We start from the raw sequence: 144,179 nt of genomic DNA on the forward strand, positions 1-144,179 counted from the left end.
TTATAACAGGATTGTTTCAACGTATCTTTGATACTTTCAGATACAAGCTTGAAGAAATATTCATCCACAGTTGCCACAATCTTTACCGGGATAGCCTCAGCAGCACTCTTTGGACATGTTACAACCATGAACTTTCTTCTTGGAATCTCTATAGTTTTCATTTCAATATGCGCCAGGTAAAACCTCATATGAACCATATCCTTGATGAATCAATCTAACTAAACAATCTCTTTCTGGAGGAGTTTATTTATCTACGCATTTATGTTTCGTTCTTTTCACCCCTTGCCAAAGTGAAAGACGAGCAACAGAATGGGAGCCTAGAACTAAGCAATTCAAAGGATACTCAAAGGTTAGTATCAATATACATAACAGATACATTATCGTCATATTTACACCATTTAACTTCTTTTCCTATCCTGTTATTTCCATCAGGGCTAATGACTCATTCATCAACATGGCCGCAGGAGCAAATGAAGAGGTGAAGAATAATGAACTTGCAAAGCCAGTTCTTGTACTTTTTCCCAACTTAAGTCTGAGATTGATAATTTTCTTTTGTCACTGTGTGTCTGTTCAGGCTACTCACGGCGGTGAGACAGACGACAAGAAGCCGCTTCTGCCCAGATGAAAAAGGTTTGTAAAAAGATCGCTAACAAATTCTATCCCAACTTATCATCTATTCCCTTTAAAGATCTCAAAAACCATCCATCATCTAAGAAAGATTCTTACCAAAGAAACCTCTAGAACCAATAAGGAGACTCATCATCTACTTTTGTGCCTTGTCGCTGCAGGTTTTTAAACTCACAAGTAGTATGTTCCAGGTCGGCATACTGGCAGGATGCAGTGAGCAAAGAAAATTTTGATGAGACCCAACTCTTGATTCTCTCAAGTCGGTTCAAGTTCATGGAAAAACCTCTCATGTCTACAGATGTATTGTCTTGAGATAGATTGAGCAAACTTGGTTAAGTTATACATAACACTTGTATTCTTTGTTTTTTTGGGTGAAATATCATGTCACTTTCTGCTTTAAGACTGTTAGTACTTGGAGTAAAAAACACAATATATAGAATACTTATATAAGACTCGAAACAACTCCACCAAACATAGTCGAATAGACAACAAAAGACTTGGAGAACATATTTGTATATGATATGGTAACACATGAAAACAGAAACCATTTTCTCATTATTACATAGAAGAATCATTTCCCTGTGATGGCTCAGCTACTGATGTTGATGAGCTCAGCGAGCTTTAACCACAATGTTCATGTTCTGTCTAAACTCTGATTCATATTGCACACACAACGCTGCAACGGCTGCAAGCTGCCGCAAGCTGAGACTCAAGAAAACATTTCATGATTAGTTTCAAAAGTGTGTTACACAAGTTAGAGATGAAGTTCTTTTATACACCTTTGCAACTGATTTTGAACATGAAAGGGTTAATAACGGTTAATGGTCAACACTGGTAATTCTTATATCAACCCAATCAAGCTGTGTGACTTCCGATGTTTTGTTCATCACTATATATACCATGCGAAAACAAAAATTAAAAAAAAAAAACCGAGAAAATCTCATACACAAAACAACACAACACATCAATAATGTATCCGGCCCCGCGCTTGCGCGGAGGCTGTGCCCCTAGTATCTAAAAAAACAGTCGCAGATGGTCTGTCTCTCTCCTGCTTCCCCATTCACACTGAAAAAACAAGTAACCTTCAGTAGTTAGGTCCTTTGGGATATGACTCGAGTCGTTTTAGCATCCAAAGTCATGGAGCGTGCACTGATCACTAAGTGGGGATGCTCCCTGCCTCCCTTCAGGGTTCCAAAGTCCAAACTCAACGGTCGCAACAATTTCTATTATTCTAGTCAAACACGAGTTTGGGCCTATAGACTGAAATTTATGACTTACGGGCTATAACACATGCAGTATTATGGGCTATTCACTTGTGCGTATAATTCATGTGTTTGGATTGGCATGTAATTGAAAGGACCTAGGTCGAAGTCTAAACAAATTATGCGGCATATCCATACAGTGTCGATCACCTTCTTAGCTAATCTACATCTCTTCATTTTAATTGGGCTTTATTTATAACCTTGGGTCTCGTATTGCGACCTTAAGTATAATCAACACAATAATAAGGCTAGGTTCTCTCCAACAGTTGACACCTAAGCTTTTAAAATCACTGAAAAACTGCCATGTCAATAAATGAAAAAAGTTGAGAAGCCAATGAAAACATTTTATTTGTACACATCACATCTAATATCAACAGATAAGCATGTAAGCTCGAGAATCTTCTTCATCCTCTCCAAATCCAGCGACCATCGTTCTCATGAGGTTCTAATCTTTATCTGAAGTGAGATTTAATCGAAAGGACAAAGCATAGGGGTCCTACGACAAAGGATTAATCAGAAAGGGGAAGAAATAAGCCGATTAGAACCAAGAACGTAGCCGAAAATGCGTTGATTTGATGGGGCGAAGAAAGGGATACAGGTAGTATTATTATTAAGTATCTCTCTCACACTCTTGATGATGCAACGAATCTGAAATTAGAAATCTTTGAATCTTGCATCAGAATGCATAAACGCCAAGATCTAAGATTTGTTGATTTTGAAAGAATTTGGGAAGATAATGAAGCAGATGATACAAAGGAGAGAGAGATGATGACGCCTCTGTAAGAGATGATTCCGGAGGAGATGAGTCCTAATAATAATAATCACCCAGTCTCCTCAGGAGCTTTACTATTCATTTCAACATTTGCTTGTTCTGTGATTGAGCTTCTCGGCAGAAAATCGTAGGTGAAAAAAAATGGAAAAAGAGCGAAGATGATCAAGTGTCCAAAAAGACGAGTCATGTCTTTTAAGGTTATCAAGAGTGTTAGCTGAGGTTGAACATAAATTTGGATGTTCTGCTCCCTTTTTTCTTGGGATATCTCAGAACGACCTTGCATCTTTCTATGTTTTTCTTTGTGTAAATGTTTGCAGAGAGGAAGCGAAGATAGCAGCTTGGAAACATATGCACAAGGTTTGGGACAGTTGTGAGGATGAAAGCAGAACCTGCCATTAGAAAACTCTCCGATCCTTCACTTATATGAAAACTCAGAAAAATCAATCAGACCATGATGATTCTATTGAAATTTCTTTTTGCTTGAATCACATGTGAAGCTGGAGAAAAAGAAATGAGCATCACTGGTACAAGCTTCAAACAACCAAGTTGAAAGCACGAGAGATCATGAGTTCAGTATTCAGTGATCATGAACAAGAAAAAAAAGTTTTTGACTATAGATCCCTGCAATAAAAACCGTAATCTTCTTTCCATGCTTTGTACATATAATTTTAAAATGCTTATCTATACCGATATTTTTTTGTTTATTTGAAGTGGACATTACAATATATCGTTGTTATGATCTGTTTCAGGCTGTTGAAAAAACTTTCGACGAAACAGCTGTTCTTGCCGCAAAGTATCAAAACCACCAAAGGTCTTTAGGTAAGTCTGTGCGAGAGTTTGTGAGCTTCAGAGGTGAAAGCATCAATGGAGAGAAACCTTTTTATATTTAACGTGTATCCCTTTATCACAATGCTTACGCATTCTGTTTTCTTTTATCTCAATAGCAACAACCCAAAAAGTTGAGAAATGAGATTCATGACATAGTGATTGGTGTCATAGAAGTTATTGAGAAACCAGAATTAAAATATCATATATAGTTCCAGTTGGTTCTAAAGGTCTCCACCAAAACCTGTAAAGTTGACACACGTAAGAAAAGTCATGGCTTGTGGTTAATTTGATCAAAGATGCGTGTGTATTGTATTATAGGAAAATTATAAAATGAGATATGATGATGGTTAAATATTATGCTCGTGTCATCTAAAAAAATAGACTGCACATTCAAAGTGATGAAACGAGCAGAGAAACAAGATCAATGATTAAGAATATAAAGATATCTTGAACAATCTGCAATAGAAAAAGACAGAATTTTTCTTTCACTTTGTTAATAAAAATATACACATTTGAATTCTATAAAACTAACAAAAAATGGAATAGTGGATTAAATCAGACATGTCAAAAACTGTTGAGCCTCTCTTCTTTTTGTTACTTAAGGGTATGACTCTTTTCTCCGCTACCATCCGCAAACGCAGCTTTGGTGGTTGGTAGCGGTTGTTGGCGTTTGCAACAATCATTCAAACCGTTTTAAACCACTGCAAACCGCTCTAAACCTCATAAATTTAAAAGTTGGTTTCAGCTAGCGTTTTCGGTTGCGGACGGTTGCGGGATGATAATTTTTTTTCTTTTTTTAACAAACAATATAAATTCAAAAAAAAATATTCAAAAAAATATTTTCTATATTTAAAAAAAATTATAACTATAACTTTCTAAATATAATTTTTATATTTATTATAATATTATGATTTTGATATTTTTATAATTATATAAAATGTTAATATTGTTCATTTATTATTTAACCACTGCTGCATTTGGTAATTAATCAGTCATAAGTATCCCACAAACGCACCAATTTCTAACCGCAGAACCAATCATACAAATCACTTAAAACCGCTAGAAACCGCAACCATCCTTATCCGCAAATCTAACAAAAAAGTATTGTAAAAATAATAATTACATACAATAATATTTATCATGCTATTAAATCACATCAAATTTCACCTATTTATTCTCTAACATTTTAGTATTTAATAACAAGTGATAACACAAATATAGAATTTTCCTATATATGTTTAGATTGTAAATATCAGAATTAAAAACTTATAATTTATACTGATATACCTATTTATTTTTAAAATATTTTTTAACTATAATAAATATAACAAAAAGTTTTTAAAAAAAATCCCGCAGCATCGCGCGGGTAATTACCTAGTTATATCAAAGATGAAAGATGGATCACCCGAGTTAGTTGAATATTACATTTTTATATACAGTGAGATACGAATCTGGTCCATGACTTGAGTGTATCATATAAAGGAAAATGAGAAACAGTTAAAAAAAAAGAAGGTTTTTTTCAAATGATAATGATTTAGCTGAGGCTGCTTTCAAAAAATGCATTCTTTTCTTTCTCAATTTATATTTTTGTTCTAGTATTTAGAATCATAATAGTAATAAGATGATAGTGACTGTTATTGTAGAAAAAATGTGTACCAATTATTAAAAGATAATTGATGAGAAACCATATCACGAGTCAGGACCCAGATATCTTCCATTCCATATCTTTGGTTGCGAAAAGAAGAAGAAAAAGAATTGCACTATACAATGGTCCCTGCTCAAACTGAGGTAATTTTGTCATTTTCATCTTTTCTGTACGTGCGATCCTTCACACAATTTCTTAATATTTATTATTTTACCTGATGGATTTTACTACACACGCAAAATAATTATAGTTACGTATCAAACAAAAAAGTTTCAAAACAACTTCACTATGAGTATATATTTGACAAATCTTATGAAAAATATTATTATACGAAATACTATATTTATCAAACTACCAAAATCATATTTATTTGTCGAGCTGACTAAAACATTTGGATATATTTCTTACAATAATATTTTTCATTATGTACTTATATGAAAGTATTCTAACACCAGTTAGAAGAGCAAGTAAGGAAAAAAAAGTTCGTTTAATCATATACATAAGGGGCTCTATATATAAGACTTGACAAAGAAAAAAGATAAACGTAATAAAATTGAAAGACCTCACACAATGATGGTAATAGACTATTTAGAAGGACGATGACACGAAGAGACACACCGACTTTGTTAGGCCGAATCAAAAGCGAGGAGAAAGTTCATCGTCTCTCTTTCCTCTCTTTTTACTTGCTTTTCACAATAACACACACATATTCACTCATACACATACGTATAAAACTATACATGTATATGTGGTTTAAGGCTTGCATCATGGCTTGCGTTTACAAGTGTTTCGAGACACGATAGTCCATAGTCACTAATCCACTACAGTGACTACTGTTTTCCCGAAATTATACGCGTAATTGAATTGTTGATATTCAACTGACTTTTAGTGGTGTAGAATAGTCTTTTTTTTCTTTCTTTAGGTATATTTATACGCTTGTTAAAAAAAAAAGGTATATTTATACGCAAATTCTTATGGTATAATTCTCTAACATAGTCCATCTATTTTGCCAATGATACGAAAAGACCCCATAATTCGTAAATTATCCGTTTTAAAAACTCGTATATTATTATTTTACTTAACCTGATTATTTCATAATAGTTATTGACTAGGATAAGACCCGCGCCTTGCGCGGGATTAAGTTATTATTTTTATTATATTTTAGAGAATGAAACAATAGTTTGGCTTCATTTGAATTACGGGTGTTCAATCCGGATATCGGGTTGGTTTTGGTTCGGTTCGGTTTTTTTCGGTATTTGGTTAGTAAAATATAACTATTATTCTAAATCCATATTTACTTTGACTTTAGTCTTTCACATACTTTTGAAAGATTTCAACTGGACGACTAAATTGATCAGCCAATCTTGTTGCTTTAAATCATTAGTGTTTATATATATATATATATATTATTTAGTTTGAATATTTATTAAATAAAAATTCATATGCGTTATATTTTATGATCATTTGTAACTTATTATAACAAAAAATAATCTATTGATCACAAAATTTTCAGAGTGGGAATATTCAAATTTCTAAATAATATATAGACGTTTTGAAAAATTCAAATATAACATATAAGAAAAAATATAAATGTTTTTATTATATATTTAATGTGATTTTTTAATATCTTTCAATAATATAAAATTAAAAAAAAAGAACTAAGATACCAAAATTGTTATCAAATATTTATTATTCATAATAATTAATTTTCATATATACGTTAATCATATTAGGTAATTTCGTAGCTTCTAATTAAGGAAAGTGCAAAAAACATTTTGGTAGATTATTTATCAATTCGATAGTTAGTTTAATAAAAAATATAATGTAAGTTAAGATGGACAAACCTATTTTTCTAAGAATAGTATATTTTATATAGTCATTTATTAAATGAGAATTTATAATCATACAGCTCTATGATCATTCATATCATTTTATAACTGAATATTTAAATCATCGATAACAAAATTTTCAATGTGAAATCTTTAATAAGTTTATAATTTATAAATGTTTTTGAAAATTCATTGAAAGTTTTAATATTAAAATATTTATGTAATCTTATGGTATATAGTATAATCTATATATATATATATAAATATATATGTTTTATTATTAAATGATATTTTTTACTCATATGGTTTTAAAATAATGTGTATCTTCTTATAATATTAAATAAAAGTTCATATTAATACAATTTTATGATCATTTGTAACTTATTATGACAAAAAAATAATCTATTGATCACAAAATTTTCAGAGTGAGGATCTTCAAATTTCTAATAATTTATAGACGTTTTGAAAAATTCAAAATATAACATATAAGAAAAATTATAAATGTTTTTATTATATATTTAATGTGATTTTTAATTATATTTTAATAATATAAATTTAAAAAAAGAACTAAGATACAAAAATTGTTATCAAATATTTATTATTCATTATAATTAATTTTCACATATATGTTAATCATATTAGGTAATTTCGTAGCTTTTATTTAAGGAAAGTGCAAAACATTTTTTGGTACGTTATTTATCAATTCGATAGTTAGTTTAATAAAAAGTGTAATATAAGTTAAGATGGACCAACCTATTTTTCTAGGAATAATATATTTTATATAGTTATTTATTAAATAATAATTTATAATCATACGGTTCTATGATCGTTCATATCGTTTTATAACAAAATATTTAAATAATCGATAACAAAATTTTCAATCTGAAATCTTTAATAAGTGTATAATTTATAAATGTTCTTGAAAATTCATTGAAAGTTTTAATATTAAAATATTTATGTAATCTTATGGTATATAATGTTTAATATATATATATATATATATATATATATTTATTTTATTATTAAATGATATTTTTTACTCATATGGTTTTAAAATCATGTGTATCTTCTTATAATAAAAATGTTAAACCATTGATCATTAATTTTTAACATAATAATTTTAATAGTTTTAGTCATTTATTGTCGTTTTTAAAAATTCAAAATATAACATATACGAAAAAATCTAAATTTTATTTTTATAGCTAATTTGATTGTTTAATTTATTTTAATAATATAAAATTAAACAAAAATGATGGAGGAGATATACATTGTTATCAAATCTTTATTATTAAACTCATTAATTGTCATATATATATTAGTCATTTATGGTAATTCCGTAGGTTTTATTTAAGGAAAGAAAATATCATATCATATCATTATATCATATAGTTTGACTAATTTATGTATCTAACAACATATAAAAATCGAATGTGGACCTACTTATTTTTCAATTGAATGTAATTGACTACCTAATTGAGTGCCACCTATGCATTAGGACCTCTTTTAATTAATACAAAATTGAGGTTACATCTTTTCAAATGTTCCTCAATTAATATATAAGGGATGATAGATATTCTTAAGAGTGGACTTTTGTTGTCAAAGGCTCAATGATTCGTCTCTTTACAGAGTCAAGATCTCGACGTGATTGACAGAATATTTACTTATATTCCTTTTAATCATGCATTTTTATCCTCCGAAATATTTTGATTTTTCATATAAATAACAAATCATTCCCAATTCCGTTTTCCCCAATATGGTTCAGTTATTCGCACCCGTTTACATTTGAGGGTAATATTCGCGACGAGCTTTTAGATTTAGAACATAGGAATAGTTGTCAACTTTTAAGAAAGGACAAAAATATCTGTTTTAAAAAAATCAAAAATCAAAAATCTCTGTTCTGAGATGCTTCTTTTTTTATCAATAAGAAGTATACAAATAAAACCGAATTTTCTATGGATTATTCAAAAAAAAAGGATTATAAAGTTTATCAAGCGTGCAAACTATATGAAAGTATCACGAGTATTATATGAATATGATAGATAGCCTTTAATAAGCACACACTTAATAGATGATATACGGGTAGAATAAACTTCGTTGGGCAATAATCCTACTTCTACATATGTATGATAACATCCTAAAATTCCTTTTGACATTCTGCAAAAAATTAAAGAAAACAAAATTAAAAACCGGTACCCATCCTGAGTTCCGATATTTTCGCATGTAATTTCAAGTATATATTCTGATTAACATTGATAAAACTAGTCCGTCAATTTTGGTGGTTTTGTTAAAATATAAAGAAGGTGTGATTGACGGGTCTTTTTGTGTGTCAATATTTATTACACGAAACTGATATTTGAAATGGGGCTATAACAAATAAAGAAGCATCATCCACAATTTGACTGTGCACAGTTATATTAAAAGAAAAGGACAATAGATAGAAAAAAGAGATAATAACACTGCAGGGCAGTTTTAAGTTTTAATTATCACCAAAAGGAGGTTTAGTTATGAAACCTCCACTAACTAACTAAACAACACACTAACTAAATGATTTTATGAGCGGGAACGCACCATAGCCGTTCATCTCGCCTTTATTTTAGACGTCTCAGATCAATTCCCCTTTTCTTATGATTTGACTTATATCTACCTTTAATCTCAGCCCTTGGATAATACTTTTGTCTTTCTAACTCGACGGTCCAGATTAAACCCTCACCAAAGAGCCAATCTCATCTCCATACCTTCTGTTACCTCTACGGTTTCTCAAACAAAGCTCCCCTCCGGCTTCATCCTGGTGTTACGGCAAAAGTATTTTGCAATGACCTAATAATTACCCTGCTGTCTTAAGTTTCATAACTTATGCGTCTGGGTTCGCAGGTGTAAGCATGGCTGACCATTGCATGGTTATCCTCGGCGAATGGAACTCAATGAGGCTCGTTTTGGGAGTTTGTAATCGACAAGAAGAAGATATCTAGGATCGTCCCCGTCCGCGCCGGAATGTCCCTCAGTGAATTACAGACCAACGTCGTTCAAGAATTCGTTATAACCCACACTCATCGTTATGTACACATAAATCTGTACTGATACATATGTGCAAGCCTACGAGTATACATACGGCGGTGTACATACGGGCTTCTACATCTAAGGGTGTACATATGGCGGGGTACACCCATATAGATCAACTTGAGAGAGTGGTTGAAATTGGCGGTGTACATATGGACGTGTAAATCTAAGGGTGTACATACAGACGTTTTCATTTAAGGGTGTACATATAGCGGTGTACATATAGTGGACATATAGAGTGCATGTGTGCGTTGAAGGGTGTACTGTTAGTACATAAATAGTGACCGTGGACATTAAAGAGTGTACAATAAAAGGTGTGACTATATGGATGCACATATAGTGCATATATAGAGGGCATGTGTGCATTGAAAAGTGTACATAGAGTACATATATAGTAGACATGTACATATAAGAGATGTATAGTAACGGGTGTACACGGCTGGGTGCAAAGGCACACTCAGCGACGTGTACATTGGTTGTCTACATGTACACAACATGTAACTCTACACATATAGTTCGACGTACCTGTACACATATATTCCGCCGTACCTGGTTTACCAAAGATATATATCCGAGTTAGTGTACACATGTTCACCTAGACATCATATATATATTATCGTATGCTCTGATTATAACATGCAAGGCATTACGCTAAAATGATTATAACAGGCAAGGCATTACGTTAACACGATTATAAACAAAAAAAGATGTCAATGTCACAAAAAAACAAACACCTCATAACGTTTTGTTCTAAACAACTCAAACACCTAGAATCCTTACATAAAAAACACAGTGCAATTGGTCAACACGATAGGTTTTCATAAAAAAAATGGAGAGCCACCACTGCGAGCTACAATCGGTTACACGTGTACACAACATGGGATGTACAAAACCAATTTGTACACGACATAGATGTACACAATGGCAGTAGAATATGACTTTCATATCATTATACAAAGCTTAATGAAGTTGATTCTCAAATGGCAGTAGAATATGACTTTCATATCTCTTTAACATGTACATGTGTACACTAACATTTGTGTATACATCATCGTGCTCACCCAATGTATTTGTGTACACGAAAAAATGTACATACACAAAACACAAAATAGATATTTCGTTTAGATCAAAACCGTATGCAACCTGTATGTATTGAACTTCTTTCTTTCTATCTCCTACCATTTCATTCTCTCAAACATTCCTAAGATTCCCAGATTTCAGATTATGTCTCTCGCTTGGGAATCGGTCTGTCGCAAAAAACCTCCCGACCAGAAATTCTTTAAAATCATCAAGGCCATGCGCCTCTTCGCCGCTCTGCCCCTCCCCCCCCCCTCGATATCCTCTACCGCTTCGCCACCTTCGGAAACACAAAGATATTTATTTAGAAAGGGAAACAAAATAAAAAATCAAAGCAATTATCACCCTAATCACCTACGTTCACTTTCAGCCGCAGTCTCCGTCTCCTCCACATCGTCGCCATAATTTTCAACGTACGCTGTTAAACTCTCCCACCGGCCGAAATCGCCTCCTATTCCTCTCAAACAGAGTTTTGAGATTTATTCTCGGTAACTGATGTTTGTCAAAAGGTAAAGATGACAATAATTAATAACACGACCCCACCACTCCCGTTTCGAAATTCAAAAACCAAACTAAAAAATATAATAAAATATTTAACCTAACTAAACGAAACGACCAGTTACGCTTTTTGGAGTCTTTCCATTGAAAAACTACCTCTGTAGCGAGAACTGCTCTATTGTGTAAAAGAAAACTTGAAACTGCCTCTGTGTGTAATAAACTCTAGAAAAAATGACACGAAAAGCAACATGTCTGGTTGGCTGGCCGTAGAGCCGGGGAAGTGACAAGAAAAAAAGGATCAGACAATCCTTCTATCGTGTTCAAAAAAAAAAAAAAAAAAAAAAAAACAATCCTTCTATCATTCATGATTCATCAATTTGTGTGCCTCGGTTGCTATACAAAATGTGTCTAGAAACTAGAACTATATGCCACACATCTATGTATATATATATATACTACCCTCAAATTATACGTTATTCTTTGTTCTAAGAACTATATGCATACTTAATTTCCCACTAGCTATTTTATCTGACTAACCAAGTCAGAAACTTAGGACATGTTTTCCACGCTTTTAGACGAACGATACATAATTTTTCGATATTGTTACATGTTCGTTGTTGATTTTTTTATATTTTCTTTTGTTCTTTCTATACATTACTAATACTAATACGTTGCTTTAACAAACAAACAAAAATAATTAGGTATTAAAATAATATATATAAATAGTTTAGCAACATATTCTGATTAGAATTGTTAAAATACTCAAATGGTATCTTATATTTATTTGAATATTTTTAAATTCTCAATTAATTTGAATTAGACAAATTTATTTAACTATTATTTCTAAAAATTTAAATTCCAACAAAATTAATAAAAGCAGACCTACTAATACATATCATATTAGAACTATATTTATTAAAGATTTGTTTGTCATATAACAAAGTTTATAGAAATAGAACCAAATAAGGCTTTGATTGGTAGAGATTATAACAAAGAAGTAGCAAGATGATACATAAGTAGTAATGTAGTATGATTTTATAAATGTTGTTAATAAAGTGATTAATAGAGCATTAAATGATTCATATTATAAAATTATCTTATAAAATTAATATAAGATATATAGTTTTCTTATTTCTGAATAATATAATAATGTATGTATATTAATTTTACATTTTTATTGAAATAAAAAATATATTTAATTATATTTTAAATGTGAAATAGTTTTATTTTTTTAAAAAATTATATTTATTTTTAAAGTGATTTTAAATTTTAGTTCAAAATAATCTTAATTTTATTTAAATGCTATTTTACTGGTTTTAAAAAAATTGTTAGTTGGATAAGAAGAAGCATAATAGATTAATAGTTATGCTAATGATCTGCCAATCACACTATAAATCAAATCATATTTTTCAAACTAATTTAACTAATAACAGAATTGCTCCTAAATATCACGTATGCTTCTTCACTTTTTCCCTAAACTAAATAAACAAAAAAAAATTTACGGCCGTAATGCGGGGGCTGAATCGGAAGTAGATTCTTCATTATACAACAAATCATTGAAGGGACCCACATGTCGGACTGACACGTGTCGAACCTAACAAACAATTGTACTGTTTTCGAGTTTCGTAATTGGTCTTTGTTTCTTTCTTTCACATCTGTGGATAAGTCTGTGAAGGATCGCATGATGGATGGTGCCCAAGTGCTAATGACATGAGAACCACCACTTTAATTTCTTTACTAATCTTTACCTACACTTTTATTCCAATTTTCTTATTAATACATTTTTTTTGTATTTGTTGTCAACAAAGTATATTATACATTTTTATTTGTTAATCTTGTGGTAGTCGATGAGGTTCGTGCTGTTTTATTTTGTCGTTGAGATTTGATTAGTCCAAACCTATTATCTCAATTGTATTCCAATCATCTAAACCCATCCGAAAAGGTATTACATATTGGGGTCACACCGTCGTTTAAATAACTTTTTAGTATGCATCTTTTCTAATAATATGATATTTTTTTACCCTTTTGTCTTTATTCTCTCCCTCTTTTCACATTCTTTTTATTGGTTTAGTTTCCCCCACCCTTTTGCATAAGTCAATGCCTATCTATATTCCTGCCAATATTTTAAACTTAATACAGACAAATTACTGCATTTTAAATAAAGGAAATCTACATTACTTCTAAAATTTCTTCTATGAATATGCATATCCAGCTACCATGTATTAGTATATCTGAAAATTTTAAACATAATTTGTCTTGATCAAAATAATAAAATTTTCTTCTCGAAATCTAAAATTTTGAAGAATATAATCTAGGATTTAGAAAAATGTATTTATTTAGTGACAAGTTTCTTGTACTTGCAATTTAAAATCAATTAGTGGTAAGTGGATTGACCCAATTCACTTATATATTACTTAAGTCCTTTTCGTGAGATCTTATCTCAAACATCATCTCTTTATATAGTGGCGTGTATAATTATTAATCTCGTAGAATTCATCATGCATTCTCGAGACAATACTTTATTTTTCTAATAAGTTATGTGGAAATGTGCTTTTTATAGGCTATCAGCTAGTGAAATGATCATGCTTCTTTCCGGGCTGGATTAGTGGGTCAAGATATGAACCCACTTTGATACCATGATAAGTTTCGTGAACTTCCAACTTAAAATCAATTGACGGAAAGTGAATTGACCTAAATCACTTATATATTACTTAAATCTTTTTTATATTTTTGATGTGAGATCTTATCTCCAGGATCTAGCAAGATTAGCAATCAACGCTATCTTTTGTTCCGGTTAGGAAAAAAGAGTAAAATGTTATCTTTGAATGTGACCTTATCATATTTTTACCTTTTGTCGTGTAATGTGATTGTGTTTTAGATGACTATGCGTCATGGAACAACCCCTATAAGAAAAAGCGATAACATTTTTAAATTCGGAAAAAAATAAAACAAAAACACAAATAATCAAATGACGTATGGTTATTGCGAGATCGGCCCTAGATCATTATATTAGATTATCGGGTCAATTCGATTACTAGTTCGTCTTTGCGATCGTCTTTGCTTTGAAAAATGTAGATATTGTGTGCGTCTTTGTTGATAAATTAAATATTGGATTGTGAGCTGAGTTGTCGAGTATCACTATCTCGGTTTGGGCTATCTCTAGTGGGCCGCTGACTAATGTGGTTTGGGCTTCGTGAAGCAAAGCCACACAACTGAGTCTTGATCAGTTAAAGAGAACGGCATCGTTTTGAGGATCATGGATCATCTTCATAACCTGAGAAGATAAGAAAAGTTTGTTAGACTTTTCTGTTACACGAGATCAGATACAGAGAAAGAGAGAGAGCTACGCGAGAGAGAAGAGACGAAGAAGCGACGGTGAAGGAGCTTACCTGATCTTCTCTCACGACTCTGATTGCCGGTGGTGCATTTTCAGATACAGCGCTTGTTCTCCGGTTACTTCAGTGTCAAGTTAACCTGAAACAAGAATCCGCTGTAAGCTCTTTGTAATCTGTATACTCACATATGATCTAGTGAAAGCTTGAGAGTTTGGATCTCTCCCCAGACAGTAGGCAACGAAGTCTGGGTAAACAATCTTGTGTGTTTGATCTATTTGCAACAAAAGAATCCGATCTAAGCTAATCAACAATCAACTAAAGAATCTAATCGAGTGATAACTAAGACTGAATCTGCGATATTGATTCTTGACAAGTGGTATCAGAGCGCTGGTTTAAGTGCAGGAGGTTAAGATCAGGTTGCGGTAAAGCGATCTAAGGCATTGACGATCTACTGTTGTTGTTGAGGTGCTGCTACTGCGAACATATCTCCATGGAAGCGGTTAAGAAGTTTGAGATGGAGAAGTTCGATGGCAGGGGGGATTTTGGTCTCTGGAAGTTCAAGATGAAGATGCAACTTGAACTACAAGGACTAGGCTATGTCCTTGAAGGGGATACTGGTTCTGAATCATCAGATGGAGATGATAAAGAGTTGAAACCAGTAAAGCAAGATGAGAAAGATCCTAAGGCTAAGGAGAAGGACACTAGAGCAAGAAACCTCATATGCGCTAGTCTTTCTAATATAGTCCTAAGGAAAGTCATGCGGGAGCAGACTGCTATGGGAGTATGGAAAGCTCTCGAGGCTGACTACCAGACGAAGACACTCCCAAATCGAATCTACCTCAAGCAAAGCTTTGCAAGCTTCAAGATGCAAGAAACTAAAAGCATTGAAGAAAACATGGACTCTTTCCTAAAGCTGATCGATGACCTGGCCAGTCTAAGCATTACCGTATCAGATGAAGATCAAGCCATTCAGATACTGACAAGTCTCCCATCTCAGTATGATGCATTGGTCCACACACTGAAGTATGGATCTGGTAAAGATACACTGACGGTCAAAGAAGTGACTTTGGCCGCTTATGCCAAAGAAGCAGAGTTAAGGGAAAAAGGCATGCTTGGAAAGAGCAAATCGGAAGGTGAAGGCTTATTTGCTGACAGAGGTAGACAAAGTAAGCGTCAAGGAAGCTCAACTTATCGAAATAGAAGTAAGAGCAATGGAAGCAGGTCAAAGAAGAATCAGGAAAAGCCTAAAGCACGTGAGTGTTGGTCCTGCGGTAAAGAAGGACATTATAAAAGGGACTGCCCAGAGAGAAAAGAAAACTATCAGAAGACTCAAGCAGCAAATGTGGTACAATCCAGAGAACCAATGATACTTACTGCTAGCGTTCATGACACAAGACATGAATGGGTTCTAGACTCTGGATGCACGTTCCATATCACTCCTGATAAAGGTGCGCTGTTTGATTTTGAGGAAATAGATGGAGGCAAAGTCTTAATGGGAAACAACACTCACAGTGAGGTAAAAGGTATGGGAAAATTAAAGATCCTAAATCCTGACAAGACTGAAGTCATCCTAACAAATGTGAGGTATATGCCCTCAATGGGGAGAAATCTTATATCTTACGGTCAGTTGGAAAAGAATGGCTGTAACTATGAAGGATCTGATTTTCGAGTGACGTTCTACAAAGGAGGAAAGAAAGTATTGTCTGGTAAATACAAGGAAGGGTTGTACTATCTTGAAGGGTCAGTTGAAAAAGGAGTTGTAGCTGTTGCAAGACCAGAGGTTGACAAAGCTCAGAGATGGCATTCTCGCCTAGGACACATGGGTTTAAAGTGTATGAACATCCTAGTAAAGGAAGGCTACTTAGATGGAAACGAAGTTCAAACACTAAACTTCTGTGAAGAGTGTGTTCTGGGGAAGTCTCAAAAACAGAGTTTCAAATCCGGGAAACATACATCTAAAGGAATACTTGAGTACATTCATTCTGATTTATGGGGCTCTCCTGGAGTTGAAGAAAGCTTAGCTGGCTGCAAATACTTCATCACGTTTATCGATGATTTCTCGAGAAAGGTCTGGATAAAATTTCTGAGAACCAAGGATGAAGCCTTCTCAAGTTTCAGAGAATGGAAGCAGCTAGTTGAAACTCAAACAGGAAAGAAGGTTAAGTGCTTACGAACAGATAACGGTCTTGAGTTCTGTAACAAGGCTTTTGATGGTCTATGTAAAGAAGCTGGGATTAAGAGGCACAAGACGTGTTCTTATACTCCCCAACAGAATGGTGTATCAGAAAGGATGAATTTAACAATAATGAACAAGGTAAGGTGCATGTTAGCAGAAACGGGGTTTGGGAAACAGTTTTGGGCAGAAGCAGCTTCAACTGCGGTATATTTGATCAACAGGTCACCAACTTCGTCTCTAAACTTCAAAATTCCTGAAGAGCTCTGGTCAGGGAAGAAAGTCAGTCTGGATCATCTAAGACGTTTTGGAAGCGTTGCTTATGTGCACACTAGGCAGGATAAAGTAAGCCCTAGAGCTGAGAAAGGTTATTTCATGGGTTACCCTGAAGGTACAAAAGGGTATAGAGTATGGATGCCGACTCAAGGAAAATGCACTGTGAGCAGAGACGTAGTTTTCCACGAGGAACTAGTGTTCAAAGATACTATGGAAGAAAGCTCTAACAAGAAAGGAAGCTCCAAAAGAGTCAGCTTTAATTTCGACAAGGTTCAACGGATTACTGATGTAGGTGGAGCTGATACAGAATCAGAAGAAGATTCGTCTAAATCAGAGTCTTCATCAGAATCAGAGTCTGAAGTTGAAGCAGAATCAGTTGAGGAAAAATCCGAAGGCTCAGGTTCACCTGAATCACTGAGTGACTATGTACTCGCTAGAGACAGAGGGAAAAGACAGTTAAGGAAACCAGCTATGTTTGAAAGCGGTGATTTCGTTGCTTATGCTCTCGTATGTGCTCAAGACATGGAAATACAAGAACCAAGAACAGTAGCAGAAGCTAAGAAGAGCAAATACTGGAAGGAGTGGAAGAAAGCAATGGAAGAAGAGATAAAGTCTCTGTCTAAGAATGAAACTTGGAGACTAGTTCAGAAGCCGAGCAAAAAGAGAATAGTTGGATGTAAGTGGATTTTCAAGTTCAAAGAAGGAATCCCTGGAGTTGAACCTCCAAGGTTTAAAGCGAGATTGGTAGCTCAAGGCTTCACTCAAGTTGAAGGGATAGACTACAATGAGATCTTTTCTCCCGTGGTTAAGCACGTGTCTATCAGATTGTTGCTATCTATCGTGGTAAACTTTGATCTAGAACTTGAACAACTTGATGTAAAGACAGCTTTTCTCTATGGAACTCTAGACGAAGAAATCTACATGAACCAACCAGAATGCTTTGTCAATAAGGGGGATGAATCAAAGGTGTGCTTGCTGCAGAAATCGTTGTACGGACTTAAACAGTCACCTAGGCAGTGGAACCATAGATTTGATGAGTTTATGAAAAAGCAGGGGTTTGTTCAGAGTGAAAACGATCAGTGTGTTTACTTCAAGGGAAATGAGCTAAAGGAGAGAGTGTATCTACTTCTGTATGTTGATGACATGCTAGTCGCAGCTAAAGATATGAGCAAAATTCAGAAACTGAAAGACAGTTTGAAGACAGAGTTTGAAATGAAGGATTTGGGAAAGGCAACTCGCATTTTGGGAATGGATATAATGCGAGACAGAAAACTAGGAATACTGAAGTTGTCTCAGGAGAAATACCTAAGACAGGTTATAAGAAACTTCAATATGGAAGGAGCAAAAGCGGTGGTTACCCCTACGAGTTCTCAGTTTAAATTGAAGAAACTAACAGAGAAGGAACAGAAAGCAGAAGCTGAGTACATGGATAAGATACCCTATTCTAGTGCTGTTGGAAGCCTAATGTACGCTATGATAGGTTCTCGACCAGATTTGGGATATGCTATCTGTCTGATCAGCAGATACATGGCTCAACCAGGACGAGGTCACTGGGAGGCAGTTAAATGGGTTTTCAAGTATCTGACAGGGGCACTGGATATCAGTTTAACGTTTACCAAACAAGATCAGTTTGACATAGTAGGGTACAGTGACTCAGACTATTCTGCTGACTTGGATGGTAGAAGGTCAGTCTCAGCGTATGTGTTTCAAGTAGGGGGGAATACTGTAAGTTGGAGATCAACACTTCAGTCTGTGGTAGCATTATCAACCACAGAAGCTGAGTATATGGCTCTAACGGAAGCAGCTAAGGAAGGGAAGTGGCTTTTAAAGATCTGTGATGAATTGGGGTTTAAGTTCAGCAGCTTTAAGTTGTTTTGTGACTCACAGAGTGCAGTATGCTTAGCTAAGAATGCAGTCTACCATTTTCGAACTAAGCATATGGATACTAAGTACAATTTCATCCGAGACAAGGTCCGCGAAGGTTTAGTTGATCTACAGAAAGTTCACACTACCCTAAATGCTTCAGATTTTCTGACTAAGAGTTTACCTGGAAATGCTTTCGAGCGATGTCTGGGCCAACTCAAGTTGGTGGCTTAATCCAAGCTGGTGGAGCTCCTTGAGGGTCAAGTCGATTAGATACCTCGGAAGAAGGAGCATAATAAAACGAGTCAGCTAACAGGTATATGTAAGCTTGATTCAACGTCTAAAGGATTAGACAGTCAAATCGACAAGGTTTCAGAACTGGTTAAAGTCTGAAGGTTACTCAAGCACTGTGACGAAGAGGAAAACACTTACGTGGATGTATAATGAGAATCGGTTGAGGCTCTCGGTCTTCGGATTATAGAAATTCAGAGGAAGTACTGCGTCAGGAGAAGTTTTCTGATTCGGGTTGATGAGGTCAGTCATCTATGGTTGAGTGAATCAGGGTGTATGATACGACAGATGAATGAAGAGGTGGAGTTGATGAAACAGCGATAACTACAGTAGTGATCAATTGAGCTTGAAGGTTGATTCAAGAAAGTTCTGAGGAGATATGTTCGACAGAGAAAGAGAAGTGTTACCGACAAAGGTGGAGATTGTGAGCTGAGTTGTCGAGTATCACTATCTCGGTTTGGGCTATCTCTAGTGGGCCGCTGACTAATGTGGTTTGGGCTTCGTGAAGCAAAGCCACACAACTGAGTCTTGATCAGTTAAAGAGAACGGCATCGTTTTGAGGATCATGGATCATCTTCATAACCTGAGAAGATAAGAAAAGTTTGTTAGACTTTTCTGTTACACGAGATCAGATACAGAGAAAGAGAGAGAGCTACGCGAGAGAGAAGAGACGAAGAAGCGACGGTGAAGGAGCTTACCTGATCTTCTCTCACGACTCTGATTGCCGGTGGTGCATTTTCAGATACAGCGCTTGTTCTCCGGTTACTTCAGTGTCAAGTTAACCTGAAACAAGAATCCGCTGTAAGCTCTTTGTAATCTGTATACTCACATATGATCTAGTGAAAGCTTGAGAGTTTGGATCTCTCCCCAGACAGTAGGCAACGAAGTCTGGGTAAACAATCTTGTGTGTTTGATCTATTTGCAACAAAAGAATCCGATCTAAGCTAATCAACAATCAACTAAAGAATCTAATCGAGTGATAACTAAGACTGAATCTGCGATATTGATTCTTGACAAGGGATCCTTCTAATCATGAGTCATGATTTTTTCAATGTCGACGCCTTGAGTCTTAAATACAACACTCGGACTAATTATTAAATACTAATCTCTGATACAGCTGCCGACGTGTTAGTGAGTTTACCCTACCTTTCCCCTTAGGAGACTGGTCTGGCCGTCGGGGACCTATCCCACGAGAAGCAATACTATTTTTTATAATAATTTTTATAGTACGTATTATTTTATTCATTTGTATGCAATATAAATTATTTTCGGCCCTTTATATCAACCATTTCTCAGCATATTCTAAAGCTTCAATTATTTTGTTTTTTTTTTTACTGAACGACAAAACTGACCCTGTGGATAAGCCATGATTTCGTTAGGTCAAAAGACATCATCAAAATGATATTAAACATATTAACGAATTTCAAGAAACTGCAATTCTAGTTTCTAATGGTTTACATAATTGATAATCCACAAAGGGATAAAAGGCGATGGTGGAGAGAAATTAACCAACAAAAGCGTATCTAACCGAATTGTGATTTTATCCTGTTTTCCTTCGCGGTCACACATATTAATTGTACATTATGGGTGACCTAACTTCACATTTTTAGTGCTACAAAACAAATAAAAACCAAAGCCAAATAAACGTTCCACGTCAACCTCCTTCAATCTTTGATTAATTCTGATTGTCGAATCATATTCCACCACCACCATTATTATCAATTTTCTCCCTAATTCCACCGCTTCTCTTTATTCATCTATATTAGCTTAACTGGGTGTCTTGCACTGCAAGTATTTGAACAAAATTAATCTTATAAGCTAGATGAAAAACGTCAAGTAAAAATCTTTTTTTTTGTTCAAAACGTCAAGTAAAAATCTATCTGTAGCTTTAACTATTAATTTACCGGTAGAATAACCATCTCGCTGATTGATTATAGGGTCACTTGATTATACAAAATGTCCATTTTATATTTATCAACTACAAAAAATTCTTCCTATAAGGTGTTATATTGTTTCAAAATACGAGGATATGTATATTAAACCAAGCCTCGGTTTCTCTTAGATAACTCTACTGTCTACAAAGACATGTAAAGATAGAGATGACGAAAAAGATGGAGACGATGTCTTTATGGATATAATAAAACAACGCATGATAGGTTTTATTCCACGAACTATTTGTCTGTTCAAAATAATGGTTTTGGAATGGCATAATAACAGCATATTATTTTTAAACACGATGGGCATAAAAAAAGGTAGAAATCATTGGATAATTAAGTCCCAACACAATTTGGCCAGATCAAGAGAACCAAACCTGAAACAAGATAGTGGAGATCACAATCCAAAATCCAAACTACATATTACAAAAATTAGAAGAAACTAAAAATAAATTAAAAGGCCAATGTGTAATGTGAGGACGTTGAAGATTGGTAGGCAATCTGACATGTTACCCACATCTGCCTTCTTCAAGCAAAGCATTGAGTGGGAGACAATTAATGTGGTCTCTTATTTAAATTCCCTCTTAAGTCACTCTTCTAATCACTATTAGAGCATCTCCAAAAAGACTCTCTATTATAGAGTTTTGCAAACTCTATATTTGAAGTTTCAAGATGTTCTTCTCCAAAAGGAAAACTTCAAATTTAACTTCAAAACTATTTGTAATTTACATTATGCTCTTTATATTTGTCATAATTAATATAAATCCATAAAACTTTTGTAGACAACTAGCACATATATAAAAATATTATAGTAATATTAATTAATAAAATCTTACATTAAAATATAAAATTATAAATAGAAATACATAATTAAATATTAAACTACAAGAAAAATATCACATTATTACATAAAATTATTTTATTATTGCTCCATTTTCGGGTATACAAAATTTGTTTGGACAATATTTTAGAAGTTCCAGAGAAAATTTACTAGACTATTAGTGTTGATGTAATATTTAAATTTGTATAACAATTATGTCTTCATGTATATATCTTCTTAAAAAAAATTATTAAGTTTCTTTTGTAATATTCTTTTTGTCTAAATCTAGTTTTAAAATATTATAAATCTTTATTTTGATTTTTAAAAAAAACTTTTATATGTAAAATTTTGAATTTATACAAATAAATTTGAAATATTTAAAATAGACAGAAGTTTTAAAGATTAAAACCATGAATGAAAAAATACTTAAGAATCATAAATGTGATGTATAATTAATTATAAGGACCAAGATGCAAATAAAAAGATGAAACTTCAAATTTAGAGTTTTGAGTAGTGAAACTTCATATTTGAAGTTTCACTTCTTAAAACTCTAAATTTGAAGTTTTGAAGTTCCTTTTTGAAGAGCCAAAAACTCTATATTTGAAGTTATAGAGTTTCTTTTGGAGATGCTCTTACTGTCTCCATGTATACGTGTGTTATCTTTTGTCTCCATGGCATGTATTCTTTTTGTTTAGTAGTTTCACACTTCGTTTCATTTTTTTCATAAAAACAATATATGTGATTTTAAAATGTAAAAGCAGACAATTTATATATGCATAACTTAATAAGTGATTTTTAAATATAAAGCAATACTCATTATAGGAATTAAAATATGAGATAATTAATTGTATCAATGGTTCGGTGGTATATTACGTGAATATCTGCACTCAAATAAATAATATCAAATATAATTTATCAGAGAACACTGAATCTTTGAAAAGAATGTGTATCGATTATTGAAGGTGGGGATGGGAGATAGAGGTTCCATGTGCAAGTAGTTGCATTATCGAATGTATTAGAATTTGTAGATATTCAGGGTAACAAATCAAATCTACTCTATAAACAATGTGTAATCGCAGCAGCAGTAATAATAATAATAATAATAATAATAATAATAATAATAATAATAATAATAATAATAATAATAATAATAATAATAATAATAATAATAATAAGTTATTTGGATATGCAGAAATCCATGTCTTGTATCTTTTTTCTTTCCTTTATTATTAGGTTTTTATTTTTCTGAAAATTTCATGTCAAATACTAACATATTTGTAAATGACCTCCCTATTAGAAAGGGAAGAGATGGAAATGAATAATACTTCCTCTGTTTTTGTAATGAATGTTTAAATGTATCATTTTTATATTTACTAATTTTTTATAGTTTTGAACTAGAAGTATTTTAAATTTTTTTTTTCAAAATTACAATCCGCTATTATTAACTAATCAAAATTGTAAAAAATAAAACATACATCTTAAAAAAAAACAAATTCTATTTCAATTTTTTAAATAATAATGAGATTTATGAGAATCGAAAGAATTGGACAGATAAATCAAAAGTTTTGGAGAGGCTATAATTACACATATATATATATATTTTTGTCAGCTGTCTATCTACGCTAGATCAATTGGTGGTCAGACGAACCGATTCTTCGAGGAGCACTTCCGTGTGGCCGGATCTGATCTATATGGGAAACATCTATAAATATATATATCATGTGAATAATATACTCTAAAAGTCAATATACACATTCATCTGAAATTTTCCTGTTAAAATGATAGATATCTTCAAAGCACGTTGGTATGAAAATATGATACATTTAAACATTTTTACCAAAGAAAAAAAATATGACAAAAGGATGTATGCCTTCTGTTCCTTATAGATCCATTTTTTAGAAATTTGTTTTTTCAAAAAATATATTTTTTACATTTTCAAGACATTAGTTAATGAAAAATTGTACTTTTAAAAAAATACAATTGTGTTTAATAAAATCTCATTAGTTAAAAGTTATTGGAAATAGTTAATTAAGAAAAACAATGTATTAAAAAATATAATTTTAAATATTTTTTTAGTAAGTGTAAAAAAACTATAATATAGATTTTTTAGGAACGGATGGAGTAATATTGAATACGATAAATATCAGTATATGAATTTATGAAGTGGGAAGAATAGTTGCAAGTGGGGTGCTCATTCGGTCAACCTTTGTAACTGAGAAAATAAAAAGGCGAGTGTGGCATCACAATTTGATTAATTAACCACATTTATTTTTGAAAAATACAAAATAATCCTACGCAAAAATAAACTCGTTCATTTGATTAATTCTAATTATTAGCCACCCCACCCACCCACCCATAAAAAATTAATACAAAAAACAAAAAAAAAAGTCTGTTCTCCTTCTTAAGAAGAAGCCGCTTCGTTTCATTTCGTCCCAATTATCTTCCAAACTTCACCAAAAGCATTTCTTAACAAACAAAAACTTTTCTTCTTATCGTTATTACCTCTCAAGTTTTTGTAGCTTTTATTATAAGAATAGATTCGAAGATCATCTTTGTTTTCTTCAGATGGGTCTTGATGATTCATGCAACACGGGTCTTGTTCTTGGTTTAGGCCTCTCAATAACTCCTAATATTTACAATCCTGCCATCAAGAAAACTTCCGCAACCGTGGATCACCATCTCGATCCGTCGTTGACCCTAAGCCTCTCCGGTGAGAGCTACATGACCAAGACGGTTGATATGACCGTTGCCGGAGCTGGAAGCCAAGTTTGTCGGCAGACTTCGTCTCATAGCGGAATCTCATCTTTCTCGAGCGGAAGGGTAAAGAGAGAAAGAGATATCTGCGGCGAAGAAGAGGCCGGGGAGACGACGGAGAGAGTGGTGTGTTCGAGAGTGAGTGATGATCATGAAGACGAAGAAGGTGTTAGTGCTCGTAAAAAGCTTAGACTCACTAAACAACAATCCGCTCTTCTTGAAGATAGCTTTAAACTTCACAGCACTCTTAATCCCGTATGATATAGTTAATTATTTCCTTGGTTAATTTGTTCTTATTTTACGTTGAACATATCCTAATTAATATTTTTAAAATATTCGCAGAAGCAAAAACAAGCTCTTGCGAGACAGCTGAATCTAAGGCCTCGGCAAGTTGAAGTGTGGTTCCAAAACAGGAGAGCTAGGTAATTAAATTGACTAAATTTAAAGAATTTTTTGGTCCATGTATATTACATATTATTCTTTTTTTTTTGTAAACTACATTATTCTTATATGGCTCTTTTTTTTTTAATTGGGCAGGACAAAACTAAAGCAAACAGAAGTGGATTGTGAGTTTTTGAAGAAATGTTGTGAGACTTTAACGGATGAGAATAGAAGGCTTCAAAAAGAGCTACAGGATCTTAAGGCTTTAAAGATGTCTCAACCTTTCTACATGCATATGCCGGCAGCGACTTTGACGATGTGCCCTTCTTGTGAGAGACTCGGCGGTGGTGGTGGTGGTGCTGCAGGAGGCGGCGGAGGTACGGCAGAGGTTAATGGAGGGACAGCGAAAGGAGCTTTCTCCGTCGTCACAAAGCCTCGCTTCTTCAACCCTCTCACTAGTCCTTCTACAGCTTGTTAATTACTTATTAATTAATTTGTGTTTCCACGTCAAATTAGTGATTAGCTAGAAGGTAATCCAGAAAAGTCTTTTGAGTTAAAAATTGGGGAATGGTCTTTATAGATAAGACTCTTCAACGATCCCACTTTATTTTTCGGTGGGATTGTTGGTTGATGAAGAAAAATATAGTTTCGAATTATAGTTTTCATTTTGTAGAGAAAAATAAGAAGGCAATAGTACTTACTAATCCATCTTCTTTTGTTATTTTCTTCAAATATATTAGTATTATAATATAGTTTTGCTTGTATAATTAAATATCATATAATTTGTACAACTTTCATTGATTTATTGCGTCTTACCAAATGATTGTTTTGTTCACTTGAATATAAAACTGGTTTATTATATTTCTTATTGTAAGCATTTAATCAGATAAGGGTTATAATTTTGGTTCACACTTTAAAACGACGTAAACTACAAAACATATCGCTTGCTCCTTCCTTTCAAGGTTTTCTAAGCGTTCTTAGATTGGTTCTATTAACGGGAAGATCGGGTATATATTGTAAGTATCCTCTAAGATTTTATGATTACTAAGTTTCTAAAGTTCCATTATTCTTGACTAGTCGTTCATCGAAATGAGACACTGGTGCCAATTAGTTTTGTTTTCGACCGTAGAAACCAAGAATGGAAATATATTTAATTGGTAAAAATCCCACCAAGAAATAACACCATAATTTATAACGAAATAGATGGATCGAGAAACTGAGAACTTACAGAGGGTAGCAAAAAAAAAGAAGTTGAAGATTTGTAATCCGGTTAGCCAAACTATTCCAGCAAATCAATATATTATTTATAATATAAACCGAAATCTTGTTTTTATGTCGGAAAAATCGAATCTTGTTTTTAAATTAAACAATTATAAAAATTTAGCTCCAGATAAAATGATTTTATTTTAGATTATTCAACGCAAGAAAATTGGAAAATCATTTGATGGGTGTGAATGATTTTAAGTGAGGGAGATAAAGGGTGTGGGGCTAAGAGGTTAGCTCACGTGTATTGATACATCTCCTTAAACTCAGACCTTTTTTACTTATCCATCAATAATAACAATAATAATAATTTATAACAGAAATCTTAAAAAATACTACTATGATACTGACAAATTGGAAAAGCCAATAGCTTAATACGTACACAATGCTGAAAACTTGTTCACATATGTAATCAGATATTATCCAAAAATTACAACAACAAAAAGAAAATACCAGACTCGAATCACAACGCTTAATAGCAAAGAAAAGAAGTGTACAGATTATTTCATGAAAATAATTGGGAATAAATAATTCATTATAATATGAAAGAAATGTTCTTGAAAATTTGAAGTAGCGAGATGCAGATTATTTCATGAAAATAATTGGGGATAAATAATTCATTATCTATATATATAAAGAATGGTTTTCTCTCACCTCATGCTGCCACGTCATCACGGAGAGGAGGCTTTTGCCGACACGTCAGCGCTCAATCAGTCCCCTTTGCGTTTTTCTTTTCTTCTGTTCCGTCTGAATTTTAGGGTAGCTGGGCTTTTAGTTAATTAAATTAGTTTGCCCCAATATTTGGCCCGTTAGAAACCCGTGCTTAGGGTTGGTGGTTGTCTTCTTCTTTCAGAGGCGACCACGCCGATGTAATTCACCAACACAAACCCTCGATCTGAGTTCTGTAACGCCTCCCGATCCATAAACTCCAAGTTTTCCTCAACTAATGTTAATCAAACAAAATACCTCTTCAAAATACCTCTTCATTTTCCAACGTAACTGGTTCAAGCTTCCCCTATAAATGTCTCTCATTTCTTCGATGTGGAGTACAACGCAAAAGATTTGGCAAACGATTTCGAACAGCAATTATTTTCATAGCAAGCAATTCCGATGGCGCCTACGTACACGCTACTTGCCGACCTGAGAGCCGGGCGATGCTCTAACACCGCAGAGGTCCGTCTGCTGAGGTCCGTCTACAAATCTGTTTCATCTTGTCTTCACGTGTTTGTTTTTACAGAATATTGATGTTTTTTATTTTTTTCTTTAACGGCACCGTGTACTTATGCAAATACTTTACAATCAATTTAATGAATAAGTTCCAAGGGATTTTGTCTTTCGTCCACAACACCGTGTGGAAGGTGTTGTTTGGGAAGGTCAGTGGAATGGTTATTTACATATTAAATTAGTTGTTAAGAGTTTTCTGTGGACAGGAGTGTTTCTTGATAGTGAAAAGGAGCTTCTCGTCAACAGGTTTAGATTCCTCCATCTCTTTCCGTAAACACATGCTGCTGTTGCTGCTGCCTGCTATTTCACACATGATGAACTCACTAAGGTGTGGAAAACGATGGTAATCCCATTTTAAGAATTTCGTTGACAGTATACTAGCTTGGAGCCCTTTGCATTATGGCTGCAAGACAAGGTTTACCTTAAATCCTTTGATGTTGGTATTAATTAATCATCCACTTGTGATTCTGGATATTGACGTTGTTCTCCTCTCTCCTCTTTCAGGTCTACTCTATCCGTGAAGCTGCAGCAAACAACCTAAGGCGCTTTGCAGAAGAGTTTGGTCCTGAGTGGGCAATGCAACACTTGGTTCCACAGGTTTGTTCTTATTATCATCGGTATTCTTTGGGCTGCATAGATAATGTTCCATCTATTGACCTTTTTTTTTCTTTCAATGTAAACAGGTATTGGACATGGTCACAAATCCGCACTATCTACATAGGATGATGGTTCTACGAGCAATATCTCTCATGGCTCCTGTAATGGGATCTGAAATTACATGCTCTAAGTTTCTTCCGGTGGTGGCTGAGGCATCAAAAGACAGGTGATAACAATAGACATGACTTTGGCTAACTTCTTCAAAAAAACATCTTAGTTTTGACGTGTTGTGCGTATCTCTGCAGAGTTCCAAATGTCAAGTTCAATGTTGCAAAACTTCTGCAATCGCTCATCCCCATAGTCGACCAATCAGTAAGATGAGAGATTAAACATATAACACAATTGCATACAATATATAATGCAGGTTGTTGAGCTTTGTTTGTATTAAAAAAAATTGTAGGTGGTGGAGAAAACAATACGTCAGTGTTTGGTGGACCTGAGCGAGGACCCTGATGTTGTTGATGTTCGCTATTTTGCAAACTAAGCGCTTCGTTCCATTGACGATGCTGCAGTTGCACAATCCTAAATATCTTTTTCAAATGTGTTAGTGATATATAATCTTTAATTCTTTGTGTTCTTTGCTATTACCTGGTTTGTTTGTGTAAAACGTCATTTTCGATTGCTGGCTATGAACTGCATTTATATATTTGTGATATATAATCATTTAATTCTATTATTTGTGCTGCTGCCTGCTATTTCATTGGTTTGTTAATGTAAACAACTATGAAAATAACAACTAAAGGTAATAATCACTAGATGAGGGTCCTACATTGTTCACAAATGTCAAACGTTTAGCTTCACTCAAATATAAATTTACTTTGTATTGGGTTAATGTGTATATATTCCGAGTAAGTTTTTTTCTAGAATTTCACTAATTACTTGTGTGATGGAGATCAAAAAATATATTCAAAATAATAAATATGATATTCAGGGTTTACAGAAATATCAATTTAATTTTAGCCGGATTAAACTTTGATCGTAATTGCCACGTAGCATAATAACAATAAGCATGCAAGAAAAGAAAAAGAATTAAAAAAACAATCACTTGCCCAGATCGGGTCTTTTAATAAAAAAATATATTTAATCTTTGATAGCTTATACAATTCATTCTTAGGAATCAATATATGCTGATGACAAAAAAAAAACTTATACAATTCATTCATCTATTGATTCATGAACAAAAAAAAACTCTAGAGATATTCCTGTCATTATTAATAACTTTGCTATTTAAAATACTTTAAAATACGTTGTTGTTTTACTACAAAAAAGAAATACAAAACATATAGATAACAAACTGGAGATAAATATATAAAAATTCTAATACTTTCCGAAATACTATAGTCGATTAAATGAAAATTACAAAATCCTAATTATATGCTACGCTTAACTCTAAATTTTTGCAACTCCTTCGACCTTTAAAATTACAAGTTCACTTAACGATGGTACTTTACACCATAAGAATTCTTTACCATAATTAAATAATGGTTCAGTTATTAATATAGTTCAACATTGTATTTAAAAGCCACTTAAAAACACTATTAATAAAAATAACAGTCAATTCAACAAAAAACATTTACTCGACGTAAATGGTCCTTAAAACCAACTGATACAACAAGAAAAAAAAAACCCAACCTATATATGACATAGCTACGACCCATAATCCACATAGTTTACTAGATATCAACTTTACCTTCACCGATCTTGAAGGAACTAATAGACGTCCAACTGTGGAAGAAGAAAAGTGATACATGCATTGTATGCTTCGAAAATTACAATTATGGAAACAACATATACTATCTTCCTTGTGACCATAGTTTCTATTTTTCATGCATTGATCAATGGCTTCGTAAAAATATGAGTTGTCCCATATGTAGAAATAACCTATATCCCGATCACTTCGATTTAATATGAGGTTTCCTATGTTTTAATTCCCATTGATATCCTTTTTTGACTTTTGCTATTAATTTTGGAAAATAATTTTTTTTCATAGTTCTAAAATATATTATTTCTCACAACGTCATACACACAAATTAAAATGGATCAAATGCATCCTTTTTATACTACTGCAACTAATCTCTATCAAATGGATTAAACAAACCTTTTTCAACGTCTATTAGATACGCGCCGGAATGCCCCTAGTAAATATGAAAGAAACGTTCTTGAAAATTTGAAGTAGTGAGATGCTCTGTCTTTAAGGGGTAAGGTGGGACATGCTTCACGTGATTTTCTCTTCATTTTTTCTTCTCATGACCATGTTACATATATGTGGGATTAATTATATGACTTTTCATACTTCATACCTATATCTGTGGACCAAAAAAACAGTATACATACATTTATTATTTTATTTTTTTGAAAAAAGTATACATACATTTATTACACGTATACTCATTTTTGTTTAATAAATACACGAAAGCGAGACATATTTACTAACATATACATATATGAAAATGACGCGAGAGATATTCATAATGTAATTAATTACTTGATGCATGAACTCACATATATTACTTGATGCATGAACTCACATATATTCACTGATATACGATTCATGAATCTTCCAATTTCAAACGTACGTACACAAGATGCAGTTTACTAAGCTCATAATTCATACCATAATGGGCGGACTATTTTAGCAAACAAATAGACTCAAAAAAAAATACCAATCTTTAAAATTCAAACAAAGAGGTACTTTATTACGTAAATCTTGTTGTAACTAACAGTATACATTGGTTGAATATACATTGGTTGTCTAAAAAGAGGTCCAAGTCAAAAGAGACGTGGTTGATATCGATCTGCACAAGTGATATGGATTGTATGTTTTTATGATTTCACCGGAAGTAATACTTCTGTTATTTGGAAAAGAAGGGTGTAAAATTATTTTTATTTCTTTTGTTCGTGTATCGAAATTAATAGTAGAATGCTTTCGTACAAAAATGGAATAAAGGGATTATAACATGCGTGATGAACTGATGATGGCAGATGAGATGACGAGAGAGTCCACATGAAAATCATAAGATTGGTGACCCTGAAATTAATGTGGTGGACCATTTAATGATGAGACGACTTTCCGGGGAAATCGATGACCTTCTTGGAAGCTCAAATGTCATTCTTCTTTTTTGTGCAACCTAAAATCTCATTCGTTCTCTTTAATTTACTACTTTCTCATTATCCCTTTAACAATGATTAAATTTTACCATAAAAACATTTTAATCCAAATCTGATTTTACTATATGGTACTTTTCTCGTATATATTTTTCCCCTCTCAATATTTTTTTATTAAAGTTCTGAATCTAAAAGTTGGTACATGACAAAATCCAGTCTATTTTAAATTAATTCTCTTAGAAAACGTATTTAGGTGCACGAAAATTGAATTCATAACTTTGATTTTCTATTGGGTAATCTACGAATTTTGCCGAATAAGCTAACTCTTCGCTGGTCAATATTTTTTTTAATAAGTGACATGAGCTACTTTTTTCTATAAAATGATTTAACTAATGATTATGTATATTTTTACCCATTTGAACATTTTATATTATAGTTTATTAATACACTATAACAAGAACATTTCAAATACAAGTTTATTTAAAATTTAAATCGAAGTTATTAATTTATGTGAAAAATAGGATTTGAAATATTTGTGAAATGAAGACTATAATCAAAAGAAATATGTGGTCATTGGGGATATGCCCCAAGTTAAAAAAAAGTCAAGCAAATACAAAAGATTTAATATTAGACGGGGCAGATTGGGATGAGTAGTGACCAGTATTAAATCTGCCGAAATCAATTAATTTTTTTTTTTTTTTACAACAAATCAATTAATTATATACAGGACATGTTTTTGATGTCAAAAATAAATATAGAGGACATGTGTTTTATTTTGTGATATGAGTGTATATTAAGATTAGCATTGCATGGTATCCCTTATATATTATTTGAGAAGCATTGCAACATTTTTTTGTAACTACGTGTCATCACTAGAATGATTTTTAGAATCTTTAGAGAAATAGGTTGGTCCATTTAAATATATAATAAGCTTTTTATTAAACCATAATTAATACATTATTAATGTGATTCATTATTTCCTTCAATAAGATTACGGAATTGCCTAATGTGGCTAAAGTATATATGACAATTAATGAATTTGAATAATAAAGATTTGATAAAAATAAGTGTGTAATATAATTATATTTGTTTAATTTTAAGCTATTAAAATAAATTAAACAATCATAGTAACCATATAATAAAAATTAAAAAAAAATATTTATATATTATATTTAAAATTTTTAAAAACGAGTATAAATTACTAAAACTGTTAAAAGTTTTATATTCAAATTTTGTGATCTATGATATAAAACTTTTGTTATGACATGATACAAATAATTAAAAAATAATATAAGTTGAAAGTCTCATTTAATAAGTATCAAAAATAAAAGATATATAAATATATGTATCATTTTAAATTAAACTATATGCCATATAAAAATACATAAATATCATAATTTTGAAATTTACTTTGAACATTTTTTTGATAAAAAAATTTGAAAAAATATTGACAACTTAATTTTTTAAAATATTATACATTACTTAAACCATTATTCCCACAGTGAAAATTTTGTTATGAGTAATTTTGACTTTTTGCTATAACATATACAAATGACAAAAAAATATGAGCAAAAAGTATCATCTAATAAATATTAATATTAACATATACCATATATATGTTGCTATCATTTAAATTTAATTATATATCATATCAAATAGAATTTTTTTTTTTTGATTTATTAAATTTATTTATATGTTTGCACCAATTTAATTATATAAGTAGTAGATAATGACTTTTTAGTTATTCAATATATATTTATTATTTTATAATATGTTATAAACATATAATATATAAAATAATTTATATATATAATGTTTATTCCGCGCAAGGCGTGGATCTTAACTTAGTTAATATTATACTTGTGCTACTGACTAGTTATTTGGGGTTGGTTTCCTTCTTTTAATGATTGATAGATTTGCTTTACGGTCCACGTACGAACGTAATTAGTGTATTAAGAACAACAAAAGACATGTGTCGATTGCTGGTTAATTTGCCGGTTTGTCGATATCATGTTCCCCACTTTTCATTTTTAAAACATACTGCTATTTTTTAATCACTAAAAATAAATCATATTTTTGATATCTAGAATGATAATTCGTTTGCAAAAATTGATATTGCAACAAAGATAAGTTACATTTTTTTTGAACTTTAACAAAAAAACAAACAAAAGTTCGCATAACAAACCTTCTCGTCATACATAGATAACCTTTATACGCGTTATCAATATAATAGTGTAAAGTTCAAAAAAAAAAATATAATAGTGTATACGTTTGCTTTATATGAGCTGCTAATGGTGGGCTTAGTTTTATATTTCTTTCATCTCAAATTAAATGTTGTTGAGAGTTTTCACACACGAATAAGAAGTTTGGTTGTGTAATATAGTTCTTATAAATATAACACAAATTTGTGTCATAGTTTAAATAATCTGTATTAAGATATATAAATTTATATAAAGCAAGAATAAAATGCTAACACAACAGTATATGATATACTACTATTTAAAAGGTGGCTTAATTATATGAGAAATTATTGGGTTCACCTCCTAGGTGAATCTATAGGTTCACCAACCAATGAAAATTGATTATTTTATATACAGATTATTTTAAAAAATGAAACAAAATATTTAGAATTTATTTTTTAAAATAAAAGTATAGAAAATAAATAAAAAGTATAATAACAATGAAAAATGATTTTTTTAACCGTTCATACTAAACACTAAACCCTAAACCCTAAACATGAAACTCTAAACCCTTAGGTAAATACTAAACTCTAAACCCTTGGATAAATCCTAAATCCATGGATAGACTCATAACCCTTGGAATATCTCTTTACCAAAGGGTTTAAGGTTTAATATATAGGGTTTAAAGTTTAGGTTTTAGGGTTTAGTATGAACGACTTTTACAATATTAAAAAATTCTTGTTTTACAGCTGCTACTATTTTTTATTTTTTATTTTATTTTACCCGAGGGTTTAAGGTTTATCCAAAGGTTTAGGGTTTCGTGTTTAGGATTTAGGGTATAGGGTTTATTATGAACGACTTTAAAAATGTTAAAAAATTGTTTCTTATTGCTATTACATTTTTTTATTTACTTTTTATCCTTTTATTTAAAAAAATAAATTCTAAATATTCTGTTTCTTTTAAAAAAAAAAAATCTGTATACAAAATAATCAATTCTCATTGGTTGGTGAACCTATACGCTGAACCCAAGAATTTCTCTAATTATATACGCTGAATAAGACGCTTAAAGCTTTTAACCCAATTAATGTTAAAAAAAAAAAGCTTTTAAGCTAATCAACATTGGTTCCTCAATACCTAAACGTCATGATATGATTTCTCAGACCTTGGCATATGAGTATATATTTTAAGTTTTTAACCAGTGTAATTCTATTAATTATTACTTCCCTTAAATTTTCTTGTTTCCGTGCTTTTATAAATATAGTCTTACTGGTGTGACTGCAGCGTTTGAGGTTACGGAAGTTTGCGGATGCAGGGGATTACAGTTTTAAGCGGTTCTAAAAATTTTGTACGATTGGTACTGCGGTTAAAAATTGGTGCGTTTGCGGGATACTTATGACTCGTTAACCACCAAATACAACAGCGGTTAAATAATAAATTAATAATATTTATATTTTATATAATTATAAAAATATTAAACATCATAATATTATAATAAAAATAAAAATTATATTTATAAAATTATAATTTAATTTTTATATTATACATGTAGAATTATACATGTAGTCATTATATCATGTAGTACTATTTTTCCAGAAACGTACCGGGCCTTTCACAGTAGCAAAATGTGATTGTAAAACTCTGAATGCACGTTCTACATCTTGCCTACATGCTTTTTGTTGCGCTGCAAAATATTTTTTCTTTTGACCTACTGGCTCATGAATATCTTTTTTATTTATTTTATTTGTAATTATAAAAATTTAAAATTAGTATGTAAACATAGAGGAAAAAATAGCAATATCTATTATAGAAGAAAAAATCGAGGTGAGTTGAAATAAATTTTTCTCTATTATAACATGAGTGCATTACTCTTTGAGACACTTTTTCAGTTTTTTGACACAATAAGACACATTGTGCCTGAGGGACACATTCACGGATTCCGAGAGAATTTCGTGACGAAATTGCCCTTCTGTCCACCGAAAGAAGAGAACTGAAATGAGTTACTTTTTGTTAATAGTTAGATTGACTAGTCAAGAGTTAATTTGTTTTTTGTGAGAAAAAGTTATTATGGTAGGTATATAGAAAGAATGATATTTTTAAGCCATCAGATGTGGGAAGTGAAACTAAATCGTAGGGTTGGGTTTATTTGATTTTTTTTTAAATTAATATTCTCATTTCTCCTCTATTTCTCATATCTCACGATGTAAACTTTATCTCTTCTTTTTTCATCTCAAATCTGCTTCCCCAACTCAATCTTATATTACTCAGAATAAAGTGTTAAACAATTTTGTATTTTTTTATTTTTTTTTTATTTGTCTGACTAGTTGGGTAGTTTGGTCTAGTTAAGAAAAAAGAAAGAATGAGTCAAATCATAGTTGGGGTTAGAAAGGACAATAGACACAAAGAAAGTGTCTCTCCAGCAAGAAGTGATTATATGTGTTAATGAAAAGTAAGAATGTATCTTAGGATGTAAATTTTTCTTATAACATATAGAGATAAATATAAGAGTGGGTTGGCGATGTTCTAAAACTCTTAGATAAATAATTGGGACATTATCGAGGAAGAAGATGGGACTATTGAATAGCTGGGACATTGGCTCCGAATGGTAACATCGGATTGAGCGGTGCGGGACAAGCGGTTTGACTGCGGTGCGGTTTTGACAGTTATAAAAACGTATAAATATATGGTATATGTAGAGATTTTTGTTACTGTTAACTGCGGTGCGGTGCGGGACGGATGTTACCATTCGAAGCCATTGTAGAATTACTAGATGCGGCTCATATATAGCATGTCATATCATATAATATATCTAGTCAAAAAGCAAGAGATACGGTAGTGTGTGCTCATTTTTCTTCACTCATGGTGTACCATGTTACAAGAACTTTGACACCTCTTAAGTGATTGATGCATTAAATATGGAAAACCATGTGATTTTGTTACTCCTCCTCCGGACTTTCTGTCAACTCTATTTCTGATTCTCGAGATTTTTGTTGCTTTGCGTTAAAACATTCTCCTTCGATTTCAGAATGATCCATGTTTTAAAAAAAAAATATTTCTAAAAAATTCATATTTTACCTTTTTAATATATGTAATAATAAAAAATTATAAATTTTAAAGACATAAATTATATTTACTGAACTTTGATTAGTTAAAAATTATAAGAAATATTTAAACATAGAAAACAATGCATTTATTGTCAAAATTTTACGTCTTTTCTTAATAAGTGTGAAAACTCTAGAATATAAGTTATTTTGAAACGGATGGAGTTTTAAGTTTAGTATATATACTTTCTTACATGATCCATCTACTATATCATTTTTTTTTATTTCTACAAAATATTATTCAAAATTGCCAACTGTTATCAAAGATCTAATATATCATATCTCTCTCGTAGTTAGGTTGGAAAATAACCTACCTACCTTTCAGTTTAAAAGAAAGAAAACTTGCAATATTTAGTGAAAGTTTGCATTTATTTAATCGTTTATTGGACAAAATTTTCAAAACAACATGTGGTTCTCATGAGTTCGTGATCCATTTTGCCAAATCATTTTATCTTTAGTGATCTACTTGACACATCAAACATTCTCTTTTTGAGTCAAGACCGTATGTGGATGTTCCTCTAACAATTACATTCTTATTATAGAATATTGTCTTTTCACATGAATTCGAAGTTAGGAGATACGTCTAAATTTTAACTTATGAAACTTGAAGTACAAAACATAATAATAAATAATTATATGAAAATCCCTTTCAAAACAAAAGCATCTGATGTATACCAAAAAATCCTCATGATTGATGACGAAATGTATTATACGTGTGGTTGATCAGTGAAGAAGAGTTATAAAATAATTTATGTTGTTGTTGTTAACTTGTTATCATTTTAAATATAGATGTTTGTGATGTTATTATATGTCCAAATCAAGATAACATTTTCTTAGATAAAATCCTGATATTTTTGTGTTAGCGTACAAGCTTAAACAATGACATTTTCTTTCAAAAAGTGTTTGGAATGTTAAATTTTACCAAAAACTTAGAAATTTGAGAATTTGTATATTTACCTAATTCACACTGATAGATATGCAATTTTTTTTAATATACCATGTTTAAAAAAAAGTAATATACCTTGTTTTGCAGATAGACTCGGCCAACTGACAAACAAAAAATAAATAAGAACTCTTAAACTGAGTATGAGGAGAGAATTTCAAACTATTATATTTTTCTATACGATGGTGTGCGTTGTGAAAAGATTATTTATTAGTAAATTTCTGTCTGAATATAGCTAAAGGTGATTGCAAACTAAGTACCTGATGTTACCCTAAAACAACACTTATATACCATAACTCATAACTTTAGACTTTAGTGTCCAATATATTTGTTATTTAACTCATACATATAAACTCACATTTTTGTCGACTAAGCTCACATTTGAATATAGTAGTTTTTGATTCTGATAGACAGTATATGTTGTAAAATAAAAAGTGTAAAAAAATTTTGAAAATACAAATGAGTCAGAGAGAGACATGGCAAAGCTAAAGATCTTCACAAATTTACGTAGTCGCCCCCATACATTTAATATAGTTACTAGATTTTGATCCGCGCTTAAAAAACAAAGATTTGTTTTTAAAATTAAATAATTGTTTTAAACGAATTTCTATAAGATAGTGTATAAGTTTGAGCATACTTATCCAAAACATCTAATCAAACTGTACCAAATAAAAAAGCAATCAAAAATTGGACTAAAATTCATAAATAACCGAGCATATAATACATGCATGTAACCGGAAAACTGAAACTGAACTGAGAACCAAATGGGTTTCTGAATTTTAATATGCAAATTATATACTTACAAATATTAATTATATTTAATTCATAGATGACCAAATACCCTAACAATACTTATTTATAAATCAAATTACCCGGAAAAAATAAATTATCTGAATATTTTTTATTCAAAAAGTTTAAATTATCGTTTTTTTATCCGAACAATACAAATTAGTTGATATCTAAACTGAAAACCCTCAAATTATCTGATTTTTATATTTATAAAAATCACCCAAAAAATCAGAATCAAACCGGAATTGAATCGGACCCATATCTTTTGCAAATTAGCTGTTTCCAACTTTGCTACAAAACCTAGCCAAAGACTTAAATAACCCAACTGAAACCAAACCAAACTTTGTAAATACCTGGACATTTTCTAAATTTTATAATCAGAACACCTAAAACCAAAATACCCAAACTAAAACCAAATAATGAGGACTAATCGTGCATCTACATTTAAATAGTACGAATAATATATTCTATTTTTACAAATTATTTAAATCATTTTAGTGGAGTACCTATGTGGTTTATAAACGAATTAAAATATAAGCATTATTTTATATTTGATCCAAACCCGTGATCGAACGCTAAACCCGATGACCGTATATAATCCAAACTAATGTATGTTCCTCTATCAGAGGTTTTACCAATTGGTATGTTTTTACAAAATTTGGATATAATGAAAATCTATTAACTAAAAATACGATAAAATCCAAAAATTTGTTATTAACCTGTGAACCGACACTGCTTGATCCGACAAAAAAAACAAAAAACTTATAATATTTGAATTGTCGTATCAAATAAATACATTGTATTTATGCTATGTATTTTAATTTATAGGTTTTGTGACGATCAATACTATTATAGTTTTAACGTAGATTATTTATTTCTTTGGCTTAGAAGCATACAATGAGCTTATTTTATCTATTAATTAAATTAAATTTTTAATTAAATACTATTCAGATTCATGTTCACATGAGCAATTCACTTTTTCTTAGTGTTACAATCAATATATATATATATATATATAACTGACATATCCCAGAACAACTTTTGCATATGGCAAGTATGGAAGAAAGTGAATATCGCAAGGTGGAAAAACGATATGTGATTAAAATATATTTGATTTGTTTAGTTATAACTTCCGGTTAATTATAGGAGAAAATATAGGATATGAACCATTGATTGATATTGCATAGTTATATTAACTATTATATGGTCAAACAATTAAATAATAAATAGTAATAAATATAGATATGTCCAACAACCTTTTTAAGTAAATTTATTAAAATTTCTTCTATTTTAATAGTATTGATGAGCCGTAGCAATATAGTTTTTTTTAATAAAGTATACGAATTTCATTTAAAATGAGATTGTTTGTTTGTTACAAAAGGTTAAAGCAGTTTGCAAAATTGTTTGTGTTACATCAAATTACATCATCACTTTTCATTTACTTATCGCTAACATTTGATAGAAGATGGAAACAGCCGAGAAGTTTCAAGTTGTATGTAAAGGAAAGACAAAGAAAAAGCATTAGCTTAGTCACCACTCACCACTCATATTCGTCACAAAAGTTACAAATTTGGACCATCCCTTAACGGACCCCATTAATCTTATCTTTTTAACTGATTTATCCCATCACTTTCTTTTTGATCAAATCAAACCATGTTTTGTAGACCTGTAGCCACTCTTGTTTCCCATGCTGATTGCTGACCTCATCTAATCATATTTTCGTCATCACATTCATCATCTTTTGCCATCTTCAGCATTAGATTTGCATATCCATTATCCACCCATCAATATCAACGTAAGAGAATTGTTTGAAACTTCTTCGCTAAAATTTGTTGATGGGCTCATTTGATCAGGTTATAAGAGGTGTTGCTGCTTTACATAGTACATCATATACAAAAAAAAAAAAAAAACCCTAACCTTTTTCATAACCTAAAAAGACCTATCCGACCGGACTAGTTATACTTACATGCTATATATGTAGGATTTATTATATGATAGATTTTGAACCACGAGAGAGAATTAAGAGAAAAAAACGCTTTGGAGAGGTTCCGTATTTTTTGCAACGACAATAATAAAAAAGATACCATCAATTTTTTTGGTTTGTATATATCTAGACGAGCTCTTTCTTATGTCTAAAAAAAACTATCATCTTATTGCCTCAAAGCCCACTATGATGATGTGAAAGATAAGACTGAAAGATTAGGTCCATTAAGTTAAAATTAATTCCCAGACCCAAGTGCAAAGACAACCCCCATCATGAAAAGATTGTAAACCCTACACAGTTTAGTTTTTTTTTTTAATATTAACCAAGGGTATCCAGCGGACGAAATCCAACCGACTAATCCCATGGAAGCCTATCCAACAGTGCTAGACAAGCCCATGAACTAGCAATTTCGCATTGGAAGAGAATCGATCCCTGGCCTAGACCAACATAGCAACTCTTCATCCAGTGAAAACCGTTAGACAACCACGATGTGTTTCTAGTTTATTTTCAAGCATAAAATAATAGAGCTAATATAATATGTAAAAATGTATTTTTATTAAATACTTATTTGATTTTCTTTTTGGTTAGATTGATTTGCATTTTTTTGTCCAGAGCAACTTTTGGTAAACTGAACCAAAAACCAAATAACCCTTCTTACAAACAAACGTGGTTCTCTTCGCAAGATAATATAGATCAATATATAACAGAATGAAAACAAAGTACAATTTGAAAGATATATTTGAACATTTGACCACAACCAGATTGATTATGAGTAGTTCATAGCATACAATTCAAGACTCGTCAATCACACTACAAAGTTGCTGGTGGAACCACTTGGCATTTGATCTTGTTTTTGAGACATTATACGTTTGTTGGATCATATTCCGGCAGAGCATTCCGGGGGAGGGACAGGAAAACGAGACTTATCGGTACAGTAATCATAGATCATATGGTTCACTCGGACCCATCTATAACTTCGAGCCTCAACTGGAGTCAATTGGTGGTGGTAAGCACTGCCTTCCCACCAGTTCTTTGGATTAGCTGGACAACCTGCTGGTCCCGGAACCGAACATCCTTCTATATCAAAATCTTTATAGTACGCATAAAATGGAGCTTCCGACCAATTAATTTGCTCTATTCCTCCACGTGTTGCCCAATCATCGGCTTCCCATAATGTGGAATATACACCCATTGGTTGGAATCTTGGGTATGGTACTTTCCTAGCCTCGTTGTTCTTATAAACCCTAATGGGGACATTGTCTACGTAGAACCTACACACCACACATATTAAACGTTTATAAAATGAATATTATATCTTATATAATTTATAGCAACAAACAGATCCATATATTTGAAAAATAATTGTTCTTAAATATATGGGACCTTTATGAATGTACCCAAAACAAATATGCTGTCTCTTTCATTCTCTTACTATATGGCCCGTGGCCGACACAATATAATTAAACCAATCATCTCCCTCGTGACAATATGAAAAGACAGGAATAGTTAACCGAATCCCTTATATATTAATTGAGGAACATTTGAAAAGATGTAACCTCAATTTTGTATTAATTAAAAGAGGCCCCAATGCATAGGTGGCACTCAATTAGGTAGTCAATTACATTCAATTGAAAAATAAGTAGGTCCACATTCAATTTTTATATGTTATTAGATACATAAGTTGGTCAAACTATATGATATAATGATATGATATGATATTTTCTTTCCTTAAATAAAACCTACGGAATTACCATAAATGACTAATATATATATGACAATTAATGAGTTTAATAATAAAGATTTGATAACAATGTATATCTCCTCCATCATTTTTTGTTTAATTTTATATTATTAAAATAAATTAAACAATCAAATTAGCTATAAAAATAAAATTTAGATTTTTTCGTATATGTTATATTTTGAATTTTTAAAAACGACAATAAATGACTAAAGCTATTAAAATTATTATGTTAAAAATTAATGATCAATGGTTTAACATTTTTATTATAAGAAGATACACATGATTTTAAAACCATATGAGTAAAAAATATCATTTAATAATAAAATAAATAAATATATATATATATTAAACACTATATACCATAAGATTACATAAATATTTTAATATTAAAACTTTCAATGAATTTTCAAGAACATTTATAAATTATAAACTTATTAAAGATTTCAGATTGAAAATTTTGTTATCGATGATTTAAATATTTTGTTATAAAACGATATGAACGATCATAGAACCGTATGATTATAAATTCTTATTTAATAAATAACTATACAAAATATACTATTCCTAAAAAAATAGGTTGGTCCATCTTAACTTATATTACACTTTTTATTAAACTAACTATCGAATTGATAAATAACGTACCAAAAAATGTTTTGCATTTTCCTTAAATAAAAGCTACGAAATTACCTAATATGATTAACGTATATGTGAAAATTAATTATAATGAATAATAAATATTTGATAACAATTTTTGTATCTTAGTTATTTTTTTAATTTCATATTATTAAAATATATTTAAAAATCAAATTAAATATATAATAAAAACATTTATAATTTTTCTTATATGTTATATTTTGAATTTTTCAAAACGTCTATAAATTATTAGAAATTTGAAGATCCCCACTCTGAAAATTTTGTGATCAATAGATTATTGTTTTTGTCATAATAAGTTACAAATGATCATAAAATTGTATTAATATGAACTTTTATTTAATATTATAAGAAGATACACATTATTTTAAAACCATATGAGTAAAAAATATCATTTAATAATAAAACATATATATTTATATATATATATATATATATATATATATTATACTATATACCATAAGATTACATAAATATTCTAATATTAAGACTTTCAATGAATTTCCAAAAACATTTATAAATTATAAACTTATTAAAGATTTCACATTGAAATTTTTTGTTATTGATGATTTAAATATTCAGTTATAAAATGATATGAATGATCATAGAACTGTATGATTATAAATTCTCATTTAATAAATGACTATATAAAATATACTATTCTTAGAAAAATAAGTTGGTCCATCTTGACTTACATTATATTTTTTATTAAACTAACTATCGAATTGATAAATAATCTACCAAAATTGTTTTTGCACTTTCCTTAATTAGAAGCTACGAAATTACCTAATATGATTAACGTATATATGAAAATTAATTATTATGAATAATAAATATTTGATAACAATTTTGGTATCTTAGTTCTTTTTTTTTAATTTTATATTATTGAAAGATATTAAAAAAATCACATTAAATATATAATAAAAACATTTATATTTTTTCTTATATGTTATATTTGAATTTTTCAAAACGTCTATATATTATTAGAAATTTGAATATTCCTACTCTGAAAATTTTGTGATCAATAGATTATTTTTTTGTTATAATAAGTTACAAATGATCATAAAATATAACGCATATGAATTTTTATTTAATAAATATTCAAACTAAATAATATATATATATATATATATAAACACTAATGATTTAAAGCAATAAGATTGGCTGATCAATTTAGTCGTCCAGTTGAAATCTTTTAAAAGCTTGTGAAAGACTAAAGTCAAAGTAAATATGGATTTAGAATAGTAGTTATATTTTACTAACCAAATACCGAAAAAAACCGAACCGAACCGAAACCAACCCGATATCTGGATTGAACACCCATAATCCAAATGAAGCCAAACTATTGTTTAATTCTTCAAAATATAATAAAAATAATAACTTAATCCCGCGCAAGGCGCGGGTCTTATCCTAGTCTTATAGTAGTAAGAACACCTCAATTTTCGTGGAACCTCATAGATAAAATTCTTAAAACAAAGTTCTAAGAATCTTTAAAAGCCCCACAATTATTTATATATATATAATATATACATATATATATATATATAATACATATATTAAGAATTCTAATGGAGAGAACCCTATTGGAGATGGTCTAAATTATTGGTTAATTTATTCCCGTTAAATTAACTATATGTTACATTTATTCTAATAATTAGTCAGATAAAGTGATTTTTTATAGAACTCAAGTGTTATTACTGGTTACATATGACTTACACAATACGGAGATGGTTCCATGAAATGGCGTATTCGTGGAAGTCACGAGAAGGGTCAAACCAAAGGTTCACTCTTTGCTCTCTATCGCCTTTACCATGAGCAAATACGTTAGTTTGCACAGTGTAAGGCTGTCCACTTCGGTTTCCCAGGAATTCAAAATCTAGTTCATCTCTTACAGAATCTGTATCCGAATTCATCTGCGCAATAATTACATATATCGATGTATTTATATTATAACCAAAGGTTTTTAAATGTAGTAAACTTAAAATATTTGTATACATATTACATAGAACGCAGCAACTGTTCCTGCGGAATCACCGGGGATGAGTTTAATTTTCATGCTAACGCGGCCAAACAAATACTGCTTCTTCGAAGCGAACCCACATCCTAAACCAACAATGTTAACCAAAATATTTTAAAAATGGATTTGAAGGTATATATTAATTAGGTTTGAATAGAATTGATTATGATGCATGTAAGAACCTGAGCTAGGGTCCAACTTGAGCTGAATGGCTCTTCCTCCATCGATTTGAGTGATATGAGTATCGGACCACGTGATCCTAAAGTCATCCGCAAACTTAGCCGGTTTACTTAAAACCGGCCGGTACAATGCTGCAAATAAGCATAAGCTTATAAAGAAAGCATTCCTTGCAGAGAAGAGTGACACCACCATTGTTGCTTTGTAGTTGAATATTAATGAAAATCTTGTAATGATGGGTTTGATCGAAGCCATATTTATTTATAGAGGCACGCAGGTAATGTACGTATACTTATTGTTTTATTGGGGAAGGTATCATTTACATTTAGAGCTTAGCTTTTCAGTACAGCTAGCCACTGATCGAGCGTTTCAAATTTGTTTGGACCTACCACTTTTCTATTATTGTTGTTATTATTACCTTTTAATATTCATCGAATTTGTCTTTTTTTTCTTTCCCCACCCCAATCTTACTGTTCTTTCACTCTTTTTTTTTGGTAAAATCTTTCACTCTTTTTGTTATTTGAATTTGATTTATTTCGTCCACTTTCTGGCAAAACTAATCAAATTACTTATTATATTTTTCGTAGTGTCCTCTTAACCAAGTAAACTGTTATACGAAGAATCAGAGTAACTATGAGAACAAAAATCTGATTCCGCTATATTATTATGATCAAAAAATTTATTGACTCTCAATGATTGAAGCAGATAAATTTTGCCAAGGGACTGAACTGATACACGCGGTGCGATTAATCAGACGCGTGTCGCCATTGCACTGCTCTGCTATGCTTCACGAAGATGATACAATCGTATCTTATAAATGGTGATCATAAAGTTAGTTTTCGTATTTTTGTATCACAACAAAAATATATCTCTTTAGCAAAAAAATAAATAAAATAAATCTCAATATCACACGGTTGAAACCCTAGCTTAATATAATGGTTAACCACACTTAATTTGATTCGCGACAAGCGAGATGACGATTTTCTTTATTCTCAGCCCTATAGTAGCATGCTAAGAATTGTTCGATACTTATTTAATTATTCATTCACAGATCCTGTGTTCCTTGTTTACATTGCACGATCTTTTTAGTTGCTTTGATGAGAGTAGCTGTGAAGTATTTATGCTCGTACATGAACATTCTAATTTTCCAAGAAAATGAAAATAAGAAAGTTGTTAAATGGTTGAAAAAGGTTGTTAAATGTGGAGAGGCGTCAGAGTAGGGATATGTCTATGTTTAATTTATGGATATTGGCTTTCATTTCCTTATCCACACCACCCAAGTCGTGGTCTTTGAATAGTTTTTTTTTTGGTGGTAAAATCGTTGAATAGTTCATATTCCCCATCTCTATTTATATCGTTTTCTTTTTTGTAAAATTTTTTTATATCGTTTTCTCGCTCAAACATAGTAAGAAAATTAAATTATATCTGGCACCTTTTTTGTAACTGATTTATATCTGGCACCTTACCAATCTAGTGTTGACATGAAGCAGAAACAAGCTGCCAGACTTGAGAAACAAGCTGTCAGACTTGAGAAAACAAATTGCCAGACTTGAGAAGCAAGCTGTCAGACTTGAAGAGTTAGTTAGAGACTTATAAAGTTTTATAAGGTTTTATAAAGTATCCTATTGAAGAAAAGAAGAAGAGAAAAGAAGATTGTTGAAGATATTTTAAAACAATAAATATTTTATTATATTGTGTATAAGGCAACTTGCCTTTAAATACTTGTACCCAGATCCACAATTAAATTAAGGAAAATATTTTCCTCATTCTCTCTCTCTCTCTCTCTCTCTCTCTCTCTCTCTCTCTCTCTCTCTCTCTCTCTCTCTCTCTCTCTCTCTCAAATTCAAACATTACTCTCTCTCTTGTTCATCATGTTCTTCATTTTCTTTCATGGTATCAGAGCTCTAAGCTCCTATACCTCTTACTCGCTTCCGTAAACACTCTTATTTTTCTTCTCTCTTCCAATCCAACCATCTAATTTCTCTGTTCTTGCAAGAATCTGTCTTTGTCCACTGGATAATAGATCTACTTTTGCTAGTGCTCATTTCTCTGGTTCTGGTTCCACAGTTACTTAACTCAAACCAAACTCAAAAGGAAGTAATGGAGCAATACAAGCCTGTTATGATTCCGGTTACTCTAAAAAGAGGTAACTACATTACATGGTCTAGATTGGCCAAAACTGCTCTTGGAGGACGAGGTTTATGGGAGCACATCACCACCAGTGAGGCACCAAGAAAGATCACCCAAAGAGCTGACGGCAAGGAGATTGTAGTGGTGGATGAAGGCAAATGGGGTCAGAAAGATCTCATGGTGCTGTCTTCCTTGCAAGGCTTGCTTGATACTCCAATAATGGAGGCTTACTCTCATTGTGAGACCGCAAAGAAATTGTGGGAAACTCTTCACAAGATTTATGACAACACTTCAAACTTGACCAGGATCTTTGAGGTGAAAAGAGCCATAAATAACTTGCAACAAGAGAAAATGGACTTCACCAAGCATCTTGGGAAGTATAGCCAGTTGTGGTTTGAGCTTGACATACTCCGGCCAAGCACAAACGACCCAAACATCATTGAAGAAAGGCGTGAGCAAGACAAAGTATTTGGACTGCTTCTCACACTCAACTCGAGCTTCAATGATGTCCTTAAGCACATATTGAGAGCTAAGGAGCTCCCAAGCTATGATGATGTGTGTGCTCAACTCCAAAAGGAACTCGGCTCAGATGGTTTGCTTGGTGGGAAAGTAGAGCTATCTATGGCCAACAAGGTGGAGAAGGTGGAGAATGTTGCAGCCAACAAAGCTCACTTCAAGCCAAGAGGTGGTGGAGGAGATAAACAAGTAACTTGTGAACATTGTAAGAAGATTGGTCACTCCAAAACCAACTGCTGGATTCTCCATCCTCACCTTAGGCCAGCTTCATCCAACAAATAAAATCAAGGCCGAGCTCATGAAGCTAGAGCTCAAGAAGGTTCTCAGCCAAACTATCCTACTATGCGCATGGGAGAAGATGGGAGAGCCATGACAGCAACTACTCGTGTGGTTGGATCAGGGTCTCAAGCCACTTCTCAGTCATCCAATGAGGATACTTTCATCCGCAAGTCTGACCTTGAGGCTCTTATAAAGGCTCAATGCCCACTCTGGTAACCTTAGTAGTTATGCTTTAAACTCTATTATAAATGCATCTGAAACCACTAGACCCTTGATAATTGACTCAGGAGCTTCACATCATATGATTACGGATGTAAATCTCATTAGCAATATCAAACCGGCTCTAGGGATTGTTCTAATTGCAAATGGAGATAGTATACCTATTACTGGAGTAGGAAACTTGAAATTGTTTGATAAAGACTCTGAAGCTCTTCATATGCTTAGTTTCACATCTAATCTGTTATCTGTGAAAAGAGCTACTAATGATCTTAATTGTAATGTGATTTTTAGTCCTAATGAGGTGTGCTTTCAGGATATTGAGACCAGTAAGATGTTGGGAAAAGGTGTAAGCAATGGAGAGCTCTATGTGCTTAAAGACACCAAGCTTAGATCGGATTTATCTTATGCTTTTAAATCTACTTCTGCTTTAGCAAGTGATGAGTTATGGCATGCTAGATTAGGCCACCCTCATTCTAGAGCACTTGGATTGATGTTACCTAATCTATCGTTTAAGAATGAAAGTTGTGAGGCTTGTATTCTTGGTAAACATTGCAAATCTGTTTTTCCTAAATCTATCACTATCTATGAGAATTGCTTTGATTTAATTCACTCTGATGTTTGGACTGCTCCATGTGGATCTAGAGAAAACCATAAATACTTTGTCACATTCATAGATGAAAAATCAAAGTATACATGGCTCACACTGATTTCAAGTAAAGATAGGGTCTTAGAAGTTTTTATAAACTTTCAGAACTATGTGACTAACCATTTTAACTCTAAGATTAAAATTTTTAGGTCTGACAATGGTGGACAGTACACAAGTCATGCCTTTAAAAATCATCTAGCCAAGCAAGGAATAATCCATCAAACAAGCTGTCCATACACACCACAACAAAATGGTGTAGCTGAAAGAAAGAATCGCCATCTCATGGAAGTTGCAAGGAGTATGATGTTCCACACCAATGTTCCAAAGAGATTTGGGGGAGATGCTGTGGTTTTTTCATGCTATCTTATCAACAAAATCCCAACCAAAGTCCTCAATGATATCTCACCATTTCAGGTATTGAACAAAATGACACCTCCTATAGATCATTTGCGTGTGTTTGAGTGTGTGTGCTATGTGTTGATACTAGGTCAACAAAGGAACAAGCTTGAACCTAAGAGTATCAAGGCCATGTTCATTGGATACTCACACACGCAGAAGGGATACAAGTGTTATCTACCAGATTCAAGAAGGGTGATGGTGTCAAGGGATGTAAAGTTTGTGGAATCAAGGGGTACTATGATGAGAAGGACTGTGAAAACCTTAGAGATCTCTCACATGGTCCATCAGATAGGGCTAACAACCTGAGAACCATTATGGAGAGCTTAGGAATCACTCAGCCTATGAATAGTGAGGTCCTTAGAACCTCTCCATCCCCACTAGATGATGTTCACAATGAAGCAGCAGCACCAAATTCTGAGCAAGTCCAGCTTGATCCTGAGGGGGGCAGAGAAAATGACTCAGGAACATCCCATGATCAAGATGGACCAAACAGAAAGGATACAGATCAGACTAGTGGGAAACAACATCAAGAAGATCAGACTAGTGAGGAAAAACTCCAAGAAGAACATGGGGAGCCAGTGGTACAAGACCTAGTGGCAGAAGACCAACAAATACATCCATTAAAAAGAATCACAAGAGTGAGAACACCATCTCATTGGATCGACTCGAGGGTGTACTTTAACAGCAATGCGGTCGCACATCCCATACAAGCAACCTGCTCAATGGCAACCTTTCCTCCACAACACCAAGTCTTCTTAACCAATCTTGACCAAAACTTCATCCCAAAGACCTATGAAGAAGCAATAGAAGATGATGAATGGAGAGAATCAGTGGGAGATGAGATAGGTGCTATGGAAAGGAATGATACATGGTTTGAATCTGAGCTACCTAAAGGCAAGAAAGCTGTGACTAGCATGCTACTCTTCACCATCAAATACCTTGCTAATGGAAAACCAGAAAGGAAAAACACAAGGTTGGTTGCAAGAGGGTACACTCAGGTCTATGGAGAAGACTACCTAGACACCTTTGCACCAGTGGCCAAACTGCATACTATACGAATCCTACTCTCTCTGGCCGCGAACTTGGAATGGGACTTATGGCAGATGGATGTCAAGAATGCTTTTCTACAAGGAGAGCTGGAGGATGAGGTGTACATGAAACCACCTCCTGGTATGGAAGACATGGTCAAGCCAAGAAATGTTCTAAGGTTGAAGAAGGCAATCTATGGATTAAAACAATCACCAAGAGTATGGTATCACAAGCTGAGTACAACTCTCAATGGAAGAAGGTTTGTAAAGTCAGAAGCTGATCACACTCTATTCACTCTCATAAGCAAGCAAGAAATTGTGGTGATATTGATCTATGTGGATGATATCATCATCACAGGAAGCAACAAGGAAGGTATCATCTCTACAAAAGCTTTCCTTAAATCTAGCTTTGATATTAAATATTTAGGTGAGCTAAAGTACTTTCTAGGGATAGAAATATGCCGCTCTAAAAAGGGACTTTTTTTATCTCAAAGAAAGTACACACTTGATCTTTTAAATGAGGCAGGAAAGCTTGGAGGAAGAGTAGCTAAGACACCACTTGAAGAAGGATACAAAGTCTTGCGTGAGGGGGAGTTTGAGGATACTCCATTTGGAGATTTCAAGCTCTATATAAGGATGGTTGGGAAGCTAATCTATCTCACCATTACAAGACCAGACATCTGTTTTGCTGTGAATCAAGCCAGTCAACATATGCAAGCACCAAAGGTTCATCATTGGAATATGGTGGAAAGGATCATGAGATATCTAAGATAGGCTCATGGTCAAGGTGTTTGGATGGGTTGCAATAAGAGTACAGAGATAGTGGGATATTGTGATGCATATTGGGCTGGTGATAGAGAAGACATGAGGTCAACAATAGGCTATTGTACTTTCATCGGAGGCAACCTAGTCACATGGAAGAGCAAGAAGCAAAAAGTGGTATCATGTTCAAGTGCATAGACAGAGTATAGGGCAATGAGGAAGCTAACTAGTGAACTCATTTGGATCAGGAACCTGCTAAGAGACTTGGGCATAGAAACAACGACACCAATCACAATGCATTGTGATAACCAGGCAGCTATCCACATAGCATCAAACTCAGTATTCCATGAAAGGACTAAACACATTGAAGTTGATTGTCACAAGGTGAGACAAGCTGTGAAGCAGAAGATCATTTTACCCTGCTATACTAGAAGTGAAGATCAGTTAGCTGATATCTTCACCAAGGCAGCAAGCACTAAAGTCTGTGAGTTCATTCATCCAAAATTGGGACTCATAGACCTCTCATGCCACTGATATCTCCTTCATAAAGTGTTCTACTCTTTTTTCTTGACTTGGGTTTTCTCCCAAAGAGTTTTACCTAGTTGAAGTTTTAATGAAAGAATACTTCATGGCTTCCAAGCTTGACTTGTTCTATATGGTCAAGCTTGAGGGGGAGTGTTGACATGAAGCAGAAATAAGCTGCCAGACTTGAAAAATAAACTGCTAGACTTGAGAAACAAGCTGCCAAACTTGAGAAAACAAATTGCCAGACTTGAGAAACAAACTGCCAGACTTGAAGAGTTAGTTATACTTATACCCAGATCCACAATTAAATTAAGGAAAATATTTTCCTCATTCTCTCTCTCAAATTCAAACATTACTCTCTTTCTTGTTCATCCTGTTTTTCATTTTCTTTCAGGTTTCGAAACTTCAATCAAGTTTCGTCTATAGTAAAGTAACTCTTGATTGGCTAGTTCTTTTTGAATAAACCCGTTTTAAATTATATGAATGATGTTTGTAAAATTTGCGTTCGATTGAGAACGTTATATATAGATATGCCCATTTCATAATATATATAACTTTTTCAATCGGATTTTTGTTCATATACATATTAGCTACCATGTCTAAGAATGTAATACACCATGAATTTTTTGGGATGAAAACGATAGTTATCAAAACAAATTAGGTCTAAATAATCTAGGACACACCACACTGGACAAACCCACATGGAATTAAGAGTTATGGATAAGAAATTGACGGGCTTCATAAATTTTGTAAAACAAATCTATTTAAACCAAAATAAATGTCATGTTTCTGTATTATTTCACCTTTCCATTATATTGATTTAATATGCTACCCACCATTTTCTTGTCGTACTCGTTCATTATGATAACATAACTCAGCCGACAATAAAATTATTTGAGCTATATCGGAAAAACTACTATTTTTAGGTAACGAAAACACAAGCGGTTTTATGTTCATCAGTAATACACCTTTTATATCATGTTGTTATTATTTTATATAGCAATTTCGTTCAACGGATCTCGTTTCAACGATGTAAATTGGATACATCACACGATTCAAAGTGACTAAATTTCAACACTCCGACTTTGCAATATTTCTTGTTTCGATTCATTCGATTTTATTCTAAATTTGTTGTATTTTTATCTTAGAAATTTCTCTACTCGTATTAGCTCTGTTTTGTTTTATACTTGTAGCGCTATAAACTTTTCGTATAGTCTGAGATTTTAAGTTTTAGTGAAAATAGTTATCCCAAAAAAAAATATATTCCAGATGGACCTTTGATAAGATGAGATTATAAACCGTACTAGAACATAGAAGAAGTTCTGATTTTTTAAATTTCCGACGTTAGTTCACATTAATCCAACAACAAATTTAGTCATTTACGCCGATTAATAGTATATAGTATATGTTTAGACATTGATAAAAATACTGAACAGTTTGAATCTACTGATTCCTCTTCAAACAATTAGGAGAAGATTGACGAACACAAAACTGATTAAATCAAGAGGCAAAGAAGACAAGCATTAGCATTTCAAGTGAAGAAAGAAGAAATAAATGATTGTAAAGAGGCAAAGATGTCAGGGGCTTTCGTTGTTGTGCTTCACCTCAAACAGACCGTCTGGACCTGAAAAGACATTCTTTGTCACGTGTAAACACAGTATCATCAAAGTTGCAAGAGAAAGGAATAATTGAAAAGCATAGATGATAATACCCCAAGGAATTTCCTTGTTGCGTATGTGCAGGGTCGGCCCTGGGCTAAAGCGAGTAAAACCCTTGCTTTAGGTGCGAAAAATAGATTATATATTTTAGGGACAATCAATTATCAAAAGCTAACGTTAGTGCAGTTGTTAGAACTGTTTCTCGAATCAAAGAGGTGCGTGCTTTCTTTACTTTTTTACATATAATTTATTTTTTATGGGTTTAAATCTTTTTGGGCTTGAGGCGCCCAATGAGGCTGGTCGGAGACTGAGTATATGTGCATATACGAATAGGCATGTTTAAACAGGAATAAAACAGTTAACGACAGCTGCCTAATGCAACGCTCTCAAGAAGCTAAAAGAAGAGTGTGGTAAAGAGAGAGAAAGCTTATTATTATATATGCTTAATTTATGCAAGATTGAAACTAAATTTCCCATTTACTTAAGAAAAAAATACACTAGAAGACACATTCCAAGTTTCCAATTACCCATAAAGACACATTAGACTTATAGAGCACTTTCTCTTGTTGAATTGTCCAATCTAACCCTCAACTATGTGAAAATGGGCTTCATTGAATTTTCTAACTAAAACAAACATATTACTTTGAAAATAATTAATTTAATTTCCTTTTTCCTAAAATCAAGTAACTTCTCACGAACAAAACTCAATCTCTTTTTCTCTGTTTCCACTTTCTCGATCTAAAATTGGATCGCCTAACCTTCTCTAATCAAGAATCCGATTCATCGATTGCAACATGTTTCCGCCACTTTGCTTCAGTTTCAATCTCCAGCAGGGAAGGTTAGTTTTTGATTTCACAAACAATTACATAAGTCCAATTTTTCTTATCTGCCTAAAACAAAAATGAGAAAAAATTGTAGTCTTTTTTTTAATGATTTTGCAGAGAACGGAAAAGACCACCGCCTTTCCAAGAAGCTTTTCGCAACAGATAGGAGAGTGGTAGAAGATGAGTTTCGATGTATTTGGAGACGTCTTGTGGTCTTGTGAATGGGTATTTGGTGGATGAGAGATTGGTGAAGGGGAGTTGCATGGATTGGAGACTGGTAGAAGATAAGTTTCGATGTGTATGAAGATGGATGGACACGAGTTTCATGGACAGGAGATCGGTAGATATGATAGTCGTGGACATGAGATACGTGGACAGCAGCTCTGTGGATAGCAAACAACAACATGAGTTAAGGGGAGTTGCATGGATTGGAGACTGGTAGAAGATGAGTTTCGATGTGTATGAAGATGGATGGACAAGAGTTTCGTGGATAGGAGATCGGTGGATATGATAGTCGTGGACATGAGATACGTGGACAACAACTCTGTGGATAGCAAACAACAACATGAGTTTCGATGTGTAGAAGATGGATGGACATGAGTTTCTTGGACAAGAGATTCGGTGGATAGGATAGTGGTGGACATGAGATACGTGGACAACATATTTATGGATATCATGAGTGATATTTTACTGTGACAATAAGAAATTAGCACATGAGATTATATTATGATGATAGTTCTCGGTTAGTTTGCTTATGAAAATTAAAAATCAAAACTACAATAAGAAGTATTTAAAAGTAAGAATCAAACTTTGTATATCGAAGGATGAGAGTTTCGCAGCCATTAAGGATGTAAGTTTCTCAACCATTAGATCTTTTTACTAAAAGTTAATCCAACGTCCAAAAACAATCTCCGAAACCTACCTTTCTTTTCAAAACTTTTTCATTTATTGCAACCAGAAAAAAATTTGGTTTCTTACAATTATATGCTTAAAAACAACATTCTCTTACTTACACAAGTGGAAGGTTATTTTCGTCCAGATTTATACAGCTGTCACAACAAAGTGTCTTATCTTTACAACGTATCTTCTAGTGAAAACAAAACTCATAATGTGTCTTTTAGTGTAAGCTTCTCTTTATTTAACAGAAGACTCTTGTACGAGCCTAACGGAAAAAAAGAAGACAAAACTCCAACTGTAATAAACGACAACAGATGAAAAGCCAAATTACTACATTATATGGGTTCATAGCCAACACGTTTGGAAAGTTCCTTTTGCTCGAGAGCCACGCACACACACACACAATTCACATTTATTCTTGGTATTATATTTTTTTTTGTTTCGACAAACATCATCGTAGTTCTCTCTTAAAAGATAGGACCAGCAGCGAGAATCTCCTCGGTAAGTTTACCATCCACACCAATCTTATGATTAGCAAACGTCTCAAAGTTCTTCTTGAACAAACCTCCCAGCTTCAACAGAGTTTCTTTATGTGCTTTCTTATCAGACCACTGCAAATTTTTCATCAAACCAAACAAATATGGTTTCATTATTCAATCTGTTACTAGTATTCTTTTTTTTTTTTTTTTTAAAAGAAGATTTTGCAGAAACTAACCGAGTTGACAGGATCCAGGATCTCCGAAGGTATCCCTTCAATCTCAGTTGGGATTTCAAACCCAAAGATATCTGTTTTCTTGTAGTTAGCCTCCAACAAGCTCCCTGAATGGATTGCATCGATGATCTTCCTAGTATACGCCAGCTTGATCCTGTTTCCAACACCGTAGCTGCCACCGGACCAACCAGTGTTAACGAGCCATCCAGTAGCGCCTTGCCTCTTCATCTTCTCGGCTAACATAGCCGCATACTTTGTTGGATGCAACATTATGAAAGCTGCACCAAAGCATGCTGAGAATGTTGCTGTTGGCTCCTTTATGCCGTCCTCCGTGCCCGCAACCAGAGCAGTGTAACCACTGATGAAGTGGTACATGGTTTGTGCAAGATTCAGCTTGCTCACAGGCGGGAGAACACCAAAGGCGTCACATGCCAGAAGAATCACGTTTTTCGGGTGTGGACCAACGCACGGTATTTTCGCGTTTGGGATGAACTCAATAGGGTATGCAGCACGTGTGTTCTCTACAAAGCAAGAAAAATCTAACGATGATCACTCTATTTTAAAAATATATATATCAAAAGGTTTGGGCCAAAGCCGATCATGTAATATTAGTTTCGTCCTAGCGGTCGGTTATTTTTTCAGTTGAGCTAGGGATGGACACTTTACCCGATATCCGAAGTGGTACCCGAACCCGATCCAAAAAACCCGAAATCCGAACAGAAGTAGCAAAATATCCGAACTGATATTGAATTAGGAGATATTGGATACCCGAACCCAAACAGATAATATCCGAATCCGAATGGATATCCGAAGATAACCGAACATATGTATAATTAACCTTATATTTCTAGTTTGCATCTCTCATTTTATATAAAATATTTATATTGTAACTACACATACTTTAAGTTCATATGATATACATACAATTACGGAAAAAATGATTTACTACTCACTTAAAATGCATGTCAAGTTTTTTATTTCAAAAATTAACAAAAAGTTACATCCAAAATTTGAAAACAATAACTAAATTAATGTTTTTTTAGTTTTAAAATGTTATGTCCAAATATATTAACCATTCAATATATTAAAAATAAAAAATAGTTAAGTGAAAGTTATATTAACTAAGGTCACTCAGTTAATATTAAGGAAGAAGAACATAAACAAAAGGCTTTATTTTTTTTTAATTAAGTTGTTTCAAAAAAAATAAAAAGACTTTTTTTTTTTTACCTGTAACGGATTTATCAGAGTAATCAACTTCTCTGGTATGTTCATCAAACACAACATTTTCCAAAACTGCAAAGAGATTAAATCAGAACCATATTGTTATATAACTGACTTGTGTTTTTGTTCTTGAAACAGTTCTTATGTATTATCATTACCTGTTCCAAACTTGATGGCGTTTCAAATATCAGGCTCCTTCTCCCTCGAAAGATCAACGCACTTAGCATAGCATCCACCCTCAATGTTCGAAACACCAGTCTCAGTCCAACAATGCTCATCATCTCCTATCAGGTACCTGTTGTGATCAGTAGACAGCGTCGTCTTCCCGGTACCTGAAAGTCCAAAGAAGAGAGCAACATCTCCATCTTTTCCCATGTTGCAACCAGAGTGAAGGGAGAGAATCCGACGCTTAGGCATCAGGTAATGCATCACACTGAAAAGTCCCTTCTTCATCTCACCAGCATACTGAGTGCCGAGTATCACCATTTCCCTCCTGCTAAGATTCAAGTCTACGCTAGTGGACGATGTCATGTAATGAGTGTAACGGTTACACGGAAACTGTCCAGCGTTGCATATAGTGAAGTCAGGAGTACCGAAGCTCTCGAGCTCCTCCGGTGTTGGCCGGATACACCTGCCACCCTCACCAGTTAGTTATCCAGTTACACAGACCAAACAATAAAGGATTGTGTTTTTTTGAACTTACATGTTGTGCATGAAGAGTGAATGGTAAGCTCTAGCTGAGACAATCCTGACTTTGATTCTGTTCTCCGGGTCCCAGTTCAAGAACTGATCATTCACAAACACCTATACAATCCCCCAAACAGTAACAACAAGTTCATCAACCGCTAAAGATCACAGAGGTTGATTCAAAGTTAGTTTTATACCTTCTCCAAGGAGTTCAAGTAATCAACGGCTCTTTCTCTGTTCACCATGAAGGTATGTTCATCCATTTCGATATTCGGCGAGCCCCTGAATCATTTTTTTAAAAAATAATTAAATCTTTGATCATTCCATCATACACTGAAACAGAGCAAAACAGAGGATAACAGAGGAAAACAGAGGATAAACAGTGCATAACAGAGGATACTCACTTTCCCCACCAAAGCTCGTCCTCTGTAGTCGAATCTCTAACGACACGCTTATCCCTCGGAGCACGACCAGTTTTAGCACCGGAAAGCGTAGCCAAAGCTCCATTGGAAGTGATGAACGAGCCTTTCTCGTACTTGATAGCTTGCTCGTAGAGCTCTGCAGGAGAAAGGTTGTAGAGGACGTGGGTGAACTTCAGGGAGCTATCACTTACAGCTCCCAACGCCGGGGAGAAGATGGATTGATGCTGGCCGTGTGCGTACGCCGGAGTAGTGGAACCGTCGGCCTTCTTCTCCGCCGGGTCTCCTCTCACCACTTTGGGTCCAGATTCCCTCGTCAGCGACGCCAACGATGCACTGTGTCACCCATTATTTTCATTTGTGAAGTTTGGTTCTAAATTTTAAAGTTTTTTTTTTTTTTTGACGTCAAACGGCCATTCTATTATTCAAACTTAAGGTGGTCTGGGTAACCAGACCGGAATAGAACAACCAATAAAAAATAACTCCCTACGAAAAGTTCTTGCAGTCTTAGCTAAAAAATCTGAGGATTGATTGCGCACTCGTGGCACATAGATGATCTCGAATTCCGGGAAACAAATCTGCAGCGTCTCTATTTTCTCCAGTTCTGTCGCGAAGCTTGGCCACTCCTGAGGTTCCTTTATCATGGCGATTAGTTCTTTGCAGTCTGTTCCAAATCTCTGGCACGGTGAGTGTTGAAGCATATTCTCCATCGCCCATCGCAGTGCTTCTACCTCCGAGTGTAGTGCTGATTCACAACGAGTGAAATTTCGTGTTCCCATAAGTTGCACGTTTTCCGCGCTGTCAGTCCAGACCCATCCACATCCACTAAATCTGTCAGAAGCTGTCCACGATCCATCTAGCATGCAAATATTACCCAAACTTATGGCTTGGTTCACCTCATTATCGTTGGCCTGTCCTACTGGTGCAATCATCTCATTTGCATTAAACCATGCTTGGCATTCACTCTTCGCATGTCGAACAAGCTCCAAAGGATCTCTATCTATACCTCTGAAAAGTTTATCATTGCGAGCCTTCCAAATATACCATATTATCCAAGGATAAGGATCCCTATCTTGGTCCGGCTCTATGATGGCATTCTTCCTCCAGAATAAATAATCCATGTTTGTGTAGACGCTCGGCAGTGGAAATATCCCTAGACTTGTAGGGATTGCTGATAAGGACCATACTTGGAGAGCTGGTGGGCATTCAAATATTGCATGAGTTACGGATTCATCTGTTTCTCCACACCTCGGGCAATAATTATCACACCTCATATTCCGCCTGACTAGGTTCCTCGTCACTGCCACCTATCTCGTTATCAATTGCCAAATAAGATGGCACATCTTCCTTGGCGCTTTCAGCTTCCAAGCAAAGGCTTGAAGCTTTGTGATACTTGGTTCCAGCACTATCTTTTCCTCTTCTGGCTTCAATAGATTTTGAGCAACCCAGTATCCAGATTTACCGTATACTGTCCATTTCTCGTGTAACTCCAGCAGAATGTATCACGGCAATGACTAGAGCTTATGGCCATACTACGGATGAGTGGTATGTCTCCAGGCTGAACATAATCCTCTAGTAATCCTACATCCCATTCCTTCGTTTCATGGTTAATCAGATCACTAACTCTCATATTCGGGTGCATCACTGGCGCTACAGGTGTAGCTGGTCTAGCAGGCGTAGTTGGGATCCACGGATCCTCCCATACCTTGACCTCATAACCAGAATGAATCTTCTGTCTAATCCCCAGACTCAAAAGTTTTCTTGCGGCGTAAATGCTTGTCCACACATATGATGGGCTGCTTGCCAAGATTGCCCTTATCGGCGAGGTCATCCTATAATATCTGCCCTTCATCACTCGGGCAACCAGAGAATCTGGGTATTGGACCAATCTCCATAATTGCTTTGCCAAAAGTGCTAGATTAAACTCATGAATTAAGCGGAATCCGATCCCGCCCTCTTCTTTAGGTAAACAAACCTTTTCCCATTTCGCCCAGTGTATACCTCTCTTTGGTGGGTTCGAGCTCCACCAGAATTGTGCAATGGCACTAGCAAGATTCTCACAAATCTCCAATGGGAGCAGAAATATCGACATAACGTATGTTGGCAGCGCGAGCAAAATGGATTTGATCATTATCTCTCTTCCTCCTTTTGAGAGCCATCTACCAGTCCAACCATTTACTCTATGCATCAGGTTATCTTTTAGAAATGCAAAGAGTTTGCATTTAGAGCCACTAATATCCTCTGGGATTCCCAAATATTTCCCCATCCCACCATCATTATGTATTCCAAGTACATCTTTGATCTCTTGCCTAGTAGCTGCATTAATCCTCTTACCAAAGAGTAAGGAAGATTTGTCAAAGTTAATACATTGACCAGATGCTTTGTCATATTTCCTGACTACTTTCATTACTTCTTCACATTCACGGGGCTCCGTCTTACAGAAGAAAAGGCTATCATCAGCAAAGAGAAGGTGAGATACCGAAGGACATGCGCGTGTGACACGCATCCCTGTTATCTTCCCTTGATTCTCTGCATGATTAAGAAGGCAAACGAGCGCTTCCGTGCATAGAATAAAAATGAAAGGAGACAAAGGATCTCCTTGACGCAGGCCTCTACCTGGAACAATATTTCCCCTTGGCTGCCCATTCATAAGAACTTTGTACTTTACCGACATAATGCATCTCATAATCCAGGTGATCCATGTTTCAGCGAATCCCATCTTTCTCATCACAGCTTCAATAAACGACCACTTCATCCTATCGTATGCTTTACTCATATCTGTCTTGATGGGTTTTAAATTTTAAAGTTTAAAAGTAAAATTCATCTTCAAAAGATATATCATTAGGTGAGAATGCATTTACGGTTATAAACCATTTGGTTTTGGTTTTCTTTTTCTTTTTCTTTTTATATATGTGAAACAGTTTAACTTTTATTATTTTTTAGTTCTATCTGCCATTTTTGTATGTAATATCATATTAGTATACGTTTTCGAAAAATGAATATCTTCATCTATTTTGAGATACCTATTCTATGTGGTTCTTGCTAATTTCAGTTGTGTCACAACTTCCCAACTTGATTAGCTACTATACCTGTTTCAGATTGTTCATCTCCATAATTTGGTTAGTTTAGGTCACTCTTTTTCGTTATGGTTAACTCATTTCTAAACTAGATTTCCCACTCTGTGCCGTTTATGTCGGTACTACCCACTAGTGAAACCAACTTTTCTAGGTTGCTTTTCCTCGAGTCACTTCTTTTGCAAAGTTTATATACGGCTATGCTTACGGACCAGTTATTAAAGTTTAGATATTAACTATTCTCACGTATTATTTCGTCAAAAAAAAAACTATTCTCAGGTATTAGGTATATGCCTAGCCTAAGAGCACTTCCATGTCATAAGTTTTTAAAAATATTTTCTTGATATATTAATAAAAAAATGTAAGAGAAAGGTTAGACGATACTCGTACAACACGAGTCTTCATTTCCACATTTGGATATCACTCAGTGACCAGTTAACCATGAATGAGCGTTCAGCATCCAAGCTTCTCAAATGAGCGTACAACATTTGGCTCGAGAGGAATATAAGATTTCAGGACAACACAACTACAACATCCGCTCATCTCTTCAAACCATCTACCGCTTTATTTCTGATTTCATTTTCGGGAAAGATTGAATCCTAAATTCAGAGACCTAATGAAACTTTGGCTTCAATACGAGTGAACAACACAACATTGTATGCTTCTTCCTAGACTTGTCTTGCTTTTCCACTTTTTTTTTCCAATGTGACACTGATTGTTCTTAAAGTTTTGTTATAAACTTGCATCATTTTTAAATGAAATTAATATATATTTGGTAAAAAAAAATCTTCACTTCAGTGTTGAGATCCTCTTTAGAAAGCATTTGTCAAGCTGTAGATTACTTGTTCTTTTCAAAGAATATAAAATTAATGCATTGATGAAAACAACATTAGAGTATAATATTACTTTATGATTTCTCAAAAGTAGAACTTACTTTCAGAAACTAACTTATAAGATGACAATTATTTGATATTCCCTCATCTTTTATTTTACTTAATGTTATCTACAATATAGTATGATAAAATTTGAAATGATGTGATATTTAATGAGTTTGAAATGAGTTGGGTGAATTATAAAAGTTATCGTGATTTTAACTAAAATGATTTTGAATTCCATATAAATCTATGTGATTTAAATTCATAACTTATAAAATCCACCAAAACATATTCAAAATCAGATATATCAAAATCTACTACTTGAATTTAATAAAATTAAAAACGAAAATATTTTTTAAATCTGAAAATTCAATAATATCCCCATTTTTTATTTTTAAAATATATATCTGAATAAAAGTAACACTTATTATTTAATATGTATTGATCCAAATGTCACAGCATTCTCCTTCGTTCCATAGCAATTTTGTCCTTTTCTGTTCGTGTGGCATTTTATCAAAAATTCAACTTCTTCATAATAAGCGATAAGATTTGACTTTTTTCCTAGTTTATTAGACGCACATTAAAATTATTTCTATTTTATAGGTCTCCGTCTTATAGGAAATAAATCCTTCAGCAAGCAACTTTGTTTTCATTCAACACATTTTAAAACTAGCAAAAAAACAGTGAGTTGCATAATGGTGTAGTGGAAAATGATTTTACGATTTGAAAGTTTGCTTTATCATATAAATGTTGCAAGTATCATTGTTAACAAGTTGTTTTCCGATTTATTTTTTAGCACTAAAAAAACAATAAATAAATATATTATGGGGGAAATTTTACTTATACACTTTACATCATACCACTTTTCACTTATACCACCACTCAAAGGACATTTTCATAAATAACACATTCATTAATTGGTAAAAGACTAAACTAACCTTATCTTCACTTCAATCTATCGTCTCTTTCTTCTCCACCGTCGTGATCCTTCTTCTCTCTCCTTTCGGATTCACCGTCTCTCTCTCCGTCGGATCCACCGTCTCTCTCTCCGTCAGATCCGCCGTCTCTCTTTCCAAGATCCATCGTCTCTCTCCCTGTGGAGATCGTTCTTCTCTCTCCGTTGAGATATGTCGTCATCTCCGACGAGATCCATCGTCGTCTCCGTTGAGTTCCATCGTCACTCTCTCTCACGCATCTAGCGATAAGCAATTACGAGAATCACGATTCAAAACTTCAAAGATGTTGGCTCCTCTCCACGATTCACACTGGTATGTTTTTAATTTGTGTATTTGTTTTGTTCGATTCAAGTAATATTTTGGATTTGTTCTTTCTGTTATAAAAAAAAATCAACGAAGGTTGGTTTATAAAGGTCGATCTAAGAGAAAGAGTTTTGATAGTGAACATTGAGTTTTCAAAAAATTATAAACCTTTATAAATCTGGGTTCAAGTAATTTTAGGATTTTCGTTCCTCTGTTATTCAAAAAACAAATAAGGTTGATTTAGACTTGTCATTTGAATAGTTCTGGTTAGGAGAAATATTTTCGGATAGTGAACATTGTATTTTAAAAAATTATAACCTCATATAAATGTGGGTTTTAAGATATTGTTGATAGTACAACTCAATGCTTACAAGGTTTGGTTCTTGTTAGTTTGTGTTTGCCCTTGCGAGTCTTTTCCTTATATGCACTTATGTATCTATGAATAGGAGAGCTTTGTGTTTGGAGCCAGACAAAAACAAACAGTGCAACCTGGCCATCTGCTTGATGCGTATGGGTCGAATCCCAGAAGCTAAATCTCTGATTGATGCTGTGAGAGATTCTTCTGCAGAGATTGAGTTCGGAGATGAACCGTTCACGAAGTCTTACGACAGAGCCGTTGAGATGTTAGCAGAAGTGGAATCTAAAGATCCAGAAGATGGTCTTTCGGATAAGTTCTATGCGGGATGTTCATTTGCAAACGAAACAATGAAGGAAAACAAAGCTCCTCGGAATGCAAACAGGAACCACTCGCATGTTCCTCCTTCTCCAGCATCTGTTAGACAAACGTGAGAGAGGCTCTGTTGGTCCAAGGATGGATGAAACTGGCCCTTATCTTCCCACTGAGAAGGTTGATCAATTGCAAAGTTCTGATACAAGGGAAAGGAAGGTAGTCTTGCTGCAGCTTGGGTTCTAGCTAATCTATATTATCTTGCATGTTAGAAACCTCTTATAAGGGTTTATAAAACTATTTATAAGAACTTATAAATCATTTATAAGGTTTTGTAAATATATTTATAAAAGTTTATGAATCTGTATATAAGGGTTTATAAAAATATTATAAGAGTTTAATAATCTTCATACCACAATTTATAAGAGTTAATAAATCTTTTTCAAGAGTTTATAAATCTTTACAAACATTTAGTAGTAAAATATTCATAAAGCAAGTGTCTATAATTCTAATATAAATGTTTGTAAATTATTATAATAAATAAAAGATTATTTATAATGGTTTATAAAACAATTAATAAGACTTTATAAAATCAGTCTATAAAGTTTTTTAAATATATTATTAAAGTATAATTCATTTATAAGAGTTTATAAAATCAGTTTATAAGGCTTTATAAGGATTATAAATAATTAATAAATATTTATGAATAATTTATGAAGATTTAGAAATCATTTATAAACCTTTATCAATAGTTCATATATATTTCTCATGTGGTGGAAAACAGCAAGATGAGGCAGCAGAGGTTCGTGGGGATATTGAGTTTGCTGTATATCGTTGCGTTCTTAGCTAAGAATAAGAGCGAGTGTCTCCAAGAAGAATGGGGAGTGTTGGAGAAGTCTCCGGAGGCGGCTTTAGATGTGGATCAGACGATCTTTGTGGCTGTTTTGTGGTGAATTATAGAATATTTCTGGATGTTGAATCGTTCTTGAGTGTAGATTTGCTCATGAATCATGATTGAACCTTACCGAGTCTATATATATAATCTTTAGTTGATTGTAGATGATGTTAATGATGTACCTCTGTTTGCTAAGAAAATCTGAGAAATGATATAATTGTTTTATAAAGAAAAGGCAGAGAAACCATATCAAATTATATCATCATAATAAAATCCTTATAAGGCTTTATAAAGATAATAAATAATTTATAAATGTTTATAAATCATTTATGAAAATTTAGAAATCATTTATAAACCTTTATCAATAGTTTATATATATTCCTATAAATGATTTATAAACCTTTATAAAATCACTTATAAGAATATACCAAATATTTATAAGGTTTTATAAAATCATTTATAAATATTTAAAAAGGTAATTTCATTTATAAGGTCTTAAAAATCATTTATATGAATATATAGAAACTTTTTATAAGGGTCTATAAATCATTTATAAGAATGTTTAAAATTATTTATAAGGGTTTATAAAATCATTTATGAGGATTTGTAGAATTTCAAAAGGTAATTATGTTATGAAGTCTTATAAAATTTTATAGAGGCTTATAAATCTGTATATAAGAGTTTATAAAAATATTATAAGAGTTAATGTTGCAATGTCACAGACGCTGGACTTGACGTTGTTCGGGATCCATTCCACAAAGTAGGATGAGTTCTTGTTCTGGATGTTCATCATCTGCTCATCAACCTCCTTAGTGCTCAGCTTTCCACGGAACACAGTGGATGCAGTTAAGTATCGTCCGTGACGAGGGTCAGCAGCGCACATCATGTTCTTCGCATCCCACATCTGCTGGGTCAGCTCAGGGACACTGAAGGCACTGTATTGCTGTGATCCTCTCGATGTCAACAGAACAAAACCCACCATGAAGAAGTGGAGCCTTGGGAAAGGGATCAGGTTCACAGCGAGCTTCCTATGGTCGGAGTTGAGTTGACCAGGGAAACAAAGACAGCATGTAACACCACTCATTGTAGCCAAGATGAGATGGTTCAGATCACCAACTAGCAAATCACACAAAACAAACAAGTCAAGACCCAAATGTTACATTAAGGTTAATATATACAGAGTCTTTTACTCACAGGAGGGGTCAGAAAGCTTGAGGGTATGGAAGCAGATGTCGTAGAGAGCCTCATTGTCGAGAACAATACACTCGTCAGCGTTTTCAACGAGCTGATGCACAGAGAGCGTTGCATTATATGGCTCAACAACAGTGTCAGAGACCTTAGGAGAAGGAAACAAGAGTTATTTACTAAAAATTAAATTTGTTCCAAATATTTTTTTACACCTTTATAAATATAAATCTAGATTTCAAGATATTGTTAAAAGTACAACTCGACGATTTATAAATCTTTATAAAGAAGTATTTAAACAAGAGTTCAATTAATTTTAGGATTTGCTTCTTTCTGTTATCCAAAAAAACAAATAAGGCTTAACTTGTTATTTGAATAGTTCTGGTTAAGATTAAGATTTTCGGATAGTGAACACTACATTTTTACAGAACTATAATTCCTTATAAATCTGAATTTTAGGATATTGTTAAAAGTACAACTGGACTATTTATAAGTTTTTATAAAGAAGTTTTCAAACAAAAGTGGATCGCATATGTCTATAAAAAACATATAAATGTGTGAACTTGGGAAGTCTTTGAGGAATGCTAGGCAAAATGAGTACAAGGAACTCAAAAATGATTTATAAACATTTATAAAAGAACTAAATGCAACAAAAGAAGTAACAAAGAACTCTGCATTAGAAGCATATGCTATTACTTCTTCAGCCTCACTCCTTCGTCTCTTTGTTTCCTCTAATTCTTGTTCATCCAATTCCTTGTAGCCACCACCACGACCTCCCCTATATGGAGAAAATAAATGAATAAGCACAGGTCTTTCAAGAGAACAGTGAACAACAGCCTATCAGGCTGAAACATAACGTTTCTTAATGCAAAACTAATTTGGCCAAAACATTTCAAGTGAGAAAGCACATTTTGATGCATTAGGAGCTTTGTCATACTGAACATATTACCAAAGAAAGCATTCGGTCAAATTTCAGAAGATAATATTGTTTCCCCTTTTCCAGTTATCTACGAGGCCATGTTTAAAGATGAATAAGCTGACACGAAGACTACCATTATCGAACAAAAATCTTATAAATGTATCCTAAATTCACCGCAAAAGCATCTATAATACCAATCCTCAGCTCGAATACTGTTAAAGAACAATACAAATGAAAGTTGTCATTGACATTGAGTCATACCGCACACCACATTCATTCTGACCATGTTTATTGGTGTTGCAGACATTACATTTTAAACGCTTAGCCCAGTTGACATTGCCACACCTGATAATTAAAATGTTAGAGCAAAAGAAACGGATTGCTCCTGCTTTGAAAACCAAAGTATATGACTACTAAAGACTGGAACGGCGGAACCAAAGCATATATATACCCACAGCACAAGTACATAAAATGCATAATTACCCAATGAAAACATTCTATTAGCTAAACTAGTAGAAAAGTAGTATAAACTTCTGTATAACATAAAATATACACATATCGAGTTGCAGTTAGCCCTGAAACTACAAGATATTCACCAAATTAACAAACTTTTCCAAATTAACAAGGAATATCAATGGATAAACTGAAGCAAGAGACACATACTAAACTAAGAATTCATAAGCAACCCAAAGATAAAAGCATCTCACACTGAGACAACTACCAAACAAGCTTATATGTCTCATTTAGACTTACAAGTGGATAAAGGAGGGTTCTTTCAGCATTCTTCTGATTACTCTAAGCCGAAACCAAAAACGATATCCAAAAGCTTTAGTGATTGCTTTTACGGAATTTTGGTATAGATTGTAAAACTAAGTTGAATCGAGAAAGTAAGAAGGAGATTGAAACAGTGGAGCTTCCATGGAATTCATAAACACAATCGAAAAAACTTGATGGTGGTTAGTCGTCTTCATTCATAAGCACTATGTTCTTGATCAATAAATTTATAAAGTTTTATAAATTTGAGATTTGAAAACTTTATGAGAAAGACTTCGTCTTCCTTCTCAGAAATTGATCGATTTTGAGAAATCAAAGATTAAACTACAGAAAGAGACGAAAATCACCATATATTATTATCCTCTCACCTTTGTTACGCATTCGTCATGTTTTGTTCGTTTGAGCTTGTAGTCTTCGCCAAATCTCGTCGGACGTCAGCGTCTTCAAATCTCGCCGGAGTCGTCGAATCTCGCCGGAGAAATCATCATAATCGTAGAATCTCCTCGGAGTCGTGAATCTCGTCATTCAATTTGGGAACTGTTTGAATCCTGGGAGAAAGAAAATAGGTGTATGTTTGATTAAATAAGGGTATAATGGTACTTTAGCCATTAAAATTTTAATGGTAAAATTGAAAAGTGTAAAGTTGAAAAGTGGTATTAGGAAAGTGGTATTAGTGGCAATTCCCCTATATTATGAGCAGACGGTATTTTAGTAGGTTCATCTTATTTTAGTTGTTTTGAAATCTTATTTTTAGTATATTCTTTCTCGCAAGTGTATTATATGTATCAATAAGAACATTCGTTTTATTCTCTTTTGTTCTATTATCATGATATATATTTTATTTATATGATCGTTAGGACCAGATCTGAACACAATCTTCTTATAAATTATTGGTCTTGGTCTTCAAATTTTTTTTTATAAATCATATATAAAAATGTAATTATTTAAACTATACAAATATTAATATTTTCAAAAAATGTTTATAATTCCCCAAAGTATACTAGTTACTTCTTTGAAAAGGTGTAGGTAAATTGACTTTAGAGAAAGACTAGTCACATTCGACTTGAAGTTGTGCTCGATACAAATTCCAATATGGCTATTTGCGGTGAGATGATTGTGTAATCAGATCATTTCATGATTTGATGAAATTTTTGTGTCCAACATCAACCAAACTGAAAGATATATAAGTATTTTATCTATTGTACTCTCTCTGTTCCTGAAAGTAGGATTTCTAGATTTATTTTTTGTTTCAAAATGATAAATTTTCTAAAATTTTAAGGTATTTTTAGTAGTTAATGTTAAAAAGTTGTATATTTTTAATTGAAAATATTTGAATTAGTTGAATACTATTAGTTGATATTTTTTGAAAAATATATAATAAAATAAATAATAAATTCAATAGTAAAAAATTAATTGTTTCTTTAATAAGCATAAATACTCTAGTTTTTCGGGAACAGAGGGAGAGGGAGTAATAAACTTTACGGTGCTGAAATTCTCTTGATCGCTTAAAAAAATATATCGAAAAATGATACACAGCTCCGATTGTATTTTAGGAGATGGTCACGCATCTCAAAGGAAGTGGATTCACGAGAGGACACGCAAGTCTGAAACAGATGAATACGAACACTAATTTATAATTAGTTCATATTGCGTTTTATATGAATCTGTTACTTAAAGGAACGTTATGATAGTTGACAGAAAAATAAAATTATTTTGTCAAAGACAAAAAAGAAGAAGATTGTTATTCACAAAGTACCGCGAATGAGAATAATTTACGAAAGTATGGTTTGTTAAAAAAAAAAAGAGAATCATTTTATAAGAAACACGGCAATTTGCATGCAGGCATGGGCGCATGAGTACAAATAAAACAAACTTTTTATATAATAAACAAACTTTAGCAATACCAAAAAGGTGGGGGTCGACGAATATGCTTCTGTTTTTTTTGGTGTCATTTTTTATATTAACTAAATTTGTATAAATTTTGAAGAGGTTTTTGGCAAAACTAACCCACAACTTAATTTTAATCCCAAATATATACCCAAACTTGAATCAAATGCAAAACTAACCTAAAAGCCTAGTGAAATTACAGCTCAGCCCCTTGTGACCAAACAAAAAAACAGAAGCTATTTTTACGAATATAGCCCCAGTAAATCGTCTGAGTCATCTGAGATGTTGGAAGTCGTCTGGACGACTGAAGTGTAAGTCGTCTGGTACCAGTTTATTTTAAAAATAATTTATAAATCTTTAAAAAAATATTTTGATGCGTAAAAAATAAAAATCAAGTAATTATAAACAGTTTTAACTGATGTAAATTAAGATATGATAAAATTGGTTTGTTTTGAAGATAGATGAGTGGAAGTAGTGAATCATGAAATACTTTGGTTTAGGAGTTTGGCAAACATATGTTGTAGTATTGTATGTATTGTTAAGGTTAGATTTTGGAAAACTAAAATGTTTTTTTCAAAAATTAGTTTTCACCTATATGTGTTTATTTCTGTGTATAGTAAACACTTTTCAAGTTTGATTTGGTTTTATGAAGTGTTTAATTAGATAATTAAGTTTAGGGGTTATGTTTAGGGTGTGGACGACTTATATTTCAGTCGTCTGTTGAATAATTTACCCGGACGACGTATATTTCAGTCGTCCACATCGTACCGAACCTTATATTTTACCAATGTACGTTTTAACCTAACCGGATCATTTTACTCGGACGAATTACATTTCAGTCGTCTGGTGAAGAAATTAAAACAGACGACTTACATGTAAGTCGTCCAAATATTCCCGCCTAAATTTTAAAAAAAAAATTATTTTCCCGCTTAAATAATTTAAACCAGACGACTTACTTGTAAGTCATCTGGAAAGTCTTCTATTTTAGTTTCCCGATAAAAATATTTAATTTCCCGCTAAAAATATTAAATTCTTCTGGACGACTTACATGTAAGTCGTCTGTTTTAATTTCTTCACCAGACGACTGAAATGTAAGTCGTCCAGGAAGTCGTCTGAGTCAAAAATATTTAACCTAATTGGATTTTTTGTCTCCCTATATAAAGAAAAATTTACACATTCTCTCTCCTCCTCTCAAATGGCTGCAACAAAAATGTAATGTTCATCATTCTAAAACTCTCCAACCTCTCTCTAATCTCTTTGACTTGAAAACACCAAACTTTATATGAATTTTTCAGTTTTGTCTCATATATTTCTTATTAATCTATCTCTTTTGCAGGTTTTTAATCAAATGGTACTCATCTTCCACTAATTTAGAGGTAGATCTATTAATTTTAGATAGGTATTTTTGTGTGTTCTATAAATGTAGATTTATCTAATCTTCCACTCATTTTCTCTATTTTAAGTCATTTGAACGTTTTTGGAAATGCAGGTTTTTCATATCTGGATTTGATGTGCAGGTTTTTCAGATCTGGAAGACTTCTGGGACGACTTACCTGTTAGTCGTCTGGAAGTCGTCTGGAAGTCATCTGGACTTCTTGGAAGTCTTCTGACAAAGTCGTCTGGACTTACAGGAAGTCGTCTGGACTTCCAGGAAGTCGTCTGGACTTCTAGGAAGTCGTCTGGATTTTTCTGAGCGTTTTGGTAAATTCTTATGTCTGATTTTTCTTCATTTGGTAACTTCTTGTTGTATAAAGTTCTTACTTTTTTCTCAAACTAAAACTCTCCAAACCCACTCTAATCTCTTTGACTTGAAAACACCAAACTTTATATGAATTTTTCAATTTTGTCTCATGTCTTTCTTACTAATCTATTTTTTTTTGCAGGTTTTTAATTAGATGGTACTCATCTTCCACTAATTTAAAGGTAGATCTATTATTTTTAGATATGTATTTTTGTGTGTTCTGTAAAGGTAGATTTATCTAATCTTCCACTCATTTTTCCTGCTTTTAAGCCATTTGAACGTTTTTGAATATGCAGGTTTTTCAGATCTGGATTTAATATGCAGGTTTTTCAGATCTGGAAGACTTCTGGGACGACTTACTTGTTAGTCGTCTGGAAGTCGTCTGGAACTCGTCTGGAAGTCGTCTGGAAGTTGTCTGGAAGTCGTCTGGACTTCCTAAAAGTCGTCTGGACTTCCTGTAAAGTCGTCTGGAAGTCGTCTGAACTTCCTAAAAGTCTTCTGACAAAGTCGTCTGAACTTCCTGGAAGTCGTCTGGACTTCTTAGAAGTCGTCTGGACTTCTTAAAAGTCGTCTGGTCTTGTCTACTCAAGTGGAATCCAAGCTTGTCTTTGTAGATGAATGATCTATAATAGTTTTGTTTGTGGTCTGTTTTGTGAATTGCATGTATACTCTTTTAGTTGTGAATTTTTTGTAAAATCAGTAATAATGTTTTCCAAGATGTATTAAATGTGCTAACAATGTGTTTACACATTTACAAATCAATGAAATAATAGACTTCAGTAGCCTTTTTCTTATCTTTGGATCTCTCATATGCAATAATAAACTCCAATGGCCTTTTTCTCATCTTAATAAACAAGAATGTTGGTAGCTTCATATTGATACAATATTTTAAGAAGCATTTTAACCCTTCTTCCAACTCATAACAATAGTCATCATTATTGTCTATAACAATAATACTTAAGAGATGGAAACAAACAATAGTAACTAGTCAAAGCATATCATATTTTTTATAAGTTTGCATTGAAAAACTTAGTCAAATTTAGTAAAACTAAGGGAGAGAACATATTTTGTAAATATGAGTTTTACATATCTTGAAGTTACTTATCACTCTTAAAAATACAAGTTATTCAAAAACTAACGTAGAAGACTTAAAAACTAGTGGAGAAGACGCGGACGGCTTCAATCTAAGTTGTCTAGACGACTAAACTATATGTCGTCTGGTCAACGCAGATGTTATTTTTGCAATTGACTTTGAAATCTGTTATTTCGGACGACTGAAAGTTAAGTCGTCTACTATTGTTTGGTTAAAAAAAACTCCAAAAAAGCTAGACGACTTACATTTCAGTCGTCAGAGGTTAGTTTTGCATTTGACTGGATTATTTCAGAAGTTTGACTTTTTGGACGACTTACATTTCAGTCGTCTAGTGAAAATTACAATAATAATATTTTTTTTAAAAGTAGACGACTTACAGTTAAATCGTCATAGGTTAGTTTTGCAATTGAAAAAAAAACTTCAAGATTTAATTATATACAGACGACTTATAATTTATTCGTCCACGAGACGACTGAAATGTAAGTCGTCCAGGATTTACGAGGTTTGACCAGAATCTCGGAAAAAAATCCTGGACGACTTACAATTAAGTCGTCTGGTGGACGACTGAATTATAAGTCGTCTGTGTATAATTAAATCTTGAAGTTTTTTTTTCAATTGCAAAACTAACCTATGACTACTTAATTGTAAGTCGTTTACTTTAAAAAAAATATTATTATTTTAATTTTTGCCAGACGACTGAAATGTAAGTCGTCTGGGGAAGTCAAACTTCTGAAATTATCCAGTCAAATGCAAAACTAACCTATGACGACTGAAATGTAAGTCGTCTAGGTTCTTTGGAATTTTTTTTGAAACCAAACAATAGTAGACGACTTAACTTTCAGTCGTCTCAGGTTACAGATTTCAAAGTCAATTGCAAAAATAACCTCTGCGTTGACCAGACGACTTCCAGGTAAGTCGTCTACAGCCAGACGACTTCCAGGTAAGTCGTCTACAGCCAGACGACTTCCAGGTAAGTCGTCTACAGCCAGACGACTTCCCAAGTAAGTCGTCTGACGAACAGATCTGAAAAAAAACTCGATGTCATGCCTTAAATTGGTGAGATAAGTTCCTTAGCATACATAAGGCTTCTCCAAGCACACAGAATCACAAACGAAAGTCACCCACCCATAATCGTAAGCTTCTATGACTCTATGAACCATAAAAATTTTAGAATCAAAATCTTGGGTTTTTTAGCTCATTGTGGAGAGAAAGTGAGAGATATGTTGTGTTTAGTTCACAAGAATGGAAAAAGAAGAAGGGTAAATCGATTTTGGGAGCATTAAGAGCTTCAAATTGGTTGTTCATGGTGGTTGTGGTATTGATGACAATGTCAATCTTGTAATTACTTGAAGATGATGAGGGTGAGAGTAAAAATGTCATTTTCGAAAAAAAAAAAAAATTGATGGCATTTTCGTAAATTATATGAACTTGTGGGGTGAATAGGGCAAAACCAATTTTCAAAAAAAAAGGAGGTTAGTTTTGTGTTTAACTTTAAGTTGTAGGTCAATTTTGCAAAAACCCCAATTTTGAAATGCACATAAATATGATGACAAAGATGTTTCAATAACAACTCGCCATTAATCATAAAATGCACATAAATATGCATTTACCTAACCAAGTTTCTGCGGTACGATATCAATGTTATGGGATCTAGCTCTGAAAGACGAATAAAATTGCTTCAAAAGACAAATACTAAATTTAAATCTATACACATATTACATATCCATGCATGTAGTGCTAGACAATAGACTAATCCATATTTTTTCATATAAGCTCAGTACTGTAAATTGTCCAAATCTAGATTAATTTGCTACTGATCATCTAAGTAATTTGGACCAGAATGTGTTAATTATGATTCTTTGTAATACCTTATATGTTAGCCCGATCCAATTCGGGTTGATGGGACTCTAAGCACCACAACGTCCCTATAAACTTACGAGTTTGAAAATTCAATAAGAATATGGAACAATTTGAGGAAATAAATTAAGCAATTTTTTTTGCTGTCGGTTGTGGCCGTGACCGATAAATGTTTACAACAATGATCCATATTCAAAAGAGAAACGTTAATATTAATTTGAATCTTAGTTCCGTGTTAAACATATCGAGAAAGCTATAGTTGTTCTCCAAATCTCACTTATAATTCTTCATTGGTTCTTTCTCATATTAATTGTTATGTTTCCATTACAGATTCTAGTTCTGTCTCCATGCGGGGAGGTTGATTCATTCTTCCCTCTTTTTCTTTTCTCGGATATCTAAATTTCACAATCCACCAAAGAGAGTATTCTACTGATCTTATAACTAAACGCATTATACATGTGTTCCTGACAAAATAGATATGTTTTCATTTTTTTCACACTTTTCGCAGTCTTCTTACTGCTTTGATTTTCCTATTATATGACAAGTTTCCCGTAGTTTTCAGTGTGTTAAAACTGAGTGGCTGTACTTATTATAATAATGGTTTCATAATTAAACACATTTATACATAGTTTTCTGTTACAACGTAGCATGCACCCTTAAATTGCTTACAACACCATTTAAGATTCAAAAAGCAAACGACTATAACTTTTTTGGAATTAAGTTCCTAACATAATATTCAGTCAAAAACAAAAAAAATTCCGAACACAAAGTTGCAATAATTTGACGCCGACGTTATGTAACTTGTAATGTTCGTTACACCTCACTGGTCTATTCATCAAAGTTAAAACCTACAAAAATTACCAATAGTAAGTCCAAGACCAACATTGGGCTTCCTCTTCGCTTGCAAATATCAGAAGACCCAAATATCTGAGATGAAGGAGTACCGTCCGTCTGTAACATGATTCGATAAATCCAATGGCTAAGATTGATTGTTGATAATAATCTCGAGTGATGTGATGAGAAGAAACATACCAGAAAATCTCGTTTTGTTACATCCCTCGAAGAGACGATCCCATCTTCTTCATCTTCCATCTCTCGATCTCAGGTACGATCTTTCCCTGGAATAATAATACTTAATTCGGAGAATCTGACATCAGTGTCAAAAAAGGATCCGATGGGAGGAGCAGAGCATGGACACGGACACGGAGGCGATTTTAGAGCGAAGGTATGGAGCATGTCTGGTGGGCCTTACTGTAGGCCCAAGCATTGGCGTCGGAACACAGCATTTGCTATGTTCGGCGTCTTCCTTGTCTGCATCCCCATCGCCATGAAATCTGCTGAGCTCGAGGTATCTCGGTCTTTCTACTTGATCTGTGTTTTGTCATTGTGGAAATAGATTTTTTTTATTTCCATTCAAAGTTACAACCTTTTGAATCTCTTGAGCTCTCCAAAATTAACTTCTAGCGCTTGAGACGTTGTTATTTTCATGCTATTACTGTTTAGTGTTAAGGATTTTAGAATTGAGAATTTTATAGCCTTTGTTTTTGATTTTACAGCAAAGGCCACACATGCCGGTACGTCCTATTCCTTCACAGATATGGTGCAAGAACTTTGGAACCAAGGATGATTACGAAAAAGAGCATTGAATCTAAGCCCTTTTTTTTCATTTTCATTTTCATTACTAGTGTAATAATAATCCGTCTTTGCTGGAATCTTCTCAAACCAATGCAATGTTTTGCACGCTTGTGTTTTTATGTTTGCTATTCAAATAGTGGTTTTCATCAGACATCTAAGTTTTGCTTTGATGTATCGAAACAACTATAAAGACAACTAGATTTTGATCTGCGCTGCGCTCAAAGCGCGAGTTTTTTTTTCACTTATTGATTTAAAAATTATCTTTATTTTTTGTTTTGAATCTTAACAATTGAAGTTTATGTTTTTATCATTTGTTTTTTTTTTTGAAAATGTGGTATTTGTTCGAAGTATATTTAGAGATGATATGTATGATTTAATAGTATATATATTCTCTATTAAGAATAATTTGTTCTCCTTATTGAAATATTATAATATATAAATCGTCCATTTTAAATTGAAACCGAGGTTCTCTTGTCATATATTTTTTATAGCTCTAACCATTAATATATACTATTTTTTTATCTCTATTTAGTTTAGAAGTTACTACTATTTTCTGGTCCATTTTTAAAAGTCATATATCTTTTTTGTTGACCATATTAATAATTTTTTTCATGAATAATAATATTTTATTAGAAAACATTTAATTTAAAATTTGTTCTATTATAATGTTTAAGTTTCAAGCAGTGTTTAATATCTAATTCAGACCCGTAGTCGAACCGATAGGCATGCCACTCTATATATAATCTGGTTCGGATTTAATGAAAAACTCGTTAATTGGTAATCTAATAGAACCCGATGAAAATCCAAAACCCCGCTATTAATTAGTTAGGGGATAGATTTGAATCTAGTTAAAATTATAAAAAAAAACAAACATGTTGCCTCAAATAAATGAATATGATTTTTTAGAAAATAATACATCATGTGGTTGAATTTGATATGGTCCCGATAAGCTAATATCATATTGTTGTAGTACATTGTTATTTGGAATTTTGAGTAATCTCTTTTATTATAAATCCAAAACCAAAAAATTAAAATGTAATTAATCTATATTATTAAAAGAGAAGTACCATTAAAAATACTCCTAAGTTTTCTAACTTATTTACAATGACATGCCACTAAAGTTATTAATTAACTTACCTTTTATGATTCTTTGTCTTTTCTTCTTTAATTAATGTATTTCCCAAATTAAATTTTAACTAAAATTTATGGCAACAATAATTAATAAACCTAGCTTTCGTATTTTTTGTCTTTTACTATTATTTTATATATGTGTGTTTGAAAATAATTAATTACATATATAAATTTTATATTTAAATACATACATTATACGGTAACTATTTTACTAATTCGAAAAATACATAATATATAGTTTATACAACAATTTTACTATACATTATCATAAAATTTTAATCCATAATTATTATATATATAAAATATTATTATATATTATCATAAAATTTTGATCCATAAAAAAAAATAAAAATACATTTGTTCGGATATACATGTCATATTCTAAAAATATTGATCATACAATTGATGATTTACACGATAAAATAAAATTACTTAATATAAACAATAAAATTATTGTGTTTCGAAATGTCATATTAAAAAATTATTTGAACGGGTAAAATATATTATAACTAATACAAATAAAAAATTATTTATAAAAAATAAAAATAAACACTCGCGCTGGCGCGCGGGTCAAGCTCTAGTAATTATTAAAATTACCGTCGAAAAGTAGGATCATTTTAGGTAAGATTTTGTTTTTCATTAAAAAAGGAACGCTCCTATTTTAATGGTATAGATTAAAAAATCATGTTGACCAAAAAAAGATTAAAAAATCATATTTCAATTTATTATGTCTGCTATAATTGTTCCGATTTCATATATATTTATTATATAAAATAAAATTCATAAGTTTTTTGTTTCGTTATGGTGAGCATGCTATTAGGACTATTTTTATATATTTCAACTGATATTTAAATATGAATTTAAATATGTACATAAATATCTATATATATATAAAGATGTATGCTTCACTCCTGTGCTGCCAACAAGGACACCATGTCACTAATTAGCCTTCTATCGCCGTGACACCTGTCCCTTTTCGAATCCGCACCGTTTCATTAACTCTCATGTGGTTTTGGGCTTTTTCGTTTATCTCTGGTCGCTGTGGTTTTCGAGACAGCCCAATAGCCAAACAGATTGAACCCTAATTGTGTTTTACACGCATAAAGGATTTTACGGTACGTCTCTCTTTTTTCTTCAGTGGTTCCCCTCTTCTTCCTCCTGTGACTTTCTGATCTTCATCTGTAACATTGAAACGCTTCCAGTTATATCTTCTTCATGTTTGATCCTTTATTAATTAGATTCTGCTTATCTTCCTGAAGGGGAATCTGCTGATTGGTCAAAGACCACTACTCCTTTCGTCAAGAAGGAATCAGGAGAGGGAGAAGCCATGGATGATCTCTTCTCGGCGTATATGAATCTTGAAAACATTGATGCCTTAAACTCCCCTGAAGCTGATATGGAGAGTAGTAGAGCAAGCGGGACCAAGACTAACGGTAGTGACGACACAGAGGGAGAAAGCAGCAGCGTCAATTACGAGAGTGGTGGCGATCATAACAATAGCTTTACAGGAGTGTTTCAGTAGACATTTTCTTTGTCATGCTTGCTCTGGTTCAGAGTTGGCGTACCTGCGAGTATAAATAGATCACCATTATTCCCCTTACAATCATCTTCCAAGCCGTGTATCTACTACACCTATAAAAAAGGTAAGGCCTCATTTCTTGAGAATCATCCAAGCTCATTACTTTTGTTATTTTTCTCGAAGGTTTTTTGGGACTTTGCTCTTCTGTTTTCATTTATTGAAGTTCTAATGGTGATTAACCTGTTTTTTGAACGTGAAAAAGATCCCACTCAGTTCTGTGCATAAAGACAATTTCTTGATTTCCAAATTGTTTTCTATTTTTGACTAGCTCGCTTTTCTGAGGATGATAATTGTTTGTGTTCAAACTTTTGGTGAAGCAACAAAAAGTTGAGTTGGAGAGAAGCCACTTCTATCTGTTTGAACATTTTTCCAGGTAATTTGTATTTCTAATCAATTAAGAATCCAATCAATTAAAGAGTCTGTAATAAAGTTTTCCTGTGACATATTATGTATCTACACCTACAAAAAAGGGAAGGCTTCATTCCTTGAGAATTATGGTCACTAGAAGCTATAACTTTGCTGAAGAAATTCAAGTCTTTTGATTTGATGTGAGATATGCTTAATACTGACAATGTAATCGACATTGCTAAAGTTCTCATTTTGATGTAGAATATGTAAGAACAGTTTATAGCTCAAAATTGGAGCTTTATGAAGATCTAAGTTAATGTTTGGGTATTTGGTGCAGTGTTTAGAGGAGTGGCGACATTGAAAGTGAGGGCTATGAAAGAAGTTTGGAACATTGCATCAGTGTCTACAGGGATTAAGAACTCACTACTTCTGAAGGCTGCAACAACATTAGTAATGGTAGCAATGGAAGCTCCAGTAGTTGTCACAGTAGCTAGGATAATTTCTTGGTAATTAGCAGAGAATGTCTTGCAAGAGGCTGTCTACTTCTCAAACGTACTTTGTCAAGGTAATGAATATTATTTTTTCTTTTTGATTTAGTTTACGTTTCAGTTCTTGGATATTTTTCCTAATGCTTTGTTACTGTTGGAAGTTGTCTCCGCTGGAAAATAGTTCATGTTTCAATCAACACTCTGATGAAACAAATAAAACAGAGCCAAACTGTTTGTGAATAAGTGAGGAATCTTTAGCTTACTTTATATGGATGTGAACTTTCTTATATCAAACACACATAGATACTTCAAATGGCAGGATAAGAAGAAAGTAGAAACAAAGCTAAGGCTGATATAAAAAAGCATACGTTATGACAATGATGATGATAATGAAGTTATGGGATCTACATTTGTGTATTACTTAAGAATTTTCTTTGTGAATCACCAAGATGAAAGACTATAAAAGGTATGTCTTGGCATTATAATTTAGGCTTTTTAGTATTAGTTTATTTTGTGGAATTTTTTTTTTGTTTCGGTCATCTTATATATGTTATTACTAAGTTTGTAAGTCTCATGATCATTTTTGTGATTTGCCTTTTGGTGGAATGTATCTTTATTTTTTTCATCGGAATGTATCTTTAATTGTTGTAGTGTTTACTTTTTTATTTGGTGGAAGGTGTCCAAAATCAATCTATGGTCGATTTTTTATTTGCTATCATTACAACAACGTAATTATTCTGAGAAAATGTAGAATATTACTCAGGCTCATATAAAGTTAAAATATTACTCGGCTCATATAAATTTTCACTTTGCAGCATCAATCACATTCCAGTCTGGTCAATTTAGTTGCATCTGTAATCAGGAAAGCAAATTATAATACATCAGTGCCAACTGCAAACAGTCGCATTATTATAAAAACTCTGACACACACTGCTCGAAAACAAGATAGTGAAACATTTTTTTCACAGCTAGCATGTGAGTGGTGGAAGAAGAAAAACTGAACGGCTGACTCAGGAAACGCCTATAAAATCAGAGTTGAATCAGGGATACATATAACATGTGTTATAATGAATTAGCAAATACCTTTTTAGGATCATATAATTATCATTTTAAATAAAAATTAATAAAATAACATACAACTAAATTCAAGAAATAAATATAACATAAATAATGATTTGTGTTAAATCCATTCGATTAGGGTTTTAAAAATTACATTCGACTTACTTTCAAAATCAAAGTAAAAATAATATCAAAAGTAAAATAAAATATTACATTTTCATGAATTTATAAGTGAAATAAGTAGGTACTCACAAAAACAATAATAATGAAACAGTAGTGAAATTCTTTATAGAAAAATAGTGAATTAATGTTTCACAAATTGAGAATAAATTAAACATATACAAAATATCCATTAAATTAGATTTAATGGTAAAATAAGTTTATGCTTTGTAAATACTGTGAACATAAAATGTAAGGTTTATATTCAAATAAATATGAAAACTAAAATACTAAAATAAAAATCTCAACCATAAATGAAAATAAAAATATATATTTACGATAGTTCACTGAAAGAAACTACAATAGAACCTCTATAAATTAATACTCGATAATAATCTCTATAAATTAATAAATTTTTTCGATCCCAAATTGGACCGGTATAAAATTTGACACAAATCGATAAAATAATAAGATAATATTTTTCTTATAAAATTCTATGTAAATGTATGGTCCCATTAAAATTATAAATTAATATTAATTTATATGTATATATATTTTATATAAGTAAAAACTTATTATTATATTGTTTGTTTTATATTCACAATAGAATTATCTTTATAGTTTCTTAACACCTAATATATTTTTGATGAGATTTAGTAATATTATATCTAAAACACATTTAAGTTCTATTCAATATATATTATATACACCAAATAATATAATAAAATTAATATAAATTTCAAAATTTAAAAAATAACAATTAATGTCTATTCACTAAAATCAAATATTTTTCTTATCTTAGAATAAATATATCTTAAAATAAGAAATTTAAATAAAGAAACTTTTTTAAATTGATATATCTATAAATCAATAAAATTTCAAAGTCCTAACATTATTAATTTATAGAGGTTTTACTGTATGTAAAAACCCGACAATAAAAAAAGTAGAAAATTAAATAACTTATACTAAAAGAAACGTATTAAAGTAAAATATATCTTACCACGTATAATTCCTCTTCACATAAAAATTTCCAAAAAAAAAAATTATTATCATATACATCTTTTGCAAATGCAAATCTGAAACACAAACCAAAAAATCGTACAAACTTAATAACCTAGATCACAACTAAAGTACATCCCGCCCGTAGGGCGGGCCGACCCTAGTATGCTATAAGGATTTGTTCAGTTGCCATTAGATGATAACGGAAAGGTGATATAGCGTAAAACAAATTGTGTTTAAAATGACAATAGTAGTATATTATTTATTGTAAAACATTTATCAAACGTTCACTATTTAATACATTTTAATATGTCAGTGAAGATGAATTTATATCCGAGAAGAAATAGGAACACACATTTCTTATTGTAACATCTTAGTTTAATTAGTTGTATATAATAGAGTAATTAATGGAAGTGATTAATAGTAGGACCAAAATTAATTAGTTAATGAGTAGGTGCAACAACATTTTCTAAGTAGATTTTTTAGGACTCCTTTCCTTTCAATATTATTGATTCTTCAATATTCTATCAAACTCTATCTGCATCATATACTCTATTCCATCAAATTGCCATCCTGATGAACTGTTTTACTTGCATTATTCTTTTGATTTTCTATTAATTTATCTATATTAGTCTCTACATTGTTCAAATTATTTGCAATCAAATGCATATATGATGATTTAGAAACATTAATGGATTATTTTGTTCAATTTCTAGACTGGAAGACATCTTTCGCTACATAAGAGCATGATTATCCACAGAAACCCATTTGTGTTTCTTAAGGATTATTTAAGTATATAAATGTATTTTAGTGGACTTAAGAACTTTACTTAAGAAACTATTCAATTTTGTGCCTCCAATGGTAGTTTCTTAATTAAAGATTCTTAAAAAAAAATCCTAACCATAACCTAACTCAAACCAAACAATCAATTCTAACATTTTGACATAAATCTAACATATTTATTACCAAGCAAACAATCCTAACCACAACCTAACTCAAACGCGTTTTCCTTAACCACAACCTAACTCAAACAAACAGTTATTAACAAGAGCAGTAAAGAAAAAAAAGGAAAAGTTGAAGAAGAGTACAGTTTTGGTCGATTACCTCAACTCTCAAACTCGGTGTAGTCACTGTCGGAGATCATAGTCTGCTACCACGCCTTCCCTGCTGCCTTGATTGCCAAAGCCTCCTCCTCTCAGATTAACATATTCAAACCACAGTTAAAAACAAACACTTTACACAAACCACACTCGAGAAGAACTCTAACATATTCATTCTAATTTTGTCACTATATACCAAAAAGACAACATTTGAGATCACTTCAAAAGGATGCAACTTGCGCCATGGCTTTTAGGAAAACACAGATATGAAGATTCTTGGTCTTGATGTAATCTTACTTATCTACAATGAGTTGCTTCATTTCTTGCAGTCAGACCTTTGATATGTTCTTCCAAGAACCACTTTCAAAACCGTTTCAAATATATTAAGTTTTTTTTTTCTCATGGACTTGAGATGAAGAAGCACTGGTCAAGCAAAACATGTTTCTCTCTGAAATCCAGTGAATTGAAAAGGAGAAAGACTTCAACCAAAAAAAAAGGAGAGACAAGTAGAAGTGATAAAGCACAGTTATGAAATTCATTCGTGGCATAACCAAAAACTGAAGTTTTCCCAATCAACAACAAAAACATCATAAACCCAAAACAAAGTTACAGTCAACCTGTATAACAATCCATTCTTGAAATCAATCTTAAGAACTTGGTCATCAGTTATTCCTCATCCAATAACAAAGTATTAATCAAAAAAATCACCTTAGCTTGGAGTAGCAGACGAACGCGGCCGCTGCAACCAAACCAGCACCAACCAATGGCCACCACAACTCTACTCCCATATAAACCTTTGTGTTTCTCTCTCTGATACCAGGCTTCATGGCTCTCTCTTTCAACTCAAGTATCATCTCTCTCGCTTCCGTATATGCAATATTTGTGTTTCTCTCTCTGAGAACCATGTTTTCCCCGATCTTCTTACATTAACCACCTTCTTATCAAGGACATTGTTGTTGAGTGGAAGATGATGGCTCTGACGACGAATCTTAAGCCGCCTTGGGATGACGCTTCCTCATCGTGTTCAGGATCTGATTTGGCAATGGTAATGGCGAAAACAGAGGTTCTGATGAGGAAATTATACCAAAAGAGAGGCTTCTCTTGGGGGAAGAGTGGTCTCGCGAAAGAGAGGAAGTATCTTATTAACTCGCAGGAGGTATCTGATTAACTCGCCGCCGGAAGAGAGGTCTCGCGATCGTAGAAGACGAGAGGAGCCGAGACGCCAACAGAGGGAGAAAACAAGAAGAAAAGAAGTAAAGAAAGAGAGAAAAAAGAAAAAAAAATAGAAAAATTCTGATGTTCTGACACGTGCCCTAGTAACTCCTCTTTAAATCGATCACCAAAGTATCAGATTAAGGATCGGTTACTCTCTTTTTAATTAGTTTATATTTAATAAAATCAGCCATTTTCTCTATAAACCCACTTAAGGATCTCCGATAATCCTGGTCTAAGTTTTGTACACAAAAAATTTGGCAACTAACTGATAAATCTAGGGTTTATCGTAATAGAAAAGGGGTGAGAGAGAGATAGAAAGAGAGAGAAGATAAGATTTGTTTTTGGTTGATCATTTGATATCTCCAAATGTTATAAAACTCGATGATTAAATACAAGCTCTCTCATAATTAATAAAAACGACAGCGTATTACTCTTATTCATTTATAAGACTCTTCAAAGCTTCTTCTTCAGCCAGAGTCTTCATCTCTGCACTTCACTTCTCACTTCAGCCACTTCTCACTCCCTTCCTTGATCTCTGCTTCCTCTGTACGTAAGCCAAGGGCACAGCTAACTTATCAATACCCCCCCCCCCCCCCCCCCCCGCAGAAGACACAGCTTGTCCTCAAGCTGGAACTCTGGAAACTGTTTCAGCTAGCCTTGTAATAGGTTCCCAAGTGCACTCAAATTCTGGTAAGCCAACCCACTTCACTAACACTTCAGGTTGCCTATCCTCTGCCGACTTCCTCACTCCCAACAACTCTTCTGGTTCCGTGTTCCATTCAAGCGAGGAAGATAGTATCAAATGAATCTCTTGTACCTTGGCCTGAGGTTCCACCGCTTGCTTCAGCTGTGAAACATGAAAAACGGGATGGATCAAGCTGTGTGATGGCAAGATCAGTTTGTAAGCTACCTTCCCGATCCTCTTCTCAATCTGATATGGACCAAAATACCGTGGAGCTAACTTCTCAGATTTCCTATTAGCGACCGAAAGCTGTTGGTAAGGCCTTAACTTCAGAAAAAACCCAATCACCCACTTGAAACTCAACATCTCTTTTCTTCTTGTTAGCAGAGACCTTCATTCTCGACTGAGCCACAGCCAAATTGTCACGCAGCTCCTGAAGCAATGCATCACGGTCTTGTACCATCGCTTCAACTTCTGCATTGGCTGTCGGAATATCCCCAAACCTCAACAATTTAGGAGGGTCGCGACCATACAAAGCTTTGAACGGAGTCGAGTTGGTTGCGGAGTGATAAGACGTGTTGTGCCAAAATTCAGCCCATGGCAGCCACTGCGACCAAGACGACGGCTTCTCCCCGCGAAACACCTCAGATAAGCCTCAAGGCACCTGTTTACTACTTCAGTCTGGCCATCTGACTGAGGGTGGTAAGCAGTACTCTTGTGGAGTGCAGTGCCCTGAATCTGGAACAGCTCTTCCCAGAAGCGACTCAGAAATATCTTGTCCCTGTTTGAAACCATCGTCCCTGGAAACCCGTGGAGCCTGACTACTTCTTTGATGAATACTTCTGCCACTCCTTTTGCAGTGAAAGGATGACGGAGTGGAATGAAATGAGAATACTTCGTCAACCAATCAACTACAACCATTATTACATCAACCCCTTTTGAGATAGGCAGTCCCTCCACGAAATCCAAATTAATGTCAGACCACACTTGCAATGGAATGGGGAGAGGAGAAAGTAATCCCGCCGGAGACAAGGTAGAATATTTATTCTTCTGGCACACCTCGCAATGCTTGATGAACTCAGTGACATCTCCACGCATATCCTTCCAATACACTTCTCTTGCCATTCTTTTGAAAGTCTTCAAAACTCCCTCATGCCCTCCAATGGCACTGTCATGAAATTGCTTCATTAATGAAGGAATGAAAGGGGATTTCATAGGAATCACCAATCGGCCCTCATAGAACAGATGTCCCTCCTTCAAATAATACCCTTTAGGAGCCTCTATGTCCTCTTGTAACGCTCGAACAATCACCTGTAACCCACCATCCTTTTCAACTTGCAGAGCTAACTCATCGAGATCTATTGACAGTGGCGCAGTCAGTTGGATTTCATGCAGTTCCTCCTCGTTGCTGGCCAACCCAATCTGTCTCGACAGTGCATCTGCTACTCGATTATCCTTCCCTGGTCGGTACTCGATTGTGTAGTTGAGCCCCAACAATTTCGATGCCCACTTCTGTTGCTCAACAGACACAGCTCTTTGTTCCAACAGATGTCGCAAACTCTTCTGATCTGTACGGATGGTGAACTGATGCCCCGTGAGGTAGTGTCTCCATTTGGTTACTGCATAAACAATCGCCAGCAGTTCTCGTTCATACACTGACTTCACTCTCCCTGAACTCGAAAACGCCTTACTAATGTAGGCCACTGGCCGGTTATCCTGAGACAAAACAGCTCCAATCCCCGTACCTGATGCATCTGTTTCCACCACGAAAGGCTTAGTGAAATCTGGCAGTCGCAGCACCGGTAGAGTGGTCATCGCACGCTTCAGCCAGCAGAAGGCTTTGCTAGCATCATCTGTCCACTTAAACCCCTCTTTCTTCGGCAAATTAGTGAGAGGCCTAGCTATCTTCCCATAACTTGCCACAAACCTTCGGTAATAACCAGTGAGGCCTAAGAACCCTCGTAGTGCAGTCACATTATTTGGCTGAGGCCACTTCTTCATCGCCTCCAACTTCTCGGGATCAGCTGCTACCCCTTTAGCTGAAATCACATGACCCAAATAGGACGCACTAGACTGCCCAAATGCACGCTTCTTCTCATTAGCGTAGAACTGGTGTTGCTTCAGAACTTGGAGGACAGTTTTCAAATGCTCCTTATGCTCTGTTTCGTTCTTGCTGTATACCAAAATATCGTCAAAAAACACCAAGACAAATTTCCTCAAGTATGGCTTGAAAATCTCGTTCATAACTGACTGGAAAGTTGCTGAAGCATTAGTGAGGCCGAAGGGCATCACTAGGAATTCATAATGGCCTTCTTGGGTCTTGAACGCGGTTTTACCAACATCCTCCTCCTTCACTCTAATTTGGTGATAACCCGATTTTAGATCCAACTTTGAAAACACGGCTGCTCCTGCCAACTCATCAAGTAACTCCTCAATCACCGGTATTGGGTATCTATCCTGGATAGTACTCTTGTTGACAGCCATGTAATCAACGCAGAAGCGGAATCCTCCGTCCTTCTTTTTAACTAACAACACCGGGCTCGAGAAGTGGCTGATGCTAGGCCTTATTATTCCCGCTTGCAACATCTCTCTAACCAGCTTCTCAATTTCATCTTTCTGGATATGCGAGTACCGGTATGGTCTGATGTTAATGGGGGACGTACCAGACTGCAGGGTTATAGCATGTTCCCTACTGCGCTTCGGTGAAAGTCCACTCGGCATATCGAAGACAGACTCAAACTCTTTGAGAATCTGCTGCACATCTCTGCTTGGGCTTTTGGTTTTGTGCTCTCCTGGCTTAGCTTCAAACAGAGCCTGCAGCTCCAACAGATATACCACTTCTTCTTGCTCTACTAATTTCTCCATCGAGTTCAGCGATACTTGAGCTTTCAGCAAGGCCGGATCTCCACTGATAGTAACCCACTGGTCATTGACGATAAACTTCATAACGTGCAACCCCCAGTTGATTCTTGTTTCCCCCAGTTCTGCCAACCACAAATATCCCAACACGACATCAATTGTTCCCAACTCGAACAAGAGGTACTCCTCAACAATCTTCACTCCCTGAATATCCAACGTCACTCCCGTACACTTCCCTTGTCCAGTGAGTACTCTCCCATCTCCAATCGACACTCCAAATTCTTGTGTGGACTGCACCTGGAGCGCAAGCTCTTCCACTAATCTCTTGGCTATAAAATTGCACGACGCCCCCGAATCAATCAACACTAACACCTCCTTTTCACCAATCCTTCCTATCACCTTTAAAGTTTTCTTTGACGTGATTCCCACCATGGACTGAAGCGAAAGAACCTGTAGCTCTTGAGCCTGTTGGTTTATTTGGCCCATTTGACCTTCAGTTTCTTCCTCCTCATTCTCTTCGGGCTCACTTTCTTCCTCCACATCCATACATTTAAACCTCTGAAAGGCTTTACAGCGATGTCCTGAGAAGAACCTTTCACCACAATGACGACATGGGTTCTGCAAACGTGATTCCCACCATGGACTGAAGCGAAAGAACCTGTAGCTCTTGAGCATGTTTTCTTTTGATCACTCTGCTTATTATCTCGCGGCGAATCAACAGACTTTCTTGCTGGGGAAACCTCTCCTGATCTGGCCGAATTGTTGTTGTTGTAGTGCCTCTGCTGACCATTTAAGGTTGGAGCTGAGTTGGTTCTCTGGAACGATCTCGAGTGATAAGCATTCTTATCATTCTCCTGTTCTTCTATGATCTTCGCCATATCAACTATCTCATCCATCCCGACTGGTCTCAACCTTACGACCTATTCCCTCAAACTCCTCTTCATCCCATGAAGGAAGATCTCCTCCAACAAATCATCTGGTACATGAGGAACCTCCGCAGATAACTCCTCAAACGCTTCACGAAACTCAGAAATTGTACCCGTCTGCCTCAATCGCAACATCTGACTCAGTATCGTACCCCCACGCGTTGGTTTGAACCTCTTCCTTATTTTCATCTTGAAATCTCTCCAATCTAACAGCTCATCCCGGACCTGTATCAATCTCAACCACGTCACTGCACAACCCACCATACAAGCCGTCGCTAAGGTAAGTTTCTCCTCTTCCTTTGTTTGGTTAACCGAAAAACACTTCTCAACCCTGAAGATCCAGTCATCAGGATTCTTCCCCGTGAACTCCGGTAACTCCAGAAGTTTCTTAGGTGGTGACCCTTTTTGCGGCTCCGAGTAACTCGAAGATCCTGCCGTAAAGGGCTTCATGTTCACCGGAACGTTCAGTATCCCCTTCTCCGGTCGCAACTGCAGCCCCCTCTCTTGAGGCTGAGCTCCGTCAGAGATCGAGATCTGCGTCTCTTCAGCGCTTTTCTTCACCGATCCAGGCTCTATGGGCTTCGACGTCGCTGCCGACTCTCCTACTGCCTGTTTCTCCTTCTGGGCCTCACAATGACGCTCCTCCGCGCGTTTATCCATCTCCAGAGATCGTTGATGGTTTGCCTTTATCTCGGCTCGCATCTCCGCGATAGCACTGTTGATATCACTGAGATGTCCTTCTAAGGCAGTGATCCTCTCGCCGTGGGAATCCTGCTTAGGAGGCATGTCTAGGCTCTGATACCAATGATAAATCTAGGGTTTATCGTAATAGAAAAGGGGTGAGAGAGAGAGATAGAAAGAGAGAGAAGATAAGATTTGTTTTTGGTTGATCATTTGATATTCCCAAATGTTATACAACTCGATGATTAAATACAAGCTCTCTCATAATTAATAAAAACGACAGCGTATTACTCTTATTCATTTATAAGACTCTTCAAAGCTTCTTCTTCAGCCAGAGTCTTCATCTCTGTACTTCACTTCTCGCTTCAGCCACTTCTCACTCCCTTCCTTGATCTCTGCTTCCTCTGTACGTAAGCCAAGGGCACAGCTAACTTATCACTAACATTTGGGCTTAGAGATTGAATAAAATAATCCATTTATATTTCTCAATCATCATATCCAAAAAATTAATAGGAAAGAGGAGAGGCCCAAATGTTAGTCACTGAGAGTGCACAACAAGACAATCTTTCTTGGAGATGTATGTAAAATAGAAGCTATAAAGAGGGGAGAACTTGGAGCAGCTCTTAACCGGGCAACCACAAACTCAGATAAACTAAAGAAAGTGAGGTCTGATCTCTGAGACGAAGCTTCACAGATTACGTTTTCTACTTCTAGAGATATCTCAAGAGGAAAACTCTCAAGAAGCTCTCAACTAGCGAGAAAACATAGATCTATCAACAAAAATGTCAAAGAATGGTGCTAAGTCGTCTTTCAAATGTCCTTGTTGCCCATCCGATGTAGACATCTCAAGGTGTAGGCAGTTACATTTCTGAAACGAAGCCAAAAATGTAAATGTATTCTGTGTTTTGTTTTGATGGACTCTTATGTACCAAAAAAAAGATCCAGGGAAGTTTTGGACATCCCATAAAACTGTGTTTGTGTTGCTACTTGTTTGTTCAACTTTTTAAATATAGAACTTCTTTGTATTTCCAAAATTAGTTTTAAATCATATATATCATCACTGTTTCAGTAGTTCTTACACTAAAACTATTTGAGCTTGTAACTTTTCCTTTTGGTGCTTTAGAGGTGCTATATGATTGAATCTTGCATATACCAAATCCTAAAGAAGATCATCATGTTGAATTTGTATGAAGAGAGAGTTCAATTCAATGTATGCCACTCATTATTGGATATGAGTGGAGCACACCTATCCAGATTAAACGTACCAAAAACAATGGTGAGCACTTTGCAAAAAAATTTCTTTCTTCACTTTGACTGATTGGCTAGAGTGTTATTGGTAGTTAATGGGGAACATAATTGTGAAATTATAATGGGGAACACAGTAGTGGCACAATAAGTGGGAGTACAAGTTAAAAGGTTAGACTATATCATCATGAGATCTCCTCAGTGTACAAAGTACATGAGACAAAAAGCAAAGACTAATTCCGCCGTTGCTAAAGAAAATATTTGTGACCCAATTTCACCTTTTTATATACAAAAAATGGAGCACCCACAAATTAAATATGCCATATATCCAAACAAAAATAGTAAAATACCATTATTTCTGCATTTCACATCAACTAAAAAGTTAAAATAAAAATACTTCCTTTGACCCATTTACTTTTCATTAAATTACAGTCGGCCATCCATAGTGAATATATCCAAAACTAGTTTCAAAAGATTTGGTAAGACTCAATAATATGTTGCATATACCATTTTTTACCGTTCTATTTCTTTGTATCACTTCATTACATAACTTTATCTTAAAGAAAAAGAAATACAGAAACATCAAACCAGAAGAACAGACTAGAATCTAGCATTTTCAAACCCATGGAGGTCACTGACTCTGTTCATATGCTTCTTCATGATCGCCACCTTAGCCAATCTTTCAGCCGCTCTCCAAGCTGATGTTGGTGTCAACGGCTCAGTCTTCTGAGCCACAGGCTCTGGGCTCTTCACAGCCACGTGTCTACTACCTCTCACGCGGTTCAAATCTGCTATCTCAGTGTCCAAACCACGTAAGCACGCGTCACCAGAACTCGAGCCATATTGTACCAGCAAGGCTCGAGCTGACGTCAGCATTCGCTCAGCACCCGAGTAATCACTGGCTTCGATCAGTCGCCGAGACTCTGCCACGGCTCGTGTGCTGACGTGGACGTTTCTGAGTCGTGCAATGTTCGTGTTGGATGATGATCTGACGGCTGTAGGACGTGGTATCAGAAGCGCTCTATCATCCGAGTCCCTTGTTTCCTGAGTGGTTGGATCTACGTGGCGAGATCGGACGGTCATGATTCTGTGGGACTTACCAGATGCAGGTGATTTTAGTTCCACCAACACTTGTCTTTCTTCTTCCCCGTACATGTCACCCAACCGAATGAGCCCGGATCCAAGCCAAATGGGTCGACCCGATAGTGAGTAAACCGACGTAATCTCTCCTTGACCCGACCCGAGCTGTAAAGTAAGATCCTGTACGGAGACACTCAACAAACCTTTGATGCGTTTGGCCAACACGTCCTCCGGGATAACTTTGGTACACGCGCCGAGGTAAAGGGTGTGCGTTGGGATTTCTAACAGAGAGACGCGCGTGGACGACACGAAATCTGATTGGGCCTGATGGGCCGAGTCCGTTAAGACGAAGATGGTGGCGAACAGATTTCTCTGCCGGCGATCCTCGATCACCTTAGCAGCCTTCTTAACAGCATCCTTGACGCTCATCCCCTCGCCGTCGCCGGAGATATCGTCGAGAATCCGACGAGCTACTCTCCTTCCGTTCGCCGTCATCCTTCGCAGCGGCGATAGACGCTTCGAGCTCGACGAGAACGAGACCATCGAGAGACGATCGTTCTCCCGGAGAGACGAAATCACCAGCCTCATCGCTCGCCTCACCGTCTCGACCCTGCTTCCGCCGACGTCGAGAACCGTTACTAAATCCACGGGAGGTCTGCGCCGCGACGCAGGTAACGGAGGAGATTTGATCTTCATCAGCACAGAGTAGGTCTCGTAGCTACCTCTTCCAACGGCCACAACCGCCGCTTCCGAAGACAGCTTGACGTCGACGGAATCAGTTAACCGTTTATTTGACGTTAACGGCGTGTTAACGAAGAAGCCTTTGAAACCTCCGTTATCTTCTTCTTCGTCGTCTTCGTTTTCGTCTGATTCGAGTATGGTGTTGAAACCGGCAGGCGAGATCGGAGAGGAGATCAAAGGCTCGTCGTCGTTGTAGACTCTTAAGGACTTGTTGGACGATGATTCTCGGGTCCTGGATTCGGATTCGGATTCTGGGGATTTCAAGTCGTGGAGGAGGGGAGAGAGAGGGAGAAGTGATGTGTCTCTCCACGAGGCGCCGCAAACGGGGCATGCGGCGAGTAGATTAAGATCACCGGCGCGTGAGGCGACACACGGGAAATGAAAAGTGTGAGAGCACTCCGCCGTGAATATCGCCGTTCCTCTCCCTGCTTTCGCGCTCTGTAAGCAAATCCCACATCTGCTGCCGTTACTCTGCTCAAAACAAACAGTAGACACAATTGACGATGCGGTTTTAATAGTAACGAAAACATATTTGGAGTTCAGTTTGGTACTTACTTTAGTGAAACAGAGTTTTGCTTTGAGGAGAGAGAAGCTCGCCGGCGACGAAGGGGAAGAAAGGCTGAGAAGAGAGAGAGGGCTTCTGTTTCTCCTTGGCGTAGTCGCTGTCGGAGTTACGTCGCCGGAAGTCATGCACTGGAGATTGGGACTAGCGGGAAGAGACGGTGAGGAGGGAGTGGCAACCGCCGTAGCGCCCCAGCTCTGGCAACGAAGAGTGGGGCTAGCTGAATCGGGTCGGGTCTCGGACTTTGGAGTAGACGGGTTAGAGAAAAAACCGAACCTTGAAGTGGGTTTTGCCCGATCGTCAACTCTATCCTCTGTCTTTCTATGTTTGGAAATCCAAAACGTTCTTTTCAAACCGTTCATCATCTTCAAACTTCTTTTTTTTTTTGTCTTTCTAAGTGACTGAAACTTTTGTGAGAGGGAAAGAAAATGTTTTTGAGTTTTTAATGCGAAACGATGAAGGTTGAATTAATACAGAGAATGGTGGTGGGAGAGACAAAGAACAGGAGAAAATGGTGGGGTTGAGTTTTTTTTTATAAAAGCGTCCTTCATTTTTTTTCTTCTTTCATAATCAAAAGAATAGTGAAATTTAATTATTGGGATTATCAAGATATTTTGCTATTTTCAAAAAAAAAATTAGAAAAGAAAATGACCTTTAAAAATGCTATTAATTTTTAAAGTTACTGCTTTGGCTTTGGTCTTCGTCTAACGTTCTTGGCTATATAGTCTGAGATCCGTCGGCGTTTCCTCCGGAGTAAATTTAAAAAACTCACCCTACGAGCCTACTGATGTAATTCTAGATCCGAATAATTGGTGTAGTTCACTGTCACTAGGATTAATATGGTTGATGGTACTCTTATTATATAATCGAGGTGTTGTAGTTAGAATATTGAAGATGAGATGAAATAAATTTACTACGCAGTCACATAAAATTTCATAGTATGTTATTTTAGAATCAATTGTCTATATAATTATGCGAATTATTAGTTTCGTTGCTATTTACTTATTCAAAGCTGTTGAACGCTTTTTTATTATTAGTATTAGTATTGTTTAATGTGATGAATATTGTTGGATTTAAATGTGATGAGTAAAACATAAGGGAGCATCATAAATGAATGGAGAAGAAGATGATCTTTATTCAGAGAGACGCCTAAACCGTAGCAGCCTACTCTACTATGTGTGTACTCTCTACTTAAATTTTGTCGTAGTGAGTCGGTCCATTTTTATCTTTTATGCCTTTCTAGCACTTTTTCCATTTCGTCTTACATGTCTACAGCAGCTTTTAACGTACACATCGCATGCACTGAGTCACACATGTATTTGGATGCTTCACGTGTTTTAATGTCTACGGTGTAAAACCTGAACTCAATGGTTTTACATATATGTTAATTTTTAGTCGTCAAAATAAATTATATGTAAACCATTTTTTGGTAACTACATAAGATTTATGTTCCTCGCCATAAGGATGGGTGTCAGTGACACCGTTTGATATGTATAATATCTTGTCGTTTGAATGAATAATGTTGTTTAATTAAGAAAATTTGGAGGTATATAACATTTAGGACATAACAAAAGATACTGTTAGGACTTAGCACTAGATTTATCTAAGTGCTCTAATTATTGTAAGTGTATAGTTAATTATCGCACATTCCCTATGTTTCAGAACATTTTGGTTGTTTCTTTCTTCTCCATGTGCCGCACCGAAAACATATACACTACCAAACTTCTATATAGTATGTTAATCCGAAGTGAAAACATATAATACATATGGTTTAAACATTACCACAGAAAGTCTCTTATACACGGAACTGTATAATTATAGACTACGGCTAACATACATATTACCATTTACATTTTATCATCTTAAGACAATTAGTTTAGTAGAGTATTTATTATAGGTGATGATGTTTCTGCAGATTTAGAATGCTTCATGTTATGTAATCTTTTTTATTAATAGTTTCATTTGTTAGTTTGTTGTCGTTGTATATTCAAAGTTAATTTGGTATCAACATAAAAAAAAATGAAAGACAATGAACCAGCAGAACAACCGTCCAAAAACTTCAATTATAACCAGTTGAAACATTAATAATATCCACAACGACATGCATAATTTATTTATCACAGCTACAAGTTCCAACATACCTATTACATTGAATTTTAAATATATGGACTATACTCTTTCGACATGTGGATAAATTATGGAATCGAATCATATACCTTGTAAATTATGATAATTAGTTTATCACTAAAAATAACCATCTTATACCATAATATAACATTTTAAACATTAGTTGAATTAATCTAAAGCGTCTAGGCGAGACGCACCGGTGGCCAGAGCGGACATGTAAATAAATTAACGTTTTCTTAACTCTAAACTTTTACTTAGCAAATATGCAAATTTGTGTGTGTGATTGAGCAGGCCATTCTTGAGAAGCGTACTCATTCGTCGTTTTATGGCGATTGTTATAACAAATTGCAAATATTAAATGTGAATTAGGTTAATTGTTTGTTATGCTGGTAGAGAATTGAGATCAAACTCTACGGATATTAAATTTGAATTAGGTTTCCAGTTATATATGATACCTATTAATTACAGAGTTGCAACTTGCCAATGCATATGAGTGTTTTATACACTACTTGTTCTCCTTGCGGTTCTTACTTTTTATTCTCATGTTTTATTATAATTCATATAAATATTAAGAACAAGAGAATCAAATCGTTGTAACTACATATGTTCACTAACGTTCTTTCTTGACGCATTGACTTGGCTGTAATGACCGAGAAATAGCTACTCAAAAGTTCACATATATGTCTGTATAAATTTGGCGAGTCGCACGTGGTTAAGTTTACACTAATGATCTAGATTTATCAAGAGCCACAAAACTGACTATATATAACTGTTAAACGGACTATTTTAATGTTTTTAGGCCTCTCCAACCCAACACCATTTTTCTTCTATAATGAAGTAAAAATAAGAATAAAGTAAAAAATATTTCAATTTTACTATATTTCTCACTTAATAATGAGATTTATTCTATAAATGAAATAATTTATTTTTTGTTTGTTCGTTATTCTAGTATAGAATGGAAAATGAAATAAGGTTAAAATATTTTATTCAATATTTACTTTTACTTTGTTTTAGAAAAAAAATTAGAGTCTTATATTAGAGATGGTATTAATAAATTTGATGACATAAACTTCTTACCATGTTATCTAAAATTTGATCCTAATTAACAGTTTTACATGATAGCTTCGCAAAAGGCATTTTGTCTAGCGGTTTACTCTTCTCCCATGTAAACACACTAGGCTTCCAAGTTGGATACTTGGATGGTTTCTAAGATTAATCTTTTAGAATTTTCTTAATAATATATAGAGTATTTGATGTAAAAAAAAATTAACAGTTTTACATGTATTAAAAAAACTATTCAGTGGAGGTAGAGGAGCCGTGCGGCACGTGATATGCATGAGAAGGTGCAAGATACTAAATATAGGTTTTTGGGAGACGAAGACGATCTTTTCTATCGACGAAACTTTCTCTGCCCGGACCAGTTACTTTCATAACTATTTACTCACTTTACGTTAAATATAATTTTATTGCCCGAAATTCAAAACCTAAAAACTGGCGTCTCTGTCACTGTGTATTATTAAGTCTTAACATTGCTTAGACTTCATGTGTACTGTATATTATCAAGTGTCATTGCTTAGACGGTTAGACCTCATGCATTTGGGTTCATTGTACAGGTAACAACGAGTATACTCTATACATTAATATGATGTATTCGAACGTGTCTTTTTTTCAGTGACCAAATATTTCTAGCCTAACTCTTAATCTAACAGATAAAAAAACCTTGTTTCCATCCAACAAACTCATATAAAAATATACTCAACTCTTCTTTAATCGTCACAAAAGAGTTTGACTATAAAATGTCGTTTTAAGCTATGTGTGTTTTCTGTTTATTAAAGTGAGCTATGTAAAAAAAATTAAGCTATGTTATGTGTCACTATGACCAAGTGTATGCAGGTACATATCCAAAATTAAATCTTACAGGAGATAACACAACTAAGTTAATGGGTACCCATTTGCATATCATATATTCTTTAAAAAAAATTATATTATATTATTAATAAAATACTGAATCAATTACAAAATTCACTACAAGAAAACAGCGGTATTCTGACGGACATTCCGACGGAAAATGAAATCCTCGGAATATCCCGAGGAATTTCCGAGGATATTCCGAGGAAACACAAAATTTGGTTTCCTCGAAATTTCCTCGGAATATACCGACGGAATTCCGAGGAAATATCAATCCGTCGGAATATTTTTATGGAATACCGAGGAAAAATGTATTCCTCGGAAAAAACCGATGAATTCCGAGGATATATTATAGCCGTTAGAGAGCCGTTGGAGGATTTTAAAAATTCCGAGAAAATTCCGACGAACTAGCCGTTGGCGTCGGAATTCCGTCGGAATTTCCTCGGTCTGTCGGCAGGATTTCAACTATAAATACAAGCACCCCTCTTCCTCTTCATTCACTCCATATCTTCATCCTCTCTCTTACTCTCTTTACACACGAATTTGATTCATAAAAACATGTCTTCTTCAAATTATTTTCGTTCTTGGATCGATCGACCTCATTTGGATCCGAACACGAGATTGCTTACGGAAGAATACCAACGAGGTATAACCGAATTCATTGGGTTAGTTCACCGACAACCGGAAGCAAAAACATGTATGTTAAGATGTCCTTGCTCTAATTGTAAAAATAGAAAAGTTATTAAAGATTGGGATGTTTGGACTCATCTATATTTGAGTGGGTTTACACGAAGTTACAAAATTTGGTATCATCATGGGGAAACTGATTATGAACATGGTAGTACTAGCGAACCTCAGCTAGCGGTTAGATTAGAAGAACCAATTAGAACGGATGTAGATTATGGTGTAGGTACTGAGCAGATGGTAAATGATCATTTTAGAGGGGAAGATTTACCCAATGCAGAAGCTATGAGATTTTATGATATGTTGGATGCTGGAAAGCAACCATTGTACGAAGGTTACAGAGATGGTCACTCAGCTTTATCATTTGCTACAAGATTGATGTGCATTAAAATAGATTATAATTTGGCTGAAGACTGTGTGGATGCGATTGCTGATTTTGTAAAAGGTATTCTACCCGAGGATAATATAGCTCCTGGTTCATACTACGAGGTTCGGAAACTCGTAGCTGGTCTTGGTTTATCGTATCAGATAATAGATGTATGCAGCGACAACTGCATGATTTATTGGAGGGCGGATGAACAGCGGGTTACATGCAAATTTTGTGGGAATCCTCGTTATAAAGATATGAGTGGAAGAGCTCCAGTGTCATATAAAAGGATGTGGTATTTGCCTTTGACGGAAAGGTTGCAGAGGTTGTATATGTCTGAACGCACAGCGCAACCAATGAGATGGCATGCGGAGCACTCAACAGATGGTGAGATCAGACATCCTTCAGATGCAAAAGCGTGGAAGCATTTCCAATCAAAGTATCCCGACTTTGCGTATGAGAGAAGAAATGTCTACCTTGGATTATGTACTGATGGTTTCAGCCCGTTTGGCAAGAGTGGAAGACAGTATTCTCTATGGCCAGTCATTCTTACACCATACAACCTACCCCCAAACTTGTGCTTGCGACGAGAGTTTTTGTTTCTCTCGATTCTCGTTCCCGGACCAGAGCATCCTAAGAGATCACTTGATGTGTTTCTTCAGCCACTAATATATGAGTTGCAACAACTATGGGCTCAAGGTGCTGAAACGTACGATGTTTCGTGTAAAGAAAACTTTCAAATGCGGGCAGTACTAATGTGGACAATAAGTGATTTTCCAGCATATAGTATGTTATCTGGATGGACAACGCATGGAAGGCTATCATGTCCATATTGTCAAGATAACACTGATGCTTTCCAACTAAAACACGGAAGGAAAACATGTTGGTTTGACTGTCACAGGAGATTCCTACCACCTGATCATCCATATCGTAGAAGTAGGAATTTGTTTACGAAGAACAAGAGGGTGTTTGACAGTCCACCTCCGGAAATTTGTGGAAAAGATTTGAAGACACAACTTAGAGATTTTGTTGCAGAAAGGACGCCAGACGTCGGTGGACATGAGCGTTTTTCGGTAGATGGTGTTGGAGACCTACATAACTGGCATAAAAAAATATTTTCTGGGATCTGCCATACTGGAAGGATCATCTACTAAGGCATAATTTAGATGTCATGCATATTGAGAATAACTTTTTTGACAATCTCATGAACATGATCCTTAATGTTCAAGGTAAAACAAATGATAATTTGAAGTCAAGACTGGATTTAGTCGATATATGTGCTCGTTCAGAACTTCATGTTGATGAGAATGGTAGGGCTCCTTTTCCCATATACCGACTTGATGCAGAGGGAAAAAATGCGTTCTTTGATTGGATTTTAAACGATGTGGAATTTTCAGACGGTTACGCATCTAATTTGCGTAACTGTATCGACAGAAAGGAAGAAAAGTTTACTGGCTTGAAAAGCCACGATTTCCATGTAATGATGCAACGCCTCCTTCTGTTTGCCTTCAAGGAACTATTACCACGAAATATTCATGAAGCAATTGCAGGGATAAGTGGTTTCTTCGTGATTTATGCACGAGATCAGTGACTCTTGAAGGTATTGAAAATTTGAAGACTAACATAGCCGTGATTCAGTGCAACCTTGAGAAGATATTTCCTCCCTCATTTTTTGATGTTATGGAGCATCTTGTTATTCACCTGGCAAGAGAATTGGAACTTGGTGGTCCTATGCAGTATAGATGGATGTATCTGTATGAGCGGTATATGTTCCATTTGAAGAAGATGGTGAAAAATTTAAGTAGGGTGGAAGGTTCTATAGTCGCACAGATGATCAATGAAGAAACTTCAAACTTTGTCGAGTACTACTTTCCAGCAGAAGTTCAGACCAAAAACAGAAGACCTGCTCGGCATGATGATAGAGGCGAACGGGAAACATATCATGTTACGGTTCCAGACATTTTCACAGACGTAGGACGACTTAGCGGAAAACCAAAGGACCGTCGACTTACTGAGCAGGAGCGTAGTCATTTGCAAACATATTTGCTCACCAACTGCGAAGATGTTCTTCAATATGAGAGGTAAATAAATTAGCTTACAAATTTTTATTGTAACAAGTTGAAATTTAAATCTTAATTAATTACATTATTGTCATCATATGTACAAGATTTTCATGGCAGAAAAGCGGTTCGAATATAGATACGCCACAGAGGACGAACTAGAAGAAATGAAGCAGAGATAATTTGTTGGATGAATGTTTACTTATGTGAGTGCTTTAAACAAATTAAAATATCATTTATCACATATTTATACTAATTCACATTTATTGATATAACATATATATGTGCTATTAATAGGTGTCTACTGGTTTGGCCAGAGGTGAAACATTTGACGATTGGATACGCGAAATGGTCGTTGGACTAAACTTTGTTGTGAAGTCATATCCGAGATTTTGTACTCGAGGATATGCATTCACAACTCAGAAGAGGAGACGTTCGAGTACGACTTATGATGCTGGCGTTTGTTCTGCATCAGGAGATGATGTATACTACGGACACATACATGAGATTTTGGAAATCAAGTATTTGGGCATGGTTGGATTGCGCTGTACTGTTTTCTATTGCGATTGGCACGACAACACTCCAGATCGAGGTGTGAGAACAGATGCATTTGGTGTTACATCAGTAAATTCGAGGCGAAAGCTGCAATATTATGATCCTTTCATTCTTGCTTCTCAGGCCGAACATGTAATTAAATGTTAATTATTCAGAAGGATTCATCATCATGTGTATTAATTTATAATTTTAGTAATAATTTTTTAAATGTTACAGGTTTATTATATCAAGTACCCCCGAGTAAGGAACAGAGATGATCTATGGGTTACTGTTACAAGACTCAACCCGAGAGGCCGAGTTCAGGGAAGTTCTAAGCTTGAAGACCCACTACAACCAAGCACATCCGGCAACTTAAGTGCAGCAGAAGATTTAGCTGGAGTTGGCATTGTAGTCGATTTAACCGAATTCGGAGAGAAAGCCGCCGTTCACGTAGAGGATGAACTAGTGATTGGAGAGTTTCACCAAGATCCAGATTCAGATTCATCTGGTGATGATGACTCGGAAACAGACTAGCATCGACTTTTTTTTTTAATAGAAATACCGAGGAAATTCCGAGGGAAGATAGGTTTTCCTCGGAATTTCCTCGGAATAGACCTTGTCGATTTAGGGATTTGATTATAGAGTCTTTTTCCTCGGAATTTCCTCGGAATATTCCGACGGAATTCGGAGGAAGAAAGGGGTTTCCTCGGAAATTCCATTATTTCCTCGGAATTCCCTCGGAATATTCCGAGGAAATTCCGAGGAACTATGGGTTTTTAACCGAAAACAACGTTTTGCGGATTGAATAACACGTATATAACCTTCATTAAGTGTCTTAACCAGATTATGAAGTCACACTTTGGTGTTTTACACAATAACAAACACTTTTACGATTGCATGAACGAAAACCACACAACATAAGAGAAACATTTATACACTTTAATAAACGGTAAAGGGAATACTTACAATTATTTTTAAAATTTTGTTATTTCATGGTTTATGATCATCTATACAAAGAATCCTCAATGGTATGCATTATAATTGTATAAGAAATGAAATACGGCAAAAAAAATCGATGTTTTGAAACCCCAAACCCTGTTTTCTCGGAATTTCCTCGGAATTTCCTCGGTAATTACCGAGGGTATTCCGAGAAAACCTGATTCCTCGGAATATTTTCATTTAACCGGGTAAACCAAGCCGCCAAATATTTCGCAAAAATTGAATTAATGATTTCCGAGGAAATTTCGACGGATATATTTAATAATTCTGAGGAAATTCCGACGGACAGTTTCCGTCGGACGCCTCATTTTATTAGGTCGAACCAGATCTTCTTCCCCATTTCTCTCTTCCTCTCCGCCGAACACTCTCTTTTCTCTCGCGAATTCCGGCGACTCCGCCCTTCTCTCTCGACTATTTCCGGCGAATCCGCCCTAATCCTCCTCAATTTCATGTATGAACCCTATCCCACTCTCTTAGGTTAGATTTGTTAAGTTTTTAAGTAGATTTGATGATTTTGGAATGATATTTATAGATTTTTGTTAGGGTGATAGGTAGGATTGTGTAAAATCGAGTTTGATTATGGTATTCACTTGATTTGGAATTTGTTTTTTAGTTTTTATTAATTTTGTGGTTAGAAAAATCTAATTGATAATTATGTATATATAATATGAAAACATTTTTTGTATATAAAATCTATTTTTTGCATTATAAAATTATTTATATATTTATTAAACATTTTTAATATCTATAAAACTTTTTTTGTGATTAGAGACTATTATTTGGGATTTTTTTTTAAATATATATATATATATATTTTTTTTTATATATATATAATATAAATTTATATATTTATTAAACATTTCTAATATTATTAAAACTATTTTTTGTAATTATTAAACTATTTTTTATTTATTAAAACTATTTTTTGTAATTATTAAACTATTTTCTATATTTATTAAACATTTTTAATATAAAACATTTTTTTGTAATTATTAAACTATTTTTTATTTATTAAAACTATTTTTTGTAACTATTAAACTATTTTTTATTTATTAAAACTATTTTTTTGTAATTATTAAACTATTTATATTTTTGTGATTAAAAACTATTTTTAAACTATTTTTTATTTAAACTGTTTTTTTTTATTAAAATTATTAGAACTAATTTTTAAATATGTTTTATTTAATTTACAGGTCTAATGATGATCAGACCCGGCCTCGACAGCGTCGTGGTCGTGGTGGTACGGGGAGCCAGTCTCGGGGTTCGTCCAGCCATATTCAGGATTCCGTTTCGCCCCACAGCTCCTACCATACATCTCCCTCTCCATTACCCGCTCCTGCTCCTCCCGCTCCCGCTGCTGCACCCGCTCCTGCTCCTCCGGGTCCTCCGGGAGTGATGAGTGTTGTGGAGTTGGTTCGACAGCCCGGTCGTGACCATCTTCCCTATCTCACTCCGTATCCACATGGACGGGGTCAAACATGGTAATTAAACTTTTATTTTTTTTCATTAAAATTTGATTCATTATTAATAATTTGTTCTTACTATTAGGTTCAACCGATCCGGGAACGGGATCAGCGCATGGATCAACCGTATGATGTACTCGGCCCTCGACAAGGGATATCCGACTTTCACTGACTTCCCTACCGACAAGCAGCATCTGTGGTTTCGTCAGTTTGCGGTAAGTATTCTAATTTTTTACTTATATTTTTAATCTTTAATATAAATTTTCTACTAATTGTGTTTTTTTTTCAGCAAGAATTCAACTGGAATTCCGATGATACGCTCTTTATCTATCACCACTTCGTCCATAAAGTTATGGACAACTATGGGAAGCAGATCCACGAGTGGAAGAAGAAGTGAGAAATAAACAAGGTTATTTCTAATTTATTAAACAATTTTTTTAATTTATTAAACTATTTTTTAATTTATTTAACTATTTTTTTTTTTTATTAAATAGTTCCAAAGTGGATGAACGACATTGTCTGGAAAGAGTTGTGTGCGCATTGGGATAAGGAAGAGACGAAAGAAACTTCTTCCACCAACTCCACCAACCGCAGTAGCGACCGTAAAGGGAAGGGCGTCTTCAAGCATAACTTGGGTGCTCAGTCTATTGCCACTCTGGGGGATCGCATGGTAAGTTCAACCGTTTTTTCTTCAATTATTTAAGTTTTGAAATTTTATTTTTTGTGCATTTCTTCAAATTTCTAATGTTTGTTTAATTTATGTTTTTTTCAAGGCGGAAGAAGATGATTGCGAGCCGGTTGATGATCTCGCCCTAATGAAGAGGGCGAATACCAACAAGAAGACCGGCCAGATTGATGATGGTCTTGTGAGGGACGTGGTCACCCTGGTCCAAACTCAGGTGCAAGACGAAGTGTCTCAGCTTCAAACCGAGGATGACGATTCGATGGCTTCGACCAACTTGTCACGGGTTCGAATCAACGAAATCGTTGAATCGGTAAGTTCTTTTTTTTTAAAGTTCAATTCATTTATTTCTTGATTTTTATTTTATCATCTTTTTATATTATTTAAATTTGGCTATTTTCTATTTCAGTCGGTTCAAAAGAAGAAGGGACGTTTGGTCGGTTTGGGCCGTCGCTGCCGGTCGGCTGCTCCTTCTTCTGCACCACCACCCTTTATTGATCCAGAAGTACTTACGGCTCAGTTGAAGGACAAGGATGATCGCATATCTGTGTTGGAGACCCTCGAAAATTTCCGACGAACATTTCCTCGGAATAAGTCGTCGGAATATACCGAGGGACTCTTCCTCGGAATTTTCCGAGGGCCACGTTCCTCAGAAATTCCAGATGAAAATTCCAAGGAACATTTCGTCGGAACTTCCGGGGATTGGACCATCGGAATGTCCATCGAAATATCCCGAGAAAGTCCTCCCTCGGTATATTCCGAGGACTTTTCCGACGAACTGGTGGTCCTCGGAGTTTCCTCGGAAATTCATTTCCTCGGAATTCCGTCGGAAATTTCCGAGGGATTTCCGAGGAAAAATAAATTTCCGAGGAGTTTTTTTCGAGGACTTTTTTCGTCGGTATGTCGTCAGAATAGTGTTATTCCGACGACATACCGATGATTTTTTTCCTTGGTATGCCGCTGTTTTCTTGTAGTGATTACATCAAAGAACCTGTTTCTAAACTCAACCTATTAAACTTTTCATACATAAATCTACTGGTGCGATCCACCTAACGGCGAGCTATATACGGAATTAATGTTGTTTTCAACCGGAGGAGACCTAACTTGTGAAGAGAGTTACCCGCATTGCCGGTACTTCCCGAATCTAGGAAACTGTACAATTATCTTAGTTAGTCTTCCGACCAGAGTAGCTGAAAAACAAAATTTTTCGCAATCAAGAATCTATCCTATCAATCGACTTTACAATATCAGGATGACGGGGAAGGGAGAAGGGCACTGAATCACATGTCATACCTTTCCATCCTATGTTTGTGTGTATATATATATATATTTGTCAACCCTATGTTTGTGTATTTATATATAGGGTCTCTTACAGTGGCGGAGCCACATGTAACGAGACAGGGGTCATTGAACCCAACAATATTTAAAAATTTAGTGTAATTTATTAAAGCCTAAAACTATATGCACCCATTCTAAATATTGTAGGTTAGTATTTATGCTCCCAACAAAATTATTTTCTGCCTCCGCCTCCCTTAATTATATATATGCATAAACAAAAAAATAATGAATGAATGTTCCTATATAGGTTGTATATATCTATATGTTATATATTTTTTGTCATATAATATCTGTGTATATAAGCTTATTAGAAACATTTTATCCTATCATTTTTTCCATTGACCAAAACTTCAATGAGATTTGGTGCACCATTATGTAGAGAATAGAGATCATAAGATTGAGTCGCGTGAGATTATTTAAATCATATCCTTCTCATTACGTATTTAATTAACGGATTTGACCAAAATAATCATCGACCTTTTGATTTTTACAAAAGAGACTTACATTTCGTGAGTCTTACTACTAGCTAGGATCAATCAAAATCTTATACTTTATATAGAAAATAATAATTAATTAACATGTCCTATCCCAATGCGTAATTTATATATTATAATGTAGGGTTACGCGTAATTAAACACTACACATGTAACGCAAGCAAAGAGGCCACAAGGGGGCATGTTTGCCTCAGTTTACTTGGACATTTTATATTTTTTATATAATGTTTTTTCTTTCTTAATAATAATTTCCTCGTATATTTGAGTTTAATTTGTATATGTTAATAGCCTGTAAAGTACATAAAGTTAAAATTTAAACTAATCTCATAAAACGCTACCAAGCACGTCTTAATAATTCTCCTACCTCGACTAAACTGTAAATCGCTATACACCAAACAATCTAGCTCTGCAAGTTGAATCCTCTGCTATTAACCAAAACTTCAAATTTTATATGTTTTCTCCATATTCTCACAATCAATAATTAAATCAAGATTTGGTGAACATCATAACCACCATATGTTGACCCTGAACATATAATTTCGACACTTAACAACAATAATGTATATATATGTTATACGAATTAAAGTTATGCTATATAATATTAGTTTCTGTCGGTATGCTCAATTCAAGAGGATGATTTGTAATGACTAATGAGTAATGATGAATACATGGAGCCTCTTTTGTATTTGTATAACTAAATATACTACTAATTTGCCATAGACATAGCTTAAGGGTTCAGAAAAGGTTTCGGGAGACAAAGCATATGGTGGGTTGGACCGATTATGTTTAAAACCAAGTTGACCAAAAAAAAAGATTAATGTTGTGTGGTCCGTTATTTTACCACTAACCATAAACCATCAACAACTCTTTCTTATTACCTCATATTCATACTTGAGTGTACTTTATCTGACTGGGCTCATATCAGAATTATCATGTTCTTTCCTTTTGATCTTGATGTGCTGCTAATGGATTCAAATTTTGGTATTTTCAGGAGATCATTTGACTTCATATTCTTAGTTATTGTCTTGTGTATTTGTACGAAACGAAATTTTCTTTTAATGTGAACAGTTTTTATATGTAAAATAACTTATTTGAATGCCAACAAATTGCTACAAAAAAAAAGAATGCAAACAAACAAAAGTGAGAGATTATCATTATACATAAAATTTAAGGAATATTATACTGTAAAGTGTATTTCACCAGTTGTATCACACTCACATTGAGTGAAAAAATTGAAGGTTCAATTAATATTTCAATTCCAAATTACTATTAAGAAAACTGTTCATCTATTGGCGATATTTTCCAATTCCAAAATACTCTTCACTTATGCTGAAAAAAAAGTTCATTGTTATCCAAAAACTATTCTAAGATAAAGCCTCACTAAAACGCAGACTAGGCTCGCCTGGGACGAGATTATTCAGGCAATTTGGGTTCAGGTTCATTGCTGCTGCTTGCTTGACGAGTTTTGCTATGATCATTCTGTGATATTCATATTATAAAGTTTGATATTTGTAATCCCTCTTAAGAAAATCTCTATATCTGAAGAACCATATATATATGCATTGTTAGAAAACGTTTAACTATATACCATGGACTATATATGTTTTATTACAACTTATAAATATTTAAAAGAAAAGAAAACACATAACAACACATCTCATTAGTTTTATTATATTGTTAGTCCATTTGTTAACATCACATAGATATACCTTAATATCGCTCATCTTTATTTAAATAATCAAGCTGCAACTGCGTCGATGGGAGCTTCCGCTACTAATGATGGAACATTTTCATTGGTCATCATGTTACCACATCCTCCACCGGCTCCACCGCACCCACCGCATCCAGTGGAACCGCCAGTGCAGGAGCCGCCACCTGTGGTAACATTTTCATTGGTCATCATATTACCACATCTTCCACCGCCTCCTCCGCACCCACTGCCACCGCCACATCCTCCACATCCACCACAACCACCACAATGACCACCTTCTTCTTCCACCATGTTCCCACTGCTAAGCTCCTTGGACAAGCACCTAGCACCGCCATTGATCTTCACATGCATCATTGTTTCTTCTTCTAGCTTCACAGTTATTTCATTACCTGTCACACCCGGTTTTCTCAAAAAAATATAATTGCGAAAAATAACAAAATAATAAATACTGAAATAATAATAATCTTCATATCATAATATAAAAGTCAATACGATACCATAAGGCCTAAAAGCCCAACATCGATAACATCCGAAATATAAAATACGACGTAAACCGAAAGTCTGAAATAGGAAATAACATAAACGATAAAAGTCCAAAGGCCCGATAAAGATAAAAGCGGTAAAAGCGATAGAAGCCCAAAAGCCCAATAGCACCGGTCCGATAATCACTCCTGCTCGTCGGTCTCACCTGAAAGGGGGAAAAGTGAGGGGTGAGCGACAGGTGAGTCGCCCAATGAGGTATGGGGGATGCTACCCCGAAGTCCATGGACCCGGACATAACACTCCGAATAAATATAATTTAATTCTAATACATGTCAAACACGGCACCTAAAGTACCCAAGCAACAAGCAATGATCCTAGCGAGGCGCGCACTCGCCGCCCACTAACAGGCCAAAAACATAACACAACTCGAGATAGTGCTCGGACACCGCCCGTGGACGATTTATCGACACTTCCAGGCTACAGCTCAACCGGTCGACTATAGTTGGCCATAACCTCATACAATCCGGCATACAGAAGTCCGTCTCTGTATCCGTCTCCACTCAAAAACAATCCTAGCTAAGCATTTACATTAAGTGAAGCAATCAATGTTGAATCCTCTAACAACCTAGTTCCGGTTTAAGCAAAGAACCTAATAACTAAACAAGCAATGACAGACTCGATTTCAAGCAGACGGAACATATTAGAAATAAGTTATACTTATTCGAAGTCCTAAACCGTGTAAGAGGAGTTCGGGAATAGCCCCTCACCTTAGCAATAGGGAAATGTGGTATCTATGAACTCCAGCTGCTCAAATAGACTCTAAATCTGAAATCAGGGCGAAATTCTAAGTCAGAACGGCTTTCGAATGGTTTAAAACGGGTTTAGTCAAGGTTTACGGAAAAGTCAACACGCTGGTCAAAGGTCAACCCGGTCAACTCTGACCCAAGCCGGTCAACCCTTGACCAGATTGGAATTGATTTAAACCAACCGGTTTAACTCAACCGAAATCGATTCCAATTGGACCATCCGGTTTACCTTAACCATCAATTGATTAATTAATTAATTAATCTATCTAACCGGTTTATCCTAACCGAAATCCAATTGATTTTAACCGGCGGTTTAACCTAACCAACCCTAAATCAAATTAAACCAGTCAAACCACCGGTTGACCGAGTGACCGAGTTGACTCACCGGGTCGACTCGGCCGAGTTGGTGAGTCGCCGGCGAATCACCGGCACTAGTCCCGGCGGCGACGGCGGAGGGTGGCGGCGGCTTACCGGAAAATCAGCGGCGGCGACGGCGGCGAGGCGGCGACGCTGCGGCAGCTTCTCGGCGGCGGACGGACGGCGGCCGGTCACGGCGGCTCCGGCGAACGGCGGTCGGAGACGGCGGCGAGTGGCCGGAATGCGCGGTGGCTCCGGCGGACGACGACGGCGCGTGCGTTTCACGCCCGCTCAGAGGCGAAACTTCGAGAGGCTCTAGCGGCTTCGTCCGGGCTCCGATTGCGGCGTGGTTGGTGTCTACGGCTTCGTCTCGACGAGAGGAACACGATGGTGGTCTTGCATGCACGAGATGATCAATGGTTAGGAAGTTATGGGCGATTTACTAAACGGAAACGAAACTGAAACTTAAGGCATGCGGTTTCCAGCGGTTACCTAGGGTGTTGATCGGGGGTGACGAGCTGAACGTGATCACGGCACACGGTTGCTCCGGCGACGAGCTCCGGCGACTTTCTGACTACAAAATAATCACACTTCCTCTTAGCTCACTCTCTCTCTAGCTCTTTCTTTATGATGAAGTTTATGAGAAAACAAGGTGGAAAGGTGGGTATTTGTAACAAAATACCTTGGGCTTCTGGAAATGGTTTTGGGCTTCGCTGAATGTCAGATGGGCCTGGGTTTGGGTCATGACAGGCTAGTTGTGATGACCCAAATCCTAACCCAAAGAATTCAGGTCGAAGCCCAAATCCATTCCTAGAGGCCCAAGGTATTTTTTTTATAAAAACCCACATTTATCCACTTTAGTTCCTCACAAACTTTATGCAAAAGAAGAAGAAGAGTTAGAGAGAGAGTGAGCTAAGAGAAGAGGTGTGATCTTTTACAGTGAGTGGGTCGCCGGAGCTCGTCGCCGGAGCAACCGTGTTCCGTGATCACGTTCAGCTCGACACCACCGTTCGCAACCCTAGGTAACCACCGCAAAACCGCCATGCATTTAGTTCAGTTTCGGCCGTTTTAGTAAATCGCCCATAACTTCCTAACCACTGCGAATTTCGTGCATGCAAGACCACCATCGTGTTCCTCTCGTCGAGACGAAGCCGTAGACACCAACCACGCCGCAATCGGAGCCCGGACGAAACCGCTAGAGCCTCCCGAAGTTTCGCCTCTGCACGAGCGTGAAACGCACGCGCCATCGCCGTCCGCCGGAGCCACCGCGCATCCCGGCCACTCGCCGCCGTCTCCGACCAACGTTCGCCGGAGCCGCCGTGACCGGCCACCGTCCGTTCGCCGCCGAGAAGCTGCCGCCGCGTCGCCGTCTCGCCGCCGTCGCCGCCGTTGATTTTCCGGTAAGCCGCCGCCACCCTCCGCCGTCGCCGCCGGTGACAATTGTCCGGTGACTCGCCGACGACTCGCCAACTCGGCTGATTCGACCCGGTGAGTCAACTCGGTGACTCGGTTAACCGATTGGATTGACTGGTTTAAATTGATTTAGGGTTGGTTAGGTTAAACCGCCGGTTAAAATCAATTGGATTACGGTTAAGATAAACCGGTTAGATAGATTAATTAATTAATTAATCAATTGATGGTTAAGGTAAACCGGATGGTCCAATTGGAATCGATTTCGGGTGAGTTAAACCGGTTGGTTTAAATCAATTCCAATCTGGTCAAGGGTTGACCGGTTTGGGTCAGAGTTGACCGGGTTGACCTTTGACCAGCGTGTTGACTTTTCCGTAAACCTTGACTAAACCCGTTTTAAACCGTTCGAAAGCCGTTCCGACTCAGAATTTCGCCCTGATTTCAGATTTGGAATCTATTTGAGCAGCTGGAGTTCATAGATACCACGTCTTCTTGTTGCTAAGGTGAGGGCTTCTCCGTTTAAATCCCGAACTAGTTTAGTACTACCATTATGGAAAGTTTAGTTTCGAAACATGATCCGTCTTTGTGAATCGAGTCTGTTTGAGAGTCTTGCTTGTTCATTATTGATATTGATTGTTAAACCGGAAATAGGATAATAGAGGATTCAACGGTTGATTGAAATGATTGATGTTAAGAACTGTTAAATATATATATATTTATATATGCTAGTCCATGTGTTGAGATTGCGGGGTGCAGAGGTGATTGCACTAGGCCGCATGTTTGAGAGATCACGGGGTACGGAGATATCTGTACTAGGCCGTGTGTTTAGCGGGGTACAGAGACGTTTGTACTAGGCCGTTTTGTTTGAGAGATCGCGGGGTACGGAGATATCTGTACTAGGCCGTGTGTTTAGCGGGGTACAGAGACGTTTGTACTAGGCCGCTTTGTTTGTGGAGATTGCGGGGGTACAGAGTGGACTACTGTACTTACGACGCTTGTAGAGTCATATATAATTATATCCTTATAAGGAAATGCGGTATGCTATTATCGCATTGGTTGTAGCATGTCTAGTCCACTAGACATATGTTGATTGTTTTGTGTGGTGTAATAGACGCCGTGTTTGTTTCATGCTAGAGCTAGGCCTACATTTTAGTAGTGCTATGAACTCAGTCAGTGGTTTGCGGTTTAGCATCCCCATACCTCACTGGGCGATTCCCCTGTCGCTCACCCCTCCTTCTTTCCCCTTTCAGGTGAGACCGATGAGCAGGAGTGATTATACCGGACCGGTGCTTTTGGGCTTTTACTACTATCGAGCTTTGGACTTCTATCCATTTTATCGTTTTATCGCTTTTGGGCCTTGGGCTCCTATCTATCGTTTATGTTATCTCGTATTTCGGACTTTCGGTTTATGTCATACTTTATATTTCGAATGTTATCGTTATTGGGCCTTTAAGCCTTGTGATACTATATTGACTTTTATATTTATAAATGGAGATTTCATAAACTATTATTTATCGAATTGTTTTTATTATTTCGAAAGTGACGGGTGTCACAGTTTTGGTATCAGAGCGGGGTTCCATCCCGGCTCCGACCCGGGATGGCGATTTTGGAGACTTGGTTTTATTTGGTTTTATTCGATTTTAACGGTTTTAGACGATTTCAAAATATTTTCGGGGATTTGGGAATTTTGAAAACAAAAATAAATAGCACCTTTTCGTTCGGTATCTCTCCTCTTTAAATGTTGTATCAAGAATTCAACAGAAGCTTACTTTTTCGCTTTCCCTTTCAGATGCCGCCTAGGAAGAGAGTTGTTCGTACTCAGACCGTCAGAGACGCTAGAGAGGTTGAGGCTGAGAACGAGCATGTCCAGCCCGCAGTTCCGCAGCAGGCGGCTCCGCCTATTGATCAGGACGCTTTGACACAGATGGTTCAGGATGCGGCTAGGCAGGCTGCACAGGAGGCAGTCCAGCAAGCTGCCCATGAGGCTGCCCGAGTAGCTGCTCAGGAGGTTGCCAGACAGATGGCTGCAGTTCAGCAGGGTCAGCAAATTCCACATGGTCCTCAGGTTCAGGTGCAGCAGGGTCCGCAGATTCACATGCAGCAGGCCCCACCTGTTCAGGTTCAGCATGATCATCAGGTTCCACATCAGCCGGCTCCAGCTCCGCAGTATCCTCAGGTTCCCGTTCAGCCTGTTCCAGGAGTTTTTCAGGTTCCACCGCCACCACCTGCTTTTTCCCTTATTTGAACCCGGGTTGCAAGACATAAAAGGTGAGCCTCAACCACTACACTAAGTAATCTTCTTTTACTTATTTCCAGAAGCCCAAGGTATTTTGTTACAAATACCCACCTTTCCACCTTGTTTTCTCATAAACTTCATCATAAAGAAAGAGCTAGAGAGAGAGTGAGCTAAGAGGAAGTGTGATTATTTTGTAGTCAGAAAGTCGCCGGAGCTCGTCGCCGGAGCAACCGTGTGCCGTGATCACGTTCAGCTCGTCACCCCCGATCAACACCCTAGGTAACCGCTGGAAACCGCATGCCTTAAGTTTCAGTTTCGTTTCCGTTTAGTAAATCGCCCATAACTTCCTAACCATTGATCATCTCGTGCATGCAAGACCACCATCGTGTTCCTCTCGTCGAGACGAAGCCGTAGACACCAACCACGCCGCAATCGGAGCCCGGACGAAGCCGCTAGAGCCTCTCGAAGTTTCGCCTCTGAGCGGGCGTGAAACGCACGCGCCGTCTCCGACCGCCGTTCGCCGGAGCCGCCGTGACCGGCCGCCGTCTGTCCGCCGCCGAGAAGCTGCCGCAGCGTCGCCGCCTCGCCGCCGTCGCCGCCGCTGATTTTCCGGTAAGCCGCCGCCACCCTCCGCCGTCGCCGCCGGGACTAGTGCCGGTGATTCGCCGGCGACTCACCAACTCGGCCGAGTCGACCCGGTGAGTCAACTCGGTCACTCGGTCAACCGGTGGTTTGACTGGTTTAATTTGATTTAGGGTTGGTTAGGTTAAACCGCCGGTTAAAATCAATTGGATTTCGGTTAGGATAAACCGGTTAGATAGATTAATTAATTAATTAATCAATTGATGGTTAAGGTAAACCGGATGGTCCAATTGGAATCGATTTCGGTTGAGTTAAACCGGTTGGTTTAAATCAATTCCAATCTGGTCAAGGGTTGACCGGCTTGGGTCAGAGTTGACCGGGTTGACCTTTGACCAGCGTGTTGACTTTTCCGTAAACCTTGACTAAACCCGTTTTAAACCATTCGAAAGCCGTTCTGACTTAGAATTTCGCCCTGATTTCAGATTTAGAGTCTATTTGAGCAGCTGGAGTTCATAGATACCACATTTCCCTATTGCTAAGGTGAGGGGCTATTCCCGAACTCCTCTTACACGGTTTAGGACTTCGAATAAGTATAACTTATTTCTAATATGTTCCGTCTGCTTGAAATCGAGTCTGTCATTGCTTGTTTAGTTATTAGGTTCTTTGCTTAAACCGGAACTAGGTTGTTAGAGGATTCAACATTGATTGCTTCACTTAATGTAAATGCTTAGCTAGGATTGTTTTTGAGTGGAGACGGATACAGAGACGGACTTCTGTATGCCGGATTGTATGAGGTTATGGCCAACTATAGTCGACCGGTTGAGCTGTAGCCTGGAAGTGTCGATAAATCGTCTACGGGCGGTGCCCGAGCACTATCTCGAGTTGTGTTATGTTTTTGGCCTGTTAGTGGGCGGCGAGTGCGCGCCTCGCTAGGATCATTGCTTGTTGCTTGGGTACTTTAGGTGCCGTGTTTGACATGTATTAGAATTAAATTATATTTATTCGGAGTGTTATGTCCGGGTCCATGGACTTCGGGGTAGCATCCCCCATACCTCATTGGGCGACTCACCTGTCGCTCACCCCTCACTTTTCCCCCTTTCAGGTGAGACCGACGAGCAGGAGTGATTATCGGACCGGTGCTATTGGGCTTTTGGGCTTCTATCGCTTTTATCGTTTTTTTTTATCTTTATCGGGCCTTTAGGCCTTTGGACTTTATCGTTTGTGTTATTTCCTATTTCAGACTTTCGGTCTCTCCATCTCGATCTGCTTACACAAAGCTTCATCATTATCTTGGGCTTTGCGTATCCTCCACAGTAAATCTGCCTGCTCCGCAGCCTCAACGCCAACTGTCTCTCCCTCCACGGTAACTGCAAACAATCTGAGGCTAGCAAGTGTCCCAGCAAGCTCTTGAACCTCTTTGGTTCCCGATACATCGCTTCTGCGCCTACTCAAGGCATCCGCCACATGATTGGCTTTTCCCGGATGATATGCGATCTCCAAGTTGTAGTCTGCTAACAACTCCATCCATCTACGCTGCCTCAAATTCAAGTCCGCCTGCGTAAATATGTACTTCAGACTCTGGTGATCCGTGAAAATCTTCACCTTCTCTCCATATAAGTATGACCTCCAGATCTTCAATGCAAATACAACTGCTGCCAACTCCAAATTATGCGTAGGATAATTGGCCTCGTGAGGCCTCAACTGTCGTGATGCATAGGCAATGACCTGACCCTCCTGCATCAGTACACATCCCAATCCGGTGCCTGACGCATTTGAGGCAAGGAGCAAAGTCTGTGAGGGAGTATGAGCGGGAGTTTAACCAACTCCGCAGATTTGTGGGTAACACCATTGATGAGGAGGATCTGATCAGGAGGTTCTTAGATGGGATGCGAGTAGAGCTTCGTGGTAGATGCAGTGTGGTTACCTACACCAGTTTGGAGGATCTGGTAGAGAAGGCGGCTGTGCAAGAGAAATGCATGGTAGAGGAACAGAAGTTCTCCAAAGGAGTTCAGCCTAAGGCCGGAGGGACTTCGGGATCACAGAAGAGGACTTGGGAACAGACTGGAGTACCCCATTGTGGGCGTTGTCGTCGCCAGCATTTTGGGGAATGTCTCCAGTGCTTTAACTGTGGTCTGTTTGGGCATATCTCGAAGAATTGTAGGAAGCCGCCACGTACTCAGGTTGCAGCGCCAGCAGCGGCAGTAGCACCAGCAGTGGCAGCGAGGAACTGTTACGGATGCAACCAGCCTGGTCACATTTACAGAGATTGTCCGAGGAGGGGCAATGCAGCGCTTCCACCACCACCGAAGCGTCCAGCCATCGCTCCACGCGTGTTTGCGGTTGGAGATCCCCAGGGAGCTGAGCCGATAGCGGGTATGTGACTTTTCCATACTTATTGTCTTTGAATATTTTTGGTGTGTGGTTATCATGTGTAGTTAGTAAAAACCTCGTGTAGGATCGATTTCGGTTGGAGGAGAGTCAGCTTATACCTTATTCGACACGGGAGCATCTCATAGTTTTGTGAGTCCGCGCTTAGTCAAGTCTTGGTCTTTTCGGAGTGACTTCGAACCGAAGGCTAAGCAGATTCAGACTGCCGGCACGGAGAAGTTGGGAGCAGTTGGCATTCATCACAATGTACCAGTTATTCTGGGAGGAGTTGAGCTGCTCGGAGATTTGACGGAGTTGGAGATGAGCTTATACGATGTTATACTTGGGATGGATTGGTTGTCGCGACATCGAGTAGTCTTGGATTGTCCGAAGGCAAGAGTTAATATCCCTAAAGAAGAAGGAAAGATCATTTACGAGGGCATTCAGACACACCGGGAAATTCCTATCGTCTCCATGTTGCGTGCAGAAGAATTATTGGAGGGTGGAGCAGAGGGATTTTTGGCAACTATTTCGATGGTTAAGGAGGACGGTAAGCAGAAGCTGCATGATATTCCAGTGGTCGCCGAATACGAGGACGTTTTTGAGGCTTTAAAAGGGCCACCACCAGCTAGAGCGGACGTTCTTACGATAGAAGTAGAGCCAGGAGCAACGCCAGTTTCACGAGCTCCATACCGTCTCGCACCAACTGAGATGGCAGAGTTAAAAAAACAGTTGGAGGAGCTATCTGATAAGGGGTTTATCAGACCGAGTACTTCACCGTGGGGAGCACCAGTGTTGTTTGTGAAGAAGAAAGATGGGACTTTTAGACTCTGTATCGACTATAGAGGTCTGAACAAAGTGACCATCAAGAATAAGTACCCGCTCCCGCGTATCGACGAGTTGTTGGATCAGTTGCAGGGAGCTTCATGGTTTTCAAAAATTGACTTGGCTTCGGGATACCACCAGATTGCGATAGCTGAGGGAGATGTGCGGAAGACGGCATTCCGTACACGTTATGGACATTACGAGTTTGTGGTGATGCCATTTGGGTTGACGAACGCACCGGCAGCATTCATGAAGCTCATGAATGATGTGTTTCGAGAGCACTTGAATAAGTGTGTGATCGTCTTCATCGACGACATCTTGGTTTATTATCGGAGTAGAGAAGAGCACGCTGAACATTTGCGGATTGTGTTGGGTAAGCTTCGGGAACATCAGTTGTTTGCCAAGCTGAGTAAGTGTAGCTTTTGGCAGAGGAAGATTGGATTTTTGGGTCACGTGGTTTCAGAAGCAGGAGTTGCCGTAGATCAGGAGAAGATTACCGCCATTTCAGAGTGGCCGACACCTAAGAGTGCAACGGAGATCCGCAGTTTTCTCGGTTTGGCAGGATACTACAGAAAGTATGTCAACAGTTTTGCTAGCATTGCAAAGCCAATGACGCGGCTAACAGGAAAAGACGCCGAGTTTGATTGGACAGAGGAATGTTCGGGGAGTTTCAGTGAGTTGAAGCGACAGCTGACCCATGCGCCAGTTTTGGTACTCCCGAGGCCAGGGATACCATATGATGTTTACACTGATGCGTCAGGCACCGGATTGGGATGTGTACTGATGCAGGAGGGTCAGGTCATTGCCTATGCATCACGACAGTTGAGGCCTCACGAGGCCAATTATCCTACGCATAATTTGGAGTTGGCAGCAGTTGTATTTGCATTGAAGATCTGGAGGTCATACTTATATGGAGAGAAGGTGAAGATTTTCACGGATCACCAGAGTCTGAAGTACATATTTACGCAGGCGGACTTGAATTTGAGGCAGCGTAGATGGATGGAGTTGTTAGCAGACTACAACTTGGAGATCGCATATCATCCGGGAAAAGCCAATCATGTGGCGGATGCCTTGAGTAGGCGCAGAAGCGATGTATCAGGAACCAAAGAGGTTCAAGAGCTTGCTGGGACACTTGCTAGCCTCAGATTGTTTGCAGTTACCGTGGAGGGAGAGACAGTTGGCGTTGAGGCTGCGGAGCAGACAGATTTACTGTGGAGGATACGCAAAGCCCAAGATAATGATGAAGCTTTGTGTAAGCAGATCGAGATGGAGAGTATTGGTTATCATACAGCCTCCAGCGGGATGTTCATGTATCGGAAGCGGGTTTGTGTGCCAGATAATGAGCCGATAAGGAAGGAGATCTTACGGCAAGCACACCACTCGAATTTTTCTATCCACCCAGGGAATACGAAGATGTACAGGGATTTGAAGCGATATTACCATTGGCCGGGTATGAAGAGGGATGTTGCTTCATTTGTATCACAGTGTCAAACATGTCAGATGGTTAAGGCCGAGCATCAGGTGCCTAGCGGGTTATTACAGAATCTGCCTTTGCCAGAGTGGAAATGGGACATGGTAACTATGGATTTTGTGACGGGTTTGCCGACCACGTCAGGAGGGAAAAATGCCATATGGGTGATCGTGGATAGACTTACCAAGTCAGCCCATTTCCTAGCGATTAAAAAGACAGACAGAGCTGATCAGTTGGCACAGATCTACATTAGCGAGATTGTGAGATTGCACGGAGTTCCCGTGAGCATTGTATCGGATCGGGATGTAAAGTTCACATCTGAGTTTTGGAGAGCCTTTCAGAAGGCACTTGGGACAAAAGTTCATATGAGTACCGCGTATCACCCGCAGACAGATGGTCAGTCAGAGAGGACTATTCAGACTTTGGAAGATATGCTCAGAGCTTGTGTCTTAGATTGGGAAGGTAGTTGGGTGAAGTACCTACCTCTAGCCGAGTTTGCCTACAACAACAGCTATCATTCGAGTATTGGGATGGCACCATATGAGGCTCTATATGGTAGACCTTGTCGCACACCACTTTGTTGGACAGAAGTGGGGGAGCGACGTGAGATAGAACCAGCCATGGTTCAAGAGACGGTAGAGCAAGTTGAGATGCTCAAGGTTCGACTTAAGGAAGCCCATGACCGTCAGAAGAGTTATGCAGATAAGCGGCGCAAGGATTTGGAGTTCCAGGTTGGCGACCTGGTATACCTGAAAATGAGGACATTTCAGGGAGGATCTAAGACTCGAAAGCTAAAGAAGCTTAAGCCGAGATATATGGGACCATATCCTATTTTGGAGCGGATTGGAGCAGTTGCCTACCGATTGGACTTATCAGAAGAGTTATCAGACTTCCATGACGTGTTTCATGTTTCGGTTTTGAGGAAAGTCGTGAGAGAACCGGAGCTCATTTTGCAGCAACCGCCCAGTGATCTTGATAGAAATTTGCATGCGCCGTGTCAGCCAGTAGAGATATTGGATCGCCAAGTGAAAGCAGATCATGGTATGATGACCATGTTGGTCAAAGTTCGTTGGGAAAGAGACGGTATTCAGGAGGAGACTTGGGAGTCAGAAGCCCAGATGAGGATTGATTATCCAGAGCTATTCTCGGACGTCGTTGGAGAACCAGTTCGTGATTCGAATTCGGGGTCGAATTCCTTATTAGTTGGGGAGAGTTGTGATGACCCAAATCCTAACCCAAAGAATTCAGGTCGAAGCCCAAATCCATTCCTAGAGGCCCAAGGTATTTTTTTTATAAAAACCCACATTTATCCACTTTAGTTCCTCACAAACTTTATGCAAAAGAAGAAGAAGAGTTAGAGAGAGAGTGAGCTAAGAGAAGAGGTGTGATCTTTTACAGTGAGTGGGTCGCCGGAGCTCGTCGCCGGAGCAACCGTGTGCCGTGATCACGTTCAGCTCGACACCACCGTTCGCAACCCTAGGTAACCACCGCAAAACCGCCATGCATTTAGTTCAGTTTCGGCCGTTTTAGTAAATCGCCCATAACTTCCTAACCACTGCGAATTTCGTGCATGCAAGACCACCATCGTGTTCCTCTCGTCGAGACGAAGCCGTAGACACCAACCACGCCGCAATCGGAGCCCGGACGAAACCGCTAGAGCCTCCCGAAGTTTCGCCTCTGCACGAGCGTGAAACGCACGCGCCATCGCCGTCCGCCGGAGCCACCGCGCATCCCGGCCACTCGCCGCCGTCTCCGACCAACGTTCGCCGGAGCCGCCGTGACCGGCCACCGTCCGTTCGCCGCCGAGAAGCTGCCGCCGCGTCGCCGTCTCGCCGCCGTCGCCGCCGTTGATTTTCCGGTAAGCCGCCGCCACCCTCCGCCGTCGCCGCCGGTGACAATTGTCCGGTGACTCGCCGACGACTCGCCAACTCGGCTGATTCGACCCGGTGAGTCAACTCGGTGACTCGGTTAACCGATTGGATTGACTGGTTTAAATTGATTTAGGGTTGGTTAGGTTAAACCGCCGGTTAAAATCAATTGGATTACGGTTAAGATAAACCGGTTAGATAGATTAATTAATTAATTAATCAATTGATGGTTAAGGTAAACCGGATGGTCCAATTGGAATCGATTTCGGGTGAGTTAAACCGGTTGGTTTAAATCAATTCCAATCTGGTCAAGGGTTGACCGGTTTGGGTCAGAGTTGACCGGGTTGACCTTTGACCAGCGTGTTGACTTTTCCGTAAACCTTGACTAAACCCGTTTTAAACCGTTCGAAAGCCGTTCCGACTCAGAATTTCGCCCTGATTTCAGATTTGGAATCTATTTGAGCAGCTGGAGTTCATAGATACCACGTCTTCTTGTTGCTAAGGTGAGGGCTTCTCCGTTTAAATCCCGAACTAGTTTAGTACTACCATTATGGAAAGTTTAGTTTCGAAACATGATCCGTCTTTGTGAATCGAGTCTGTTTGAGAGTCTTGCTTGTTCATTATTGATATTGATTGTTAAACCGGAAATAGGATAATAGAGGATTCAACGGTTGATTGAAATGATTGATGTTAAGAACTGTTAAATATATATATATTTATATATGCTAGTCCATGTGTTGAGATTGCGGGGTGCAGAGGTGATTGCACTAGGCCGCATGTTTGAGAGATCACGGGGTACGGAGATATCTGTACTAGGCCGTGTGTTTAGCGGGGTACAGAGACGTTTGTACTAGGCCGTTTTGTTTGAGAGATCGCGGGGTACGGAGATATCTGTACTAGGCCGTGTGTTTAGCGGGGTACAGAGACGTTTGTACTAGGCCGCTTTGTTTGTGGAGATTGCGGGGGTACAGAGTGGACTACTGTACTTACGACGCTTGTAGAGTCATATATAATTATATCCTTATAAGGAAATGCGGTATGCTATTATCGCATTGGTTGTAGCATGTCTAGTCCACTAGACATATGTTGATTGTTTTGTGTGGTGTAATAGACGCCGTGTTTGTTTCATGCTAGAGCTAGGCCTACATTTTAGTAGTGCTATGAACTCAGTCAGTGGTTTGCGGTTTAGCATCCCCATACCTCACTGGGCGATTCCCCTGTCGCTCACCCCTCCTTCTTTCCCCTTTCAGGTGAGACCGATGAGCAGGAGTGATTATACCGGACCGGTGCTTTTGGGCTTTTACTACTATCGAGCTTTGGACTTCTATCCATTTTATCGTTTTATCGCTTTTGGGCCTTGGGCTCCTATCTATCGTTTATGTTATCTCGTATTTCGGACTTTCGGTTTATGTCATACTTTATATTTCGAATGTTATCGTTATTGGGCCTTTAAGCCTTGTGATACTATATTGACTTTTATATTTATAAATGGAGATTTCATAAACTATTATTTATCGAATTGTTTTTATTATTTCGAAAGTGACGGGTGTCACAGTTTTGGTATTTTGCCACTACCAAAAATTGTCACACCCGGTTTTCTCAAAAAAATATAATTGCGAAAAATAACAAAATAATAAATACTGAAATAATAATAATCTTCATATCATAATATAAAAGTCGATATGATACCATAAGGCCTAAAAGCCCAACATCGATAACATCCGAAATATAAAATACGACGTAAACCGAAAGTCTGAAATAGGAAATAACATAAACGATAAAAGTCCAAAGGCCCGATAAAGATAAAAGCGGTAAAAGCGATAGAAGCCCAAAAGCCCAATAGCACCGGTCCGATAATCACTCCTGCTCGTCGGTCTCACCTGAAAGGGGGAAAAGTGAGGGGTGAGCGACAGGTGAGTCGCCCAATGAGGTATGGGGGATGCTACCCCGAAGTCCATGGACCCGGACATAACACTCCGAATAAATATAATTTAATTCTAATACATGTCAAACACGGCACCTAAAGTACCCAAGCAACAAGCAATGATCCTAGCGAGGCGCGCACTCGCCGCCCACTAACAGGCCAAAAACATAACACAACTCGAGATAGTGCTCGGGCACCGCCCGTGGACGATTTATCGACACTTCCAGGCTACAGCTCAACCGGTCGACTATAGTTGGCCATAACCTCATACAATCCGGCATACAGAAGTCCGTCTCTGTATCCGTCTCCACTCAAAAACAATCCTAGCTAAGCATTTACATTAAGTGAAGCAATCAATGTTGAATCCTCTAACAACCTAGTTCCGGTTTAAGCAAAGAACCTAATAACTAAACAAGCAATGACAGACTCGATTTCAAGCAGACGGAACATATTAGAAATAAGTTATACTTATTCGAAGTCCTAAACCGTGTAAGAGGAGTTCGGGAATAGCCCCTCACCTTAGCAATAGGGAAATGTGGTATCTATGAACTCCAGCTGCTCAAATAGACTCTAAATCTGAAATCAGGGCGAAATTCTAAGTCAGAACGGCTTTCGAATGGTTTAAAACGGGTTTAGTCAAGGTTTACGGAAAAGTCAACACGCTGGTCAAAGGTCAACCCGGTCAACTCTGACCCAAGCCGGTCAACCCTTGACCAGATTGGAATTGATTTAAACCAACCGGTTTAACTCAACCGAAATCGATTCCAATTGGACCATCCGGTTTACCTTAACCATCAATTGATTAATTAATTAATTAATCTATCTAACCGGTTTATCCTAACCGAAATCCAATTGATTTTAACCGGCGGTTTAACCTAACCAACCCTAAATCAAATTAAACCAGTCAAACCACCGGTTGACCGAGTGACCGAGTTGACTCACCGGGTCGACTCGGCCGAGTTGGTGAGTCGCCGGCGAATCACCGGCACTAGTCCCGGCGGCGACGGCGGAGGGTGGCGGCGGCTTACCGGAAAATCAGCGGCGGCGACGGCGGCGAGGCGGCGACGCTGCGGCAGCTTCTCGGCGGCGGACGGACGGCGGCCGGTCACGGCGGCTCCGGCGAACGGCGGTCGGAGACGGCGGCGAGTGGCCGGAATGCGCGGTGGCTCCGGCGGACGACGACGGCGCGTGCGTTTCACGCCCGCTCAGAGGCGAAACTTCGAGAGGCTCTAGCGGCTTCGTCCGGGCTCCGATTGCGGCGTGGTTGGTGTCTACGGCTTCGTCTCGACGAGAGGAACACGATGGTGGTCTTGCATGCACGAGATGATCAATGGTTAGGAAGTTATGGGCGATTTACTAAACGGAAACGAAACTGAAACTTAAGGCATGCGGTTTCCGGCAGTTACCTAGGGTGTTGATCGGGGGTGACGAGCTGAACGTGATCACGGCACACGGTTGCTCCGGCGACGAGCTCCGGCGACCCACTCACTGCAAAATGATCACACTTCTTCTTCTTAGTTCACTCTCTCTCTAACTCTTCCTTTATGATGAAGTTTATGAGAAAACAAGGTGGAAAGGTGGGTATTTGTAACAAAATACCTTGGGCTTCTGGAAATGGTTTTGGGCTTCGCTGAATGTCAGATGGGCCTGGGTTTGGGTCATGACAACTCTCCCCCACTAATAAGGAATTCGACCCCGAATTCGAGTCACCAAACTCTCCGATGACACCCCGAAACAGCTCTGGATAATCAATCCTCATTTGGGGCTCGGACTCCCAGGTCTCCTCCTGAATCCCGTCTCTCTCCCAACGAACCTTGACCAACATTGTCATCATACCATGATCTGTTTTCACTTGACGATCCAATATCTCTACTGGCTGGCACAACCCACGTAAACCTTTGCCAAGGTCTCTAGGTGGCTGCTGCAAAATGAGCTCTGGCTCTCTCACTACTTTCCTCAAAACGGAAACATGGAACACATCATGGAAATCTGATAATTCTCCTGATAAATCCAATCGGTAAGCAACTGCTCCAATCCGCTCCAGAATAGGATATGGTCCCATATATCTCGGTTTAAGCTTCTTTAGCTTCCGAGTCTTAGATCCTCCCTGAAATGTCCTCATTTTCAGGTATACCAGGTCGCCAACCTGGAACTCCAAATCCTTACGCCGCTTATCTGCATAACTCTTCTGACGGTCATGGGCTTCCTTAAGCCGCATCTTGAGCATCTCAACCTGCTCGACTGTCTCTTGAACCATGGCTGGTTCTATCTCACGTCGCTCTCCCACTTCCGTCCAACAAAGTGGTGTGCGACAAGGCCTACCATATAGAGCCTCATATGGTGCCATCCCAATGCTCGAATGATAGCTGTTGTTGTAGGCAAACTCGGCTAGAGGTAGATACTTCACCCAACTACCTTCCCAATCTAAAACACAAGCTCTGAGCATATCCTCCAAAGTCTGAATTGTCCTCTCTGACTGACCATCTGTCTGCGGGTGATACGCCGTACTCATATGAACCTTTGTTCCAAGTGCCTTCTGGAAGGCCCTCCAAAACTCAGACGTGAACTTTGTATCCCGATCCGATACAATGCTGACAGGAACTCCATGCAATCTCACAATCTCGCTGATGTAAGTCTGTGCTAGCTGATCAGCTCTGTCTGTCTTCTTAACCGCTAGAAAATGGGCTGACTTCGTAAGTCTATCCACGATTACCCATATGGCATTCTTTCCTCCTGATGTAGTCGGCAAACCCGTCACAAAATCCATAGTTACCATGTCCCATTTCCACTCCGGTAATGGAAGGTTTTGCAATAACCCGCTAGGAACCTGATGCTCGGCCTTAACCATCTGACACGTCTGACATTGCGATACAAATGAAGCAACATCTCTCTTCATACCAGGCCAATGGTAATATCGCTTCAGATCCCTATACATCTTGGTATTTCCTGGATGAATAGAGAAACTCGAGTGGTGTGCTTGCCGTAAGATCTCCTTTCTTAACAGCTCATCATTGGGCACACAAACCCGGTTTCGGTACATGAACATCCCGCTGGAGGCTGTATGATAACCAATACTCTCCATCTCGATCTGCTTACGCAAAGCCTCATCACCATCCTGAGCTTTGCGTATCCTCCATAGTAAGTCTGCCCGCTCTACAGCCTCAGCGCCAACTGACTCTCCCTCTACAGTAACTGCACATAATCGGAGACTAGCAAGTGTCCCAGTAAGCTCTTGGACCTCTTTGGTTCCCGATACATCGCTTCTACGCCTACTCAAGGCATCCGCCACATTATTAGCCTTTCCCGGATGATATGCGATCTCCAAGTTGTAGTCTGCTAACAACTCCATCCATCTACGCTGCCTCAAATTCAAGTCCGCCTGCGTAAATACGTACTTCAGACTCTGGTGGTCCGTGAAAATCTTCACTTTCTCTCCATACAAGTATGACCTCCAGATCTTTAATGCAAATACAACTGCTGCCAACTCCAAATCATGCGTAGGATAATTGACTTCGTGAGGCCTCAATTGTCGTGATGCATAGGCAATGACCTGACCCTCCTGCATCAGTACACATCCCAATCCGGTGCCTGAAGCATCAGTGTAAACATCATATGGTATCCCTGGCCTCGGGAGTACCAAAACTGGCGCATGGGTCAGCTGCCGCTTCAACTCAGTGAAACTTCCCGAACATTCCTCTGTCCAATCAAACTTGGCATCTTTTCCTGTTAGCCGTGTCATTGGCTTTGCAATGCTAGCAAAGCTGTTGACATACTTTCTGTAGTATCCTGCCAAACCGAGAAAACTGCGGATCTCCGTTGCACTCTTAGGTGTCGGCCACTCTGAAATGGCGGTAATCTTCTCCTGATCTACGGCAACTCCTGCTTCTGAAACCACGTGACCCAAAAATCCAATCTTCCTCTGCCAAAAGCTACACTTACTTAGCTTGGCAAACAACTGATGTTCCCGAAGCTTACCCAACACAATCCGCAAATGCTCAGCATGCTCTTCTTTACTCCGAGAATAAACCAAAATGTCGTCGATGAAAACAATCACAAACTTATCCAATTGCTCTCGAAACACATCATTCATGAGTTTCATGAATGCTGCCGGTGCATTCGTCAACCCAAATGGCATTACCACAAACTCATAATGTCCATAACGGGTACGGAATGCCGTCTTCCGCACATCTCCCTCAGCTATCGCAATCTGGTGGTATCCCGATGCCAAGTCAATCTTAGAGAACCATGAAGCTCCCTGCAACTGGTCCAACAACTCGTCGATACGCGGGAGCGGGTACTTATTCTTGATGGTCACTTTGTTCAAACCTCTGTAATCGATACAAAGTCTGAAACTCCCATCCTTCTTCTTCACAAACAACACTGGTGCTCCCCACGGTGATGTACTCGGCCTGATAAACCCCTTATCAGATAGTTCCTCCAACTGCTTCTTTAACTCTGCCATCTCAGTTGGTGCGAGACGGTATGGAGCTCGTGAAACTGGTGCTGCTCCTGGCTCTACTTCTATCGTAAGTACGTCCGCTCTAGCTGGTGGTGGCCCTTTTAAAGCCTCAAAGACATCCTCGTACTCGGCGACCACTGGTATATCATGCAGCTCCTGCTGACCGTCCTCCTTAACCATCGAAATGGTTGCCAAAAATCCCTCTGCTCCACTCTCCAATAATTCTTCTGCACGCAACATGGAGACGATAGGAATTTCCCGGTGTGTCTGAATGCCCTCGCAAATGATCTTTCCTTCTTCTCTAGGGATGTTAACTCTTGCCTTTGGACAATCCAAGACTACTCGATGTCGCGACAACCAATCCATCCCAAGTATAACATCGTAGGAGCTCATCTCCATCTCTGTCAAATCTCCGAGTAACTCGACTCCTCCAAGTAGAACTGGTACATCGTGATGAATGCCAACTGCTCCCAACTTCTCTGTACCGGCAGTCTGAATCTGCTTAGCCTTCGGTTCAAAGACTCCCCGAAAAGACCAAGACTGGACTAAGCGCGGACTCACAAAACTATGAGAAGCTCCCGTGTCGAATAAGGTATAAGCTGACTCTCCTCCAACGGAAACCGATCCTACACGAGATTTTTACTAACTACACATGACAACCACGAACCAAAATATTCAAACACAAACACGTATGGAAAAGTCTCATACCTGCTATCGGCTCAGCTCCCTGAGGATCTCCAACCGCAAACACACGTGGAGCGATGGCTAGACGCTTCGGTGGTGGTGGAAGTGCCGCATTGCCCCTCCTCGGACAATCTCTGATGAAGTGACCTGGCTGACCACAGCCAAAACAGACCTGTGCCGCTGCTGGTGCTGCAATCTGTCTGACTGGTGGCGTATCCAATGGCTTAACCCGACAAAACTTCGCAATGTGTCCAATCTTACCGCAAATAAGACACCTCATACACTGCCCACTGTGACTGCGATGGCAACGAGGACATATCGGTAATCCCGACGGGTCCCCTGCTCTCCTCTGAGACTCTGGAGCTTTTCCAGACTTAACCTGAACTGCTTTGGTAAGTTTCTGCTCCTCCGCCAAGCCTGCCTCCTGCTCGGCAGCTTTCTCCACCAAATCTCCCAATCGGTGGTATGTGACTACGCGACACCTGTTGCGAATCTCCACTCGCATCCCACTCAAAAACTTCCTGATCAAGTCTTCCTCTGAAATGCCCACTCCAGCAAATCTGCGAAGTTGGTTGAACACAACCTCATACTCTCTGATAGACATCTCTCCCTGGCTTACATGCTCGAACTCGCATTTCTTCCTATCCATAGCTTCCTTCGGAAAGTATTTCCTATCAAACTCTCGAATGAAGTCAGCGAAGGTAAGCCTCTCTGGCCCAAAATGACTCAATCGTATTCCTTCCCACCATATAAGAGCATCTCCACGAAGATACTGCATAGTCAATCTGAGCGACAACTCTGGTGGACACTCAATAATCTCCAGCTTCCGCTGCAAGGCTAACTTCCAATCATGTGCAGCTACAGCATCCACTGTCCCGCTAAAATGCTCCATATCCATGTTCCTCATCTGACATGTCAGCCTGTAGAACCTCTCGTCATAAACCGGGTAAACATGAGGTCGCGGTGGTGGTGGCGGTAGATCCTGAACACCATGAGCAAACTGCTGAGCTGGACCCTGCTGCAGTGGAACCTGAGGAAGGGGAACCTGCTGAACGGGATCCTGATGATCATGCTGAGCGGGAATCTGCTGATCCTGCTGAACCTGAACCGGTGGAACTTGCTGAACCCGAATCTGTGGACCCTGCTGCACCTGAACCTGAGGACCCTGCTGAACGGCAGCCATCTGACGAGCAACCTCCTGAGCAGCTACTCGGGCAGCCTCCTGAGTGGCCTGCCTGGCTGTCTCCTGGGCAATCTGCTGAAGTGCCTCCTGAGCGGCCTGCCTAGCGGCATCCTGAACCATCTGTCTCAATGTATCCTGATCAACTGGTGGAGCCGCGGGTGGCGGAACTGCGGGCTGCTCATGCTCATCTACATCGTCTCTAACAACTCTGGCAGTCTGGGCACGTGTGGTTCTTCTCCTTGGCGGCATCTGAAAGGAAAGCGAAATGTTAACTTACGCTCAACTTTTGATACCAACATTTAAGGAGAAGTGATATCGAATGGAAAGGTGCTATTTATTTTCGTTTACAAAATTCCCAAATCCCCAAAAATATTTGAAATCGTCTAAAACCGTCAAAACCGATTAAAACCGAATAAAACAAGGTCTCCAAAAATCGCCATCCCGGGTCGGAGCCGGGACGGAACCCCGCTCTGATACCAAAAATTGTCACACCCGGTTTTCTCAAAAATATATAAATGCGAAAAATAACAAAATAATAAATACTGAATAATAATAATCTTCATATCATAATATAAAAGTCGATATGATACCATAAGGCCTAAAAGCCCAACATCGATAACATCCGAAATATAAAATACGACATAAACCGAAAGTCTGAAATAGGAAATAACACAAACGATAAAGTCCAAAGGCCTAAAGGCCCGATAAAGATAAAAAAAAACGATAAAAGCGATAGAAGCCCAAAAGCCCAATAGCACCGGTCCGATAATCACTCCTGCTCGTCGGTCTCACCTGAAAGGGGGAAAAGTGAGGGGTGAGCGACAGGTGAGTCGCCCAATGAGGTATGGGGGATGCTACCCCGAAGTCCATGGACCCGGACATAACACTCCGAATAAATATAATTTAATTCTAATACATGTCAAACACGGCACCTAAAGTACCCAAGCAACAAGCAATGATCCTAGCGAGGCGCGCACTCGCCGCCCACTAACAGGCCAAAAACATAACACAACTCGAGATAGTGCTCGGGCACCGCCCGTGGACGATTTATCGACACTTCCAGGCTACAGCTCAACCGGTCGACTATAGTTGGCCATAACCTCATACAATCCGGCATACAGAAGTCCGTCTCTGTATCCGTCTCCACTCAAAAACAATCCTAGCTAAGCATTTACATTAAGTGAAGCAATCAATGTTGAATCCTCTAACAACCTAGTTCCGGTTTAAGCAAAGAACCTAATAACTAAACAAGCAATGACAGACTCGATTTCAAGCAGACGGAACATATTAGAAATAAGTTATACTTATTCGAAGTCCTAAACCGTGTAAGAGGAGTTCGGGAATAGCCCCTCACCTGATACCAAAACTGTGACACCCGTCACTTTCGAAATAATAAAAACAATTCGATAAATAATAGTTTATGAAATCTCCATTTATAAATATAAAAGTCAATATAGTATCACAAGGCTTAAAGGCCCAATAACGATAACATTCGAAATATAAAGTATGACATAAACCGAAAGTCCGAAATACGAGATAACATAAACGATAGATAGGAGCCCAAGGCCCAAAAGCGATAAAACGATAAAATGGATAGAAGTCCAAAGCTCGATAGTAGTAAAAGCCCAAAAGCACCGGTCCGGTATAATCACTCCTGCTCATCGGTCTCACCTGAAAGGGGAAAGAAGGAGGGGTGAGCGACAGGGGAATCGCCCAGTGAGGTATGGGGATGCTAAACCGCAAACCACTGACTGAGTTCATAGCACTACTAAAATGTAGGCCTAGCTCTAGCATGAAACAAACACGGCGTCTATTACACCACACAAAACAATCAACATATGTCTAGTGGACTAGACATGCTACAACCAATGCGATAATAGCATACCGCATTTCCTTATAAGGATATAATTATATATGACTCTACAAGCGTCGTAAGTACAGTAGTCCACTCTGTACCCCCGCAATCTCCACAAACAAAGCGGCCTAGTACAAACGTCTCTGTACCCCGCTAAACACACGGCCTAGTACAGATATCTCCGTACCCCGCGATCTCTCAAACAAAACGGCCTAGTACAAACGTCTCTGTACCCCGCTAAACACACGGCCTAGTACAGATATCTCCGTACCCCGTGATCTCTCAAACATGCGGCCTAGTGCAATCACCTCTGCACCCCGCAATCTCAACACATGGACTAGCATATATAAATATATATATATTTAACAGTTCTTAACATCAATCATTTCAATCAACCGTTGAATCCTCTATTATCCTATTTCCGGTTTAACAATCAATATCAATAATGAACAAGCAAGACTCTCAAACAGACTCGATTCACAAAGACGGATCATGTTTCGAAACTAAACTTTCCATAATGGTAGTACTAAACTAGTTCGGGATTTAAACGGAGAAGCCCTCACCTTAGCAACAAGAAGACGTGGTATCTATGAACTCCAGCTGCTCAAATAGATTCCAAATCTGAAATCAGGGCGAAATTCTGAGTCGGAACGGCTTTCGAACGGTTTAAAACGGGTTTAGTCAAGGTTTACGGAAAAGTCAACACGCTGGTCAAAGGTCAACCCGGTCAACTCTGACCCAAACCGGTCAACTCTTGACCAGATTGGAATTGATTTAAACCAACCGGTTTAACTCACCCGAAATCGATTCCAATTGGACCATCCGGTTTACCTTAACCATCAATTGATTAATTAATTAATTAATCTATCTAACCGGTTTATCTTAACCGTAATCCAATTGATTTTAACCGGCGGTTTAACCTAACCAACCCTAAATCAATTTAAACCAGTCAATCCAATCGGTTAACCGAGTCACCGAGTTGACTCACCGGGTCGAATCAGCCGAGTTGGCGAGTCGTCGGCGAGTCACCGGCGGCGACGGCGGAGGGTGGCGGCGGCTTACCGGAAAATCAACGGCGGCGACGGCGGCGAGACGGCGACGCGGCGGCAGCTTCTCGGCGGCGAACGGACGGTGGCCGGTCACGGCGGCTCCGGCGAACGTTGGTCGGAGACGGCGGCGAGTGGCCGGGATGCGCGGTGGCTCCGGCGGACGGCGATGGCGCGTGCGTTTCACGCTCGTGCAGAGGCGAAACTTCGGGAGGCTCTAGCGGTTTCGTCCGGGCTCCGATTGCGGCGTGGTTGGTGTCTACGGCTTCGTCTCGACGAGAGGAACACGATGGTGGTCTTGCATGCACGAAATTCGCAGTGGTTAGGAAGTTATGGGCGATTTACTAAAACGGCCGAAACTGAACTAAATGCATGGCGGTTTTGCGGTGGTTACCTAGGGTTGCGAACGGTGGTGTCGAGCTGAACGTGATCACGGCACACGGTTGCTCCGGCGACGAGCTCCGGCGACCCACTCACTGTAAAAGATCACACCTCTTCTCTTAGCTCACTCTCTCTCTAACTCTTCTTCTTCTTTTGCATAAAGTTTGTGAGGAACTAAAGTGGATAAATGTGGGTTTTTATAAAAAAAATACCTTGGGCCTCTAGGAATGGATTTGGGCTTCGACCTGAATTCTTTGGGTTAGGATTTGGGTCATCACAACTCTCCCCAACTAATAAGGAATTCGACCCCGAATTCGAATCACGAACTGGTTCTCCAACGACGTCCGAGAATAGCTCTGGATAATCAATCCTCATCTGGGCTTCTGACTCCCAAGTCTCCTCCTGAATACCGTCTCTTTCCCAACGAACTTTGACCAACATGGTCATCATACCATGATCTGCTTTCACTTGGCGATCCAATATCTCTACTGGCTGACACGGCGCATGCAAATTTCTATCAAGATCACTGGGCGGTTGCTGCAAAATGAGCTCCGGTTCTCTCACGACTTTCCTCAAAACCGAAACATGAAACACGTCATGGAAGTCTGATAACTCTTCTGATAAGTCCAATCGGTAGGCAACTGCTCCAATCCGCTCCAAAATAGGATATGGTCCCATATATCTCGGCTTAAGCTTCTTTAGCTTTCGAGTCTTAGATCCTCCCTGAAATGTCCTCATTTTCAGGTATACCAGGTCGCCAACCTGGAACTCCAAATCCTTGCGCCGCTTATCTGCATAACTCTTCTGACGGTCATGGGCTTCCTTAAGTCGAACCTTGAGCATCTCAACTTGCTCTACCGTCTCTTGAACCATGGCTGGTTCTATCTCACGTCGCTCCCCCACTTCTGTCCAACAAAGTGGTGTGCGACAAGGTCTACCATATAGAGCCTCATATGGTGCCATCCCAATACTCGAATGATAGCTGTTGTTGTAGGCAAACTCGGCTAGAGGTAGGTACTTCACCCAACTACCTTCCCAATCTAAGACACAAGCTCTGAGCATATCTTCCAAAGTCTGAATAGTCCTCTCTGACTGACCATCTGTCTGCGGGTGATACGCGGTACTCATATGAACTTTTGTCCCAAGTGCCTTCTGAAAGGCTCTCCAAAACTCAGATGTGAACTTTACATCCCGATCCGATACAATGCTCACGGGAACTCCGTGCAATCTCACAATCTCGCTAATGTAGATCTGTGCCAACTGATCAGCTCTGTCTGTCTTTTTAATCGCTAGGAAATGGGCTGACTTGGTAAGTCTATCCACGATCACCCATATGGCATTTTTCCCTCCTGACGTGGTCGGCAAACCCGTCACAAAATCCATAGTTACCATGTCCCATTTCCACTCTGGCAAAGGCAGATTCTGTAATAACCCGCTAGGCACCTGATGCTCGGCCTTAACCATCTGACATGTTTGACACTGTGATACAAATGAAGCAACATCCCTCTTCATACCCGGCCAATGGTAATATCGCTTCAAATCCCTGTACATCTTCGTATTCCCTGGGTGGATAGAAAAATTCGAGTGGTGTGCTTGCCGTAAGATCTCCTTCCTTATCGGCTCATTATCTGGCACACAAACCCGCTTCCGATACATGAACATCCCGCTGGAGGCTCAAGCTTAACATCGCTGAGCTTTATTTGCGTGGAGATGCATCAATCTGGTGGGATGGAGTGAGATTGATGCACCGTGGTGAGCTGACATATGATGATTTTCTGTACGCGTTCAACAAGAAGTATTTTCCGAGAGAAGCTTTGCATGAGAAGAAGAATGACTTCGAGCATTTGAGGCAAGGAGCAAAGTCTGTGAGGGAGTATGAGCGGGAGTTTAACCAACTCCGCAGATTTGTGGGTAACACCATTGATGAGGAGGATCTGATCAGGAGGTTCTTAGATGGGATGCGAGTAGAGCTTCGTGGTAGATGCAGTGTGGTTACCTACACCAGTTTGGAGGATCTGGTAGAGAAGGCGGCTGTGCAAGAGAAATGCATGGTAGAGGAACAGAAGTTCTCCAAAGGAGTTCAGCCTAAGGCCGGAGGGACTTCGGGATCACAGAAGAGGACTTGGGAACAGACTGGAGTACCCCATTGTGGGCGTTGTCGTCGCCAGCATTTTGGGGAATGTCTCCAGTGCTTTAACTGTGGTCTGTTTGGGCATATCTCGAAGAATTGTAGGAAGCCGCCACGTACTCAGGTTGCAGCGCCAGCAGCGGCAGTAGCACCAGCAGTGGCAGCGAGGAACTGTTACGGATGCAACCAGCCTGGTCACATTTACAGAGATTGTCCGAGGAGGGGCAATGCAGCGCTTCCACCACCACCGAAGCGTCCAGCCATCGCTCCACGCGTGTTTGCGGTTGGAGATCCCCAGGGAGCTGAGCCGATAGCGGGTATGTGACTTTTCCATACTTATTGTCTTTGAATATTTTTGGTGTGTGGTTATCATGTGTAGTTAGTAAAAACCTCGTGTAGGATCGATTTCGGTTGGAGGAGAGTCAGCTTATACCTTATTCGACACGGGAGCATCTCATAGTTTTGTGAGTCCGCGCTTAGTCAAGTCTTGGTCTTTTCGGAGTGACTTCGAACCGAAGGCTAAGCAGATTCAGACTGCCGGCACGGAGAAGTTGGGAGCAGTTGGCATTCATCACAATGTACCAGTTATTCTGGGAGGAGTTGAGCTGCTCGGAGATTTGACGGAGTTGGAGATGAGCTTATACGATGTTATACTTGGGATGGATTGGTTGTCGCGACATCGAGTAGTCTTGGATTGTCCGAAGGCAAGAGTTAATATCCCTAAAGAAGAAGGAAAGATCATTTACGAGGGCATTCAGACACACCGGGAAATTCCTATCGTCTCCATGTTGCGTGCAGAAGAATTATTGGAGGGTGGAGCAGAGGGATTTTTGGCAACTATTTCGATGGTTAAGGAGGACGGTAAGCAGAAGCTGCATGATATTCCAGTGGTCGCCGAATACGAGGACGTTTTTGAGGCTTTAAAAGGGCCACCACCAGCTAGAGCGGACGTTCTTACGATAGAAGTAGAGCCAGGAGCAACGCCAGTTTCACGAGCTCCATACCGTCTCGCACCAACTGAGATGGCAGAGTTAAAAAAAAACAGTTGGAGGAGCTATCTGATAAGGGGTTTATCAGACCGAGTACTTCACCGTGGGGAGCACCAGTGTTGTTTGTGAAGAAGAAAGATGGGACTTTTAGACTCTGTATCGACTATAGAGGTCTGAACAAAGTGACCATCAAGAATAAGTACCCGCTCCCGCGTATCGACGAGTTGTTGGATCAGTTGCAGGGAGCTTCATGGTTTTCAAAAATTGACTTGGCTTCGGGATACCACCAGATTGCGATAGCTGAGGGAGATGTGCGGAAGACGGCATTCCGTACACGTTATGGACATTACGAGTTTGTGGTGATGCCATTTGGGTTGACGAACGCACCGGCAGCATTCATGAAGCTCATGAATGATGTGTTTCGAGAGCACTTGGATAAGTGTGTGATCGTCTTCATCGACGACATCTTGGTTTATTCTCGGAGTAGAGAAGAGCACGCTGAACATTTGCGGATTGTGTTGGGTAAGCTTCGGGAACATCAGTTGTTTGCCAAGCTGAGTAAGTGTAGCTTTTGGCAGAGGAAGATTGGATTTTTGGGTCACGTGGTTTCAGAAGCAGGAGTTGCCGTAGATCAGGAGAAGATTACCGCCATTTCAGAGTGGCCGACACCTAAGAGTGCAACGGAGATCCGCAGTTTTCTCGGTTTGGCAGGATACTACAGAAAGTATGTCAACAGTTTTGCTAGCATTGCAAAGCCAATGACGCGGCTAACAGGAAAAGACGCCGAGTTTGATTGGACAGAGGAATGTTCGGGGAGTTTCAGTGAGTTGAAGCGACAGCTGACCCATGCGCCAGTTTTGGTACTCCCGAGGCCAGGGATACCATATGATGTTTACACTGATGCGTCAGGCACCGGATTGGGATGTGTACTGATGCAGGAGGGTCAGGTCATTGCCTATGCATCACGACAGTTGAGGCCTCACGAGGCCAATTATCCTACGCATAATTTGGAGTTGGCAGCAGTTGTATTTGCATTGAAGATCTGGAGGTCATACTTATATGGAGAGAAGGTGAAGATTTTCACGGATCACCAGAGTCTGAAGTACATATTTACGCAGGCGGACTTGAATTTGAGGCAGCGTAGATGGATGGAGTTGTTAGCAGACTACAACTTGGAGATCGCATATCATCCGGGAAAAGCCAATCATGTGGCGGATGCCTTGAGTAGGCGCAGAAGCGATGTATCGGGAACCAAAGAGGTTCAAGAGCTTGCTGGGACACTTGCTAGCCTCAGATTGTTTGCAGTTACCGTGGAGGGAGAGACAGTTGGCGTTGAGGCTGCGGAGCAGGCAGATTTACTGTGGAGGATACGCAAAGCCCAAGATAATGATGAAGCTTTGTGTAAGCAGATCGAGATGGAGAGTATTGGTTATCATACAGCCTCCAGCGGGATGTTCATGTATCGGAAGCGGGTTTGTGTGCCAGATAATGAGCCGTTAAGGAAGGAGATCTTACGGCAAGCACACCACTCGAATTTTTCTATCCACCCAGGGAATACGAAGATGTACAGGGATTTGAAGCGATATTACCATTGGCCTGGTATGAAGAGGGATGTTGCTTCATTTGTATCACAGTGTCAAACATGTCAGATGGTTAAGGCCGAGCATCAGGTGCCTAGCGGGTTATTACAGAACCTGCCTTTGCCAGAGTGGAAATGGGACATGGTAACTATGGATTTTGTGACGGGTTTGCCGACCACGTCAGGAGGGAAAAATGCCATATGGGTGATCGTGGATAGACTTACCAAGTCAGCCCATTTCCTAGCGATTAAAAAGACAGACAGAGCTGATCAGTTGGCACAGATCTACATTAGCGAGATTGTGAGATTGCACGGAGTTCCCGTGAGCATTGTATCGGATCGGGATGTAAAGTTCACATCTGAGTTTTGGAGAGCCTTTCAGAAGGCACTTGGGACAAAAGTTCATATGAGTACCGCGTATCACCCGCAGACAGATGGTCAGTCAGAGAGGACTATTCAGACTTTGGAAGATATGCTCAGAGCTTGTGTCTTAGATTGGGAAGGTAGTTGGGTGAAGTACCTACCTCTAGCCGAGTTTGCCTACAACAACAGCTATCATTCGAGTATTGGGATGGCACCATATGAGGCTCTATATGGTAGACCTTGTCGCACACCACTTTGTTGGACAGAAGTGGGGGAGCGACGTGAGATAGAACCAGCCATGGTTCAAGAGACGGTAGAGCAAGTTGAGATGCTCAAGGTTCGACTTAAGGAAGCCCATGACCGTCAGAAGAGTTATGCAGATAAGCGGCGCAAGGATTTGGAGTTCCAGGTTGGCGACCTGGTATACCTGAAAATGAGGACATTTCAGGGAGGATCTAAGACTCGAAAGCTAAAGAAGCTTAAGCCGAGATATATGGGACCATATCCTATTTTGGAGCGGATTGGAGCAGTTGCCTACCGATTGGACTTATCAGAAGAGTTATCAGACTTCCATGACGTGTTTCATGTTTCGGTTTTGAGGAAAGTCGTGAGAGAACCGGAGCTCATTTTGCAGCAACCGCCCAGTGATCTTGATAGAAATTTGCATGCGCCGTGTCAGCCAGTAGAGATATTGGATCGCCAAGTGAAAGCAGATCATGGTATGATGACCATGTTGGTCAAAGTTCGTTGGGAAAGAGACGGTATTCAGGAGGAGACTTGGGAGTCAGAAGCCCAGATGAGGATTGATTATCCAGAGCTATTCTCGGACGTCGTTGGAGAACCAGTTCGTGATTCGAATTCGGGGTCGAATTCCTTATTAGTTGGGGAGAGTTGTGATGACCCAAATCCTAACCCAAAGAATTCAGGTCGAAGCCCAAATCCATTCCTAGAGGCCCAAGGTATTTTTTTTATAAAAACCCACATTTATCCACTTTAGTTCCTCACAAACTTTATGCAAAAGAAGAAGAAGAGTTAGAGAGAGAGTGAGCTAAGAGAAGAGGTGTGATCTTTTACAGTGAGTGGGTCGCCGGAGCTCGTCGCCGGAGCAACCGTGTTCCGTGATCACGTTCAGCTCGACACCACCGTTCGCAACCCTAGGTAACCACCGCAAAACCGCCATGCATTTAGTTCAGTTTCGGCCGTTTTAGTAAATCGCCCATAACTTCCTAACCACTGCGAATTTCGTGCATGCAAGACCACCATCGTGTTCCTCTCGTCGAGACGAAGCCGTAGACACCAACCACGCCGCAATCGGAGCCCGGACGAAACCGCTAGAGCCTCCCGAAGTTTCGCCTCTGCACGAGCGTGAAACGCACGCGCCATCGCCGTCCGCCGGAGCCACCGCGCATCCCGGCCACTCGCCGCCGTCTCCGACCAACGTTCGCCGGAGCCGCCGTGACCGGCCACCGTCCGTTCGCCGCCGAGAAGCTGCCGCCGCGTCGCCGTCTCGCCGCCGTCGCCGCCGTTGATTTTCCGGTAAGCCGCCGCCACCCTCCGCCGTCGCCGCCGGTGACAATTGTCCGGTGACTCGCCGACGACTCGCCAACTCGGCTGATTCGACCCGGTGAGTCAACTCGGTGACTCGGTTAACCGATTGGATTGACTGGTTTAAATTGATTTAGGGTTGGTTAGGTTAAACCGCCGGTTAAAATCAATTGGATTACGGTTAAGATAAACCGGTTAGATAGATTAATTAATTAATTAATCAATTGATGGTTAAGGTAAACCGGATGGTCCAATTGGAATCGATTTCGGGTGAGTTAAACCGGTTGGTTTAAATCAATTCCAATCTGGTCAAGGGTTGACCGGTTTGGGTCAGAGTTGACCGGGTTGACCTTTGACCAGCGTGTTGACTTTTCCGTAAACCTTGACTAAACCCGTTTTAAACCGTTCGAAAGCCGTTCCGACTCAGAATTTCGCCCTGATTTCAGATTTGGAATCTATTTGAGCAGCTGGAGTTCATAGATACCACGTCTTCTTGTTGCTAAGGTGAGGGCTTCTCCGTTTAAATCCCGAACTAGTTTAGTACTACCATTATGGAAAGTTTAGTTTCGAAACATGATCCGTCTTTGTGAATCGAGTCTGTTTGAGAGTCTTGCTTGTTCATTATTGATATTGATTGTTAAACCGGAAATAGGATAATAGAGGATTCAACGGTTGATTGAAATGATTGATGTTAAGAACTGTTAAATATATATATATTTATATATGCTAGTCCATGTGTTGAGATTGCGGGGTGCAGAGGTGATTGCACTAGGCCGCATGTTTGAGAGATCACGGGGTACGGAGATATCTGTACTAGGCCGTGTGTTTAGCGGGGTACAGAGACGTTTGTACTAGGCCGTTTTGTTTGAGAGATCGCGGGGTACGGAGATATCTGTACTAGGCCGTGTGTTTAGCGGGGTACAGAGACGTTTGTACTAGGCCGCTTTGTTTGTGGAGATTGCGGGGGTACAGAGTGGACTACTGTACTTACGACGCTTGTAGAGTCATATATAATTATATCCTTATAAGGAAATGCGGTATGCTATTATCGCATTGGTTGTAGCATGTCTAGTCCACTAGACATATGTTGATTGTTTTGTGTGGTGTAATAGACGCCGTGTTTGTTTCATGCTAGAGCTAGGCCTACATTTTAGTAGTGCTATGAACTCAGTCAGTGGTTTGCGGTTTAGCATCCCCATACCTCACTGGGCGATTCCCCTGTCGCTCACCCCTCCTTCTTTCCCCTTTCAGGTGAGACCGATGAGCAGGAGTGATTATACCGGACCGGTGCTTTTGGGCTTTTACTACTATCGAGCTTTGGACTTCTATCCATTTTATCGTTTTATCGCTTTTGGGCCTTGGGCTCCTATCTATCGTTTATGTTATCTCGTATTTCGGACTTTCGGTTTATGTCATACTTTATATTTCGAATGTTATCGTTATTGGGCCTTTAAGCCTTGTGATACTATATTGACTTTTATATTTATAAATGGAGATTTCATAAACTATTATTTATCGAATTGTTTTTATTATTTCGAAAGTGACGGGTGTCACAGTTTTGGAGTAAGCAACTGCTCCAATCCGCTCCAGAATAGGATATGGTCCCATATATCTCGGTTTAAGCTTCTTTAGCTTCCGAGTCTTAGATCCTCCCTGAAATGTCCTCATTTTCAGGTATACCAGGTCGCCAACCTGGAACTCCAAATCCTTACGCCGCTTATCTGCATAACTCTTCTGACGGTCATGGGCTTCCTTAAGCCGCATCTTGAGCATCTCAACCTGCTCGACTGTCTCTTGAACCATGGCTGGTTCTATCTCACGTCGCTCTCCCACTTCCGTCCAACAAAGTGGTGTGCGACAAGGCCTACCATATAGAGCCTCATATGGTGCCATCCCAATGCTCGAATGATAGCTGTTGTTGTAGGCAAACTCGGCTAGAGGTAGATACTTCACCCAACTACCTTCCCAATCTAAAACACAAGCTCTGAGCATATCCTCCAAAGTCTGAATTGTCCTCTCTGACTGACCATCTGTCTGCGGGTGATACGCCGTACTCATATGAACCTTTGTTCCAAGTGCCTTCTGGAAGGCCCTCCAAAACTCAGACGTGAACTTTGTATCCCGATCCGATACAATGCTGACAGGAACTCCATGCAATCTCACAATCTTGCTGATGTAAGTCTGTGCTAGCTGATCAGCTCTGTCTGTCTTCTTAACCGCTAGAAAATGGGCTGACTTCGTAAGTCTATCCACGATTACCCATATGGCATTCTTTCCTCCTGATGTAGTCGGCAAACCCGTCACAAAATCCATAGTTACCATGTCCCATTTCCACTCCGGTAATGGAAGGTTTTGCAATAACCCGCTAGGAACCTGATGCTCGGCCTTAACCATCTGACACGTCTGACATTGCGATACAAATGAAGCAACATCTCTCTTCATACCAGGCCAATGGTAATATCGCTTCAGATCCCTATACATCTTGGTATTTCCTGGATGAATAGAGAAACTCGAGTGGTGTGCTTGCCGTAAGATCTCCTTTCTTAACAGCTCATCATTGGGCACACAAACCCGGTTTCGGTACATGAACATCCCGCTGGAGGCTGTATGATAACCAATACTCTCCATCTCGATCTGCTTACGCAAAGCCTCATCACCATCCTGAGCTTTGCGTATCCTCCATAGTAAGTCTGCCCGCTCTACAGCCTCAGCGCCAACTGACTCTCCCTCTACAGTAACTGCACATAATCGGAGACTAGCAAGTGTCCCAGTAAGCTCTTGGACCTCTTTGGTTCCCGATACATCGCTTCTACGCCTACTCAAGGCATCCGCCACATTATTAGCCTTTCCCGGATGATATGCGATCTCCAAGTTGTAGTCTGCTAACAACTCCATCCATCTACGCTGCCTCAAATTCAAGTCCGCCTGCGTAAATACGTACTTCAGACTCTGGTGGTCCGTGAAAATCTTCACTTTCTCTCCATACAAGTATGACCTCCAGATCTTTAATGCAAATACAACTGCTGCCAACTCCAAATCATGCGTAGGATAATTGACTTCGTGAGGCCTCAATTGTCGTGATGCATAGGCAATGACCTGACCCTCCTGCATCAGTACACATCCCAATCCGGTGCCTGAAGCATCAGTGTAAACATCATATGGTATCCCTGGCCTCGGGAGTACCAAAACTGGCGCATGGGTCAGCTGCCGCTTCAACTCAGTGAAACTTCCCGAACATTCCTCTGTCCAATCAAACTTGGCATCTTTTCCTGTTAGCCGTGTCATTGGCTTTGCAATGCTAGCAAAGCTGTTGACATACTTTCTGTAGTATCCTGCCAAACCGAGAAAACTGCGGATCTCCGTTGCACTCTTAGGTGTCGGCCACTCTGAAATGGCGGTAATCTTCTCCTGATCTACGGCAACTCCTGCTTCTGAAACCACGTGACCCAAAAATCCAATCTTCCTCTGCCAAAAGCTACACTTACTTAGCTTGGCAAACAACTGATGTTCCCGAAGCTTACCCAACACAATCCGCAAATGCTCAGCATGCTCTTCTTTACTCCGAGAATAAACCAAAATGTCGTCGATGAAAACAATCACAAACTTATCCAATTGCTCTCGAAACACATCATTCATGAGTTTCATGAATGCGGCCGGTGCATTCGTCAACCCAAATGGCATTACCACAAACTCATAATGTCCATAACGGGTACGGAATGCCGTCTTCCGCACATCTCCCTCAGCTATCGCAATCTGGTGGTATCCCGATGCCAAGTCAATCTTAGAGAACCATGAAGCTCCCTGCAACTGGTCCAACAACTCGTCGATACGCGGGAGCGGGTACTTATTCTTGATGGTCACTTTGTTCAAACCTCTGTAATCGATACAAAGTCTGAAACTCCCATCCTTCTTCTTCACAAACAACACTGGTGCTCCCCACGGTGATGTACTCGGCCTGATAAACCCCTTATCAGATAGTTCCTCCAACTGCTTCTTTAACTCTGCCATCTCAGTTGGTGCGAGACGGTATGGAGCTCGTGAAACTGGTGCTGCTCATGGCTCTACTTCTATCGTAAGTACGTCCGCTCTAGCTGGTGGTGGCCCTTTTAAAGCCTCAAAGACATCCTCGTACTCGGCGACCACTGGTATATCATGCAGCTCCTGCTGACCGTCCTCCTTAACCATCGAAATGGTTGCCAAAAATCCCTCTGCTCCACTCTCCAATAATTCTTCTGCACGCAACATGGAGACGATAGGAATTTCCCGGTGTGTCTGAATGCCCTCGCAAATGATCTTTCCTTCTTCTCTAGGGATGTTAACTCTTGCCTTTGGACAATCCAAGACTACTCGATGTCGCGACAACCAATCCATCCCAAGTATAACATCGTAGGAGCTCATCTCCATCTCTGTCAAATCTCCGAGCAACTCGACTCCTCCAAGTAGAACTGGTACATCGTGATGAATGCCAACTGCTCCCAACTTCTCTGTACCGGCAGTCTGAATCTGCTTAGCCTTCGGTTCAAAGACTCCCCGAAAAGACCAAGACTGGACTAAGCGCGGACTCACAAAACTATGAGAAGCTCCCGTGTCGAATAAGGTATAAGCTGACTCTCCTCCAACGGAAACCGATCCTACACGAGATTTTTACTAACTACACATGACAACCACGAACCAAAATATTCAAACACAAACACGTATGGAAAAGTCTCATACCTGCTATCGGCTCAGCTCCCTGAGGATCTCCAACCGCAAACACACGTGGAGCGATGGCTAGACGCTTCGGTGGTGGTGGAAGTGCCGCATTGCCCCTCCTCGGACAATCTCTGATGAAGTGACCTGGCTGACCACAGCCAAAACAGACCTGTGCCGCTGCTGGTGCTGCAATCTGTCTGACTGGTGGCGTATCCAATGGCTTAACCCGACAAAACTTCGCAATGTGTCCAATCTTACCGCAAATAAGACACCTCATACACTGCCCACTGTGACTGCGATGGCAACGAGGACATATCGGTAATCCCGACGGGTCCCCTGCTCTCCTCTGAGACTCTGGAGCTTTTCCAGACTTAACCTGAACTGCTTTGGTAAGTTTCTGCTCCTCCGCCAAGCCTGCCTCCTGCTCGGCAGCTTTCTCCACCAAATCTCCCAATCGGTGGTATGTGACTACGCGACACCTGTTGCGAATCTCCACTCGCATCCCACTCAAAATCTTCCTGATCAAGTCTTCCTCTGAAATGCCCACTCCAGCAAATCTGCGAAGTTGGTTGAACACAACCTCATACTCTCTGATAGACATCTCTCCCTGGCTTACATGCTCGAACTCGCATTTCTTCCTATCCATAGCTTCCTTCGGAAAGTATTTCCTATCAAACTCTCGAATGAAGTCAGCGAAGGTAAGCCTCTCTGGCCCAAAATGACTCAATCGTATTCCTTCCCACCATATAAGAGCATCTCCACGAAGATACTGCATAGTCAATCTGAGCGACAACTCTGGTGGACACTCAATAATCTCCAGCTTCCGCTGCAAGGCTAACTTCCAATCATGTGCAGCTACAGCATCCACTGTCCCGCTAAAATGCTCCATATCCATGTTCCTCATCTGACATGTCAGCCTGTAGAACCTCTCGTCATAAACCGGGTAAACATGAGGTCGCGGTGGTGGTGGCGGTAGATCCTGAACACCATGAGCAAACTGCTGAGCTGGACCCTGCTGCAGTGGAACCTGAGGAAGGGGAACCTGCTGAACGGGATCCTGATGATCATGCTGAGCGGGAATCTGCTGATCCTGCTGAACCTGAACCGGTGGAACTTGCTGAACCCGAATCTGTGGACCCTGCTGCACCTGAACCTGAGGACCCTGCTGAACGGCAGCCATCTGACGAGCAACCTCCTGAGCAGCTACTCGGGCAGCCTCCTGAGTGGCCTGCCTGGCTGTCTCCTGGGCAATCTGCTGAAGTGCCTCCTGAGCGGCCTGCCTAGCGGCATCCTGAACCATCTGTCTCAATGTATCCTGATCAACTGGTGGAGCCGCGGGTGGCGGAACTGCGGGCTGCTCATGCTCATCTACATCGTCTCTAACAACTCTGGCAGTCTGGGCACGTGTGGTTCTTCTCCTTGGCGGCATCTGAAAGGAAAGCGAAATGTTAACTTACGCTCAACTTTTGATACCAACATTTAAGGAGAAGTGATATCGAATGGAAAGGTGCTATTTATTTTCGTTTACAAAATTCCCAAATCCCCAAAAATATTTGAAATCGTCTAAAACCGTCAAAACCGATTAAAACCGAATAAAACAAGGTCTCCAAAAATCGCCATCCCGGGTCGGAGCCGGGACGGAACCCCGCTCTGATACCAAAAATTGTCACACCCGGTTTTCTCAAAAAAAT

At 37.6% G+C, this 144,179-nt stretch overlaps 7 protein-coding genes, 4 long non-coding RNA genes and 1 pseudogene across 13 annotated transcripts in view; 5 read left to right on the plus strand and 7 right to left on the minus strand.

Moving 5' to 3' along the window:
* The first annotated feature begins 2,496 nt into the window (after positions 1–2,496).
* LOC125592378 lies at positions 2,497–3,642 on the plus strand. The gene is made up of 2 exons (XR_007328305.1): positions 2,497–3,296; positions 3,411–3,642. It is a non-coding gene; the product is annotated as an uncharacterized LOC125592378 (long non-coding RNA).
* Positions 3,643–24,646: 21,004 nt separating this feature from the next.
* Positions 24,647–26,223, plus strand: LOC106396824 (homeobox-leucine zipper protein HAT22-like). Its single transcript, XM_013837325.3, has 3 exons — positions 24,647–25,296; positions 25,384–25,463; positions 25,579–26,223. Exons 1-3 carry the CDS (start codon positions 24,853–24,855, stop codon positions 25,898–25,900), a joined length of 846 nt encoding a protein of 281 aa, XP_013692779.1. The 5' UTR covers positions 24,647–24,852; the 3' UTR covers positions 25,901–26,223.
* Positions 26,224–26,454: 231 nt separating this feature from the next.
* Positions 26,455–29,239, plus strand: LOC106421956 (serine/threonine-protein phosphatase 2A 65 kDa regulatory subunit A alpha isoform-like). The gene is made up of 4 exons (XM_022708813.2): positions 26,455–28,506; positions 28,593–28,732; positions 28,812–28,878; positions 28,967–29,239. Exons 1-4 carry the CDS (start codon positions 28,486–28,488, stop codon positions 29,048–29,050), a joined length of 312 nt encoding a protein of 103 aa, XP_022564534.2. The 5' UTR covers positions 26,455–28,485; the 3' UTR covers positions 29,051–29,239.
* Positions 29,240–41,340: 12,101 nt separating this feature from the next.
* Positions 41,341–45,573, minus strand: LOC106396817 (probable xyloglucan endotransglucosylase/hydrolase protein 7). The gene is made up of 4 exons (XM_013837312.3): positions 45,257–45,573; positions 45,060–45,160; positions 44,774–44,970; positions 41,341–41,936 (listed from the first exon to the last, which is right to left on the minus strand). Exons 1-4 carry the CDS (start codon positions 45,504–45,506, stop codon positions 41,543–41,545), a joined length of 942 nt encoding a protein of 313 aa, XP_013692766.2. The 5' UTR covers positions 45,507–45,573; the 3' UTR covers positions 41,341–41,542.
* A 9,874-nt stretch (positions 45,574–55,447) lies between these two features.
* On the minus strand, positions 55,448–58,518 carry LOC106411611 (annotated as a pseudogene).
* Positions 58,519–65,625: 7,107 nt separating this feature from the next.
* Positions 65,626–67,333, minus strand: LOC106421936 (tubulin beta-4 chain-like). Its single transcript, XM_048777132.1, has 6 exons — positions 67,309–67,333; positions 67,222–67,259; positions 67,018–67,064; positions 66,825–66,906; positions 66,138–66,279; positions 65,626–66,059 (listed from the first exon to the last, which is right to left on the minus strand). Exons 1-6 carry the CDS (start codon positions 67,331–67,333, stop codon positions 65,626–65,628), a joined length of 768 nt encoding a protein of 255 aa, XP_048633089.1.
* An 8,033-nt stretch (positions 67,334–75,366) lies between these two features.
* On the plus strand, positions 75,367–76,242 carry BNAA03G54340D. Its single transcript, XM_013862758.3, has 3 exons — positions 75,367–75,504; positions 75,568–75,747; positions 75,956–76,242. The coding sequence occupies exons 2-3, from the start codon at positions 75,574–75,576 to the stop codon at positions 76,043–76,045; spliced, it is 264 nt and encodes an 87-aa protein (XP_013718212.1). The 5' UTR covers positions 75,367–75,504; positions 75,568–75,573; the 3' UTR covers positions 76,046–76,242.
* Positions 76,243–78,069: 1,827 nt separating this feature from the next.
* Positions 78,070–80,205, plus strand: LOC106421907. 3 transcript variants are annotated; one of them, XR_001284272.3, is made up of 4 exons: positions 78,070–78,808; positions 79,013–79,117; positions 79,430–79,823; positions 79,884–80,205. It is a non-coding gene; the product is annotated as an uncharacterized LOC106421907 (long non-coding RNA). The 3 variants fall into 3 exon arrangements; XR_007328326.1 differs by having other exon boundaries at positions 79,900–80,205; XR_002658777.2 differs by having other exon boundaries at positions 78,075–78,808; positions 79,430–80,205.
* Positions 80,002–84,439, minus strand: LOC111206517. The gene is made up of 2 exons (XR_002658781.2): positions 82,902–84,439; positions 80,002–80,432 (listed from the first exon to the last, which is right to left on the minus strand). It is a non-coding gene; the product is annotated as an uncharacterized LOC111206517 (long non-coding RNA).
* Positions 84,440–91,000: 6,561 nt separating this feature from the next.
* Positions 91,001–93,431, minus strand: BNAA03G54360D (probable E3 ubiquitin-protein ligase EDA40). The gene is made up of 2 exons (XM_013837304.3): positions 92,882–93,431; positions 91,001–92,797 (listed from the first exon to the last, which is right to left on the minus strand). Exons 1-2 carry the CDS (start codon positions 93,251–93,253, stop codon positions 91,106–91,108), a joined length of 2,064 nt encoding a protein of 687 aa, XP_013692758.1. The 5' UTR covers positions 93,254–93,431; the 3' UTR covers positions 91,001–91,105.
* Positions 93,432–121,304: 27,873 nt separating this feature from the next.
* LOC106442945 lies at positions 121,305–123,428 on the minus strand. Its single transcript, XR_007328364.1, has 2 exons — positions 122,991–123,428; positions 121,305–122,893 (listed from the first exon to the last, which is right to left on the minus strand). It is a non-coding gene; the product is annotated as an uncharacterized LOC106442945 (long non-coding RNA).
* Positions 123,429–141,849: 18,421 nt separating this feature from the next.
* LOC106404132 overlaps positions 141,850–144,179 on the minus strand; it is a 3,185-nt gene continuing 855 nt past the window's right edge. The window contains exons 2-3 of the mRNA XM_048767480.1: positions 142,510–143,917; positions 141,850–142,427 (exon numbers count right to left, since the gene is read on the minus strand). Coding sequence (XP_048623437.1) covers positions 141,850–142,427; positions 142,510–143,917 — 1,986 coding nt within the window. The remainder of the gene's footprint in view (positions 142,428–142,509; positions 143,918–144,179) is intronic.

Source organism: Brassica napus, chromosome A3 (assembly GCF_020379485.1).
Source record: "Brassica napus cultivar Da-Ae chromosome A3, Da-Ae, whole genome shotgun sequence".
In the NCBI taxonomy this organism is placed as follows: domain Eukaryota; kingdom Viridiplantae; phylum Streptophyta; class Magnoliopsida; order Brassicales; family Brassicaceae; genus Brassica; species Brassica napus.

Coding starts and splice junctions, on each gene's coding strand:
- LOC106396824 (XM_013837325.3), top strand. CDS start 24,853: ATGGGTCTTGATGATTCATGCAACACGGGTCTTGTTCTTGGTTTAGGC. Junction 25,297..25,383: donor TTCACAGCACTCTTAATCCC/GTATGATATAGT, acceptor AAATATTCGCAG/AAGCAAAAACAAGCTCTTGC. Junction 25,464..25,578: donor TTCCAAAACAGGAGAGCTAG/GTAATTAAATTG, acceptor TTAATTGGGCAG/GACAAAACTAAAGCAAACAG.
- LOC106396817 (XM_013837312.3), bottom strand. CDS start 45,506: ATGGCTTCGATCAAACCCATCATTACAAGATTTTCATTAATATTCAAC. Junction 44,971..45,059: donor GAACAGTTGCTGCGTTCTAT/GTAATATGTATA, acceptor ATTATTGCGCAG/ATGAATTCGGATACAGATTC. Junction 41,937..44,773: donor TGGAACCATCTCCGTATTGT/GTAAGTCATATG, acceptor TGTGGTGTGTAG/GTTCTACGTAGACAATGTCC.
- LOC106421956 (XM_022708813.2), top strand. CDS start 28,486: ATGCAACACTTGGTTCCACAG. Junction 28,507..28,592: donor TGCAACACTTGGTTCCACAG/GTTTGTTCTTAT, acceptor CAATGTAAACAG/GTATTGGACATGGTCACAAA. Junction 28,879..28,966: donor TCCCCATAGTCGACCAATCA/GTAAGATGAGAG, acceptor AAAAAATTGTAG/GTGGTGGAGAAAACAATACG.
- BNAA03G54360D (XM_013837304.3), bottom strand. CDS start 93,253: ATGATGAACGGTTTGAAAAGAACGTTTTGGATTTCCAAACATAGAAAG. Junction 92,798..92,881: donor CAAAACTCTGTTTCACTAAA/GTAAGTACCAAA, acceptor TGTTTTGAGCAG/AGTAACGGCAGCAGATGTGG.
- LOC106421936 (XM_048777132.1), bottom strand. CDS start 67,333: ATGGTCAGAATGAATGTGGTGTGCG. Junction 67,065..67,221: donor GTATTATAGATGCTTTTGCG/GTGAATTTAGGA, acceptor TAATATGTTCAG/TATGACAAAGCTCCTAATGC. Junction 66,280..66,824: donor GAAGGAGTGAGGCTGAAGAA/GTAATAGCATAT, acceptor CCTTCTCCTAAG/GTCTCTGACACTGTTGTTGA.
- BNAA03G54340D (XM_013862758.3), top strand. CDS start 75,574: ATGGGAGGAGCAGAGCATGGACACGGACACGGAGGCGATTTTAGAGCG. Junction 75,748..75,955: donor TGAAATCTGCTGAGCTCGAG/GTATCTCGGTCT, acceptor TTGATTTTACAG/CAAAGGCCACACATGCCGGT.